Here is a 108,430-nt window from a genome sequence, read left to right on the forward strand (position 1 = left end):
AACAGATGTGGTGTTACATAATATCTGTAGGGCTTTGTATCTTTGCGAGGATCCACCAAATAAAAGAAAATTCTGAGGCTGTATGCAATGAAAAAGAAGGAGGCACTTCTGTCTGATCAGGAAGCTCCTTTCGGCAGCTTGTCAGAGCTGATTGACAGCAGCCCAACGCCTGTGCTGATCCCCATCACTCAAAAATTCAGTCACATGGGAAAACAGCAGGTTAAACTGCGCAGCACTTCCCCTGCACGGTGCCCCATACTTTCATCCTCCCTATGCCATGATAAAGGCAGCCTGGGAGGACAGAGGCAATGCGTAGGTCCGAGATTACAGCCAGCAGCAAACAGTCCAGAAACCTGAGTCTGGCATGTCTTTCTGCAGGGAACACAAATAACATGACCAGCGGCATGGAGGACAGACGGGGAGTGTTTATTAGAGTTGTATTTACATTAAGGGGGGGAAACAGAAGGCAGAGTGTTACGTGTTGCTGTGTTACGTCTGTGCATCCTGGTAGAGAACATTTGCCACCAGGTCTTTCACTGCTGCTGAATCCTCAGCATCTGTGGAGGCAAAACACAATGTGACAATTAATGTTGACAAGGGACATTTGTGCCATCAGAAAAGCCCAACGCGGGCCAAATATGAATACAAGGAGGTAATATCTACACATGCCAGCCAATTAGGTTAACCCAGGATTAAATAGAGAAACTGTCGACTACCGAGCCTTATATTGCTCATAGTGGGAGGACACTGCCTGAGGTTCATATAACAGAGCTCTCCTCCATCAAATACAAAACCACACAGAAATATAAATTATGAATAGTGTTTCAGAAAATCAAGAAAGGAAAAATAAATGCATAAGAATGTATGCCCACCATCATTTATGCTGTGAGCAAGCTTACATTTGGCTCATCTAACGGACTCGTACACACAGTAGTAATAGAATGAAAGTTTGTGATAAAAGTAACACAGACGATGCTGCTTTGGTCATATCAAGCTGCTTTTATAGCTTCCACAGACCTCACAAGTTACTGGCAAGTCATTTCCCTCCTTCAAGCAGACAAACCCTGATGGTTTCTGAGCCACTTCCTCACCAGAGCCTCAATGAAGTCCACTCTTTCCTTCAATGCAAGTCCAATTTTAATGCAGGCTCACTGCAGCTGCTTCAAAGTACAAATAATTCAAGCACATCCTTTTCCCTTCGTGCAGTTTCACTTGGCTTTGAGATATATAGTCTTTGGAGTTTTTGATCATCAATGGTGCTGTGATCTTACGAGTGGAAGATCTGAAAGACGTGAACAACAAATAAAGACACTTTCCAAATGTCTATGAGGAGGAACATAAGTTTTGTTCAAAAGACCTTTCTTCTTGCCCACGAGGCACAAGACGGAACTACACAATTAATTATTAAGACTCCAAATAAAACATTTAAAAGAACGTTACAGCAGAATACCATCAAAACTCCATCAACCCCTGTATCCACATGTGAGACAACAAAAACACAAGACACAGTATTCTGCAAAAGCTAATATCCATCTACACAGAATGAGTCATAAAGCTGCACTACACCAAGTTTACAGTCTTAAGACAATCAACTGAAAGCAATATTATACATAATTTCAGAGTGAAACTGGTAAAACATCCTCAAATGTTATATGGTGAACATAGATCTCAGTCCTTACTTTCTCGTAATGTATCACTTAACGGGATCATTAGCTTCACTGATACAAAATGCGTGATGTTTACAAGAAAACTCAACAGGACACCTTTAATGTGATGCTAACAGAGACACCATTTGGATGGGTAATCAGTAGGCCTCAAGTGTTTGGTGTGAAGCAGATTAAATGAGTTAATGAATGACTTTGTCCGTCTCTTTTTACCGCTGACTGAGATGCACATTAGACAAAAATGGGCTTTTTTTTGCAGGCACAACAGATAAACTTCAGTGAGCTCTTCCTCTCTTTGGTGTGGAAAAACCTGCTCACCTTGCACTGCTCAACAACACCTGACTGCAACCCGGTCTCTCCAGACACAAGCTGGCGATTAAACATCCATCCCTCAAAAAATGAAAAATGACCACGTAGGAGCGGCCGACCTCATCAAGAAACCTCTCCACGTTGTGATGGAGAACCAACAGGCTCTTCATAATCACCATTTGGCCAAAGGGCAGTTATGAAAGTGATGGGGAAAAAAGCAAATCAGCAGGGAAGACGATGAGAGCCGCTGCCGACATTTGAAGGAGGTCAGAGGGAGGGAGCCAACACCCAGACCAGAGTTTGCCTCTTGTTTTCCACTTCCGCAAGTTCAAAATCATTGCCTTTTGTTTAAACAAATCAAATTAAATGCATCTTGACCTGATTAGGATTCATTTGACTCCATGGACTTCTATTTAAAACATTTTCCACTGCGGGGGTTTTGGTGACAAGACGGTGAAAACCTGGAAAACTGTACTTTTGTTTGCAATCATGTTGCTCCAGTAAGTTTTACTAAGCTGAGTGTCATCAAAATCTTTCCCTGAGAGATGGTTCCCAGTTTTCTTACAGGATTTGGTTGACTGGTTGGTCATCCATGCGGACCAAAAAAAAAAAAAAAAAAAAAACATGGGCTAATTTGTAAAATAGCTCACATCCTCCTGTAAACCATTTTGTGCATGACAGCGAGCAGAGACTGAAAATGACTGAGACAGCAGCGAGATTAATGTTCCACCAGGAAAGGCAATTAACAAAGGAAATTAGCAGGATATAAACAACCATAGTGTGCCTTCACAATGATTAACTGAGCACTTACTCCAGTTAAACATTGTGTTTGTCATGAGAATGGTGTTGGAAGACTCCTGTATGCAGGGGGAGAAAGGAGGGTGAAAAGATAAAGAAAGAAGCTGCTGAGAGTACGAGCCGTGGAGCATATTTGATTGACAGGCTACAGATTTGTTTGCGCTTGGACGTTCAGAGAGCAGCCTTAATCGGAAACTCAATTTAATTCCCTCATGACCTCCTCCCTTCGGGACATTTGCCTGTGGGTAATATGAGATGATTGACTTGACTATGGTCTTATCTGCTGAATATGAAGCAATTACATGCAGAGGGTTAGCTTAGCATTAAGACTGCAAACAGGCTAACAACCCAGCCTGGCACCTTTTGAAATGAGAAAGCAAAAGCAAGAAACGTGGACAGTAAATGTTGCGACAAGCACATATGCAGAGGAGTTCAAGAGGTGGTTTGAAGGTGAAGGTAAAGGTAAAGGCAAAGGGAACCCCCCCCCCCAAAAAGCATCAGTCATTTACAAAGCTCTTTGTATATGGAGAAGGTCTGCAAGGCTACAAAGCTCAAAGTCCTAACAGAGGAGAGCTGAAACACTTTGTTTTAAACAGTAACATCACCAAAAAGATCGGCATAATGTGTGCACCGAGGCTTCTTTGGCAGGCCCCAAACAGCGTACTGGATGTGACCAGGCCTTTCAGCAGGGGTCCTCAGAGCAAGGCTGGCTGAATAATCGAATTTCAATTCAAATGACAACTTTACAACCACAGGGCAAACAGAACAGAGTTCATTTGAACCGAACAAAATTGCTTCAACGTGAAACCACGAATGCACACTAAAGGTGATAAATATTTTTGTCACTTTTCAGTTACGGACTAAGATAAATTGTGCAACTTCCTTCCATTCTCAAGGAGGGTTTGTCTTAGCTGCTGAGGATTCAGAGCACATCAGCAGGGTAAAGACAGACCGAGTAACATTTTCAGCAGCGTATCTATTAGTTCCTGTTAACTCTAAAGTAGAAGAATCACCTTGTAATTTGTATTTTTAAAACAAATACCTGCACAAGTCTAACTATGCAAATGAGTCTGTAGTTAAGAGAGCACTTCCAGAGCTTAAGGAGCTGTTGAACCTGGCTGATTGGAAGGAAACATTGTGCCAACAAGAGAGCTGTCAGCGGAAACAATTGAACGGATTCTAAAACTCCTCTGAGAGGGTAATCCAGCAGAGTGTGGCAAAAGATGTTGGCCTTTTCCAGTCAGCTGTGTTCAAAATTTGGAGCCAAAAACAAACAAACTGGGAAGGATGTAAAAGGGAAACATACAGGTCGACCCAGGAAGTTATCAAAGCAGCAGGACAGAAAACTTAAAGCAATGTGTCTAAAATAGAAGGTGCACAACAAAAGAAACGAGAAACAAATGAGCGGAAAATAGGAGTGAATGTTTGTTTTCAACTATAAGAGACTGACAGTAACACATGTTATCAGAAACTGTTCCGGAATACAAGCGATGAAATCAGTAGTGCACAATATAAATAACAAGGGTGAACTAATGAGGCGCACCCACATTCGCCCAGAACTTACTGTCTTCGTTCTAACGAACTATGTCCTTACTGAATTTGGAAAGAAAGCATTAAACTACGCTGCTTCCTCTGCTTGGAATAGAATGTCTGACCGATTGACCGTTCTGCCCCCATTTGGCCTGTGATGAGGGTGGTGATAAAAATGGTCGTATGTTTGAAACTTTTGTCGTTTTACGACATCTACATGTACATTTTATTTTTGCGCTCAGTGTCTGTGTGCTGCCGTGTCTGTTGCCCGAGCCGCTTCCACTCTTGGAAAAGAGATTTCGCATCTCAAGAGACTTTCTTTTCCAGTTAAATAAAAGGGACGCGTTGCCACGTGACCATTTTGCATCAGAATGCAGATTTGGGTTGTTCAAACACAGGTGCAGCTGCTGACACAAGGCCAGCAGCACATTCCCCCTCAGTGTGTCGAGGGTGACGCATTTAATCACAGATTTTGACTGATGTCAGTAACATTGATTTCCTCCCAGTTGACCTTGGTGTAAATCTACTACAACAGGCATGGGTGATGTTACACTATTTCCTACAGGCTGTGGTGGATCAATCCTTCTGACAAGCACAACTCTTGATTTATCAAAACGATCAGTGAAATATGAAGAGTGAAAGCCTGTTATTTAAAGCCACAAGAACACAGTTTGAACTATGCTCTGCTACAGAGACTTAAAAGCCCTTCTAAAAACCCCACTAGCGGCTTTATGCTCAGCTGCCATTCCCAGTTTTGCATTTTCCAGCTGTATCTTCATCTCAACCAACTCTGCTACAAAGCAACCGCGTATATTTCCCAGAATGTCAAACTATTCTTTTAAGGAGAGGTGGGTAGACAGGAAGCCTGCAGACAATCAGCTTGTTAGAAATCAAATTAGTCATGAGGGGATCACCACCGCCCCCAAATCATTAGCATTAAGCTCAGTGTTACAACACGATGGAAGAAATCTTGACTACAAACCGTCACAATTGAGCAGTTCAAACAGAGGAGATGTTGGTTTGAATTTAATGACAGATGCGCCAGTCTGTGCCGAATCAGTTTCTTTGAGCCGTTTGTGTACTCACCGATTCCCAGCATCTTCAGGTGGCTTCTAAACTCAGGCCTCTCCTCCAGCACTCGCAGCAGGTCGGTGGACTCCATGCGGTCCAGCTCCACCTTCCAGTAGATGTATATTTTCTGGTTGAAGCTGACGTACACCAGGCAGGGGCTGTTTCTACCCTCCTTACATGTATACTGACCTACAACCACACACAAAGAGACATAAATGTCTCAGTTTAAACTCAACATGTGGTGGGCAGTGCTATTATATCATGCAAATCCAAATAAACACATTAGCAGACCCCTGATGCCAGGATGCTGTGACAAAACTGGCTTCTATACAAACAGAGAATTTGTAGGTTTTAAAGACCACACAGAGCAGGCAGAGGGGGGAATGGAGAGGAGGGCTCGATTGTTTAACACTGTGGGAGAAAAGATACAAACCTCAATGAAGGTAGATTAAACCAAGTCTCTTCCTCTAATCCACATGTCACAATTAACTCCTAGATAAACAGTGGCTTGTTCAAACACTGCAGAGATTAGACTGGACAGTCAGATCATAACACAGAAACTGAAGCTTGATGTTGCCATCTAGTGGTACAGGTCTGAAGTAAATCCTCTGAAGGATGTTCCGGTGGCTGCTGCTCTGAACATATTGTGCATTTCATTCTGTTGGCTGTGAGTTTCTGTCCATGTTGTCTATTTGGACTAGAGACTTAACCTGTGGTACCAGGTTCTGTGTGACATCATCAGCTAAGTTGTTGCCAAGCTACAGAAACAACAGGCCAACCCATTCATGGAGAACTCCCAAGATTTCAACCACACCTCTAATTATGCAACACTTCAATTTCCTAAAAGGTTTGTCAACTGATATCCATTTCTTATTTCATTGACATTTTTCTCTTTTATCCATTAAATTATTTTTCTCTGTAATTTACACCATTTACTTTCTCCCTGGTGATCTCCATCCTTTTGTCAGGTCTACTGAGGCTTGTTTGTGTTAAAGAGTCGCATCAGTGCCAGAACTTTCAATACAGACTTGAACCTGTACTGTTAACAAAGACAAAATATGATCTAACAGCAAAAAAGGAACAAGAGGGAGACTTGACTCAATCATTAAGATATATAGCCAACGGGCATCTCACCGGCACAGAAGGCGTTGACGTTTTCATCGAAATGGAACCGCACCACAGTCCGATTGTGGTCAATGATGTAAGTTTGACCATCCCAGGCACACGCCACCACCTCCTCCCTGCCGTCGCCCTGGAAACAAACACACATGCAAGCAGATGTTCCCCTATGATTGATGCATATTCTATAATCTGACAAACAATTATCTTAGATTTTTCAGTGAGATAATCATTTCAGTCATTTAAAAGCAAAGAAAAAGAACAAAACAAAACAAAAAACTATTGTTCACTCCAACAAGCTTCTGAAGATGGGAGAGGTGCAACATTTTCCATATTTTTTATATTGATTAGATTTTGGTCATTTCTGTGATTTCCCCACATTTACAAAAATGTTCAGTTTTGCATATGGAACTATTTTTTTTTAAACATAAAAGATGTTTCACATAACACAGATATGATTAAAAAAAAAAAATCTAAATAATTCTCAACTACATTTTTCATTCAATGGGATTTCAATCAAAAGTTGAATCCAAAATGAAAAAAACCCTGCAAGTTTCAAGCCGTCGGGGATACTTAAACAGACTCACAGTGACATCGAGCTTCTGCAGGGCAAAGAGCTGATGATCCACCTGCACCGACCACAACAACTGCTCCGAGCTGTCCATCAGCTTCAGGGTTCCTGTAACCACAGAACAAAGAAAAAAGTAACACAGCTGAATTTCAACATAAATCCAGAGAAATGTTCAGTAAATAACTCTCCAAGACAAAAATTATTTATATACATCTGAGAGTCTTTAGATAGAACCAACTTCCCAACCAGTTAATAACCAGGTAACCTACACACAGTAGTTTATTTTATTTTGTGTGTTCAGGAAATAGTTCGGACTGAATAAAATGTACGTATTTAGCAGACGCTTTTATCCAAAGCGACTTGCAGGTAGGGTAAGGGGGTCTTGCCTAAGGACCCCTACTGGAAGTAGTACCTTTCATGAAGGGTATTTGAACCCAGGTCACCTTCATGGCATACCACTACACTATCCAATCCCCAAAATGTTCTTTTCTAAATTAACAAAATGATACCTTGTACTGATTTATTTAATTTGACCAAATACTAAAAGGATGAAAATTTTATAAAATGTCCCGACTTACCATCTAAAGTACAGAGTGCAAACAGTCCACATTTGGAGGATTCCTCTTTTGAACCTGGACAAAAACAAAATACACGTTAGAGCATTTTCAAGAAAATGTTTGGACAGTTTTGACAGAATTTAAGAAGAGATTCTAACACCATAGAGCATGCATTTTAATACCTTTTTCAACATCACTCTAAACAAAATCAAAAGGAATGAAAAAGCTCATATTACTCACAAGAGCACAGATTTATTCACATTTATAAAACATTTTTGTTCACACTTTCCAGCTTTCTATAACCCTTATTCTTCATAATTTAATCAATCACTTAAAACAACCCAGACCAAGACAACTGGCAGAATTTGATGAGCAAATTAATGTATATTTTTTTCATTTTATTTTCCATAACCACTTGAAAGTCTTTCCAACAGCCTAAACCATGAGACAAAACATTAGAACTAATGTTCCTGTTTGTGGTCAAGATGGAACAGAATTTGATGTTTTTCAAACATTTAGAAAGACCCTGCTGTTCCCACTTTTCTTATAGTATAACTCATGAGTTTTCCTGAAACAATGGAAAATCAGTCAATGAGTTCACTGTTTTGTACCTTTGCTTATGCTGCCAATGAGATGAGTGGAAACGTTCTTGTTGTGGATCCGCCCGGTGGTCAGATGAAGAACTACGTCTCTGGAAGACCCCTCACTGTAAGGAAACGCATTAAAGCATATAGTTAGTATGGCCGACACTTAAAAAAAAAAAAAAACTATTAAATTATCCCGGGGTTTACCTCCCCGGTGTAGCAGGGGCGTCCTCGTCAGATTCGGTGGAGTCCTGTTGTGTCCAGGTGCAGAGCAGGATGGCATATCCGCAGCCCGGCTGAGACACCATCAGCTCCGGTAAACCCTCTGGCCCCGGGTTAACGGACAGACTGTCCACCTGCAGCACAGCAAACACAAACACCACGAGGCTCTATGGTTCATTTTGTTGTACAAGTTCTTTTGTACTATGCATTGCATAAATGTGCACAATGTGGACAATGCTCCTGAGCAAATTTGGGAAAACGGGACAGGGAAGCTCTCAACCGCCATACCCCAACAACCCCTCACTGACGAAACCCAAAGGGGAGACGCCGCTAAACCTACCAGGGAAAACCCCAACAGGTAATGCACACACAGACAGATCAACACTCACTTTCCTCTGCTCCAACTCAAACTCACGGCTGTTCCGAAAAACGGCTTAACCAACAACTAATTGGACTACTCACCACAGAAAAAACATTCCTACGCGTGCCAAACTCAGCATCTCCCAGAGCGCCACAACCTCACCATATAAGGTCATACATGTCACAAGGAAAACCCCACACTTGACATCAGGTACGTAAGGCAGTTGCTTACTTTAACAAATGAATTCCCACTGTGCGGCCATTAACCCGACCGACACACATGCTGCCCTGCAAACACCGCGCTCAACAAGACTAACTTTAGTCATTAACATATAACACTAATAACTTATCAAAAGACGAGCCCCCACTTCTGTTACAACCGGCTCAAGAGCTGCAACAAAAAGGGAGATGCGCACGCACTGAATAAAAGTTAGTGTGAGTGTCAGTATCAGTGGTGTGTGTAAATGTATGGCTGCAACGGTCCATGAAGGATGCGTGTTGTCTGTGCATGGCAAAAGTAATAAACAGGAAAGAAACGGCAAATAAACCGCTACGGTGGAAGCCAAGTAGAGAGCTGGGTAGGCAGACGTAAATAGCCTCTGCACCAGCCAGGTGCGCCTTATTACTGATCAGCACCTGAAAGGCAGAAAAACACAGCCAGTATGCCGTACACCAGCAGGACAGGACCCAAAGGCTCCCCCAAGGCCGTAACACTATTCTTTATTTGGCCCATTTTACCAGTGAAATTAAGCTGCCATGCAATTCTGCACTCCTTGATTTACAGTATTAATCCCTTTAGGCCCTCAGTAAAAAAAAAAAAAATACATAACACCTGTATATGTTTAAATCCAATTAGCTTTAAAGTTTACATCATTTGGAAAAGAAAATGAGAATAGAATTAAAAACATGGATTCCTTGATGTACAATAATATGCAGTAGATTATAACTGATAAATAAGAACAGTGCTTTTCTGAACATCACACTTTATTTGTGGAACTTATGCACAAAAAAATAACCAAAAAAACCCTCTAAATTAAAAACAAAGTGTTTGTGTCGCACACCTGCCCCTCCAGAAGCCATTTCTTCAGCAGAACCATTTGACCCGGTCCCCCATCTGAACTGTCAGACGGCTCCTCCCAACGGAAAGCTCGCACCACTCTGTCTGTGTAGCCCACCACCAGCTCACAGCGTCCATCTCCATCTGCACACATTACGACCAAATTCAAAGGCAAAATATAAATTAAAAAAAAAACACACACCGTAACACTTAATGTAGATTAAAGAAAATAAAGGAGTGTACCAATATCACTGATGAGGAGAACTTTGGTGTTGGCAGGAATATGTTGGGTGAAGAAGGGCCTCTGGTCCTCAGATGACAGGAATTCATGCTGACTGGAGGAATCAGATTTACTTGCAGTGGCATTGGTCAAGTCAAAGAGGTGAAACCAGCCCTCTGCACCCACTGCTACCACAAGGTTCTGACAGACAGAAAAAAAAAAAACAGTCACATCACTTCAAAGCCTTTATGACACTCAGGTTCCCCTCACTTAACTCTCCTTACCTTTCCTTTGTTGCAGACGTCTCCAACTGCAACGCAGGTCAGCTAGAAAAAAAAGACACAACGGGTCATATAAGCAGGAGGTCAAAATCGCTCCGAAATCTCGAGTTATGTGGTTCGGCACTGACCATGCCCACGCAGGTTCTTGTGATACAGGGTTTGGGATCATCGTTCTTGTAAATAAGCAGCTTTCCACTGGTGTCTCCAACAATCAGCTCGTTAAGCTGCGGGGAGCAGAGGAAGACGGTATTATTCATCTGGCTAAAATAAGACAAACAATCGTCTGTAATGAGATTTTAATCGCAATTTAGTCCCGACATTTCTCTTCACATTGACAAAAGGAAACAGGTGAACTTGATTACCGAGTCGTTGTCTGCGTCTCCCAAACAGATCGCATGAGGAAATATGGTTCCTGTGAAATCCAAGCTAACCCGCTGAACGTAATTCAAAGACCGCATAGCTGATGGTTTAGTTTAATTCACGCTGAAGCGTCCTAAACATGCGGGAAGCTTGTTTTATTACCAAACCACCACAAAGATAGTTTAATTCGCGTTAGCCCTTTAAGACTTCGAGGCTCAAATTAACCATATTTAGGCGTAGACACAACACACTCGAATCTTTTTAGGCTAACTGCTTTCAAAACTATCTTTTTCTCACAGTTATAAACCATATATTACTATCTTTAAATGCTAAATAACGGTAGTTGCTAATGTTGATGTTTGCTAAAGCGTATCACTGGCAAGCTTCTTCCTAGTAAACAAAACCACGTGACGTAAAATCTACGGAAGCTCTACATAATCAAAATGAGCTTTCCTTTGCTATTTTTACGCTCAGACTTATATCCCCACATTTTCTCGTGAGAATAAGTAACTATATAGCACATTTAAGGTATTTTAAGGCACGAGGATGCAGGTTAATACGTCGTATTTTTTATTAGGAACCGGACAATTTTTCGTTCAATTACCTTTTTAAAACAAGTTTTCTTTCGTTTGGTGATATCTCTACATCTCTAAACACCACATTTTCCAGATATTCATAATGCAAGATACATCTTTTTCATTTAATAAAGGTCCATCGTCATATGAATTACAAAAAAACCTAACCGCGCTCACCTGTAGTGTGTCCCCTTCTCAGCTGAGACAGGTAGAAATTGTGCCACCTAGCGGACACTGAGCGCAAACGCACTCAACCTGTTGCTGGTTTATTTATTTTTATCTTCTTCTGTACTCTTTATGTTAGTTTGGCACAACTTTAGTGGGGAAAATACCTTTACCATCTGTTTCTTCAGTCTGAAAGATCAGGTCAGATAATCACTGAGAAAAAAAAAGAAGCTATTTTTTTTTAACTTTTCCATAGACGCCAATGAACCTAATACTATTTCAGCAACAAAATAAGAAATGTCATTTTACTTTGGTGTACTTAATGATGGAAGAAGCCCACTTGCCATTTTTGTATAATTCGTTACCCGTTTGTTTGTTTTATTTGTTCAGGTTCAGGTCAGGACTTTGTTCAGGACATTTCTCACCGAGAAGGGTTAGAGCCATTAGCCGAAAGCATGGTGTGCAAGGTGTCCTTAAAAAAATCGTGGAAACTGGACAAGTCTCCACTTGTCCAGTTTAAAAAAGAAATAAGAGAAGCCTCCGGACCGTCAGTTGATCCATCTTATGCTCATTGAAGCCTCATCAGAGATGGTGTCCATGGAAGGGTGGCTGTCAAGAAGGGAAACTTGACACAAGAACTAGAGAAACTGCAGAATTGACAAGAAAGCTTGTCTAAGAGGGTTCAGTCTGTGTTGAAAAATAAAGGTGCTCATACCAAATATTGACTTTCAAGCTCCTTAGGATTATACACACTCTGTTTCTATATTTAACACTGTACATCCATTTATGTTTGCACGTTTAAAAAAACATGCTGCAACTATTTACTGTTGACATGGCAACATATAGAAATAAAGGGTGGCTGAAGTCTTTAGCACAGGACTCGTATGATAATTTACTGTAATCTCTTTTTTTCTGATTTGGTTTGATTTTCTCTCTTTTCTTAAAAAAAACTTTTAACCCTTTAAATAGTTAGACTGCTGTTTTACTTCACGCTGTAGTTACCATGGCTGTCCTCTTGAGGGCGGTGTTTCATTACAACTCGAGCTGTCGGGCAGAAAACAACACAGGCAGCAGGGAGTCTGAGGGAAGACAAACATCACACAAGGGAGGTTTTTTTTTATTTATTTTTCATGACATTACTTTTCCCATTGCTTTTACTTAGATGCTTTAACAAACTAAAACGTTGTCTAAAAATCGGCAACTTTTGTACGGACTAATTACTGTGAGTTTTATAAACTGTATAATCCCTTTCCCTGGGGGAGTCTTCAAAACCGTTTTTCCTTTAAAGCAGCTTCGGTGTTGTGTTCAGTGAAAAGCACATTGCAAAACACTTTGGGAAAAAAAAAACTATTTTGTAATGAGAAACAAATGGGAAGATAATCCCTCCATCTCCACACATTAGTTTGGGCGGTTATAAGTTTTTTTGTTTTGTTTTATTATCTGCCCCACAGTGAGCTGCCCAAAGAAAGAAGAAAAATACAGAAAGTGGTTAAATAGGAACTTGGGCGCCCAGATGTCATATTAATTATTACACCCAGCTTTGACTGGAAAGCCCCCACCCGTAAAGTGAGCGCCCGCCCAGCCGCTGGAAAAACAGCAGCGGGCGCGCAGAGAGAAAGTCCTCACAAAGCGCTAATTGGACTCTGGAAGCGCACTGACAGGGCATGGATAGGTTTCAGAAAGCCTGGCTATGGCCAAGGGGTGCGGGGGGACGCTGAATAGAACCCACGCCTCTTTATTAAACTCTCTCGCTGGGGCCAAAAGGGGGGAGGGAGTGTATGGAAAGAAAAGAAAGTATAGTGTGTGCGGGCGGGGGAGGGGATGAGGGTCTTCAGCGCAAGCTTGATTTTGAATGCCACTGCCAACACAGAAAAATTGCACAATTTATTACAATTCCCTCTACAAGGCGCGCGTGCGTGGGTGCACGCGCACAGGACTAATGGGAAAAAAAAGAAGAGCAAGGGCGCACGCACAGGACAGAGAGCAACTTCATGCGTAAAGACAGCGCTGTAAAACAACCCTGATTTTGATTTCTGTGTATCAGAGAGAGAATTGCAGTTTGCTTCTCTTTATGTTCCTCGCTGAAAGACGTGATTTATCATCCTCCACCTCTCAAAGCGACAATAATCGACAGAACACACCGCGTCTGCGCTACTGTAACCACATCGGGTGTGTCAAATCATCCACAAAGCCTCTCCCAAACACATTCTGGGGGCCCCTCCAAGCAGATTTGCGCCTGAGCGTTCCGCCTGTGCGGCTGATGATGTGCTCCGTTCAAAGTGGAAAATTCGGCCTCTGATGGACAATAGTTGCTCAAATGAGCGGCACTCAGGCGCGTCTGTACTGCTAACAATAAAACTAGACTGTGTTGGAGCTGAAATGACAGCGAGCAGCTGATTTACATGCGGAGTTTCAAGGCGAAACTTCAAGGGTGTCACCTCGAGGTGAGCTGTCCTTCAGCACCACTCTGTGGTCCACAAACTCAGAAAAATCTTAAAGATATACCGATTTAGGAAGGAGGATGAGTTTGGCACATGGCTACTACTTAACCATCTATTTTAAAGTAATTTTAGAAGTTGTTTAAAAAAAAAAATATTGAAATGCGTATTTCTTCCCCTTTGGAACTCAAACAAACATACACTTTCCCCCCGTTTTTCGGACGCGCCAGATTAATGTAAATATGGCGTCATACTCACACATTGCAACGCTTAGCCTCATACACAAATATTCAAAGTTTGAGTCTAAAGTGTTATATGCTGGTGACGCTTTATCGAACTAATAATTAATTCACTGAACATCCTGAACTGCTTAACAGTTCAAAGCTGCAAAAAGCTGCAGAAGCGACTCACGAGTGAACACAAACTGTGAGAAAACACAAAGTGTTTTTGGTTTGTTGTGAACAAACTCATCACAAACTCCATGTAGAAAAGGCTCCCCTCCTCTGTCGCAAGCGAAAATAAAAAACTCACCACTGACTTGTTTGTTTATTGCTTCAAGTGGCACGCGTCTGGCGCGCGCAAAGCATCTGCACCGGCACAGGAGCCCAAGGTGTATCCACGCGACCAGAGGGCGTGGCCACTCCCTCATCCAAACGTATTGAAAAGCAGTGGCGTCTTTCTTCTTGGACTCATTTGAGCTTTGAGAAGCGCGCGAGGCAGCAGCTCAGCGGACTGCCCCTACTGAAATAAGTGCGTGACGACCTGCCACTCCACGTGAACGGCACGAGTGGGACGCACCGCCTGGAGACTCTGTGGTTCTTTAAAAGTTTGTGCCCTTTATTTCTTTTTCTACTGGGAATGGATCTCACAGCCAAAATGGAAATTAGTGTGAGCCACCAGCAGTTGATTCCACCCGCTTGTTTCTTCTCCTCGGCAGCGGCGGTGCAGAGCATCCAGCTGAGTCCCAGCGGCAGCAGCCAGTGCAGTGGGAAGTCGGTGTCCAAGCAGCCCAAGAGGCAGCGCTCCTCCTCCCCGGAGCTGCTGCGGTGCAAGCGGAGGCTGAATTTCGCGACCTTCGGCTACAGTCTACCGCAGCAACAGCCGCACGCGGTGGCCCGGAGGAACGAAAGGGAGCGGAACCGGGTGAAGCTGGTTAACAACGGCTTCGCTACCCTGCGGGAACACGTCCCCAACGGCGCCGCCAACAAGAAGATGAGCAAAGTGGAGACGCTGCGCTCTGCTGTGGAGTACATCCGCGCCCTGCAGCAGCTGCTGGACGAACATGACGCGGTGAGCGCGGCGTTTCAGTCCGGCGTCCTGTCGCCCACCATGTCGCAGGGATACTCCGCGGACATGAACTCCATGGCAGGTTCACCCGTGTCCTCCTACTCATCTGATGAGGGGTCCTATGAAGCCCTCAGTCCAGAGGAACAGGAACTTCTAGACTTCACCAACTGGTTCTGAGCAGCTGTAAAAGGTAAGAGCAGATTATATGATGACATCAAACGTGCAAGATCAACCCTGGTAACTGCTGGTGGGTGACGCTTAACTGTGACTTAACCATTCTTGTTTCTCGTTATTTTCACAGAAACAAGGATCAACTCATTTTACCGTTGTCCTGCGCTTGGGATAATCCCGGAGGAGGCTGGGTGTCCTCAAGAACAAGATGCACTGTACACGCGTCCTCATGGACCAGTCCTCCCTCCCAGACTGACTAACTGATTGAAAAGACCTTAAAGTCCTGAACACTTGGGGGAACACAGGCCAGAGATCAGCGCCAAAGGATTAAAAGGAAGACGGTGTCCTTGCAGCGTGGGAATTCCCGCTTCTGAGCATCTGTGTCCACGACAAACAAACAAACAAACCAACAAACAAACAAACAAACAAAAACCTAAAGTGAATTCATGCTCTTCTGCAGCACATTGAAAAGCATTATTTGATACGTTGCTCCTCATCTATGCTAATCAAACACCACCCCTTTGGTAAACTTCTCTGATGTTGAATTCAGAAAATGCTTCCAAGTCACGGATTTATTATTAAAATCTATATCAAACGCTTTTTTAAAAAATATATTAAGATATTTTTGTATGTAAGAGATTTATAGATGTTTTGTACACATCCTTTTGTATATATTTTGTCTATATATTGCGAAGTTGCTTCTATTACCTCTTGCCTATGTAGACGTGTAGTCTATCATTCTCTGGCTGTTCTGTTCATGAGGTTTTCAGGAGTTTGATACTCCGGTGTTTTTATTTTAGCACCAATGTGTCTTATTTAATAGCAGAACCATGTTATTGCAGCATGTCACAATGATCAAAAACGTATGCAGCTGTTGTCCAAACGGAGTGCAATAGCCATGCATTGCATCTTTATACTGCCAGCTCTATATCCTCGTCACATAAGCAGATGTTGAAAATGAGAAGTCTTATTACCATATTTTCTACACTAGTCCAAAAAATAAAATGAGATGCTACTGAATTACTTTACATGTGTTATTTTTGGGGGGACGTTTGAGGGGGGAGGACGTGGGTTGCAGTTCTCAGCATGTAGTCAGAAGGCTGGTAACTAAAAGACAGAGTAAAGGGGAGGAGGGTGAATATTTTAAATGAGATATACTGTATGATGTACTGTAGGCACAGTACAAAAGGATGATGAATGCAATCTTTATGACTAAAGAAAACTCACTATTACGCACAGTTACACGCTATACACGATATACTCTATCATATCACTCCTTGTAAGGAATTTTGTCTCATTAGTGTGTCTCATTAAAGGGTTAAATTACAGCTCCATCACCAAAACTTTTCCCGTCCAGCTCTGCTGTCTCCTTTGTGCAGGGGCAAGAATCAAGGGATACGTTTTACAAAGTGCAAACGTGCGTAAAAAGCAACAATTCTCTTGATCAGAAAGCAGATTCGAAATCTTAATCTGCAGATCAATTATTAGATATTAATCACGCGACAGAGGCGCGAGGACCTCGCTCAAAACACACAGCAAAAGCAAACTTTTTAAATGTCCACGCGCACAAATGGGTCCACAGGTGGAGAATGAGCCCAGAAATCGGAACCTTATACCACAGTGCACAAACAGCGGGAAACAAACAAACAAAAACAAAATAAGAGCCTTTTTCTTTCAGGAATACAATTTTTAATGAGTGGATGGGTGGATGTCAGTGGTCAGGGGTAGATTGGAGCAGAAGTTGTGTTTCTACACAACTGGGTCTGAAAGGTAGGGCGGGAGAGCTGCAGCCAGGACGCGTGTCTGGTTTAATGAGTGAATGGGGTTTGGATGGTGGTCGAGTGGAGGCACAGAGCTGAATTGACCGATGGCGTGTGCCTCCTGACAGCAGCATGCCGCTGAACACACAACCACCACCACCTGGGAAGGTGAGTGCGTGTGTCTAAAGTTAAAGAGACGTGTGCACTTCTTGCTTTCATTGTAAATATAATCAAACATGTTAAAGGAATAATAATAATAAAAAAAGCACATTTGATTTATTGTACTATAAAACATTACATTTGCAGAGCAATGTTTTAGGGCACATTGTTGACGTGTGCGCGCTGCATCAGTTATTTTAAAAGGGATGGAGGGGTGTCCTCAGCCAAAAAACAACAAAAGTATTTATATGATCAAAAGTTTTTTTTATTTCTTTTGTTAGATTTAGGACAAAAGTTTGGCATAATAATAATTTAAAAAAAAGTCAGTCTTCATTGTTTCCTCCTTCAAGATGTGGGTTTGTTCAAGCATTGTTTAAAGGCGCTCATTCATTAAAGGAACAATCTGCCATTTAAATCTGTGAGAAATTTGCATTTGCATTTTAAGGTTTAATAGAAGTGATCTCTTTGTTAGATTCATCTGATAAAAGCCCTTTCCCTTTACAAGCACCAAAAGTTGGAGTACTTGTCCCACACGCTTGGTCATACCAAAATATTTTAAACTTTTTGTTTCTCTTCAAGATGTTCCTCCTTGGAGGCACAACGATAATGAAGACAATACACAACAGAGGCTAGAGTTTATAGACAGACCGAATGAACAAACAGTGTCTAATGAAAGGCAAAGTGTAAAAAACTGAATTGCAGAAAACTTTATTTGGAGAACCCCACAGGGTTTGCTTTCCATTTGTTGTTATCAGCGCTGAAACTTTATGTTGCTGTGAATGAGATAAAGTTCAATACTTTAAGTCATATTGACCTTCTCTGATATCCTAGTCATTTAAAGAGAGTTATAAACGCACTAGGAAACTCATCCAAACTCGAAACCTCAGACAAGCAGACAGAAACAACCTGTAAGCAGAATATATTAGCTACCTCACGGTTGTTTAAAATCCTAAAACTCACAGTAAAATAAAGCAGACAGAGCAGAGTGAAGAAAAGAACAGAAGAACATTGAAAGTTCAAAGTCTTATCAACAATAGAGTTCAACAAGTTTGTCTCAGGGAGTTAAGAATTAAAAGCAGCTTTGACAGTTTTCTCTCGTCTGTGTCTGTCTCTATATGACTACATACACTGCGTACTGGACATCTCTGATCTAACAGTGCAGCTCTGCTGCCTGTCAGAGGCCATTATGTTCCTCTCTATGGCGGCCTGTCAAGCGTGCACACAAGGCAGGAGAGCATGGCCATATCTAATTGGTAAAGCTGCGCCAAAACAATGGCTGCAGCTACATTAGTTGAGTACCTTTCTGAATATCATTCATCAGGGTTTGTAACATTAAGACGGATTTGCATAAATATCCAAATCTCTGCTGCTTAATATTTTTTCATTTTTTTTACTGCAAACAATAGGCAGCAGAAACTTTACATGAAACCCATTTTGGAAGATGCAAGTCCAATTTTAAACCAATACAGCAAATATGATGCAAAAATATCCACATTTCTTGTTTTTCATAGTTGGATTAACCCAGCCTGCTACAACAAACTGCTTGAAGTCACAACACAGTGCCGTGATGCAACAAAGTATTTGGGCCAGAACGACCTTTCTCTCTTCAAGCCATTAGACTTCAAATAATTCACAGACTGGTTTGACAACAACATCCTCTTACACCCACTTAGCTGAATATCACCCCACTTAAACTGCTGCTAACAGTAAACAAAGTGCTGCATTGACAGCTGCGTTCTTGCAGATTACTGTACTTTTCAAAGTAAACAGTAAAGGCATCATGACTGTTGGTAAATGCGAGTTCAAAGGGAACTGTTGGATTCCTCTTTATGTTATAATGTCCTGAGAAAGCTTTTTGGTGGTAATTGGTGCTATGCAAATGAAGCAATTGAAATGAAAAAATATATTTGCTTACATTTAAAAGATTTTCCGATTAGAACATTTCATTTTTTTGTGGAACCCGATAAGTACGACAAACCAGAGCTGTGAACCCGTCGGCTCCATTTTGCACTTGAATTTCTTTACACAAAATAACAGTTTTGATCATTATGAAGGCATCACTGCTGACAGCAGCGGCTGAGCTCAGAGGTGTTTGGCGTCATCAAGCGGGTTGGAGATGACGGACTTGTGAATGAGCATGAAGAGAGGCAGGTAAGCCAGGAAGTCCAGCAGGTCAAGTGGAGGAATGCGCTGCAGCTCCAGTCTGATTGCTGCCTCCTGCTCCAGATGGATCCCCCCGGCCTTCAGCTCCAGGAGGAGCTGCTCGCCGCTGATGAAGCCCTGCTGAGCTCCCACATCTCCCTGCTGCTCCTCCAGCAGGAACAGGAACAGTTGCTGAAGGAGTAGGACAATCATTTTAGACATCAACGATAAACTATTAGTTCTTCTTTTGTTGCAGTAATACTCGTGCCCGACAGCAGCGCCTGGCGGTGCTCTTGTTTGAACTCACAACTTTTGACCAGAGCGCTTACATAAAATTGATTTAAAACAGGGAAAACAGGCTCTCAGCACTGTGAGTGTGTGGGAGTATGTTCATGTGTGACTGCGTCTTATTGTGCGGCACAGCCTCAGATTACCACAGTCTTGTTTGAGCGCACCTGTTTGCACAGTTAATGCAGTCTAGGTAATAATTGTTGGGGGGGTGGAATAATCCTTCTGGCAATTAGCCCACTCCCCCCACCCCGGGCAGTCTCTCCAGTTAACAACCCTATCCCTAACAGCTCTGTAATTACAAAGCCTCCCCTACCTGGTCAGAGGCTCAGTTTCCACACCCATTGGCTTTCATGTTCCTCCTGCCTTTCAGTCGCTCAGCACTTCCTTGCATGAATGAGGGCCGGGCTTGTATGTGAGCGGCCAGCTGGTAGGCTAGTCCATCTGAGATGAGCCGTGTATCTCGGGCTGATTACAGGGCTGGGCGGAGTGGACGGCATGTTCACTGCTGGGCACTTTAATGAGATTAAGGCCGTGCTAATCTATGAAAAGGGAAAAGCACCCCTCTCTTTTTCTCTCTGGCTTGCTTTCCTCATTTCTATGCATGAGGGCTGAGTGCTTCTCTTGAAAAAAGCTTGATGTATAAAGCATGCTTTGGAATTGCTCTTCAAAGAGTTTGCCCTGTATTTATTTCCTTATAATTATACCTGCGGAGCCATGATGGAGAGGTGGAGATGGTGTTTGTGGCATGACTGTGACAAATGCGAGAGCTAATCTGACGTTGCTCGAGGTAATCAAGTGCGCCTTGTGTAAACAAATTCGAGAGTACCAACATGTGGTGGGGAGTCTTTCACTGCGACCTTACCTTTGCTTTGAAGAGTCTCACTTCAAGGGAGCGGAAGTCCATGTTGGCGATTAGTGATCGCATGAACTCACTGAAAGGAAAGCAAAACAAAAGCGTCAACTGGTGAAAGGAGCCTCTGTTAAACATGAGGATAGCTTTTTGAATCATCAGGAAATAACAGCAATAATTTGCAGCAGTGGTTGAGCTAACAAGACTTTAAATGAAAAGTTAGAGTCAATTCAATTCTATTTATATAGTGCCTAATTACAACAAATGTCATCTCAAGGTACTTCAAAGACACAATCTAATTCAAGCCAATTAGAATCCAATTCACGCTGGATCCTAAAATATTCCTAATGTGTTTTGTTACACAACAGTTTGCTTTCTGTTGTAAACCTCAAATCTCAGAGATGGCTCAAGATACCGTTCTTTAAACTTTGAGAAGGTCCTACCAGAGTAAACGCGGACTCGTTAAGTTGTAAAGTGTATAACCAGAGCCTCTAAGAAGGCCTGGAAACGTACAAACAAGTCTACGACTCTGATGTTGTTGGTTAAAATGTGTCGTGTCGCATTATGGCGGGTAATTTTTGGCGGGTTTGTCCCGTGCGATGTTGTGTTTCCAGAGAGGTGATGGTAAAGTGTTCTGAGCCCATTGTGGTTGCTCACAGTGGCCTAGCTGACAAACAATGCGTGGGCACACGGGGACATCCCGCCACAGTAACGGATAAAACTGCTCTGGTTTGGGAATGGTGGGTGGGGGGGCGGGGCTGCAGCAGGATAAAATGAGGCAAGCGGGATTGGTGTGAAGGTTTTAAGGAGGGAAATAAGCGTCTGGGGCACACTCTGGTGCAATGTGACCACTCGCACACCATCAAAATCTAGGTCCACTAAGATAATTAGAGGGAGGCACGACGGATTGTGTTAGGACAGACCTCTCCTGTCCAGCGTGTGGCACAGCGATGGTCGTCCCTTCTCTAACGAGCGCCTGGTGTTAATGAGCCCCTCCTCGCCGAACGCTCAATGGCCTGTTGGAGTAAAGAATGGCAAAGCACCAGGCCATTGAGTGCAATGCACGCCTGAGTGCTCCCAGGGCCCTGATGATTGTGATTGGCTCTTGTCCTCCGACCACACAAGGCAGGGGTTTGATGGGGATGAGGTGAGACAGGGCAGCTAATGATCATTAATTGCACTTGGTTTGCAGTAAAAGAGTCCAAATGCTGGTGCGCAGGCCCACTGACGTGATAATGGCTGGCGTAACCAACAAGAGTCTGGGGGACCGATGATGGACTGGAGGGAGGATAATAGCAGCCTAACCCGCTTTCTTTTGTCCACTCTCTACCTGCACCCCGCTGTGGCCTAAACAGCAGACTTTTCAGTTACGTAATGCCCAAAGTTTTGGCGCTCTCCTCACTGCGGAGCCTGTATACAGTGATGCAGGGGTGAAGGGACGCAAACGTATCCTGACCCAGTTTGATTTGACAGAACTGAGTTGTTTTGGGTTATTTTAAGCGGGCTGGGGGTGGAACTGGAGGTGGAGGAAGCAGGTCTAGGTCCTGGTGCCTCCTGTTGTCTCCCACAGGAACACTCAGACTCACTTACTGAATTTCCAGACACCAGGAGACTTACGGTAACCCACACAGACAACCGACACACAGGATGAGACTGATGATAACGACGGCACCACTGATGCTATTAGGGAATCCTGTACGGCTACGTGCTTCCCGGCAGACCATGTGACGTGCCCCTGAGGGAATGTGGTGCTGTGTGAGGAGCACAATGCTACACAGAGACAGATGGGCAGAGTCAAGGGCCAAAACAGCAGAGCATAGAGGGTGAAAGGGAGGCAACAAGAGAGCCGCAGAGAGGAGAGCCACGAGAGGGTTGGACAGATAAAAGTTGAAAAGAAAAAAGGAAAGTGAAGAGGGGAAGGGCTCAATTAGTGAGTTATGAAACTGCAAGAAACATATGAAAACGAGGGATACACCTCCTCAGATATCTAAGCCTTACATGATCAGAAAGGCTGATTGTGTAACTACTGTTGCAGCTCATTTCTAAGCTCGGATTAGAGACAACAGGATTAACTGAAACAGGTAAGAGGATCAGTTTAGTTCAGTAGGGATGAGATGACAGAGGGATGCCATTGTTTTCTCCTTGTTTAGGAGGTGGCTGATCTGCTCTCTTCTTATTATTTAAATTGCAAAAAGGAGTTTTATGGAAAGAGGTTTAATATGGACATTCATTATCATTACTATAATTGCCTCTATACAGAGCAGACACCCTGGTCTTTCTGTGCCAGCGCTGCAGTCAGTCTACAGGCCTCCTCTAATGCTCAACACAAAGAGCTGGCCGTAAATCAGAGGACCCATGACCCTGGCCCCATCCTCACTGAGAGGGAGCTCTCACTCCGGGGTGAGGGCTTTGGGTGCAGGCCTTGACCCTCGGGGACCTCCAGAGTGGCCTTGGCTCCACTCACTCCTGTCTGTAGGAAGCTGCAGACCCCAGGGCAGGAGGAAAAAATAAACGCTGTGTGTGGGAATCTGCGGCATATGGGGCATAATGTTGAGACACAAGGACACTGAAGGCAAACTCTGCCCGAGCAGGGTTCAATCTTCGGTTACTTTCAGTGCTGGTTCATCAGCAAACTATTTTGAATGTTTGCATCTGTAAATTATCGGGAACTGTTTTTTCATTTGTCTAACCAGCAATCAAAAACTCAAACAGATTCAGTTTACTTTGTCTGAAAAAGGAAAAAATGCTCAATTCTCACCTTTCGGACACCTTTTCTGATTTTGAAACTATACAACACCATATATTCAAAGAGAAGATAGTTACAGGTTATTTTTCTGTTTATCGGTATTTTGTGATTAAACCCTCCAGCAGACTATTAGGAAGGTAAATCATTAAATTCATGTACATCTACTGTGTATATAGCTGTATGAGGGTGTGCATATTCTAAGATCTGCAGCTTGTCCGATCTTACTCTCAGCTCACTGTTGGATTGTTTAATCCATAAAATGTCATAAAGTCCCCCACCATAGCAAGCTCTGATGACATTGTTAATTAATTTTGACTACCTGGTAAATCAAGGTTGTGAGACTGCATGTAGTGAGCTGAAACTATAGAAAAAAGGATCTTATCCAGACTTGTAAAACTTTATTGCATGCTTTTTTTTTTTTTACTTATAGCAGATTATCTATAATTGCCCAGGTAGAAGATACTGCTGTGCTAAGCTAGGAGGAAGAAATGTCCTATCTGGTGCAAAAATCTTATTTGGTTGTCACAAGTTAAATTTCGAGGGTTTGAGGGAATCAAACTGAAGTTTGTGACATCAGGAAACGGAAAAGAGTCGTTGCAGTCTGGCTTTTTGTCCGCTTCTTATATTTCAATGCCAATTTCCTACAAAATTACAATTCATGGTAAAATAAGGTATCACTAACTCAGCTTCTGGCTATACTTCGGTGGTGACCAGAAACCAAATTCCAAAACTTGGCCCTCTGATGTCTTTGAATGGAAGAGGATGAAAGAGAATCCCACACACGATGACAAAATCAGTGGAACAGACTTGTGTACACTGTCTTTTTCTTATTTATGGCAGGTCAGTGACTCCTCCTCCGGCATAATTGAGGAGTGTCTGTACTGTTGGTCACTTACTCCATGGAGGCTATTTTCTGTGCCAGGCTTGCAATGACAGCAAACAGTCTCAGGTCCACGAGTCCATCTGTCACTCTGAAGTCCACCATCTCCAAGATCTGAAAAAGGATGATGACGTTTCAGCAGCTTATGTGGGAATGTGAGCTTGCACGTGTGAAAATGTTGTTCAGGTGTACCCTGTAGACATGGATCTCCTCTTCATCAGACAGCAGCTCAGGAGGAATGATGGTTTTAAGAGCAAGTAGAACCTGCAGGCAGGAGATGTAGCCGTCACCATCGCTGTCCTCCTGCATACAAACACCATCGTCATCACCATCACAGATCTCTGTTTGCTTTATTTGAAAGATTTTCAAGGGTTAAAGAGGCAAAAATGTCAAATTCATGACAAAAAATGAAGAAAACTTTGAGCTTGAAGTTGTATCGTCTTTGTAGTGTCCCTCCAGGTGGGGAAGAAGAAATAAATATTCAACATTTTTGATCATTTTTCTTATGCAAGAGCTAAAATATTCTGCTTCCAGATTCATAAAATTAAAATTTGCTGTTTTTTTTTTTGTCTGTGACTGCAAACTCATTAAGTTGAATTCTGTGAAGAACAAGAACTGTTTTCTGATGATCTGATGGCCAAATGTTTTAGAGCTGGGGAGAATCACCTTTTTCTGATAGGGAGTGTAACATATAACAGTGAGTGAAACTGAATCTCCTGAAAGAGAGAGGGAACACAAAGGGTTTAAATCCCTTTTCACTTACTGCTTCAAAAGCTCTTTTGTACTCGGCCAGCTTCTCCTGACTGAAAATGCAGTACTTTGCCAAAAAGTCGACTGGAAAGAGAAGACAACAAAAGAAAAAGTTCAGAGCTTTGAGGACCCATGTTAACAGTGCAGGATTTCAGTTTAATAGATGTGGAACTTGACAACTTTCTGTATCTTTTATCATCTTTACAAGTTTTTTCTATTCCAGGAGCAGTAACAGCATCATATCTATCAGCATTTGCATGTGTGTGTCTGCAGTGGATTAGAGCAATATTTCCCTCCTCTGGTCACACTGGGGTCAGGGAGGAGGGGACAATGCAGGGCGAGAGGTTCACAGGGCTTCCAGTTGGCCAGAAACTGGAGGGGAGGGGAGGTGGGGGCAGAATGGCACTTGGCTGCTGGTCTAATGAGCAGAGAAAGCGGTCAAGATGAAAGATAAATACTAAAATTTGCTGCTTGTTTGAGGTTTGTGTGATAAGAGACATGATCGAAGTGATCATATTTCTTGTTTTTCAGACTAATAAGACAATCTTTGTAAAAAGTTTACAAAGATTACAATTATGACAGGCTGTTCATCAGATGCATATGTGTTTATGTCCCTTTTAGACCAGTTGTAGCGGTATGTGCTTCTCCCTTTAGAGCCTTTGGACAGCAAGGCAAGGCAAAAAAAAAAAGACAACAACTTAGATATATAAAATAATGATAGATTAAATAAATCAAAATGGAAAAAAAAAAACAGTGTTTCTTAAATTTACTTGGACTTTTATTTCTCTGCAGACAGTATGAACTCGAAATGTTTCGTGTTTTTCTCCATAGCTTTAGGCAGTAAATTTGCATCCATTTTTGCATTTTAGGCCTGCAACATATTCCAAATAAGTGTTCTAATGTTGCTATTCCTTTATACACTTAAAAAGCATTCTGGCATTGAGGACACCAAAGTGATGAAGAGTTTCAGGTGTTATTTTGTCCCATTGCTTCTGCAAATAAGGTCTGTAACAGTGCAGGGTCACATTTCCTTTTAAAATCCTCCACACATGCGCTGTTGGGGTCAGGTCAGGATTGCAGGAAGGCCAGTTCAGTACCCACACAGTCTTCTTCCTCAGCCATGCCTTTGTAATGTGCGCAGAATGTGGTTTTACATTGTCTTTGTTGAAAAATGAATGGACTTCCCTGGAAAAGATGTGGTCTTGAAGGCAGCAGCGGTCGCTCTAAAATCTCAGCAAACTTTTCTGCGTCAGTGCTGCCATTACAAAAGTATAAATTAGCTTTTCCAACAGCACTGAAACAGTCCCATACCATCACAGAGCCGGTTTGGGGACTTCTGGATGTTCCTTTTGATCTTTGGTCTGGAGCTCACGTGTCCATTTCTTCCAACAAAGATCTTGACAAGGTTAACATGAGGCTTCTTTTTTGCACAGCAAAGTTTGAAGTGGCGTTTGTGAGTGTAACTCTGTATTGCAGAACTTGAGAAAGATTTCCCACGGTAATCCTGTCCATGATGGTTTTTGATACGGTACTGTCTGACGGATCAGAGGTCACAGGTGTCCTGCTTTGGCTTGCTCCCCCGTACTTTATACACTGAAATTCCTCGCGATTTCTTTATTCATTTAATATTCTGCAGCGTAGAGGGGGAAACATGCAAGTTCTTTCCAATATTTCTTAGAGGAACATTGTTTTTTTTAAAAAACTTTTTACATGTTCTTTCACAATCTGTAGATCTTCTGCCCATTTTTGCCCCTCAAAGACAATTTCTGGCTCTTCATAGATACTTGTTGACATCACCTCTTTGAAAAGACATATTTTTTTTTTACCTCATACCTTTAACCCCCCCGTCCCAACTTTTTTGGAATGTGTATCAGGCCTGAAATGTGCAGACGGCAGTTTACCAACAAATTCGATTGAGTTGACATGAAAATGCATATTTTGGATTTAGTTTTCAGTGGGTTGTAGTCAAACAATACACAGACTTTATTTTGATAGGATATCATATGTCTTAAGATTTAAGGGGGAAAAAAAGAGAAAAATATGGATCTTTAACTTTCTTTTAAATCTTTAAATATGTCTGCAAAAATATATATCTGAAGAAAATATTTTCTGGGATTTTTTAAAAAGACTGTTATGGTAGAAATACAATTTTCTATATATTTCCTTATAAAAACATGAACGCTTTTCCAAACCAAAGGATACAATAGATTACACGAGGAGCCCGAACTGAGACAAACCATGAATATAGCAGGAGGCAAGTTTGGAAGGGAGGACAACTCTGGAGAAAAAGGGGGCTGAAAATGGGGCCTATAAGCTGCTGCCACTTCAATTTAGGAGATGAGAATGAGTCTACTGAATAATGGATCTATTCATTGGTTTTGAGAAGAAAGAGGAGCAACAGAGTTGATATCAGTCCAGTCTTAAACCTCTGGACCTCTGGGGTTTCTCTGCAATAGCAGGGGGCCTGTTTGAATCTGCCATTTATCAGCTTAGGCCTAATCAAAAACAGGCCTCGTCCTTTCACATGCAAAATGTTACATTCGCAACTAGTCAACTTGACTTGTTAAAGCTTGATTGATCAAAAAAAAAAAACCCTAGAGGCTGCCTTCTTTGCATCTGTTTGCAAATATCCGCGATGAGAAGCGGCCGCAGGACGAGGTACACATGCAGCCGCGGATCGGCCTGCAAAGGTCCAGACGGCAGGGATTTAAAGTCTTCCTCGTCCCTGGTGGCTGGCTCTGCTCAATCTGCTAAAGTGAACCGGCACCTTGTGTGATGCAGTGAATGGATCCTTCACTGACCATCTGGAGGAGAGTTAGCAGCTGACCTGTGCTGACTTCTACAACACAAATGTGAATATATATTTTTATAAAGACCTGTGTTATGGACTTAGTGGTAATCCAAAATCACATGGATTTGTGTTGTGAGGTTTAAATAAGCTGTCATCATGAGTCCATCATTTTTCAAATCGGTAACTCAAGCAGAATACTTTGAACATCTTTGAAAGCTGTGATTACCGCTTATTTTGCAGACTTAGATCTTACTCAATAAATAGAGAAAATGTTTTACATGATATAGGACAGGCTAAAGTTAAAGCTGCAAGAGGAGTTTCAATAGTGGAGCAGTGTACATAAATGTGAAAGACTGACAATACAAACATTCTTTCAAGTTAGAAAAATAACCAGGTAAAGATATGAGTAATGGACAAATAATCTGAGCCCAAAAAGGTGAAAAATGTATGGAGAAGGATGTGGAGTAAAAATGCATAACAGAGAAAGAAGCAGAAATATTCTCCTAATGCTGAATAATAGCCAGTTACTTAAAAAGCAGCAGATAAATCACTTCAGTCTCATTAAAGATGAGATTTTAACATCCCCACTCTACACAAAATACCAAAAATGAAGGTGAAAGAAACACTAAGATGTTGTGTAACTGGAAAAACGTACCAGTGCAGTGGTTTACACCCGTCAACTACAGCCCCAATTCCCAAAAAATTAGGAGGTTGTGTAAAGTGTAAACTGAAACGGAAGGCAATGATTTGGCATGTTCTCTCCGTGTATGCGTTCTCTCCGAGTAGTCCGGCTTCCTCCCACTGTCCAAAAACATGCATGTTAGGTTAATTGGTGTCTCTAAAATCTCACTGATATTCAATTCACAACAGAACAAAGAAAACAAATGTTGAAAGGGAGACATTTTACATTTTAATTAAACATATTTCATTGAATTTGATGGCAGGAACATCTCAAAAACATTGGAACAGGGCAAACGCAAGGCTGGAAAAGAAACCGGTACAAAAGAGAAACAGCTGGCGGAACATGTTGCAACTGTTAACAGGTCAGTAACATGGCTGAGTATAAAAAGAGCATCTTACAGAGGCAGAGTCTCTCAGAAGTATAGATGGTAAGAAGTTTAGCAATCTATAATAGAACTTTCCCATTACATGGTACCTTATGGTGTGATATGGCCAGACTTTTTTTGGTTTTCCATTGCAGGCATGGCTACAGACAATTAATTCTGTCTTGGAAGCCTCTGCATGCCCTCAGGATCACCTCCAGAAGTCTGTGAATGCAGTTCACTGTGCCATCCACAAAATGCTGGTTAGAGCTCTATCATGCAAGGTAGAAGCCATATGTGAACACAATCTGGAAACAATGCCGTCTCCTCTGAGCCAAAGCTCATTTTAAAATGTGCTATTCTACCTCATCTGTGTTTTACATGCAAAACTCTGCTCTGTGAGTGTTGGAGTGGACCCACCCTCAACATCAGCCCTGACCAAAGCCTTGCCTCTTTTTTTGCTGCCACGCACAACCCACACAGACAGCGTGCAGAGCTGCTGGAGGAGGTCGGGGGTCCCTGGCTGAGGGAAGCGCTCCGTCGGGGAATCAGCTGGACAAAAGGTGCAGTGGAGTGAGAGATTGAGGGAGGAAGCGAGGGTGGGTGGAGGAGCGGGACAAAGCCGAGGCAGTAAAGCCTCCTGCCTGATAGCCTTATCTGATTCCACTCCAGCGCTTGATGGCTTTTTTTTCCACTCTGCCTTTAAAGCACACAGGTTTGGCTTTTGGTGTGAAGCCTAGCAGAAAATGTTAATCAAGAGAGGGACTGTGTGGAGAAAGGCGAGAGAAAGGGGAGAGTCACTCTGCTGAGGCCATAATCTGTAATGAGACCGAGGCGATTCAGTTGCAATTGAGAGAAGAAGAATGGGGCCATGATGATGATGAGCAGGGAGGTTCACTCTTTCACTGGCATTTGTTTTTCTGTTTTGTTCCTTTTCTCTTGCAGAGTCACTGCTCCTGCATCGGTCTAGAGCCTGCAAACAGCCACGGGTCACATCTCATTTAACACACACTTGGACATCGTTTTCAATGTCTGCAGCTGACAGCTGAAAAACACTGCTGACTGCTCGTCTGACCACTATGCTACTCATCTGTGTATGATTTATATTTCCCCCTCTGGTGGGTGGGACTGCAGATCAGACTTCAATGCTTTTTTGCTACCAAATGGAATAGAAAGACTTTACAGCCTACCGTTCAAGACCAGATCAAATGCGTGGAATTGTTTAGTTAATTTATTATCCTAATTGATGATTTAATACTGGTAAAAATGTGTCATTTTTTGTGACTAAAAAGCTCAGGAAAATCAGCAGTCGTATTTACGATACTCTGAGATTTAAACAATATCAAGTTGTTGTGGTAAAGTTTTGTAGAAGTCTGGGATCTTTTGAGATGAATAAAAAATCTTAAATTACTGAATTTGCAGTTTGTGCACATGACTGTCCTGACTCTTCATATTCAGTACAACGCAAAGGTCATGAGACGCCCTTATTTTCTTTATATTTTGCTTCCAAGCAGACAGATTTTCCTGTTAGCTTTTAAAGTGGTCTTGAACAACAGTTCGCCAGGATTTCTTTCAAAGTTTTTCTTTGGACTTTGGCTGCTTTTTCACTCATTTTCAATCAAGTCCTTTTACATGACCATTTTCAGAGTAATGTTCTTTTGTTAAGCCACTCAGGCTCATTAAGCTATGAATCCCTCAAACATAAAAAGGCACCTAACTCAAGGGATGAGCCTTTGTTGTGATGACACACAACAGACAACTCAGCAAAGAATCAATTTGAAATTGTATCCTAAGGCACTTTGTTGCCAGCAGCCTGAACCAAAAACACAACACTTGTTTCCATTTCTCCAGCTGCATCTACAAAAAAAGCCAAAGATAACAGTAGTTTTTACACTAACAAGGTGATTCCCAAAGAGGTATTATCTGAAAACTTGTTAAATCTCAGCATGGTGTGCAGTGTGTCCTTCAAAATTTAAGTAAACTCTCCAGATTATAAATAGTATCTGAAAGTGATGTCCTAAAAAAAAAATGGGAAAAAATCTTGCAAAGATAGATCTTAACCCTCAGTTAATATAGCCACTGTTTATTGAAGCCTCATCAGAAATGGTCTCCATGGAAGGGTGGCTGTCAGTAACCATGTCTGCTATGTTTAGAAAAAACTGCACATTCATTTTTGGGTTTTAAAGAAGAATCTAATTGAATTTTGTATAGTTACAGCAAAGTAATGTTTTGGTACTGAAACTCACTCAGTGAAAAACTGAAAATTACACCCATGTCAGCTGACTGACTTCCTAATTCTAAATAAAACAGTTTATTTGTGTGCACCTACAAAAAACACACCTCTGTAAAACAATGTGACACGTACACACACAAAGGGGCCCATTGTGTTTTTATCATGTTCACTTGTTTGTTGCTCTCTTTCCCGCTTAATCCCAGACATTTGTTTCTGCTCATCAACACACACTGTAGTGTCCCATAATTCCTTTAACAAAGATCACATTCAGCAGCAAAGAGGAGGTGACCCCTTTTTAATTGCAGGATAATGTTGGTGTATGCCCCACTTTTAGGGCATAAAACGTGATTAAGAGCGCAAATTTAGAACAAATAGCATTCTCACACACACACACACACACACACACACACACACACACACACACACAGATTTTAAATCAGTTCCTAACTGCACATTGATGAGAAATGGGTTTCTGGGATATTTTGGGTTCCAGTTATTAAATATGAGGCGATCCTGTAAATCTATTGCCTCGGTGTGAAGAGACAAAACCATAAAATTTGAAGTGTGATGTTGCGAGATAAAAAGGTGAGAGACGTGAGCACCGACGCAGACCTTTAAACCAGGCAAAGCATGCCATTTCTCAACACTTCAGAATGAGGCATTGTTGAGTGCTACGAATTGCTCCACGTAAGAGGTAAAGATATCTTATCTGGTTAAAGTTTTACGGAAGAAGCAGTGGACTGGGCCAACAGGAGGCTCAGCAGAAGGACCTCTGCAGGTTTGTAGATTGACGAAGCAGCAACAGTCATGAGGAGCAGGCTTAACGTAGTTTGAACTACTGTAAGATTAGCTTGTGCTTGTTAAGCATGAAAAAGAACGCGATGCACCACAAGACGCTGTTTCAAAGAAGCGAGGTACATTTCCAGTGGAACTCAGAAGTGCTATGATTTACTACAAATGTACATTGCACAGATTTAAGTCAGCCTGTAAAGATTAAAGGATAAGTAAACTGTTATCAGTTAACGAAAAAACAGCAGATTAACTTGACTTTCTTAGGAATGATGCTCACAAATTTATTGAACCCATGAAAATCTGCTTGATTAGGCTGTAAATGATTGCCCAGATACAATTTGCGTAGAGAAAAGCCTGAAACTTGTTGTTCATGTGAAGTCTTTGTTGGCTAGTTTGGAGGTGATGATGTCTACTACAATACACAGGATGAGTTGAAAAGGCAAAACTTTTGAAGAAAATATTTGATTCAAGCTATTTTCAAAATACTGTAACCCTAACTTCAGGTTAATCAATTTGCAGAAAACAGCATGTTTCTGATCTGAAACTATATAATAAAGCAAAAGAAAGAAAATTGGAGATATCAGAAAGTGATAAGAGAGGAAAGGTACTGTTTTCTCTATCTTAATTGTTATTATCTAACTCATCTGATATTCTATATTATTTTTTTTTAACAAGAATTTTAACATCAATTATCACAGTTATGCAGACGATTCACAACTTTATGTGTCTCTGTCACCGGACGACTGCAGCCCAGCAGACGTTCTGTGTCAGTGTCTGGAGGAAGTAAACACCTGGATGAGAGAGAATTTTCTACAATTAAATGAAGACAAAACTGAGATCATTCTGTTTGGTAGCAAAGAGAAGAGGGTCAGCGTTGGTACATATCTTGAGACTCGGGACCTTATAATCACTGACCAAGTTGGTAACCTCGGAGTGTTGATAGACTCAGATCTGACTTTCAGCAGCCACATCAAAGCTGTCACCAAGGCAGCTTTTTACCACCTCAGAAATATCAACAGAATTAAAGGTTTCCTCTCCCAAAAAGACCAGGAGAAACTCATCCATGCATTCATCTCCAGTAGACTCGATTACTGTAATGCTCTTTTAACTGGACTTCCCAAAAAGAGCATTAAACATCTGCAGCTCATCCAGAACGCTGCTGCTGGAGTTTTAACCCGGACTAAGAGATCTGAACACATCACACCAGTTTTAAAATCTTTACTCTGGGTTCCAGTCAGTCACAGAATAGATTTTAAAAGCCTGCTGATGGTTTACAAATCCCAGAATGGTTTAGGCCCAAAATGCATCTGTGATATGTTCAGAGAATATAAACCCAGCAGAGCTCTTAGATCCAAGGACTCAGGTCAGCTGGTCCAGTCCAGAGTCCAGACTAAACATGGAGAAGCAGCATTTAGCTGTTACGCTGCAAATAAGTGGAACAAACTGCCAGTGGAGATTAAACTTTCACCAAATGTAGACATTTTTAAATCCAGGTTAAAAACATTTCTTTTCTCATGTGTCTATGCATGAAATATCTTTTAACTTATCTAGACTGTTGCCTGATTTTAAATTCATTTAAATGATTTTATTTGTTTTCTCTTTATATTATTTTATGTATTTTTAATGCTTCTTGCACTCCCTGCTGCAATGCTTTTATTTTATGTAAAGCACTTTGAACTGTTTGTACATGAAATGTAAATAAATTTGATTTGATTTGATTTGATATTCAAAACCAATCGTGATTAACTCAGTCAAAGCTGGAAAATCTGACTTTGTGTCTCAAACGGCATCTTTTAGGCGTTTACACTGATATCTGGAAGTGATCAGATCAGATTTGTGTGTCCTGACACAACAAACCTATCTGCACGAGTTTCTATGGTCACAATAGAAATTGAATGATAACGGCTCGAATTAAATTACTTCAATACAACTATTTGTCAGGAGATATTTTTAATGTCAAGATATTTTGAATGTCCTTCTTAAAGGACATTCCAAAGAACTTCTTTGGATGTTGTCTGCCTTTTGTTCCATTCTCTGTGAAGATGATCCCACACTGCTTCAATAATGATGAGGTCCGGGCTCTGGGGAGTAGTCATTACTCCATAAGACCTGTTGCCACTGATTTTCAGTCCACTTCATTTGGCATAGCTCAGCCTTTTCTCCCCGTTTCCCTTTTTTTTTTAAGAATGGCTTTATGACAGCCACCCTTGCATGGATCCTGTTTCTGATGAGGCTTCAGTGAACAGTAGATGGATCAACTGAAAGTTGAGATGCCTCTCTCAGGTCCCGTGTCAAGTCTTTGCAGGATTTTTTCCCCCATTTCTTAAGGACATCACTTTCAGATACTATTCTTAACACTATTCATAATCTGTAGATAGTTTTTTAGGCCAGCCACTTCTACTGTTGTCCTCCACTTGTCCATTTTCCTCAATCTTTTTAAGGACACACTGCACACCATGCTGAAGTTTTGAGCTAATAGTTCTTTGGATATGAACTTGTTGTAAAAATACTATATTATGTATGTCAAAGTGTGTTATCTTTGGCATTAATCATAAATGCAACAAAAAAAATTGGAACAAAAGCTGCGTTGTTGAAACGAGCTGCTCGTGACAAAGTATCTAAAGATGCAATTTAAAATTGATTTAAATTGATTCTTTCATCCTTTGAGTTTAGTGCTTTATGTTTGAATGAGTCATAGGTCAGGTTTCCAAAAAACCGAGTCTAAAGTCGGAAAATTCGAACTGATACAACTTTCAGGTCCTCCCCCTCTGTGGACGAGGTTGTGCACGTGAGTTCACACCAGTGTGCGCGCACACAAGCTGGGGGCAGACTCACGCTCAGCATGGCAGACGTGGTTGGCGACTGTTCTGGTCAGATAATAGATTACCGTAATAATAAACCTAACGTGATTGGTTAAAAACAGCCGGGAGCGCTCGATTTTTGCGAGCACGATTACAGGCTTCAGAGGGAGCAACAGAATTCGGGATTTTTCCTAAACAGTCTCGCTTGTGTCTTAGAAAAAATTAATCATGAAGGTAAATTATGCTTCCTCATAGGTGATTTCAACATTAATCTTTTTAAAAATGAGTCTCATTCCCTCACTCAACATATTCATCAACTCTCTCAGTAACATATGGAGGTCTGGTGTCTTTTACTGTGATATATCTGACCATTTTCCAGTATTTCATCTTACTGCAACCACTATAGCAAAACAGCAGGAAATAGCAAAATCCCCAAGGATGAGAGCGTTCAACAAAAGAAATACTGACAAATTTGGGAAGCTAATTGGTGATGTCACATGGGATAATGTATATACGCATGACGATGCTGAACTTGCTTATCAGTCATTTATAGCGTTATTTAACTCTGTATTCAACAAATATTTTCCACTGGTTAAAATGCTCACTAAAAAAGAAAAAATCATTTAGCAAACCCTGGTTTACTCCAGGTCTCCACAAGTCTGCACTAAAAAAAGAATAGAATGTACAGGAAATTTATGACAAATCCATCTCCCTTGAATGCTGCAAATCATAAGATATATAGAAATAAATATAACCATCTAATTAGAATTGCCAAAAAAAAATATTACACCACCAAATTTAATGAGGCCTCAGATAATATTAAAGAAACATGGAGAGTCATCAATCAGCTTCTGCATAGAAAAAAGACATCAGCCACTTTCCCCTTTCAGTTTGTTGATGAAAATAGAGTTTATACAGATTCATCCGATATTGCACATGCGTTTAACCACTATTTTGTCAACATGAGTTCAGTTCTGTCAGAGAGGATGTATTCAACCGGGTCTCCATCTGAGTACCTGAAGGGTTGCTACCCTTCCCTCCTGAGTTTTGACCCTCCTACTGAGAAGGAGATCATGGATATTGTTGTCAATATGAAGGATTCCGCTGCTGGTCATGATGAGATTAGGGCATGTGTGATCAAAAAATGTATTCCCTCATTTATCAAGCCTTTGACCTATATATCTGCTAAATCTTTAGAGTCTGGAACATTACCAAGAGACCTAAAAATAGCCAAAGTAACCCCTGTATTTAAATCCGGTGACAAAGGCTCTTTTAACAACTATCGCCCAATTTCTGTCCTTCCATGTTTTTCAAAGATTCTGGAGAAATTGGTTTACAATAGAATGATGATCCATCTGCAGAGGTTTAACATCCACTATGAACATCAGAATGGATTCAGGAAAAATTATTCAACAGAAATGGCTGTGCTCCAACTAGTTGACAAAATCCATACTGCGTTAAATAACAACGAATATGCTTTGGGAGTTTTTCTTGATTTATCCAAGGCCTTTGACACTGTTAATCATAATATTTTATTATCAAAATTGTTACACTATGGCTTCACTGGAAGCACCTACAAATGGTTTTACAATTATATTCATAATTGACAACAATTTGTTAATATTAATGGATCGACATCTGACAGGGCGACTATAACATGTGGGGTCCCTCAGGGATCTATTTTAGGACCACTCTTATTCCTTATTTACATCAACGACCTGACCGCAGCGTTATCCTCCATATTCCCTATACTTTTTGCTGATGATACCAGTTTAGTTGTTTCACATTATGATTTTTCTGTACTGATGGCCAAAGCAAAGTCTGACTTAGAAAAAATCTTCAAATGGTTTCAATCAAACAAATTATCTTTAAACTTCAAAAAATCTAATTTCATTGTATTTTCTTCAAAGAACAAAAAATACTGCAAATCCAACTCCTGTCTCTCCATTGGAAATAATCCCATCTCTCAGGTCTCATCTACACATTCCTTGGAGTTCTAATTGATGAAACCTTAAGTTGGAAGACTCACATCCAGTCTTAAATAAAATAAAATAAATAATAATAAAATATCCAGATCTATTGGTATCATTGGCAAAATTAAAAGTTTGGTTCATCAGAAGTGCCTACGAACCCTTTATTATAGCCTAATTTATCCTTACCTCATATTGTAATGTCATCTGGGGAGCTACCTATCCCACTCACCTACATAAGCTCTATATCTTGCAAAAAAAAATTCTGTAGAATTGCTACCAATAGCAACCAAACAGAACCTCTGCCCCTCTCTTTAATCAGCTCAATGTTTTATCAATCTTTAAAATAAATATATATCAAACTTGTATTTTTATCTATAAAATTATTTATATGCCTGTATCATTTTCCATGCCTTGTAAAGATTTTTTTTTGATTAATAGTGATGTTCATAAATATAATACTAGACGGGCCAAAGATTTACACCTTCCAATGTTTCATACCAGGCTTTGTCAGTTGTCTATTCGATATAAAGGAGCCCAGCTTTGGAACAGTCATATTCAAATTGCATTCCAGTCCAGCTCTTTACAGAATTTCAAACAAAGGCTTCGGTCCTATCTGATGAACCAAACTCTTACCTGAATAAAACCGTCTATTCTCCCTTCACTATAAGGACTTGACTGAACTGAAGTATGCCTTGGAGTGCGTCTAGCCTACAGTTGCATATTTTCATGTTCGCTGACACCTTCATACACACGCACATATGCACGCACACACATGCACACACACACACACACATGTACACATAAGCATGCATCAAACTAACATATACTCACTTTTAAATTTAGCTCTGTTCTATATTGTATTTTTTTTTCTTTTCTTTCTTGATTTTATACCTTTTAAGATAGCTTGTTTTGTCTTGTTTATTGTTGTGGCTTGTAATTTTTTGTTTCTATGAGGTGAGATATACTTATAAAACTCTCTGGGTTTTTTTAATCTCACCTGCACATCTGGTTTGCTGTATTTTAGCGGTTTGTTTGTTATATTTGTGCAAATAAAATTTTTTAAAAAAACACATGTTTGATGAATTAATCACAGGGATTGCTCTGAGTTCACTGTGATTAATTCAGTCAGATTAATTAATCATTTAACTCGCTTAAAGTGAATGCATTTCAAGCACCAAAACACATGTATTTTCTAAGCACTTAGTAATTAACTGAGTTAAAGCCCCTCAAGACCATATGTCAAATTTACTTTAATCAAATGCTCAAAAAAGTAAAACAATAAACATAAAACTTCCAAGAGTAGTGAGCACTTAGCAGAGGCCCATAGTGTCTTAAACAGAGGTACCTAAAAGAGCAGAACAATCTTTGTAAGACAAACTAACAGCTAATTAACTCCTCTTGTCTCAGTGATAACAACAACCCTTTTTCAATTTTCCAGACAAAGTTCTGGTGCTGGGAACAAATACTGTCTTCTCTCATCGTCAAAACATGAAGCATTGTATCATTTTTCTGCTTTCAGCCACACCTATGATCCCTTTTAAACTGTAAAAGAGTAGTTCTAAGAGCCCAAAATTAATTTCAGTCGAAGAAAACAACAAAAACTACCAATAAATTAAGCTGCTAAAAATATCCCAAAACCTATTGACACAACATCTGGGGCCTCATGTACAAAGCGTGTGTACTCACAAAATAGTGGCGTACGCACCTTTTCACGTCAACGATCAGATGTATCAAGAACGAAAAGACCGTGGAAATGTGCGGTGCCTCACGACAGCTTCAGGGCTGGCGTACACACGTTTCTGCAGCTGTTGATTCTTTGGCGACACCTAAGGTGATGTTGGGAAACTGTTATAATAAATAAATGTGAAAACAATTAGTCCTCAGACTGTGATGTGCACATTTGAGATAGATTAATACTGATAAACAATTAATACACCCATGTGTCTCCATTGACACGAGTGGATATAAAAGCAGCAAAGTGGTGCAATGCACACCATTAAAAACAATGGCTGCTTTAAAAGTATTAGAAGACTTTGCAAATGGTGCAATTCGAAGAGAGCGTGTGTTCACTACAACAGAGAGGATTAGCTGGCACATGATGGCGACTCATTAGCCGTTTTGAGGGAAATCCTCCTAGAACTGTGAGCAGAGCTGCGCCCGGCGTTGGAGCGCAACACAGCAAGGAGCCATGCGCTGCCTGTGCTCACAGGTGATGTGCACACTGGGGTTCCAACCGGGGCATTCCAGGGGGAGCTGGCCAACCGATTGGGACTGTGCCAGTCTACCCTGAGCCGAGCCATGCCAGCCGCCTGGGGCAGAATTATCCGCATCTCAGCCACGTATATCATATTCCCAACAGGCCAACATTAAAGCTCAATTTGAAGCGAGAGCCGATTTTGTAATCGGAGCTATCAACTGCACACACATTGCTATAAAAACGCCATCACATGATGAATTTGTATGTTAACAGGGAACATTTTCATTCGATCGATGTACAGATCATATGTGATGAGTAAATGCAATTAATCAACATTGTGGCGAGGTGCCCTGGTTCAACGCACGATTCATACATTCTGAGTAACAGCATCGTTGGGAACAGACTACGGGTGGCACTGTGCGTGATGGCTGGCTTCTTAGTGAGTAACTTCATTCTTGTAATTGTCCTAATATTATTCCCCGTGACGCGTGACGCGAGGGGGCGCACATACTCAATGTGCGCCCCAATTTCTATCCCATCTTCACAGCATCATTATTATATTATATTTATTAGTCGGTGGTTAAAGTTAGTTTCTTGCTGTTTTTTGCTGATTAAACTTCAGTTTAAGATCTTTCTAACAAGCCCCTGATCGTCTCTGTGGGCATATATTAATAACCCCGTGCGTAAAGTGTGAAATGTGTTAATCAGCCTCGACTTTTCCCCGGCGCACTTCTGCACGTTACTGTATGAACACGTTGTTGTGAGTTACACAAAAACATCGGTATTTAGCTTGGGGGTAATCAGTCACCCACATGAGCTCCCACCACCCCATGAGAGAGCAGTGTCACCCATTGTTGCCCCGACTCTCTGTTCAAACAGTCGGTCACCCCCCCACCCGCCTGTTTTGGCCACACTGCAGCGGTGGACAGCCAGTCTCCGCTTCACATCCACCTTAATGTTGGACCACTTCTTCTTCACCTCTGCTTGTGAGGCTTCTCAGACCCCACAGCATTGACAGCCTCAGGCTCTCCCACCCACTCTTTTTGTGTTTGCCGGAGGACAGCGTGCCAAAGAACACATTTTTGCGGGCCTTCACTTCAGAAAGTAGCACCGACACCTCGCTTTCCGTGATGTTCTTCTTTTTTACCGTCTTATTCATTCTTTTTTCTTTATTTTCTGACCGTACAGAGAGGGGAATCGCAGGTGCAGGGCTCATTTAAATAGGATTTGCGTATTTAAGTAGGGGCGTGGACAGGGAGGAGTCGGGTGCTCCAACATGTGCGCTCAATTCCACGTTGATTGGGATGTACAAACGAAATGTGCTTGGATTAATGCGTGCGCACAGATTCGTACATCCGACGTTGGAGGGCATTTGGGTTTGAGCGTACGCCCAGTTTCGGTAGGAAATCCACGCAAGTCTTTGTACATGCGGCCCCTGTTCATTACTCTTGGCTTGGGGCTGATGTAAAAACTGATGTTTTTCAGTCTACTTACAGTCACTGTTATAAAGGTAACTTTTAGCATCAATTAAATAAAGAAAACAGCTGGTGAAACCAGAAGTAAACGTCAAGTGAATGAAAATAAAGGAAGTGGGAAAAAAAACTCCCAAATTTTTTTTGTGGTATTCTCTTGGTGTCTACTTTAGAGAGTTTTTTTTTTTTTTTCTATTTGCCCCTTAATGAGCCGGAAAGGTCACATTTAGACACGAGATCTTTTCTTTTAGGCAGTAACTAACATTTCCATGATTGGTACATCTGGCAATATCTCCCAAAGACACCGTATACACATGTCAGAGACATCAGGGACTTTGACAAAATGCACTACGCGATGCCCTGGGAGCGGGAATGGGTTGTCCTCAAGGCAAAGGTGCAAGTTGTACGACGACAAGTTGGATTTTCATTATTTATGCGAGCAACCCTGAAGTGATACTTTGAAAAATCAGCAAAAACAGAAATGTGAATTAAATATGTTTCCATGAATTGGTTAATGTGTTGCCAGAGGGAGGGATTATAGGCTACGTTGCTAGTAGTTGCAATTCAGTAGAAGAAACAAACCTCAAGAAGGAAAACAACAACTGTGGTGGACACCCAAATAAGAATCAATAACAGGGAAAGGGGTTTTTGTTGCCCGATGTCAACCGGACTTTTCTACAGTGGTTGGCAAGAACAAAAGAGTTAAGATAAATCAGTTAGTTTTGGTCCTATGGTCCTCTTTTGGAAAGACATGAAAAACTCTTCAGTATTTTAAGCCTCAAGTTTCGCATTTGGTACAACAGTAATCAGTGCTGCTCGGTGTAGTGGCATAATTTGGCAGCATGTGCTGGTCTGCCCTGAGAAGGCACTATAATGTGAAAGCAGATGACTGTATTTGGCAGCATTCTCCCGCAGACACCATTGTCGCTGCACAAACACAAAACTCCTCCCCTTCACTTTCTCCAAAAAGACCGAGAAGTGTTTGTTTGTGTGTGCCGAGGGGGGCTAAAGCTCTGCTAGGAAAACCAACAAAGACACACGTAGTGGCCACACTCTCGTCTCTGGCTGCACGCCATCAACCTCACCACAGACCACAACCTATGCTTTCTGCACACACCCACATGCATACACCTATGACTAATCAGCTCCTGCCACAGATCCTCACTGATATGACCCCCCAGAGTCCAAATCATCTGGTTTACTGCAAGAGCAGATCTCCAGAGATAACCTCACAAAGCAAAATCATCTGCTATTATTGCCCTGCCGCTCCTTGACATAGTGCCATTAATAAGGCCATTGTGGAGGGTGCTCTCTGTTTGGACACAACATAATAGACTCTTTGACAGATTTACTTTGTGCTCTTTCCCTCTACCCGCTCCCTTTCTCTCTCCTGTGAATACAGCGGGCATATTCCATGCTGCTGCTCATCAATAGCTGAGCTGTTTGTTTGCCCAGTCATCCTGGACTGCTGGTAAATACATAATTCCAGACCCAAGGCTGAGCAAACAGGGGTTACATAAAGGTGCTGTACCTGAACGCACACTGGGGACATCCTCCCGAACACACACAAAACACCTCGCATCTCTCTTTAAGCGACTGGCCTTTCTTATTCATTCTTTATTTTGGTCCTTTTGCTGAATCACTGTGTGGAAACAACAGCTAGCCCTGATCAACAGTAAAAGTCGATCTACATGCTGCTGCTGGTGTTACGGGGTGGGGCCAAAGAAAGACTGGCTCAAGGCTGACAGGTGTTCCACATCAGAAATGACATTCATCGGACACCTTGGCCCACAGAGTCCTCACACCGCAGCCAGTTGCTGGTTAACAGGCACTCTGCGACAAAACAAAGGAAACCACACCTACTCGATTTCAGTGTTCGTATACGCTCACAGCCTGGTTCAATGCAGTTAGAAATAAAAGGAATCGTGGACCAGAACAGGCCTCAGAAACCAGAAAAAATATGAAGGCAGCAGCAGCATTTACAAACACGATGTGGTTTATTCAGTGTAGTTCTGTTTTATATGATTAAAATTGTGATGCAATCAAAAACCTCACTAAGTATGACCACAAAAAGTTGAAATAGGTACAGTTGAATACATCTCCAAAACACTGTGGTATGAAGGCAATGCATCCCAATCGTGTTGTTTTTCATCTGGCAGTATCAATGTGACATGACAAAGGTTCCTATACATTTTCCATTTCAGTATTCAACAGTGGTGCCCATGGTTCATTTAGCCTATAAGTGTACATAATTTGGATTAATCTTCTTACTGCTAGCTGACTGTCACCTAATGTTCCAATCTGTGGGGTGAATGCAACCAGAGAAGAAGCTCGTTAAGGTATGTTGTCCCTCTAAGTGCTTTTAAGCAACTCAAAAAGTATAGATTAAAACAACCACAGTGACAATTAATCAATCTGTAGACATTTGGATTTTTATCTCCTAGAATAGATCAAACAAATTAGCCCGGAAACATGGTTTCCTTTTCATTCATCTTTAACTTTTTCCCAAACATATCAAGACCTGGAAAATGTTCAAAAGAAATTCCAACCTTTTAAGACTGTTGGAACTTTGGTGGACCATGAAAAGTGAAATATGTCCACCCCAATTATGTGTGACATCAGGTTTAATATGGAAAATATCATATATAAAGTCTGTTATTGGATTTGCAAATTACTGAATTTTGTTTTAATTTACAGCCCTATTTGTATTATATTTAATTTAATTTATCCAATCAGGAGAAGTACATTTTAATTGGGTTTAATAATATAAAGTAAGAATTAGTGATTAGTGATTGATTGTGTTTCTGTTTTGGGGGTTTAAATATGGAATGTTCTCAATGATGAGTTGAACTTAAGCAGCTCACCGTTTAGTTTCAAAAGCTTAACTTACTTAAATGATCAAAGATTATAATGTAAACAGGTGAACACGTATAAAACTAGTAGATTTTGAAACAGAATATTATGAAACAACATAGTATAATTGGTCATTATTAACTGTCTACATGTGAAGTAATTATTATTTGCAAAAAAGTCATTAATTCTCTCATTCAAATTTATTATAGTTGAATTAATTTTTTTTCTTTGTCAATATGCGTAAAAACTAAACCATCTAACTGAGAAACATCAAAAGCTATGTCCTTTTTTTCCTTCCATTCTTCTCTGCTGTGCGCCAGCTAATTGACGGGTGAAACATGTACAATGGGAGCAGCTCTGACACGAGTCATCTCATACTATACATACAATCCTATCTGCTCTTTGCTTGTGTACAGACTCTCTTTGCTCTTTCTCTGCAGAATGACTGTTGACTTCAAACACGAGCCACATGGCAGCGTTCGCTGACTAATGACGACCTGGAGGGTCACAGGGGTGAGTGGAAGATGGGTGGTCGAGTACAGGAAGTTACTGCCGTGTGGGTGCATGGTGGTGGTGGTGGTGGTGGTGGGGGTAGGGGGGTTGGATTTTGGGAATCCTTTTGGCAAGCAGTCAGTATTGGATCAAACAAGACCAATTATGACCAGTTAGTCCTTTTCAGAGACTAATGAGGAGCCACACTCACAATAGTCTGGAAGGGAGGCAGTCATCAGATAGAAGGACACAAACACACCAACCGCAAACGAGGACAAACACGGGAAAACAAAAGAAGAGCGACAAACACTCAGGAGAAAAAATAAATTACAGACTGAACCAGGACAGACGCTGTAAATATAATACACCCACAAAGACACACTTCTCAACACACCAACATATTGTTAAAATTTTCATTAAAGAATTTGAGTCTGAATTCTTTTCGCCCATCTGATAATATGTAAGTATAAAATCTACATCATTGAGAAAATAGTTGTTGATAAAAAAAAAAACTAATATCATATGATATCAACACGTGGAATCGAATTTTACACAGAAGAAGTCCAAATCCAGTGAATTGCAAGGAACGGCTCTCTACTTGTGCCATAAGTTTGACGTTGTATAAACCATAATATGTGGTAAAACATTCCCTCATGCAGTCCTCACCTAAACCTAGTTCAACTGATTATTTCCAGTTCCTATCACAACGTTGGATGAGTTGTGTGAAGCAGATCAAAGATCAATACAGCTAAAATGAATGCTTGGCAAGCCACAGTTGGAATTAGTTCTTACTGGTCAAAAAGGATGAGTTCTGGTGTTTAAATGAGATGTGCAAGTTAAAGGACATGGTCTTACTTTTGTCCTAAACTCAAGGCACTTTTGTGGCAGCAGAAACAAGACGTGAACCCTTTTCTTCATCTTTTAAATTAATATTACAAACCTGTTAGCAACCAGTTGCATGTAAAGACATTTAAAAATCAATGTGTTCATTGTTTGTGTTCACTCCTTTATGTTATGCCTTTCAACCAAAGGCACCTGGTACTTTTAGTCCCTGGGAATTCTTTTTTTTTAGGAAACAAAAAGTTCTTACGCATAAATCTTGCAAAGGTTAGGGCTGGGATTGGTTTGGAGATACAAGGCTCAGAAAAATGCTTGTAAGACACAGAAATAATCTTGCAATGTCAACCGTCACGTCGCTACAGATGCAGGAAAAGGTGTGCGGGTGGCAGATGGGCTGAGCAACAGAAGCTGGACGGCAGGACCAAGAGGCCATCAACTGTCCACCTCTGCTGCACACCACCAGCCACAATCCAGGTGAGAGAGGTCCTCGGTGTGCTGTGTCCTGTGTCCAGCCAGCAAGCTCTACTGCATGTCCAATGTCAAGGCCTAACACAGTTGTTTGTTTTAAGCAAAAAAGAAAAAAGTGTACATTATAGTATGTTGGCCTATCGATACAGCAGTTACAAATTTGTGGTTATTGCGACAGCCTGAGCTGCTGACACTTAAACCACGGTCCATCCTCCTGTGACAGCACAAAAGCTTTCTATCAGTAATAACCCTGCTGCAGAGTAGCAAGGCCAGCTGCTGAGTTCTCCATCCTGCTTGATTACCGTCTGAAAAAACCTGTCCAATCAGTCCCATTCATGGGAGCCAGCACTCACAGAACAACTCTGACCTGACTGACCTACTCAGAGGGCCGGCCCCCTCAGCCTTGACCTTAGGTGTGGATGCTTTTTGTCGGACTCGCCGGCCCCAGCACTCTCACAGATGCAGGGATGCCAGAAATTAGGTACTTGAGGGAAACTGGAGAAGTCCTGGCCAAAACTCCTGTTTGCAGAAAAAAGCTAATTCTAAAAATCAAGTGCTGCAATTGAAGGCACATTTTTAGAGTCGAGTGTTAGTAAATGCACTGAGGTGTTTGTGTTTTTCATGCATTGTCTATTGTGTGAATAGGAGGCAAAGAAGAGAGCTGGTAGGCAGACCGCATTCAAACATTGCTAATTACTAAAAGTGAAGCAAATCACTCAACATTTTCAACCACCCTCCAGTTTTTCTGAAATCACTTTTCAGCTCTGCCTAAAACACATGGTGCACAGTCTTAATGTTGCCTTAAAAAGCAGAAGACGACTTGTTATGTTGACAAGAAACAGGAAAAATTAGCAACAAAAGTAATCAATGACTACTTGGAATAACAGATCCAAAAGAACTGGTAAAACATATGAACACTGCGCTGCAGGATTAGAATATTATAAATTGAAATGTGTGCTTTGATGTATTTGTTTGGCTACCATGGGGTTTTGTCCTGTGATATACCGTGGACAATGTGAGGAACAGGTTCAAGGCATTTCAAGTGTAGTTGAAATCGCTGAACAGATGTTGTCTTTATGTTATTGAGGGGTGCTTTTGTCAGATGACGCAGTCGTTATAAAATCAGGATTTTATTAGAGCAGAGCGACAGTTTGGAAATTATTTAAGCATCTGCAAGTTGACATGGTCTTAATGAACTAATTTTCTGTCACAATTTCTGACACATTTGGCCGTCTGACAAAAGAAACAGCAAAATCATGTGAATGACAGCAGCTTTATTGGGAATCGGCTGTATTAATGTACACGTATGTTTATGTTCTGGGGCGGCTGTAGTTCAGGAGGCAGAGCAGTTGTCTGCCAATCGAAAGGTCGGTGATTTGACTCCCGGCTTCCCCTGACCATGTGTCGTGTCCTTGGGCAAGACACTGAATCCCACGTTGTGTACATATGCGTTCATCAGTGTATGAATGTGTTTGATAGATAAAAATAAATAATATTAAAAAAAAAAAAAACACTGTGTAGCCTTTAACACTGTATAAACTTTAAGTTGTATGAGTGTGTGTGTGTGAATGTGGCTTGTAGTGTATAGCGCTTTGAGTGGTGAACTAGACTAGAAAAGTGCTATATGGAACTTTGGAGCATGTGTGGAATGCCTAGGCCTATTTGAGTTCAGTTGAGCATATATATGTAGGCGTGATTTGATCTCAAACTGCATTATGTGGGTGTAATTTGTACAATTTTGGTCAAACAAACATGTTTACATGCATTCTTAAAGTCCAGTTTTGGTCAAACTAACACAGTCCTTTGTTTTTCTAGTGTTGTGCAAATGACCTTAATGTTGGTGGTTGGTTCTGTGTTGGATTATGTAGCAGAGACCCATTCTTATGTCTCCGTTCCCTAGTATAGTCTGAGAGTAACTATACATCTTATGTACAGAATATATCATTCATGTCCAATCCTGTAAAAACTTCTGTTAGCAAGAATAGCAGTAGCAATATATTCTGAAATCAAGCCAAGGATATACCAGTACACAATCTGTTGTGTCAAAAGTCCCGGCTACCCTCTCCATATGAATACAATGTAAACTGAAGTCTGTAATGATGGTCATACTGGCAGTAGTTTTTAGGAGAACTCAGGACAAAACCTGCGATAAATCTGTCTTTGTCAAAATACCTGCGTTCATGTGTTTAGAGATTAAGTATGGTGGAAAGTCTTCTCCTCCTAAAAATTAGGACTTCAAAACTCTGATCAAAAGGCAAACATCATGAAGTATACAAGAAACAACAACGCAACGTCTGAACTTGGCTTTTAGAAGCTGTTCAGACCGTGTTTGCTGTAGATCTAGCTCATATTGGTCAGGTTTGAATCATAAATGTTTTACTCATCGTAATAAACTCACAGTCTTCAAAGTTGGAGTGACTTTTGTTGGTTTTGCTTTGACGAGGCGTGTTGTCCTGCAGTTTGGAAAGTATGTTCAACACCTTTGTTTTTCTCTCCTCCATCCGTCGGTCCTTTTCTACAGCCCTGTGGTCGGGGCTCTCGGGCCTCCTCTGAACTTGGTCACTCCTTCCTGGATAATTGGGTTCCTCCTCAGTGGGGCTCCCATCATGTATGCGAGTACCTGGAGCGAAAAAGCATACAACATAAAATAAATTAAAAAAAACGCGAAGAAGGTCTTGCAACTGGAATGCTCTCTCTGAAGACATTTATGGCTACTTTTTAAAACTTAACCCAGGAATCACCACGACTCATTTGTATTCATGATGATCTACATGGAAGTAGCCACTACAAGCCATTATGAGTCCTTTAATAAGTGCTGATTCTCATCTCATTGTTCTCTTAGATGCCACAGTCACACTTCTCTGAAGTTCCTTTCAAAGCCTCAATAAGCTGCGGACTCTGTCCCAGAAACTTAAACAGCCATCCATTTTGTCACTGACCAGCCAATTAAAAGTCCCATTATCTCCAAATACAAAGTCCACAGAATACACTCCTTGGTGTAGAAGCGTGGAGACAAAGAGCACCATCAATGTGGACTTGAGCTTAAAGAAATGTCGGATAGTCTTCTGCAACAGTTTCCATTGGAGTTTTAGACTCTTTTCTTCGTGTTACTTTCACATACACGAGTGTTTCTTGTGTTAGCGCATGAGCGATGATTCAAAATGTGATACATCTGGAGACGGTTCTATTCATTAGGAGCAGAGAGCCCGAGAAGTTGAGCTGCCGACGTGCATCAGATTCATTAAGCTTCCCGAAAACAGTGGCGAGAATTCATTTATGCCGCCGGTGAGCGTGCAGAGGTCAGCAGCACAGATTGATGGAGCCACGTCTCATTTGACAGGACGTCTTCCACCACACTGCACACAATCACACGCCTCCACGTCCTGCCTGGGCCCCAATGTCACCAAAACAGACGACAGGAGGAGTAATTTATTCGTCTTCGCCACACAAATTCATCATTCCTTCTCATATGAAACAACAACCATCTGCATGACATCATGACAAATGACGAGTGATAATAGAAATGTTCAAAATTCAAAACTTTTGTGTCAACTTTTTAGATTTAGAAGACCAAAAATGGTTGCATTTGCCTTCTATGGATTATTTATGTTCTATTTGTAAGTTCAGTTAATTAGGTCTATAAAATGCCCCAAAATACATTTCAACTAACAAAACTTTATTCATTCTGAATCTATACCTTCAAGATGGGGTTAGCTTTCTTTAACCTAGGTCGATCACCGTCATAACTGAGGCCGAACTCAGATTATATCCCGACAGTAAAAGTAGACAGAAACATTTATTCATATTTCATATATTTTGATGCTTGAAACCAATATCAAAGTGTCTGTCATAAGCAATGATGAATGAACGTTTTTCGGTTTTCTAGGGTTTTATCCACCGATAATGGACATTTTACTGAAGCTGAATCCCATGAACAGATCCTCTCCATGTTGTTGAAATCTGTAACAGTGTTAATGTTGAGCAGACAGAGCCAAATTGATTTGTTTTCAGTGATTGTTTGGTTAAAGACAGAAAGACAGATGAATTTAGTTTCATGGCTGACATACAGCAGTTGCAATACATACTAGCATTTGTTTTGGCGATTGTATCACATGGCACGGCTTTAGTTACAGCACTGACAGTGGACATCATCGTGGCAATCGTGACTTTTAGACATAAATGCAATTACATACTGCAGATAAATAGTAAGACTATCCCCCATCATAGATCCAGTTTCAGTTAGAGAGATCATAGATGTACAGATTTTAAAATAGAAGCTGATAATATTCCCCTTTGATGAACACTATGTATGGGGTATGGTGCAGGTAGTATGGCTGCAGGTATCCCCCATCCCCCATCTCAAGTGGGTTACATAGTTTAATGTGAATGGTGCAAAATTCACATTAGTTGTAGAAGGACCCCTCATTCTTGCAATCGAATCAACAATTTACAAGGAAATGATAGAGATTTGGTTAATAACACACCTATAGTTACCAAAACTCCAGTTTGGAATTATCTTATGGTGACAGTGTTATAAGTCCCAGAAGTCATAGTAAGTGGTCACACATTGTATATTTTTACTACCTTTATTGTACATCTGCAATGTTTTGTCCTGTGAACCAACAAGGCTAAAACACATCTGGATGAGAGACATTATAATTCTGCACCCCACGCAGATATGTATTCTAACAACAACAAGAAAAACCATGTTCCCACCACCTTCCTTCCCAATTTTAATCCTGATCATAATAAAAATGTCAATAATTCATAGTAGGATGGAAATTCTTGTCTCTGAGAGGGTGGAACTGGCAGTTTAACAAATCAGATAGCTGATGATTGATATTCTGCTCATATACTTAAAATCTAATAACTGGAATCTACTCTGCTTCTATAATGTATCTTTAAATCTGGAAGCAGCTCCGACTTATTATTCGAATTATTCAGGATTTGTTTTCTTCCTTTTAAAATCCTCCTATCCTAACCTCCAATGCAGCCTAATCCATGAATGCACAGCAGTGACTGCAGGTCAGTTCAAGCTGGAAACAAGAGCTCATCTAAAACACACAGAGCAGGTTACCATACCAACCGCAGCATCTGAGCACAGCAGATAGCTGGATTTGGCTGCAAGCGACCAAGTCAAATCCCCTCGCTGATCTCGGAAAGGCCACCAGAGACTAAAAACACACACACTGCCTGCCCCTTAACATCCAGCGCACCAGGCAGAGGCAAGAAGGTTGGACTTGTATCTTTTTCTTTGCATGTTTGAGAAAGGGATGAGCACCAGCCGGACAATCAGAGTGCAGAGGCTATTCAGTGATGCCACCCAGAGCCTTCACTGCTCTATCTCCTGAAAGAATGGCAGAAGGGGAGCAGGGAGGAGTAAAAAGGAAAATCCTTGCCAAATTATTATTCATAGGGAGGGGATTTTCCTTTCAGGCGTCCTTTATCGAAGCTTTTCCCAACACGTCACCCTCTCTATCAGCCCTGACAAGTGCCAATCAAAGGGCTTGAGTCCAGGTTTTTGGGGAAACGCTGGAGGATTTCAGAGACAATAGCCAGTGAGTCCACAGTGGCAGTGGCTTAGAGACAATAGTGACATGGCTACACTGTCAGTGTGTGGTCCTATGGGGGGGAAATGATCCTTGCTCAGTACACGACTAATCTCTGCTTGCATCATCTCTGTCTTTCTGCAGCTTAATCTGTCCCGTAGCTTCCTCAGCTTTCATGGAACAATTCACCGGGGTCAGTTCAGATTAGAGCTCTTTGTGGGCCCGCACATCGCTACATTCATTTGGGCACTAACATCTTTAGTAAGCAGCTGAATGCTAAACTGCCGGGTGAATGCAGAGTGCCCAGGCAGAGGAGGAACAGCCATGAAACAAATATGAGGGGGAGGGATTATTCTACCTATGAATCCCTGATGAGCAAACATGGACAAAGGTCTTATCCAGAGCCTCGCTGCGGAGCAGGAGCATCTTATCGCAGCTGATTTCTGCCGCTGGTTTAATCTCCCAATCACTCAACCATTTTCTATCAATCATAAAAAAATGGATGACTCTCCAAAAAAAAGGGTTTCCTTGAACAAAAATGTAAAGCTTCATATTATTTGATCAAATGTTCCCTCCACTTATCAGGGAGGCACTCTGTAAAATGTCAAAACAGCTGTATAATCTCTTCTACTTTCCAATTCCTAGAAAAAAGTTAAAATCTTAATGATACTGGAAAGATATAAAACACACTAAATCTACTTAATCTAAGAATATGTGGGTCATCAGAGTTGGCAAAATATTTCCAAACTACAAAAACCAGCACTTTGCATAAGAAGTTATCATAGATTTCTGCAAACCTTGAGCAAATTCTGAGTAAGACTTATATACAATGTGTGCTCACAAAAACCATGCATATGCCTTTCCCAGAACAAACATACAGGCATTTACAATGGAGGAATGAGTGTGCACCGCATGCATACTTCAGACAGCACACTTTCCGGAGCTTGTCAACCCTGATGAGATTAAATGGAAATGACTAACATTATCACACTAAACAGATCTTTTTTTTCTCTCAACTTCTCTGAGGACTGTCCTATGTAAATATGTTGTGTTGCTCATCCCTGATCCTGGTTCTGAAAGTCCAACCTAGACATTACACCTGTAACCTGAAACATCTTCCTCTGCTGTCCCATGTAAGATGGCAAAAAGTTACCCTAACTGAGCATAAGGGGTAGCATCAGACTCAGAGCCGACTGAAAATGAAAAGATCAAAATGTACATATTTTGGAAAATAGGGTTAGCCCCCCATTTTTGTGCTATAATAAAATGTCCAGCGCGATATGCTGTGTCAATTCAAAAGAATGCCGCCAAAGTGTGCTCAAAAACATTGCTCAAAGTAGAGTCAAAGAAGAGATTCCTTTTTACTAAGTCAGAAATCATCCTCTTGCAAAACACAGATTAATTGAAAGCCCACCGCAATGACATTAACCTGCACCTTTATTCCCTTGTACAATCATTCACACAATGACCGACGAGTACGCCGTGCAAGATTGGTGCAACGAATGCTGAAAGTTAGTCAGGATGCTGCTTGGAATATTCCTATCAGTCAGGAGTGGGACAAGGCTCTTTTGGAAGAATATGTTGGGATTATACATATTTGTGGTCTATTATTAAGCTCACTTTGATCATCTGACTGCTGCTGACGGAAACATGATTGATTTAATTGAACCGTTTTGGGTGAGGAAAACCAATACAAATACCTTTAATGAGTTGATACAAAAATCCAAATGGTCAATTTATGCATTACTAATTTAAAATGAGCCATTAAAGCTGTTCTAAAAATAGGAAACAAGTTTACAAATCCTTTAAATGGTGATTGAGTCATCTCCTGAATCCAAATCTAAATCAGCGTTCCAGATCATTTTGACTGATCTTGTATCCATGGAGTCAGAATGGGGTCAATCCCTCCATTAGTAAGGAGCCTTATTGAGACGTTGAACTGCTCGCACCTCCAGAGCAATCCAATCTCACCTATCCACACAAAGACATGCCACACAGTGGGCATCTTTTAAACACTGCGTGACCTCAGGAGTGACCTCTCCCCGGCCTGCTGATGACCCCCTCCCTGAAAGGATGACCGTGCCTTTGGCCCTTAAAAGGTCAACGCACACAAGCCGTCAACCAGGATCCTACGGGTGACGTCTCTTTTTCCAGGTTCGTATAATTCTTACAGGGCAGTCAAACGTGGGACGTCTTGTTTTGAAATGTGTCAGCTGCCAAAACGCTGCGCTTTAAAGCGGAGGGGAATTTCAGTCATTGTATGGGTGGACAACAGGGTACATTGTCTGTGTTTAAAAAGGTAATAAATCAATCAGTATCTATAAAAAAAATGCCCCTAAATTCCTTTAAACGTGTGTGTTCAGTCCTTCCTTATTCTCGCACAAATGCGGCATTATGGCCGCCATCATTAGCATTTTTAATAGAGAATGCATCTCGTCACATTCTGCTCAGAAAACTGAAGACATTTTCCTTTTTAAGACTTAAAAAAATAAAATCATTGAGAACCAAAGAAAAACTGCACCTGCTGTCAAGGGCTGAAGAATATTTGAATTTATTTAAACTGTATTTAAAAACAATGACATCCCAAGATGCACAATTGGTTTTCTTAGTTCAGAAATGTGTCAACGGTATAGCGAAACAACAAAAAATGCAATCTTATGTGTACACACCTTTGGATGCACTGTATAACTTCACAAAAGTCTTGCTTGGTCGAGAGTATTCAGTTTAATCTGATCTAAAAATACAGACATAACAGCCAAAATGAAAATGATCTCTGCCTGGATGAGAGTGATTTTTTTGTTTAATCTGAAATGGGAAACATTTCTCTAATTGTTCAGACATTCAGATGCATTACTGGAAGTAAGAGAAGGCTGTAATCAGAAGCTGTAGACAGGAGAGAAAGTGAGCATGAGGTGTTAAACTGTGATATTATTATGATGGCAAAATGAATCGATTTCTTCCCACTTATTCAGAGAGCAACAGGCGTCATACGCAAGTCCATTCAGAAACCAAAGAGACACAACACAGCCCGTGTGGCTGAAGAAGACAGGACATACAAATATAATTTAAAGTTCTTTGATCCATCTGCGTACCTGCAGTGTGAAACCAGACCGAACCAGAACCCCTTAATGTTCTGACATCCCGGGACGTTGCATATTTCACAACAAATCTGGGGTTCTCCGCAGCCCCCCTCTCTACGTACCTACACGTGTTACACGCTGTTGGAAAGCCAAAGTTCTTGAGATTTGAAGGATGTACCATTTCAGGATACAATGATAACATAACTGTAGACACAGTAAACACTTATGTCAAACCAGTTGCAAATCCCAAAATGTTATCATACTTACCTATGAAGTCTCACAGTAGTCCAAGAACAGATACAACTCCAACAAAAATTGTCCTGTTACGTGGGCAAGGCTCCAGTTAGTGCACTCCAGTAAAATAGTTAGTCCACAACAAGTCTTACATCCATAAAGGCACATAGTCCACTGCTGCAAACTTGCAAACTTTCTGTCAGTTCCGTCCATGCCCTGCACCAAATGATTCAGAATAGCTTAAAATCTACTTTGGGTATGGCTTGTTCAGCCGTTTTAGGCGAAAATTGCAAGAAATTTTAAGCGTCTGGGTCTCTTTGCTCAAGCTGCTGCCCCCGCGACCCGATCCCCGGACCAGCGGAAGATAATGGATGGATGGATGGATGGATTTTAAGGGCTTAACTGTTTACATTGCAACCAACAACAAAACCCTGCTTTGGTTTTCTTCTCATCTGAAAATGAAAATGACAGCATGGCTGTCCAACCCACAGAAAAACACAGCCGTCGGTCTCCTTGAGGCTGGCATAAGCTGTCAAAAGAATGTCAATGCCCGACCGTGGGTCTGCAACAACAGTTTAACACCACTGAGATGACCGATTCCCGCCAGGTCAGCCACATGTGATCGACAAGTTCCATGCTGAACTGCAGGTTCATTCTCAAATCACATTTCCCACTTGATCTGATGTGATCCAGTACCAGCAGAAACCATTACAGCAACAACATTATCCAATCCAGCCTAGAAAGACTTTTTTTTAAATAATCTGCATATTCAGTGAAAAAAGCTCAGAGGATAACATTTGTGTTCCTGTTTTACCAGGTTTTTCAGGACAAACACCGACATAAATACACCTCGACAGAGGCCTTCATCTGTTCATCTGTCAGCACTGGGATAAGATCTTGAATCACTGTGATAAGAAAGTGTTATTTACAAAAAGGTGATAAATGTAGAGTCAAAAGAAAGATTTAATCATGTCTTTTATTCCTCCTTTAGCAACTTTTCACGTTAAAAGAAGAACATGTCTGTACAGTCATCCTTCAATGTGACCACACAAGTTTGACTGATGAATGCACTGCCAGGACAATCATCCCTGCAAGGTTTCATAAAAGGAAAAAAAGTGTTTTGAAACCTCAAACATGAGTGATTAGATTATCTATGCCAGGCAGTCATGGCTGACGCATGTCACACATGTCGTGTGTGGAAAATAAAGGAATCCAAAGACGTATCACTGCCCCCCTGGTCTAATCGTTTAGCTGCAGTTTGGCCATCAGACGCATCAGTCTCCGGTGTGATGGATGCATCTGTAACAGCGAAAAGGGACACGGCACGCCACGGACCATTAGAGTTTCAGCACAACGACCGATACTGGTCAAGCAGCAAAGAAAAGAATCAGACCGTGATTCCAGTCTGACTGATGTGGTCAAATGAAGGCGGGTGGAAAAAGAGCTCAAGGATGGCTCTCCACTTCAAATGTGGTGACGGCACTCCTGTTTTCCGTACAGTAAGCGCTGCCTCTGAACCATCGCTCATGAATGTACACAAGCTGGCCCTACAGGTGAAGGCGATACTAGAAGCCAGCTGGCCCTTGCAAGGATTAGCGGGCTTAAGTGTACCGGAGGCAAGGGAACACCAAACACAGCGCTGACAGTGAGGAGACAATGGCTCCTAATAAAGCAGAGCTGACAGGGACTGAGTGGGCTTTTACCGGATCACACGCTAATGGTGAAGATGGGCTCTTGTATTGATTAAGTATTGTTGTTATAGGCTCTTAAACAGAGAGCAGTAGGTTCAGCACAAAGGTGGTATGTCCAAAGAAAGAAAAGAAAAATTCCGGTTAAATTGAAGGGATAACGTACTGTGTTTGGACTGGAAGGAAGAATAAGAAGATCTGAGCATGTCGAACGATGGACTCGGGTCCATGATCCAAGAAGATGGTGACCCAGAACCTCCGTCAGACCAATCCTGCGAGGAAACGGATGACAAAAACAAAACTAAATGGCAAAATAAAGAACTTTTTTCAGGTTTATTTTCACCACAGAACATTTAAGGCATCATCGCTTAGATCCATGCGAAACTGTGTAAGACGATGTCGTCTGTGATAGGTCAGTCAGAATTCAAACAAGTTTGGACAACTGCAAGAAAGTTGATCTGGAACCAAACCTCTCACTCTCTGTGGGAAAAGCTAAAGATGAAAAGAGGAGGTTTTCTACAACAGAAGAGGATTCTAAACACTCAGAATCTACAACAAATACCTGAGGAGATACAAGCTGAAAGTTTGGCCCTTACAGACATCAGCATGAACACCATCAAAAATCCGTGGAGACCTAAAACAGGTGCGGCAATTTATTGAAACATGCAAACAAAAATGTAAACGTGTAGACGCGACACTGGTTCATCCCTTTGGTAGGGGGCCGTTTGAACTCTTAAACTCTGCAACTTAACGTTAGACTGATAATAAACGACATTCAGTATGAGAAATTTAAATAGTTTGATTTTCTGGTGTGTTCAAACGAAGCTTCAACAGCTTCGTCTAAAGCTGGCACTAACACCTCCCAACATGTTTGAACTTCTGCACCAAGCAGGCTGATTGATGCTTTACACTTGGAGAAGCATCTTCCAGACTTGCTTTCATCAGTCTTTCCCAACAAGATCTTGAGTCAAAGTAGAGATAAACCTATAGTAATGCTAAATCACCCAGAATACCTTGTGTCTCTATTGAGATGGATGCTGAGGATCTTCCCTCAAAGCATACCACTAGTTTATCAGTTTCTCTTCATTATGAATGATCCAGTGAGGTGAATTATGCAAATGATCGTATGAATCCTGCCCTGAGCACTCCAGCTCCTCATTGTGCTGTGGCATAATTGCGGGGGGCTTCAGATTCGTTCTCATTCATGCTTTCAGGGGCTCTCGCTCTCTCTCTTACCCTTCATAAAGAGGAGATTAATCGCAGATCACGTGGAGCACCTGCATCCATTCCACTGCAGCCCAGCAAGCCCTGCTTACCCCCCTGACCCCTCAGGGCCAGTCTGATCCAACTGGTGGTGCATCCTCCAAAAGAATCCCACCGTGTTGAGCGTTTAGCCCTGAGTCCCCCCCCCTGTTGACAGAGCAGACTAAAAGCCTGCCATACAGTCAGGCCTCCCCCCTTCTTCTGCAGCCCGTGACTGATTAACCACACACCTGCTGCACGCCGCGTGCCCTCTGTTATATTGTGTCTCAATTATCAACAACAATTTGGCTCGACTTACTGGAATGACAGTTATAAATGCATGCCAGTTCAAGTTTGTAAAAGGGGGTCTTTGTGTTGGAGGGAGACTATGTGTGCATGCTTTTGCAGTTATTGTGATTCCTGAGGGTCTAGTGTTTGCTCACAACAAAAGCGCAGTCTTGCTTTTGGAGGAAGTCTGATAGATGAACACGGGGAGGAGGGTGCAGAGAGTGTAAAGCGGTTTCATAAGGGGCAGCGCCACTCACCGATCTGTTTCCGTAGACTTTCTCTGCAGAGTCGTACCTTACGGAGATGCTGCCAGCTGTGAGAGGCCTCAAATCACCTGACAAAACCACAGAGAACACAGCGTCAAGCTCAAGGGGAGAGGAAGCAATTGTGTGTTTGCAGTTGTTCTGCAGGCAGGGAGGCCTCTGGGTCCATGCAAGTGTTGGCCTCTGGCACACACTTGCCTGCATTTAACTTTTGTACTTGAGTGTGTGCGATCAGATATGAGTAATGTTGTGTAGTAGTTCCAATTATGGCTCTTAATCTCTGAGCAAATAATGGCGAAAAATGGAGCAACAAAACCCCAGAGGAGCACCTGTCTGCAGGAGCGTGCCAGGTGCAAACATTGTTCTAGAGCCAGAGGAAAAAGACAAGCGTCAAGCAAACTCACACAGCGTTGGTCTTATTGCAAATATTGATGGTATAGATGCTTCAACACCAAGAACATAATCACCATGTGTGCACTTCTCTTTTGTTGGTCAGGAGTCAAGTCTTTCGAACTAAGAAACAACACATTTTCTTGATAACTTCTGCTGATGTTAGTTGGGTGGTTATATTTCTGCAGGTTTTGAATTATTATTTTTTTTTTTATTGCAAATCAACGCAACACATTTGTACAAAGCATCAACCATCTGTCTGTGAGAAACAGAGCGTTTGAAGGCTGAGCAAAAAGATGCGATGAACTGTACAAACAGGCACACATTCTGATCATTCTAGCCAAAAGGCAACAATACTGCACTGATTTGTAGTACAGTTTTTCAAATAGAGTAATAATACTAAGCAAAATATAAATAAAAGCAATGAAAAAAATTCCAAAGGTGGGATGCCGTCGAAAATGGAAAGAAAAACAGAATAACTGTAATAATTTGCAGATCTCATAAACTAATATTTCATTCATAATAGAACATAGAATGTCTCACTTTCAGGGTTAAAAGCAAGATTTTACTCGGGAAAGTGAGCCTTTTTATTATTTTCTGAAGAATATTAGCTCATGTTGATATTGACGGCAGCAACATGTCTCATAAAAGCTGGGACAGGCCCATGTTTACCACCCTGCAGCATTCCCTTGTCTTTTAACAACATCTGACAGAGGCCAGTTGTTGGACCTTTGTGAGAGGAATGTTGTGTGTGTGGTTGTTTGTCTCGTTTGTCTCTTTGTGGCCCTGTGATGGACTGGCGACCTGTCCAGGGTGTACCCCGCCTCTCGCCCGATGACTGCTGGGATAGGCTCCAGCCCCCCCGCGACCCGACTGACGGATTAAGCGGGTATAGAAAATGGATGGATGGATATACTGGTTAAAGGTCCGGACTGCAGGCAGTCTGGACAGTCTGGGCTCTTCTGCTATGAAGCAATGCTGTTGTAATAGATGCAGTATGTGGTTTAACATGGTCTTCAAGGCTGTCCCTGAAAAAGGGTCATCTGGATGGGAGCATATGATGCTCTAAAACCTGTTATAAATACATATTATTAATGGCTTGAGTGGCTTTTTGTGTTTTGTGGGAAAAAACGGTCCTTCTAATATTTTTGTCATTTGTGTCTCCCAGTGTGGCTGTCTTGTAAAGACTGCAACAAGAATGTTAATAGTTTCAGTATGTTATGATGACAAAATAACATGAATATGTGAGAGCATTGTGACACTTTGAAAGGGGTCTACAGGGACCCTCACAGTAGCTCTATGGTGAGTTTTAGCTCAGCGTTTATCACCCCAGAGGTTCGGATCCAGTCTCATTGTTTCCCAAAGTTGATTTTGGCTGAATGTACTACTCTCTGTGGAACACTGTTAAAAAAAACACAGAACAAGGCAACAAAAGACAAAAGAAAAAGTTGGGGAATGGTTCAGCCTCCTCCCACAGACAAAAGAGTTTAACCTGTGATTCTTAGCTGACTAGTTAAAAGAGTTTGAACGTGGACAGTTGCGATAACTACAAACATATTCAGGTGTTTAATCATTTACCATCTGTGATAAGATCAATACATTCAGAGAATACAGAAAAATATATGCACAAAAAGGGACAAGGCTGTAAGAGCAACACTGACTGGTCTTTATCAGGAAAAGCTGTTTTAGAAACAGACTTGATTTTGAAATGGAATGAGCACAAATTGTTTCAAACAAATGTATAAAAAAACAAAATGTTATAACCTTTCACAAAAAATAAGATGCTTTGTGTATAAAAAGAAAACGTTTGCAACTGCCATCGCATGTTATTATCCTGTTTGCTGACTGGCTGATTGCAGTCATCAAGACCGATATATCTGTGCATCTGCACCAACATCCAGAAGATGGATTTTTTTTCATTTTTTAGGGAAGGTCTTGTTCTCTTCAAAGTGTGGCTGAAAAGTACAAACTGAAAACTATCTGTGGCTGAATGCCACTGGTGTTAAGTGAGAGATGCTTCTTTCTGATTTTTTTGAAGTGAACCGCTATCAGACTATAAACAGCAGGCGCTATACTAATTGAGTTTTCTGCACACACCCCTCTCAGTGTCTTATCCATTGTTATGAGCGCATTGCTTGGTTTTAAGCGTCTGCAGCTATCTTGGTCGGACTTTCCCAGTTAATGATCCACCCTAGCGGTTTGATCTTTATTAATATAGCACATCCTGATGTCCCCATAAACCTTTCTTCTGAGAGGCCACACCTACGGGGGAAAAAGCGGTTAAGAGCCTGCAGCGGCATGCCAGGGAGCAGATGAGAGTCTGTATCGCAGCTTGTTAAAAGAAAAAGGCGCTCACCGCCATAAAGGCATCGTTTGCTCTCAAGGCCGACCGTGGAGAAGGCACAGTCATGTTTTTCCCCCTGCATTTGTTTTCTCCACACACACAAACTTGGACACACCTGTCTGACTGCTTTCAAACTGTCAGAAAGTTTTGTCAGAGTGGGAGGTTTACACTCTTACACTCTGACCTGAATAAACAAGTTTCAATAGTGAGAGGGGCTGACTCTGAAAATCCTTTATTGGCTCAGTTTCAACTTGGCACTAACCAGCTACTTGTATCAATAGTTTCTGGATGTTTTTGTAGGATTATATTCAATCCTGGGATTACACTGTCTATTTACTCGAAAATCCTTTAAATATCACTTTGGTTAATAATATTCAAGACCATCAAAATCCAGACACCTCTTGGGAAACAATGTTAATAGTTTTATTTGTCTTATTTGATAATGAGTGAAATTGATTTTTTTTTTCTATTTCCTTTCTCCAAAATATTTCATCCACCCTCAAGACTGCACAGAAATTCCTCTGAATCCGTTTTCCGCGCTCTACCTGGATCATCGTACTGCATCATCTCATCCAACCACTCCTGCACCGGGGAGAAGGCCTCCTCCAAAGCAGAGGGACTCAGGAGGGTCTCGGGCACCTGTCGATCCAGGAGGAGCAGCTGCACCCGCGACAGGGAGCCCAGATTCCCAGAGTCACAACCCAACGTCAGCGCAGCGAGGCCGGGAGATAAGTCTGCATGGGGAGACAACAATCATGTCAGGAGAAGATACCCTGCGGCGCTGGAGCAGATAAGTCCCAGTCAATTTGGACAACTGAACAGAGCCCTGATGGGTCTCTAAAGCAAATAAGCAAACAAAAGCTGTCATTATATATTCAAACATTTTCCTTTAATCTCTGTCCCGGCTTTTTAAAGAGGGTCTAAACGTATCATAAATGTAAATTAGTGACAAAAACGTGCCGGAGATCAGAATAACAAATGTTTGAAGCACTCAAAGATGAAAATTAGCCAAAAGAAAATTGTCCAAAGCAAAAAATTTTCACAACTGACCAATCCAACACGGCCTCACGACAATTAAAATTCACGAGGCTTAATCGACTGATTCATTTCTTAAATGTGACTGCTCCATTTTCACGAACAATCAGAGCCTTTTTTTTTTCCTTTTTAATACATCGGCAAAGCCAACACAGAGCGTATTCTGGGTTTCTAAGATGATAAGTCCTGTGTTCTACAAACTACAAACGAAACCAGAAAACTGAACCAGCTGCATGCACAAATAAAGACCTTCCAACATATTGTTAGTTTGATTGTCCAAGTGTAAAGAAAAAATACTCTGTGTGTTCAAGTCTGACGCTGCAGGCTCCTTTGGAGCTGGGAGTGAGAATAAGTTGGGATGAATGGGTCTTAAAGGACTTTCAGTAAGGAGACTGAAGTTTGAGTCCCATGTGAAATCAGAAGACAGAGTTGACTTGTTATTTCTTTTTTATAAGTGGTGACCTATTTGTCTCGATTTGAATTATTCTTAGTTTTGGGTTAAAGTTGAATCAAGTTCAGCACGCAGAGTCATTGGCTGGATAACAGAAAAGATCATTTAGGTTGAGAACAAGACGGGTTTGTCTGCTTTCTGTCCAAAGACCCAGCAGCAGAGTCTGTGCAGAGCAGAATGGCAGCAGGTAAAAAGTAGACACACCTTTGGGACAAGGTGAGACCCATTCAGTGCTCAATGTTTTGAAAGATATGGATATAATGAAGATTTTATGGATAGATAGGGAAGTAACTTTAGCGTGACTTATTGATGCTTTGTAATGTGTAAAAAGGAATGTGAACTGACTATCTGATGTCCAACTGTAAACAACTGAATTTGAAAAATGGTCTTTTTTTTTTCTTTCTTTTTTTTTAATAAGGTGAAACTGCTGTGCACATGCAAATAGACAGTGATGACAACAGTTATTTTCTGAGAAGTTCAAACTTGATGTTTGTATTTGCATTACTGGTTTTGCCGTGGATTGGCTGGAGGGAGTTTGTGTTTGATTATGAGAACAAACTGATCCGAATTCACCTGAACAGGGTTAAACCTGACGTGTAAGTTTGTGTTTGGGTGTTTTGAAATGGACTGACTTGTGAGATTGTGGGTTTTGGTGTTTTTGTTGAAAAAAATATATATGTAAATATATATGGTGATGACTTTTTTTTTGCTGCTGCATCCTTTGTTAAGTTAATACATTGATCAAGTTAAACAGCAGTCTATTTAATAGTTATTGAGGCATTTTACTGAAAATCATTAAAGTTTCCCCGATGCTGCTAGCCAGGTATCACATAAGTCATGAGAATTCATCCATCTTGTGACCATGAATGTATTCATCAAATTTCCAGACAATCCATCCAAAAGCTCTCCAGATATTTCAGTCTGGATTAAATAAGTGGATTGGCTCAGTTAAAAAGGTATGCACTCGAGAAATATGTTCCTTAGCTTTAATAGCTTTAATACAATGTGAGAGTTAAAAGAGAGACCATCCATCCATTTTCTATACCCGCTTAATCCATCGGTCGGGCCGCGGGGGGGCTGGAGCCTATCTCAGCGGTTAAAAGACAGACCTTTCAGATTAACTCAAAATAAAACTGAAATACTTGTGGAACTGGATTTTTAAGTTACTGTAAATTTCACCACAGAACCTAAAACCCTCAATTTCAGAACCCAACCCCCGACCATCACAGCTCACACACACTGACCTCCCTTCCTCAGGCTCCAAAGTTCTCATCGTCACACCCAATTAAAAGCGGATCAGTGACACTGTGGCTCTGTGCCCATGCAAATCCCCAGCCCACGCTGGCTGGGTGTGGAGCTGCCTTTCCAATCTGAGGGGATTTCACAGAACACGCTCTGCTGCAAGCACCCCTGCTACACAAACACTCACACACACTTTCCGGTAACATCCAAGAAAAGCCTCCACATGAAAGAAAGGGTTCAGTTTGTCTTGACTGCATTACGCAACACGTATGGTTTGCTGCCACATGCACGCTCCTCTGATCAGTGTGTTCAGTTGGGAAGTCAAACTGGTAAAATAATCCCTCAGGTGAGAAAAAAGGAACTGTTGCTTCTGCTGATGACGGAATGAAGGAATCGTTGAGAGGAAATCCCTGGGATAACTGTGGGTGTAACATAATGTGGCAGGACTCACTTTCAGTTAGGTTGAGCATTAGTCCATCGTTAGCCAGAAGAAGCCACAAGATTGAAAAACACTTAGCAAACACAGTGGCAGATAACAAATGACTAATCCTGTGTGTAGTCCTGCATATCCTTCGAGTGTAGGACTCACTAGTTGCCACCCACTTAGGGTCATACAGACACTTCAGATTCTAATGTCTCATAATTTCCTCTCCAGAATTTAATGCAACATCAGTTAGATGTTTATAGGCCGGAACTCATAATCAAGTTTCGTGGCTTTGGAGAAATCATGTTTGCACACATGTATGCCATTTTCTAGTGTTTCTACTGTTTCTAATAATCATTAAATATTCAATTGTTTGGTTTTGGCTAGTTTTGTCATTTATTAATTTTAAATCTGAATATGTTGGTGCTTCTTGAATAGATCTAGAATCTAATAGGTCCGTTTCAGTCTTTCAATCCATATCTGAAGATCCCTATATGACTGAATTAAAGTGTGACGTGAGTTTTTAGTTTTACAGCTCTGATTTTCATGTGCAATAATAATGAAGGTTTAGCAAGGGTTAGGGTTACCCTAACCACACAAACACATAAAAAGAGTTTAAATTTTCTAAATATCTTCCTCATTTTCAGCAGGGTCTGACCTCCCGTCTGGAGAAATATTTTCATCTGTTTGATGCTTAAAGCTGAACTCGTTAATGTCCAGCTCTACCATTTGTTGGAGTACATTTATCAGTAACTGTATTGCAGCTCATTAAAAATGTGTGGGAATAAACCAGCCTAAGCCGTCTCTACAACTCTGTTTAGGTATGTAATGCCAGAAGTGAATGTATGCCATTATCTTGTCAGACTTTGAAACTTTTAGAATGAAACATCACAAGCATTTTCCCAAAAAACATTGATTATGTTACTGTTGGCCCATGGAAATCAAAAAGTGAAAAAACATTATTCCACTGCTTTTATCTTCTCAGCGAGGACATTAAAGGGTCAATAAGAAGGCAGCAATGTGTGAATGACAATGGCTGCATGTACTCTAGATGTGGGGAGTTTTAGAATCGGTTTGGTATTTCGGGAGTATCTTTCATGTATTTTGTGATGTTTTTAAATTTAAAGCTGAACTTGTATCTTCTCGTATGGCTCTCAGAATGGCATTAACAGCATGTATTTGAGAATGAAATAACCCTCTCAAACTTTTGGCCCTTTGAGATTTGGCCTGATAAGACGATAATATTTTTGCAACAAATTGTGCTCAGTGAAGCGTCAAATCTGCTACATCCTATACAAATGTAAATTGTGCCTTGTGTCAGCCTGATGAAAATCAGTCTGGGGCATTAGCTCACATTTGGCAGAGCTTCTGGTTTAAACCCAGAGTAGATTTTATCACTCTGGTTGCTGTGGCAGCGGCTGGCCTGATCCTTCCACATCCTCAGGGCAAAGGTCTTCAGGGTCAGACAGAGGTTCAGGTCAAGCAAGCAGGTTAAACACCTTGTCAGGGATTAGCAGGCTATGAGGGAGGTGGAGGAAGTCTTCATTGGCTAATATCTCTCTTTGCAGCTCTCTGAAGCCCCTTCAGGACACACACATACAATCTAATACAGGCATGAATACATACACATCCCATTAATGGAGCTTTTGTTGGGCTGATACAATGACCTGACAGAGTGAGTGCACTGATAAGTCCATCTCAGTCTACAACATGCAGACGTCTCTCAGGAAGGACACTGACTAACTCCAACATTACTTAGAGCCACTCAAAGATTAAGGCACAAATCTGCAAAAAATGACAATTAATGGACTTTTGTATTTCTGTCTTGATATAATAAAAAAAAAAGGAAGCAGAATAAAGTCCAACTGAATTTACATCACAATCACTGATAATGACAGCAAACAAAACTCACCCTAATTCAAAGATAAATTAGGTTTGAACTGTGGTAAAATGACAGAAGTATTTACCAAGCAGTCATTTACTTGAAGGAGTGTAAATAAACAACACCATATAGTTATAATGTCACACCCACTGAGGGAGTCTGCTGCTTTTCTCCGTTTTATAATTTTTTTAATGAAATAATTATGGGTGTTGGTCTGGCATGAAATGCCACTGTGCTGGGAAATGTGAGGAAAAGATGGTTTACAATTCATCAAATAGTCAATAGATAAATGACAAAATAAGATTCTGCAGCCATTGCAATGCTTCAAGCTCCATACAAATATACTGAGGTTATACTGAGGTCCAGCAAGTGTGTAACTGACCATGTTCACCATATTAGTTTAGCATGCCAATATGCTCAAAGATGCTAATTATGAAATTTTCATTTGTTCATTGTGCATTCAGTTGCAAACCAAAAGAATTCAGAAATAGAAATTTTGACAAGATGATAGAGCGGAATGTCACAAAAGTTAGTGAATTCAATATGAACAAATATCTGACCAAAATTTAAGGCAACCCCTGAAATGACAGTCGTCCAAACTTAATCAAAACTTCAAATTTAGGCCTCATCATGGCACTGAGTCATTGAGTTACATCATTCGTTAGGGACAACAAATGCTGGTAACAAAATCAATGAGAATCAAATATATGTTGAGATTTCTGATGAAAAAAAATTCAGATTTTAACCTCACAGTGGTGCTGGATGTAACGTCGGGGAATTATTAAAGTCAGTGGGTTACATCTTCTTGGGGTAATGAATCTTTGTGAAAAATAATGCTCCACAAACAATTGTTGGAAATGTTTGACTGAAATCTTTAAATTTCAACCTCACATCAGAAGAAAAGCCTGGTTGGTTACAACATTCAGTGAGATACACTGACTGTGGACCACAAATGTCTGAACCAAAAGTTTAGGCTCGAATATATGCTGGTGCTAGAAGAAATTCAGGGTATTACCAAAGTTAGTGCAATGTATCATCATGTGACAAAGTCTGTGGAAAATTTGATGGCATTGCCTCAAATTGTAACAGTACTATTTTTTACTAAAAATTACAACTTCATTGTGGGGCTAGATGGAAAGTCTGAGAGTTATTAATATCAGTAACCTGTGTTGTTTATAGCCCAAAATGTCTATGCCAAAATTCATGGCCATGGTCATACCGTTGTTGAGACACTTGACGGCATAAATCAAATGTTGGTTTCATGGTTCTTTTAACCCATCCAGGTAGACACCTGTTGACACACATGTGCACATGCACAGGGTCACACACTCATAGATACAGATGCCATGCACTGGAGCCATTCACAGCCCGGGGAGCATGGGGGTTGGCATTGGACGACCCACTCTAACCACTGAGCCACGGCCGCCCATAGGTGTGGCTTGGAACAAAGACCGGCCAATAAATCGAAATCACTCACGAACAAGATCCTGAGATACTTACACTCCTACTTACACTGCTTGAGGCAGACACTCATCCATGACCCGGCAGAAGCACTCCACCTTTTTTCCCGTTGAGAATCATGGCCACTGATTTGGAAGGTCTAACTTTCATCCTGGCCGCTTCACACTCAGTTGCGAACAGCTCCAGTGCCCACTATCAAACTGTCACTATGAAATAAAGGCTTGAAACCTAAATTAAACCTTAGTACCTAAAGGCTTAATACCTCTATTTTCATTCACTATGAATGAAAGAGAAGTCTAGAAAAAACTAGACCATTGCCAAAGGCAGCATGATCTGTCATCTGGGCCTGTACCAAAACTTTTGATTACATGTAAAATAGCTGAGACATTCAATCAATTCAAATATTTCTCTTATGGCAGGAATACAAGAAAAGCCAAGAAAATACCACAGTCAGCAGGATACAACATCTGGGGACCATGAATATCTGCACCAAAATTCATGGCAGTATGCCAAATAGATGACGTGAGATTTGACAAAAATCTGACATTTCCATCTCAATTTACAGTAACATGAAAAGTCACACATTAAAATGAGTAGCATACTTTATCTGGAAACGATTAAATATCCCAACATTCCAATTGCGTCAAAAGTTGTTGAGACATTTGTCTAAAAACCCCGAATTTCAATTACATGGTAGTGTCCGAAGAGAATAAGCCCAGTCATTAGGATATATTGTCTGAGGATCATGAATGTTGGTTCCATTTGTCATTGCAATCCATCAAATAAGTCAGACTGGATAAGAGTGACTTCCCAAAAATAGTTACAATGCCCAACTAACTTGGCTAAATTTCGATTGTACTTGATTAGAAATAACTGTTAGTTGCAGCTTTCAGTCTTTGTGAGTGTTACCTGTATCGTGTGAAGGTGTGGCTGACGAGTCTGATGGCTGATCCAGAGACAAACAGGAGGTTGAAAGAGGGGCGATGGCCTCTAGTTCATCAAACATATGAGACTGACTGCAGCTGAGCTCAGAGCAGTGCGATGCTGCTGTGCCTCCTGCAACAGCACAGAGAGGGTATTTAGTGTGAGAATACTGATGATGATGAAGATAAAAACGCATTTTTAATGGTAAATGTGGGCACATTGGGTTGTTGCATTAAGAAAATAACAAAGAACTGTAGGAATGAATAAAAAAAATGTCAAATCTAAAAAATGGGACAGCATCGGGTAAGTCATATCAGATTTAAAGATGACTAAATCTGGAATTTTTCTTAGTGGTCAAACTTGTTTCCATGTAAGAATTTTTTCAGGAAAAGACTAGAAAGAAAAGAAAAAAACCATCAGGCTTTACTGTAACTCTTATCTAAGCTGGATCAGTCTTTGGCTTATTCAAACCCTGTCCCTTCTGGGCATCGCACCCTGAAAAGAAGACAACCCCAGGACATCCATCAGTGATTCCCCTCAGGTTAGGTGTGATGGTATGAAGACAAGGGTGCGGTCAGACCTTGGGGGAAAAGTAATTTCCTTTCACCTTCCACACACCAGGTACAAAAATCTGCCCTTAAGATCTACTTACTTCAGACCTCACTCAGAGGAAACGGTAAAAACTGTCAAGCTAATTACTCATCTCTCAGAGCAACAAAACAAAACTGTTTCACTCTGCCGGGTTGAAGAATCTGAGGATTAGTGAGTGAAACAGTTTAACTGGGTGGCGTGTTTTGTAGTCATCCTGAAAGGGGCTTGTTGGAGCTTTTCTCACATTAGAAATGCAGAACAGCTTGGAACGGACAAAAGGATAATATATACAGAGGCTCCAAAAGGAAAAGGCAAACTCAGCTCCTTCGTGTCTGCCCACATGGACGAGTATGAATGTACACATGAAGCCACCCTCACTCAGTCAAGTATGTGAACAACAACGCACACGCACCACTGCACTATTGTGCACTTGAGCGGCTTGGTGCTCTACTCAGAGAGACAATGGCAGGACTTGACTTGACACTTCAAAGCATATTGCTGCTGTCAACTGGGCTGTCATTCTCAGTCGATGAGGGCTGTACTGAGTCAGGGCGAGTTTTTTGGGGAGGTTAAGGGTGTTGGTGGGGGGTCGTTGGTTTTGATATGACAGAGCTAATGGAAGACAACACCTCCTCTGTGTGCCTGTGGCCCTCTTTTCCTGGTAACTGTGCCAGGCTAAAAGGCCCATAGCAGAGAGGCCAGCCCGGGCCAGGATAGTGCCCTGCTTCATTGTCAGGGACAGTTAAACTCTGGTGATGTTGCTCAAAACAGGTCAGTTTGGGGTTATTTTGTGACAGTAACGGATCTGAGAAAACTATGCTAGAGGGCACCGGGGGCTAAGTGAGATGAAGAGTCTTTAGCCATGAATACTAGGGTTAAAATGCCTGATTTGCTGCTGCAGATACAAACTACCCTATCTGTAAAACTGCTGACAAAGCAGTTCTTTCAACACCAATGTCTCTCCATAAAACCTTTTCAAGATAATTCTAGCTCATGACCACAAAGTTGCACAGGTTTTGTGGGCAGACACTTTATTTGCATAGTTTGGGTTCTACCTGTTCACTTAAAGCAACTCTTGAGAATTTTTTGAACCTTAAAACTATTTGCTTCTGGCTTGTTTTGAAGTGGACCAAAGCACATCCCCGTGACTGAAACTGAGCGCCTAGAAGCTAAGATACTACACTTTAGAACTTTGGTTTCCTGACCTGCATGACATCGTTTTGCTTTTCTAGATAACACCCTTGCACCATAATAAACATAGTAAAAAAAAAAAAAGAGATAAAAGACACTGTCACCATTACAAATGAAGTTGGAGAGGAACAAAAAGATGGTGTTGTCATTTCAAATAAAGCTGTTTTAAAAAGAAAAAGAAATCTGATGCAACAACTGCATCCAAGACGACGCTATTAGAGGAAGTGCAGAGGAAGAGATAAGGTGTACGAGCAAGACACAGGACAAAAATAAACATCCAATTGGATTTTACTGCAGGGGAGGGCTCAAAGTAAAAAATAGGATGACAGACAGATGAAGAGTTAGCTTAATTTTTGCTACTAATACATAATAACTGAGTAGCTCTGTTGTTCTTACATGTTTGATTTGCTTGGCTCTGTTACCAACGTGCAGGCAAATAATGATGAAAATAAATAAATTTCTCTGTCTGCTTTGTATAAATCAAGGATTGACGCCGTGGTAAATTCCTATGGTAAAACTTATCAAACATGTTTATATACTCAACGCATTTATTCAAGTGTTCTGCATCATGACTAAAGGGAAGTACGAAACAGTACAACAACATGTTCTTCCATGTTATATTCTTCTTCAGAATATGAAATGTAAGTTATAACCGTATCATTATCATCTCTGCCTCATCTATTCTACCACAAATTCACAAATTCACTTGTATAGTTGTGTAATGTAACACCACTATTATCTAAATAGATATCTGTATGCAAATGTACAGCCACACACATACATTTTTTGTCATGTTGAAGAGGCAACAAAGATGCTATCAAAAGCCTACAAAAATGTCAAGTGACCGTAAAGCACAACTGTGTGGTGCGGGACTGGAAACCAAAGTCGTGAACTGCGGAATCTCAGCATCTGACTTGTAGATGCTGCTCTGCTGGCACAGGGTGGCCGAGCACCTTATGTAGTCTTGATGATGGCTTTGTCACTTGTCTGTATATATTAATAAAGTTTTTAAAAAGCTGATACTTAAAAGCAGACATTTAGGAGACATGTTGCTGAATTATGAACTATGATCCAAGAAACGTTGGTTAGGGTAACAGACTCACTATTTTAAGAAACTTATCAGCACTCATCCCGAGGTGGAAAAACAATGAGATTTCACAAAATACAACAACCAAATGCTGAAAAAAACAACACAACCTCAAGAAAACTGAACGTATCACAAGACAAAATGTTTCACAAAACATAAAATAGTTTTTCTAGGTTCAGTTTTACCTGATGTGTCAAAGATGGACCCCCAAACAAAAGTACAATTCCTAATGATTGGTCTACTAAGAGTCATGGGGGCAAATGTAAATAACTACAACGGTTTTTGAGAGAATGTGGTTTAGCTTCTGTAATCGTAGTTGTGGACACATGCATGTCTGTAAATAATGGAGACACTTTGTGGGCCCACGTGTTCTGTGCCAAAGCATGTAGATGGTTTGTGATTGGTGCTATTAGTTTCTGCATTCACTTTGGAAGTGTACTTCGCAGCTGATGGAACTGATGTCTAAACCTGTGAAAAAGAAATGAGACCAAAGTTGTAATAAACTGGAATTATCTTCCAAGCTTTACATGCTGCCACACTGAGACCACATTGAACTTGAATTGACTGCATCTGCGGTGAAATAAATGAACTGGTGACACTCGCTCTGTGTCTGCTGTGAAGAGAACAGCGTGCTCCGATACAGCATGGGCCCCCCTGCAGCACAGCACCACACAGAGAACAGTAGTTGTCTCTGACAGAAAGGAGAAAATCCCTACACAATTTCCACATTGTTTGCTTTCTTTCATAAAGTTCCTGGAGAAGTCAGATGTCAGTGGCCCCGTTCTTTATCCCCATTGGGAATGGTAAATTAGCGGCTGCAGGAAAGCCATGGAGGTATTCTATTGTGGCAGTTCAGCTCAGTGTTGAGCCGTCACTGAGTGATGGTCAGTATGGATTTATGAACATCGGCTGCACGTCTCCCTCTTGGAGCCCAAAGAATAGTGAAAGCTTTGGGGAGCCCAGCCTGAGAGGCACGGCACACGAGGTAGGGACCCTGACTTCTATTGTTGGGGCCTCATGTCTTTGAACAGAGAATCAAACGGTACCAGCTTTTCATCAAAAAGCCCTCCTTTCTATTCCTGATTTAGAAGAAAAAGAAAAGCTTTCTGCATTATTTCTAATGTGATAGGGGGAGGTGCTAAAAGCAGGCTGACAGCAATGCTTTCAAAGTGTGTTGATGGGGGCAGGAGCATCTGAACGCCTCACTGTGGATGCAGGCTTTGATTTCTATGTCTGGTCTAATCTTTTTGTTTCTGGGTGGATGTCCAGCCACGTTCAAGACAATCACACCCCCAAAGAAAGTGGGCTGGAGTGCAGCGCTGTCAGGGAGGAGTGTGTGAACCGTCCACATGTGGTCAGCACAGCTCATTTCTCACCTCTGACAGGAGAGATGGGAGGCATGACAGGCCAGCGGTGGGACTCCAGCCGAGACGCTGGAAGAGAAGGGGTCAGCTTTGCTCCCGACCATGAGTGTGGAGTGGTCCTCTGTGGGCTTGGGCAGGAAGACCAAGTGGTGGAGGGAAACACAAATGTAGCATCGCCTTGATCACAAGACAGGGAAAGGTTGAGACTAGGATCTGCAGGTGTGTCTAGATGGGGGGTTTTGGTTGTTTTTCTGCTTCTGCTGCTCTCAGGTTTTTCTGATTTAGGATGGATGCCTGGCGTTGTGGGTTTTGGTTGACCACAGAGGGGCTCATCTTGTGCAGGGGTGGTGGTGATGGTGTTCTCCGAGGATCTACGAAGGTTTGATCCAGCTGAAGAGTAAGAGACTAGCGGTACCTGCATAACTGAGGAAAGCTGAGGTGGGGTGAAACAAACGCTTCCCTCTCGATCTGAAGCTATGATATTTGCTGCAAAAACACAGAAGAAGAGGGGAAAAAATGTGAGATTTGAGCAAACACACCACCCGTACCTGAAATCAGATGCTCAAAAGGATTTATGATTTCCAGAATGAGATATACAGACACTTTAAATCAACAAAAACAAATGCCATATTTGTGACCAACGAATGAGTTTTGGGTTTCTTCATCAAGTCACAAAAACTCTGCAAGTGAAGTTAAATTGAGCGAAAGTGTCACAACCAGCAACTCCTGAACAGCTGCAATGGAATATAACAGAAATGTATAAATGTTCATACAATCCCAATACCAAATAAGTTGGAATGCTGACAAATGATGTGTAATGATTTGCAAATTTCATAAATCATTTGTTCACAACAGAATATAAAAAATATATCAATGTTAAAAATGAGACATTTTACTATTTCATGAAAAATACTGACAAATCTTAAGTTTTACAGTAGCAACAAGTCTAAAAAAGGTTGTGATGGGGCTACAAAGGGCTGGAAAAGTAAGGAGTACTACAAGGAAAACAACTGGAGGAACATTTTGCAATTAATCAGGGTTAAAAGTGGGAAACATTATTTGATATAAAAACAAGGGCACCATAGAAAGGCAGAGTCTCTCAGAAGTAAAGATGGGCAGAGGATCAGCAATCTGAAAAAACTGCATCTACAAATTAAAATATGGGCGTATTCGTGCTTATGGAACTGGTCGCTTGCACATCTAGAAAGGCACCATCAACGCTGAAAGGTATACACAGGTTTTAGAGCAGCATATGCTCCCCTCCAGATGACGTCTTTTTCAGGGGGAGGTTTTGCATGTATTCAGCTGGACAATGCTTAACCGCAGCCGGTCTCCTCAGCTCCCAGAGGTTTACAGACTGTTGTTAAAGGGGTTGTTGCACAGTGGAAAACATGACCCCGTTTCAAACTTTTCAAGACATCTTGCTGCCATTAAATTCAAGATGAGCTAATATTTTTTCATGAAACAGTAAAGTGCCTCACTTTCAACATTTTATATATTTTCTGTGTTTTATTGTGAATAAAATATTGGTTTATGAGATTTGCAAATCATTGCATTCTGTTTTTAATTTGGTTTCAACACAGCATCCCTTTTGGAATTGTAGGTTGTACTTTTAGCCTATTACTCAGTCTATCAGTTTTAAGCTCTTCTTAATTTTTAGAGATAAAGTACTGCGCAAAGGTCTTGATCCACCCCTCTAGTTCCTTATTGAATTTTAAAAAATTACATGGTGTTCTTGGAAAGAATGTCGAGATTTTCCCATCATCCATATTTTTTGAAAAGTAATTAAATTATCCATCACAAAACAATTAAGATACAAATTAATCTTGACCAAAGATAATCTTTAACCCAAGGCTCTGCAGTACGTGGAAGTTTACCAGGGGTATTATCACTCAGGGCGCTGCTCCTGCCACTGGCGAGGTCGGTGCTCCGACTGAACAAACTGGAAGGTGGGCGACTTAAATCTGAAAAGGACCCATGTGAGAGGGAGGTTGGTGACGCTGAGCGAGTTGATCCACCAGGCCAGAGGTTCAGCTCTGAGTCCGGCTCCACCAGAGCAGGTTGTTGCACCTTTTCACTTCCACTATCTTCATCTTTTTCCTGTGGAGGCGAAGGATGAGGAGGAGGGCAGGAGACAGGTGATGGAATAGTTATCAGCTTGCTTAGTTGACTTCCAGAGTCAGAGTGAGGAGTGTTTTGCTGAGGAGGAGTTGGACTGAGACTGGATGGTGGTGGGGTAGCAGGGAGCTGCAGGCAGGGAACAACAACAGCAGAGCGCCTTCCTTGAACCAAACCAACATTCTGTGCTCCACTCTGTTTTCTCCCAGGGTTAGAATTGAGGTGACCTTCAATAAAGACAAAAAAACCATAAAACATTTAAATTCATTATAAAGATCTAACTTAATCAAAATCTGAACTGGCTTCAAATAAATATTGACCAAAACACCCCAAGAATAGATCAAGAGCCGCTTTTTCCTTTTTCTGAAAGCCCGCCATGTTCTTTTCAAACTTACAAAGTCTGCATCTGACATTTTCGTTCCCACTTTCCTCAGCCGTGCAGCAAACACTTGTTTCCCTGCTGAGTGAGTCAGCCTGCTAACAAAGGGAGCCATAAATTGCCCCACTGCAGCAGCTGCCTGTTTTCCAACTCAATATTCACAATAGTAATCAGACCTGAGGGCAGCAGAGCGTGCAGTTACTCAATCTTTACGCACTGGAAATGTCAGTTACAGGTGTCCCTAACGCTGTGTGCGGCAACAAGTGTTCGGGGAATGACTTTAGGGGTGGATGAACATATGAGATGAATATTATTCCTTGGAGAGTTGTGACTATTTGGGATTATTTAAGTAAGAATGTCAAGACTTCTCAAGAGATGGGACTTATTCTCTGAAGTTCTGGCCAATGTCTTTAAAAAAGTCACAAGTTTCCCAACATTCTGACGAGGGAAACAAGAAGAGGGATAAACACTCATTTAATTGCTCCTCTTTTAACATTTCCTTTAGATTCTCTTCCACAAACTTCAAATCCTTCCAGCGCCGCCCATTTCCTCTCTCTCTCCTCAATCTTTTTTGACCACTCTGAGGGTGCGTGTGCGTGTGTTGTGGCAGCGGTGGTGGAGGGGCTGTAGGGGTGAAGGGTGTCACACAATCTGCTCTTGTTTCCTGGGGGTCTGCCACCCAGAGGAGTCAGCACACTGGAGAACACATTTCTGCACTGCCTCCTTTTACAATACCCTGCCGTTCCCATCTGTTATAGACAAACACACACACACACACACAAAATTGTACATGAACTAGTGTGTGTGCTGATGTGCATATGAATGACATGTGTCAGAGTGCAAAGCCATGGCGTTGGCGCAGCACGTTTCCTCAGGGAGGAGGGTTAAGGTTGATTGTCCAGGAGCCGACCACCATATGGTAGAATAATTAGTATTAGACCTCTGAGCTGAGAAATACCCCCCCCCCCCCCCCCTCCTCTGCTGTACACACACACTCGCACACAGCCCAGCCTGCTGAAAGCAGTGCCCTGCTGTGGAGCTGAGGTGTGTGCCGAGAAAAATGCCTACACATCAGAGGCCGAAGTCTGAAAGAAGCGGCAGGTCTCCCTGCACCAGGCCTTTCACTCCCACCAGAAGACCACCAGGAGTGCGGCGCTGTGGGCACTTCCTCATCAGAAAGGATAGGCCAGATTTGCACTTAACCGAACACAATCACAGACAGAGATTAAAAGCTAACGGCAAGCTTGGTGGCCTCTACGTCCACGACTCAAGAGGAGAAAAAGCAAGAAAAACTATAAATAAGAGGAATCGTGGAGTTAAAGGAGTCATCGTCTGTTTAAGTTGTATTGATGTGAAAAGAACCAGAACTTTTATTGATAAGACTCACCCTCAAGCATTCGGGCACTGGGCACAGGGACAGAGCGGGTTCTCCGCATCCTCCCCTGAGATGGAACCGACTGTCTGGACTTTGAGGTCAGAAAACAATGAGGGTGGAAGTTCTCGGGAGAAGCTTTCATGTGAGAAAGAAAACGTGGACACGGAGAGGGGCGATGAACTGGACGATCATGAACCTGACAGAGAAAACAAAACAGAAATGTTTTCCATGTGACGTGAGACCAAACTGAACAGATACAAAGATTTAACCAATTTTAACAGTAAAAGATGACTTAATAGAATTGTCATACTTATACTTTCATTAAAAATAAGCCTTGGATTAGTAAAAATAACATGTAACATAAAAATCCTGAAAAAAAACAAAAAAAAAACACATTTCATTGTATTTTCCATAAAAATGTAATTTAAACAGAACCCACGAGCAACTTTGAACTTCAGTTAATTGACAGATAATTGCTCCCAAGAAACAATTCATTCATTTATACTTGAGCGAGGGGACATGTTGATAAAGTGATTGTATTACATACAAAAACGGGAAAATTGCATAAAATAAAGTCTGACAAAAACTGACAAAATTTATGAATGAAATCCTTTTTTTTTTTTTAATGGATTTGTGGAATCACGTGTTTTACAAAAGAACATAGAAAGACATGAAATAAAACAATATTGGAATCAAATTGTTGTACAATGATTGTAAAATAAAAAACATGTTAATCACTATGACTAAATGAAAGCGTGAAAGTGAGACCCTGCAGTGGTGCTTGTGGTGGATTCAAATAATGGCCGCTACCACCAGTGACCCCTTGTGTTAACAAAAAAGAACAGCACGCACAGCTTCTCCAGCTTTCTCCTCTCACAACCTGCCTCCTCTAAGAAAGAAAGGAGACAGAAATCTATCTTAAACTTTCAGAGGACACTTTCAGGGACACGAGCCAGACGATAGGTCGATATTGAAATTGTGGACCCAGTGAAAACCGGTCCGGCCCGACAGCCTCTGTGCAAGTGACTCATCGGTCCCTCTCTGGCTTCCAGAGAGCAAACAGTTGTAATAAATGGCCCACAGGCAGAGGGCTTTTATTTGAATTGGATTTAAGCTTCATCTAAAACAAAGTTCAGCTCCTCTCGCTTTTACCACACAATAAAAACGAGCAGAAAGAAGCCCAGATAAAATGTGTCTGAATACTTCAGACATAAAGGAGGGAGGAAGGTGGGGTGGCTGTCTCTGACTCACACAGGGAGGATCAGTTTTTAAATCCCCGTACCATCCACGCTGAGTCTCTTTTCTCAGATGTGGAGGCTTTAAAGATTTGCATTCTTGTGATGTAAAGAGGGAGAATAAGATGCGGTGATGGGTGCACGCTCCTCTTCCTCCCCTGTGGCCTCTTCGTTACCCGCCACTCAAAGAGCATAGGTGGGCTTTGTGAAGCTGAACCTGGCCTGCTGTCATCAAGCTTGTGACCTCCTGAGAACAGGTCCGGGCATGAATGTTGACACAGTTCTGCACCCATGGAAAACTTGTTTAAATGTACCCAAACACAGTCACACAAAACTTCTACTCCTGATTCCTATCATGTATGGTTTAAAAAGAAAGAGTCACATTGCTGAAAAGATTCCTTCTTTGGCCACCCTTAATTAAAATACAGAATGGCAAATGTAGTTATTATCTTAGGGACTCAAAAGATCAGAATCACAATGGTTGGATGGTTATGGAGGTTTTGTTTTACATGTATCAAAGTCTGGGTGAATACTCCATTCTGATTGGCTGTAGGATGTCTATAAACCCACTCATCAAGCATTATTTCATACCAAAGCACACATTTGATCATATTGTTATACTAAAGGTTTAAGTCCAGAAAAGAGGACCCTTTATAACAGAACTTTGAACATTTCCAGCTCTATGGCATCCATGGACGACTGCAGAACTTTTTCTTGGGCATTTAGTGACACCGCTGTGTCGAATTTCCTCGTTTTGCCCACAACTACTACAGAAAGCGGAGCTGGAAGGTACTTGATTTCACATCATTTCTTTAAGTAGTCTTCAGGAATAGTTCTCCAGGCGACATCCCAAAGCTTTTCTTTGGATGTTGGCTGCCTTTTGTTCCGTTCTTTGTCAAGATGATCCCGCACTGCTTCAGTAATGTCGAGGTCCAGATTCTGGGAAGGATTCATCCCTCCCTAAGACCTGGATGCTGCTGTGCAGGCTACTTTTTAGCATTACACAGCAACAGAGTTTCACTGCGGAGCATGTTGTGGATTCAACCAGACAAAAGAAGGATGTTAAAAAAAAAAGTTTAAAAAAAACAAAAAAACAAGACAGCCATCTTGCTCTGCCACTCTGGGTTTAATCTTTATATTTGCGGTTTGTCTTTGGATGACTGGGTAATCTTTAAACTCCTGTTGTCGAGTTTTTCCGGTCAAAGCTTACACTTCACTAACTCAAGGGAAAAAGTTTATGCTTCAGTCATTTAAATATGAAAGGACGAAAGCTGACCACTCTTCCCTGAAGCCTACCTGTGTGGCTGGCAGACTTTGTACCTCTGTTACCTCTGATCTTCTTTTCTGGCTCATGAGTTGCGGTGGACTGCCTTTTGGTGTTAACAGTGCGGCCGGCTTTGCTGTCTTACAAACTCTGGGGCCATTCACAACAGCTGCACACAGGATAACTTAGTTAAATCAATGATGTGACTTCTTAAGGTAACGGGGCTGCTGTAGGTCTTATTCAAAACTTTTTTTTATTCACCCATTTGGATTATTTTGTGGTTCGTTACATAAAATCGCAAAACATTTGAATATTACAGGTTGTAGTGCAGCGGGGAAAAAAAAAAGGCAAGCTGGATTGAATGTATTTGAAAGGTACTGTATATGAACCAGAAGATGAATGCTGCAAGATTCAAATCAAAATAAGTGTGTCGTTCCACTACATGTCACTGGAAAATGGATTACAGTTTACTGTAAGATGTCACAGGGAAAGGCAGTTCCAGCAGTGACAGCTAATGGGGCTGTGCTCTCTGCAGACACCCATAACACTCGTGTGGGCTCCTTTGGGTCCCTGCAGGCCCCCAGGAAACAGGCTGACCTCCTGGCGTCAGGCAACCCACACGCTGTCCTCACACAGCCAGAACTGGCTAATGTCATTACAGGCCTGTTTGTGGTCAACAGCTCCCTGATTGAGATGTACAAGTAGTGCAGCTCGATGAATGTAGGAAGTCTATTAGTTAGAGTCCCAGATGGCCTGCAGAGGACAGCCCTGTACCCCCCCACTCCCCACTAAACACGCACACATAAACACACAAGCATACATAAGCAGTGATACAGACACACATGCACACACACACAGTTAATTACACTGCCTCCAAGTGAACCCTCTGACAAGCGGACGATGCGAGCAAAGACAGAAGTGTGTCTATGTCCCGGAGTTTGCAGGAACAGAGAATTCTTCACAGAGCTGATGCACAAGAAAGCCAGGCTTACGGTCTAACAAGGTTAAACCCCTGAAAAAGAGCGACTTTTTAAATTGTGGAGATTTGTGTTTCTGCGGGGTGTAATTAGCTTTGCTGCGGGGGAGGAGAGGGGGTCGGGACGCTGGTGAGAGGCAAAGTGGGGGACGACGACAGTGGGGCGAATTGTGGAGTCCGGCGGATTCAGGGGAGTAAATCTGATTATCAGCTCGTGTCAGAAGCCAGGCTCAGATGCAGCTTAGCATTCAGGGCAACTTTCTACTTTCGATAGTTAGACAATGACCCCGCTTTACTGGCACTCGCAGGCCCAGAAGGCCCAGCAAACCCTGAAACTGCTGAACACAGCACAAAGTCACCACAACTTTACAGATTTACATACAGTCATCTATGAAAACACCAACTTTTTTGGTAGTTTTACATGAGAATATTCTGCACTGGTCAGTCTTAGTTCGTGATTGTCTTGCCCATCTTTAAGGGCTCAGCAAAATTCAGAGTCTTCTGCTTGTGTTATTTGCCCTGTCAGTCAAAAGATATGAAACAACACCAATCAAGTCGATATCTTGAGAGTTATGAAGTTGTTCTTCTTTTGTCTAACTTTAACACCTTATCGGTCACAGAAGCAATCAAAGTGCTTTCAGCACATTTTTCGATTTGCTCCCCCATTTCATATTTTACCGTAATGACAGCACAAGAACAACTTTCATGAATATTGTACACTATAAAAAGCTCTGTGAAACTGTCAAACATCAATTTTTCTTTTTCTCATCCTTGTTTGCGAGAAAAAAAAAGGTCAGTCTCTGCCTATTTCATGAAAATTAAGTAACATGCCTCACATGTAATTGCTCTCAGAGGTTGGAGGTAAATCAAACCGCCTCCAGAGGCATTTTGGTGTGCTGGTCTGTTGATAAGATTAGTCTGGCAATGGCTTTAACTGCAATAGAATCAGTGTTTTGCTATTTATGCACAAACCCCTCATAAATTATGGTTTAAATGAGTGCTCTGCTGCATTGTTTGGGCACCTGTGCATCCTGACCTGCATCGTCACATTGCAGCTCGTGTCCCAGGTGACAGCGCAGGAGCTTCAATGCCTGTATAAAGCAGGCTGCTGGGTCAACAGCCTCTTGTCGACTGCCTGTCTGTTTAGACAGCGACACCCTTGTTGTAAAAGTTGTGCGACTGTATGACGGGAACAATTTTACCATCACAATGCTGCTCGTGATTTATTAGATATAGCAGGAGCCGAGCAGAAGTGGAGAATAGCGGTGGGTGATGGCAGGCCTGATGAACTTGCTGAATGCCCAAGTGGTGAGGGCAGTTGAGGATGTAAATGAGGCTGTAAGGACCAGCGGGCCTCTTTGTCTACCGACTTTACTTGTTTGTTTAACCAGAGGCCAAGACAGGAAGCCAACCCACACAATTCTGACGTCCCCATAGCAACCCCACTGTTAATTATGGCACATCCACTCCCAGGCTCCTTTCAGCAAAGGGGAGAGGTGGGGACTTGTGAGTGTTGAAGGAGAGACAGAAGAAGAGGGGTACATGTGTGTGCGTTGGGGTCTTTTGTGTTGCTTGCTGGAGGGAAGAAGAATATGGAGATGTGGTTTAACTTTTGAAAAGCTTAACTGAATCAAAATTTTAAAAGTCAACGTCCTATCCGTCAAAATGATTCTAAAACAGTGTTATTAGTTTGTCACTTATCAGGGAGAAATCATTTTAATTTGCTGGTTTTACCCACGTTTGTCAGCTTGAGCCCTCAAACTGAGACAAGTAGATTTGTCTCCCGACTAAAATCTCTGATCAAAATAAAATAACAGTTTGAAATATTGGCACATTGATCCACTAACTCATTCAGACCTAAGGCTTCATTTAAAGCATCCTTCTAAAAGCAGTGTTTTCTGGAAATATTAAAGCTGTCCACCAAAACCTTTAATTTTTAAGCCTCTTAAGAAACTATTAACATGAAATAAAAACATGCGAAAGGTTAAACCTTCAGTTTTCACATTAAATTACTGACTTTACCTCCATGTTCATTCAAATCTTTTCAAAATGAAATGAGTGAGACTTCCAAATGTGTTGCTGCAGGTCATAATGGGCTAAACTGACAGGTAACACACACTCTTGTACCAAGAGATTTGTTCTCAAAGGCTCTTATATACCAAACCACCATCAAGAACCTGAGCAACAAAAAGGAACCGAAGTTTCTCCTCACACTGCTGGTGTCTGGGAAAAAATAAAAAAGCACTTGAACACACCACAAAGACCACATCCATCTCTGAGAAAGAGCGTATGATCTATGGACGTACTGCTGCTGTACAGAAGTAAGCAGTAGTCTATACAATATCACATGAGGAAAACCAGAAGATCACGTAAATGAAAATATTATGGTGGCAAGAAAGTCGTATCATTTTTAGTTCGGCTTTTAGTATGGAGCACAGCCCAAGTTTTAATGGGTTTAGACTACATCATATGGATTGTTTTTAAATGTGCTTTTATTAAGCATTTCGGCTAAATGCATTTAATAGAAACACAGTTAATATAATCTACTGTTTCATTTACTATGCTAAACGGCCAAGCAGAGGGATTTGACTCAAACCCAATGCCGAATCAACATACTGAATTGACTCAATGTTGCACAGTGGGAGAAAGAAAAAATCTGAAATGTTACCGACACAGACCACTCCTTTGAGCATGCTCTAACACTCCAATAGAACTCATCGAAAGTCATCAAATTAGTGTAGTCTTCATGCAGACAAACAATCAAATGGAGAGAAACTTTGCTCTCTGGTTGGGAGGCCATCACTTCACTACATCTTTACATAGTAAATAGTCGATCACTGGTATTCTAAATCTTAATGTATCGTACAGCAAGTGAAGACTGGTGTTCTGGAGTACTGGAAGATTTCCAGAACGAGATGGAGCACGAAAGCTAAAACGAATATTGTTGTGAAAAGCATGTTGTGAAATGCAAAGTTTGTGAGTTGAGAGAGAACCACAAGCAAGAAATTGTTTCTGGGTTTCATGAAACATAAAATGCCCTATTTTCATCCTGCTGCTGCCCCTGAGTGGTATTAAGAAGCCTGTATAGCTTTATCAACTTCCTGATATTACATAAGCTGCTAATATTACTGCAAATGCTATCATTTATCATCCAGCTGGCATTGTTATGTTGTAGTGGTATACTAATGTAATAATCCTCATACTAATTACTCAGAGGGCGAGAATAATCCTGCAGTTTACAGGTCAGAAGTCAGTGAAGCTTCAAATGTTTGGGTTTTTTGCTGTTCACGTCCTTTCTGATATAATTTGCAGTGAAATGGCCTGTAAAGTGTCCTTATTGCCCTCTATATAGCGATATCAGTGTGTCAATTTGTGGGCTCAAATTTTACTGGATCAACGATCCATTGAAAATAAGATGACAGATGCATTGTCAGTACAGCTGCTCGGCTTTGGCTTCGTAATTTATCAATTCTACTCTCTATCATTTTACTTGAGAAGAGCTGATTAGGGTTTTCTAATTTTGCAAATGTATGCATTTAAAGGGGAACTCCGGGGCATTTGAAGCGCGTTTCCATTGCTAGAGGTTGTCAAATACTGATAGTAGGACACAGAGAGGTGCAAATCTGCGCTCCCTGTGTGGAGATCGCGCTGTTCGCACAGCGTGTCATGCGAGGCTAATACGTGGTGGCTAAGGGGCAACTGCTAACCCTTCCACGTAAAACAACAACTTTCACACAGCAGAAACGTCACACCACTTTATAAACCATCCGACAATAAAGTCACAAGCCTTACCATCAAAACCAAATGCATGGTTCTCACATTACTGGCATGGGGACGTTACAAAACAACTTTATAAACAGCATGTAACTCACCGGCTGGTTGTAGGCTCGCGCATGTGAAAGCCCAAAAGAGTCGATGGACGATAATCCCATATACAAAACAATTATTTTCTCTAGAAAAACTGCGTTCAAGTATTTAAAACATTACAACAATACATGCCCAGTAATATTGTTGTAATGTTTTAAATACTTGAACGCAGTTTTTCTAGAGAATATAATTGTTGTTATAAATGCTGTTTATAAAGTTGTTTTGTAACGTCCCCATGCCAGTAATGTGAGAACCATGCATATGGTTTTGATGGTAAGGCTTGTGACTTTATTGTCAGATGGTTTATAAAGTGGTGTGACGTTTCTGCTGTGTGCAAGTTGTTGTTTTACGTGGAAGGGTTAGCAGTTGCCCCTTAGCCACCACGTATTAGCCTCGCATGACACGCTGTACGAACAGCGCGATCTCCACACAGGGAGCGCAGATTTGCACCTCTCTGTGTCCTACTATCAGTATTTGACAACCTCTAGCAATGGAAACGCACTTCAAATGCCCCGGAGTTCCCCTTTAAGGGTGTTGTTTCGTGATGTCATTAAGAAACAAATTCCCCTGTTGTGTAGTATTTTAAAACTTTGAAAGCGAAATGTGAGAGTAAAAAGTTAGAATAGCAGCCTTGGTAAGAAACCTGTTGTAATGTGCCAATTTAAAGACAAATATGTTGAAAAATTTTAAATTTAAACTCACAGTGTAGTTGCAGACTCCTCTATCCCACAGGATGGCCTTGCTGACAAAAGACACATAGATGGGTCTCTGCAAGAAAAAGGAAACCAAGTATAAATGTACTGCTTGCTTACAAAAAGATGCAACATGTTATCATTTAAAATCAGGTCCGTGGGATCATCAATAAGGCGAGTTCAATTAGTTTTAGTGGCTCTGTGTCCTGCTAAAACAAACATAAAACCACACAATCAGAGCACTCCCTGGAGACAATTACACCCCCGTCAGCACTTAAACAACCCCTCTGTCTTGATTATTTAGCCGCTTAGAAACACCTCCAGCTCCTGCAGCAGAAGGTGAGGACTCAATGATGAAGTCTGCTCTCCTACACAGCCACTTTTCAACATCTGCTAAACGTCTACTCCTCATCTTTTCTAACGTGCTGCTTCCTCGCAGGATGGTGTGGTGGTTGTATGGTCAGGGTGCATCAGTATGACCTGTGGAGCTTTGACGCTATGTGTTAACTCATCAATCAAGCGGGACACATCACAAGCCCGTGCCCAGCAGCTCATCCATCTCTCTTTGCAGCTCCTGGCAGCTCCCAGAAGCACCGAGTCAGCTCGAGCCGATCCACTGCAGGGAGCGAGAGAGCAGATCCTCCCAGGATTCACCCTTCATTCATGGGGTGTAACCCCAAAAACAGAGTCGGTGATGTGGGGGGGGGGGGGGGGGGGGGGGTGGCAAGAGGAACTTGTGAGATGGAAGACAATGGACCTTGTACATGTGTGTTTCCATCCTCAGGAGTGAGCTAGTGTGGAGCTCTCTGCCAGTTTGTGCCAGACTCAAACCCCTTCAGTCCCACAATGAGAGGCTAGAGGGCAGCGTCGGGTTTGGCTATCTCATTGCCTTTGTCGAGCATCTTCAATTAGGCCATACCTTTTGTATTTAACAAAGCACATCATGTATGATTATATAAATTATGCCAAAAATACACCACAAGCTCTTCATCCTTAATAGAAGCCTTAATTACAGCTGAATAATGAACCGACAGGGAACAACAACTAGTTTCCCAGTTAATCACGGGTACTTGTGGCCCAGTGACCTTGATGTCACTAATTATACTGAATTCAAAATCAAGTGCATTTTTAGAAAGGATAGGAAGAAGTGGTTGGGGGAGCGGGGTCAACATCTGACTGAAATGGGGAGAGGTATGCAGGGGAAAAAGGGAAATATTCAAATGATACCGGCAAATGTGTCTTAGTAAGAAACTAATGTAAAAAAACTGACAGTTATGAGGTTGTCAACAATGTCTGTTTAAGGTGAAAGTTTAAAAAAGTTAGAATGACATCTATATTTTCCAGGGGTGTGCATTTTGAGTCCAACACCCAATTGTCTGGGAAAAGAGAAGCATGACCACGCTGTTGTTAAATATGCAGTATCTGGTTAAGCATCGTCTTGCTGAAGTATGCAATGCCTTCCCTGAAAAAGACGTGTGGTTGGGAGCGTATGTTGCTCTAAAACCTGTATATACCTTTTAGCATTGATGGTGCCTTTCCAGTTGTGCAAGTGACCAGTTCCATAGGTAATAATGCACCTCCATACCATCAGAGATGTTTTTTTAAAATGAGCGCTGATAACAAGCCAGATGGTCCCTCTCCTCTTGTCCACGATTTCCAAAAAGAATTTAAAATTTTGATTTATCCGACCACGTCACAGTTTCACACTTTGACTCAGTCCATTGCAAGTGAGCTTTGGCTCCGAGAAGCCAGCAGGGTTTCGGGATTATATTATGGTTTCTTTCTGGCATGATAGAGCTTTAGTCTGGATGTGAACCGTCTTCACAGACAGCAGTTTCTGCAAGTGTTCCAGAGCTCATGCAGTGATTTCCATGACGGAATCATGTCCGTTTATAATGCAGTGCTGCCTGAGGGCCTGAAGAGCACAGCCATTCATTCCAGATTTTTAGCTGTGTCCCCTGCACACAACTCTCTGAATCTTTTGATGATATGTACTGTAGATGATTGAATATTCAAAGTCTTCACAAATTCCCATTGAGGGACATTATTCTGAAACATTTTATATAATGTTTTCTATCGTCTATTCCAAATAAACTATTGGTTTATGAGATGTTAAAATTGTAATTTGTTTTTATTAACATTTGAACTTTTTTTTAGAATTAGGTTTGTAGGACATATTTTTGGACATATTTTTCACACAAAGTCCCTTCTTTGCCTGTTGCCTGTGATATCAAAAATATACAAATACAAACTTGTATGTAGAACACAGCCAAAAACAGCTAATGCTCTATTAGCTCAAACAAAACTACATTATTCAGTGACTTTGCTCTGCCTTTGATGCCATAATTTGACCCTTCATCACAAATACAGCACTTAATCCCATAGAGGGTTTGTCTAAAGTGATTGCTGCTCCTCTTTTCCTTGTTCAATTCACATGATGAGATTAGGGAGATTCTTGGCAGATGGGATTTCCACTGTGCATGTGTCGACAGCACGTATCCCCCCTTTCCACTCAAACTCCACCTCAAGGTGCTTCCTGTCAGATCCATTGAGTTGAGTGCAGCGTGGGCTGGCAGGACCCAAGTGGACAGGAAGTGCTGTTTTGTCAGTCTGAGCCAGCAGGGGGAAATATGGTCAAATATGGTCAGTCTTATCAATAATGAGTAGGTGGAAAGGAGAAGATCAAATTACCAATTTAGAACAAATCACCAAAGTGGTGGCTGGTCTTTGCTTTATCCACTCTGCTTTGTCCTCTGTGGTGATTCCTGCCGCCATCTGTCTTTCTTTCTCAGGGGAGCCCTTCCTTCTCTCCCGAGCACCACACTGGATGTTTTATTAAGTCTGTTTCACCTGATTACACCCCGTCTGTGAGTCAGCACACATTAATAGACATTTAATCAACATTTAATTAAGAGAGTAGGCACGGAACAGGGAGCTGGAATACAGAAATGCATCCTGGTGAGGTTAGCAGCAAGGACACACACACACGTATATATATATATATATATATATCTATATAGATATACATCTATATCTATATAGATGTATATCTCTATAGATTGCCATTTGATCCAGCAGAAGGAAATCTATTGTAAGCTTGACCTGATGCATATCCTGCTGGGGGAAGAAATTACTTTGAATTATGTTTAAAGAACTGAAGGTTTACTTAAATACTTTTAGATTTTTAGAAAAGGTGACAGCTCTAGAGAGCTTCTTATTGTTATTGGGCTGCACGCTCTTGGTTTGTAGAATCAGTGTGTGTGTGGGGGGGGTTATGCACGAGCCAAGCTAACAGCTACTCAGAAAAAGACAGGACAGAACAGAAGAGCAAATTTTCCCCATCTCAACAATTCAAATCACAAAAATGTCTAAGAGATTTTAGCAAACACTATTCACAGTCATGTTTACACCATGTAACTTAAGACAGTTATTTACTTTGTTGCTACATTTTCTCAACCGATAATCATCTATGTTGTCACGCTGTTGTGCAACGTTAATTGCACGCTGGCTGTGGAATGTATCCTTCTGTTGATCAGATGTTGCAAGAGACTCTGAAAGTGATGACTCACAGCCTTTTTCTGAGGAGACAGGAGGATATCTATTTATCCTCCTGACTATTGCAAACTATTTGCACAGCCACTGTGCAACAGGGACATTGTAACAATTAGCTTTTTTCCATTGTATGGTACAGCATGACTCAGTTTTTCTTTGTTTACCATTGGAAGAGGTACCATGTTAATAATAGCAACTGATTCTCATTTGGCTCCAAGCAAGCCAAGCCAAAACTATATGATGATGTGGAAACACTGCAGACTGCTGAAGTTGCCTGAAGGTTAAGCCGTTGAAGGTTATCAAGAGTCATGCCAAGTTTAATTGGAATGATAATTGTCAAAAGCAAACCGTCTGATACAAAAGTGAGACGATTGTAGTTCTACGGAACTTTTGAGGTTTGAAAATTGCCTCTGCTGGTGTACCTGTTCTGAGTAGCGTGACTCACCCATTAGTCCTCCTTCTCAATTCTCTAAACTGAGAGCATGTTGGTGCTTGTCTACTGCAGGTAAGATACTCACCACTCACAAGTACTTCACACAACCTGAAAAACCTGAAATATCCCATCAAGATTGTTTGAAAGATGATAAATAACCAATTTGTTTGGAACTAACCAAAATAGTTCCAGCTTTTATCAAATTATATACTTCCTATGATTTCAATCCAAGAAATCATTGCCATTGATCATTCAAATGATAACAGAATAGGCAATTTCTCTTTTTTCCTCCAATTAAAGCTGGAGAGCTCAGACAAAAACAGTATTTTTGTGTCTTTTCCACAGAGCAAATGTAACACCAATTTGGAATCAGTGTTTTGAAAGCAAAATATTTCCATGTTGAGACAGAATTCAGAATCATTTCAGAATGATCGACCGATGACTGCTAAGGTGGCGTCACTGGAGGTCGTAATACAAAAATCAGGCATCGGATTTGTCTCTAAACCAGCTAACACTGAGACAAAGGGGCAAAACGGTCTCTATGGCGCGGACAAAACTTTAAAAGCACGCCACAGGAACAATGCAGCACAGCACAGCACACCGGATGAGGAGTTTAGAACACAATCAAGTTAACAGCTGAATTATCAATACAAACAAAAGGGAAGGGGGACCACCTCAGCATGGCTTTGGCCAGGTTACAGCCAGAAACAGACTAGAAGAGGACAAGATAGAGAAAGAGAAAGCCTGGGGTCAGCTATAATGAGCCATGAATGTGAGCATCCGACCAATCCCGTTTAATGGGGTTCATCCCTGGAAAGGTTTCTGTTTTGCACCGGTGTTTCTGTGTGTTCATGTAGGGGTTCAGGTCAGGAGGCTGCAAGGACTCCGTGACCCTGAAATGAGCTCTGGGAGTCAGGAGGGACTCCTGCTGGTAGGACAGAGCTCCTTTTATGCTTTAATCTGCGAGCAAGGAGGATCAATATGGCGACTATTGGTGCTGGGATTGTGTGCCGGAGCAAGCGGTCCAGCCATTTTAGACATCTCACAGGGGGCTGGCGCACCCTGACAAAAGCACAGCTCTGTTGCCACCAACGGCCACAATGACCTGCAGGACACTGGCACTCCAGCGGCTAACCTACTTAACATTCATTAGTGACAGAGATGTGGACAGATGCTCCGGGTCTTACACATCTTCTGTCTCATGTTCTCTACATGTGGCTCATTCAGCAGCGTTTTACGTGTCTTTCATTTGAGATATTGGAGTTGTGGGCGGTGGCGACATCAGGCCACTCAGCTGTGGACTTAGGAACAGTTGGGTGGGCATGGATGGACTCACCCTGTGGGGCCTGTGGTGTGCAGAGTTGGGGCCATCAGGCGGCCAGGTGGTCGTGCTGGTGGGATGCCGAGCCAGAAGCCCCCGATGACGCTTGAAATCCTGATTTCTGGAAGGTCTGTTCTCCCAACAAGGCTCCAGAGCTCCTCCTCTCTCGACAAAAGACATGTCTAAGAAGCTTTAGTCTTACAGTTTACACATTTTCTTTCCCAAAATATGAACATTTCACCACTAAAACTGCCAATTAAAACTTTTCAGGAAAAGTTTCAAATAATATAGCTTCACGCTATGTAGTTGGAGCCATGGAAGTTGCCGAACTATCCCTCTCTGTGGGAGGCTGAAAAAATACAGCCTATTTAAATAGCTTATGGTTGTTAATAATTACCATCCAGCTAAACTGGTGCAACTCCCTCAAGCATACTTCCTTGGCAAAAACAAGAGCACAGGGATTGGGCACAAGACATTATCCCCTTCTGAGTTTGAAACAAATGTTCAGGCACATAAAGAACACAAACCCTCGTTTCCCACATGTACAGAAATACAAGGGCTTCAATAAAGCAAAGACTCCAATTAAGAAGTGAACAGCACTGTAGGCCCACACAGTGACAAAGGCCAGAGCAGAAACCAGGACCAGCTGGACAGAAAGACAGCTTTTCAACCTGACTCCAGACACAACATGGATCAGGTTCTGGGCTGCTACACAGCAGCATAAATCTCCTGGCCTTAATTACATTAGAGGGCATATAGTGGCAAGCTCTGAGGAAACAATGGACCCTGTCAATTTCACAAATCAGAGCTGACCAGTGTGTGTGTGCTCTGAACAGACCTCTATCTGCATCTGCAATCAAAGCTCATTATCTAGAGTGTGTCTTGGGCCTGAGGCTCTCCTTCAGATTTGTAGTGCAAGCAAATCCTAGTAAATATGTTCTTGGTATAATATTAACAAGGAGATGTGGACAAGTAATGAGTAAGGAGTAGCGAGTGTTTTCCATGGTGACAGGCCAAACACTTGCAGTGACGACACAGTCACCCCCACACAAACCAGTTCCCATTTCTGCTGAAAAGAAAATCATATACACTCATAGTTTTTAATCTTGTGGCATGTGTCCTCTGTAAAATGTGAGACAAAGAAGGGTAAGTCGTGACAGGACATGAGTTAGAGGTAACCCTCCGAGCACAACTTGTGACATGCACTAAAGCTTCTTTTGCAATCTGAGATCAAGACCTCTCTTTTATATCTCTCTTTATAAAGCAGACTCTGCCTGAGATCTCTCTCTATTCAGCTCTGCGGGGGCTCTGCAAAGCTGTTTGGGTAATCCAGATGCCACAATACCAGTTGCTAAGACACTGACAGATAATGCATTGTGTAACGAGATGTTTGCAGAGTTTGAGTATTTATGTGGCGCAGATTCGCCAGAAGTGCACTAAATTATCAGTCATTTGTATATAGTTACTATGCTTTCTTCATTTAAAAAAAAAAAAAAACACCCTTTATCTTGTTTTAGTTTTACACAAAATAACTTTTTATTTATAATGTAAAAGGCAAGTATGAAATCTAGTGGTAACAGCCCCTATTCACAATTTATATATGCATATCATTGTAGCACTCTTTTTTTCCCCCTTGCCCTGTCCAGCATTACGGCAACAGACTTGTAATCGGAATTTATGAATGCCCAAGAACTGCTTATTTATTTATTTTTGTTACAATACTTAACATGTAGAGCCTAACAGGACTGGGGTACAGGGAAAGAGGAATGGCAAAGAAAAAGAAACGGAACAGAAATAGAAAGAAACAATCAGAGAAAATAATTAAAAACCAGACAACCAGCTTCTACACCTGTAAAAAACAAACGGAAGACAATTCACAGCCTCTGTGGGGAATCCAGCCTTAGAGCCACCTGGAGCACCTGTAAGCAGACAAGCAGAGAAAAAACAGAACCCGGGAAGTCCACCACATTGTAGCACTCTCTAACACAGTGCCAGTTTTAGCCCGGAGTCACTGACAGTATATGACATGGTGCATGCTGAATCTTTGTTATTATGCTTTGCCATTAAAGTCTTATGCACCGAGTAGTCTATAGAGACTGTTTTCAATCGAGAAGGTCATCAGGATTAATTTAGCCAAACCAAAATACTTTCCAAACACTAACATATTTTTGATGCCAAAACAATCATTAATTAACTTTAGAAAATATATAATTATACAACTTTAATTAACTTTAGAGTGATATCAGTAAAAGCACTGAATTGAAAAACATGTGATTACAAAATAAACAGGTGTTGTAATAAGGGTGATTGGCTGTCACTCATGCGTACCCCACTTGGGGTGGGGGGGTGGGGGGTAATTCCCTGTGATTTCGAATAGTATTTTCACTTGAAATACACATACCTAGTTCCTACAGTTCCCAAAGGAAACAAACCAAATACTGTTTCTAGAATGGAGCCTTCTGTATTTATTTTTTGTATTCACTGTGGTTTCTGCTTCTCATTCAGAAAAGGAGAGGGTGAGATATATATACACATGGGTATTGTCCAGTTCCACTGTACTTTTTTTTTGTACCGTACTTTGGTATAGTGGAACTGGACAAGACAAAGACAAAAAAGACTAAACTGTACAAGGCTTTAGATTTATTTCTAAAGGGTCACTTTAACAAAGAATACAACTTTCTAGGACTGCAGTTTGTGGCATGTACCCGTTGTCTTCATTTTGTGCCGTGGATGCTACTGCTTGGTCTAAGCCTTACAAAACAGCAAGCGAACACAAAATACAATGGTCTCAAACAAGCCTTATGATGCAGCAAGTTGGTAAAAGACGATAATAGAATTCTTTATGGCTGTATTTCTCGCCACTTCTCAAATTTTTCATATTTTTGCTACTATGGTTCTGTTATTATATTGTCTTCTAAATATAAAAAAGGAATACATGACACTTGAAATGCCAACTCCTCGCTAGCTAGCTTGCTAACATCCTGTACTTGGAATGTACTGTACAGTTGTTTCTTTAAAGTTTTATTTCTTTAATAAAAGCAGCTGCATAGCTCAGCTAAATAGGAGCATTTTCAGTGAGGCTCTTCAAAGTTGTGTCCTTATTTGTGAAGTGAGCAAAGGTCATGGCAACTGCCTCACCTTTAATTAGGCCCTGGTAATTAACAGCTAAAAAACCAACATGGTTGTTATCTACCAGGTAGCTGTTACCTGCAACCCAATAGCCCCTTATACAGGCAATGTATACTTTATTTTCCTTGGATGGAACACATGATGACACCTGTGCGTATTTAAGTGCACGTGCACGAGGATAGTAGATTTGCATACTCCAAGCCCAAAATAATACCATATTAGATTGTACTTCTTCTCTCTTGTGCCAGGAAGTGTTGAGTGTTGGGTGATGAGAATGGCATCAAGGCGCAAAAAGAACAACTTTACGGGCTCTGAGATTGAAGTTCTGCTTTCAGAGATCCAAAAAGGAAAATCTGTCATTTTTAATAGTGTCAGCAGTGGAATTACGGGACCTACTAAAGCGAAGAAATGGGACGCAATTACGAGTGCTGTTAATTCCTGTAGTTCGTAATGTCACCGAAATAAAATAAGAAATGGTTTGATATGAAAATGGCTTAAAAAAAAAAAAAAAAAGTCTTGCCATGGCCAGGCGCTCGATGACTGCAACTAAAGTGCAATCAGTTGTTGTCTCATCTTGAAGGAACTTTGATGGGGCGGTTAATGAGGGGGGGGGGTCTTCTGGCACCGCACCTTCTGGTCTGCCTGGGCTGGTTCAGGTAGTAGGAGACCCTCGTTCATGGCAATATTGTACAAATCTGGCATGCCTTCTCTGGGCTATAGAGCAGTTTGCCCACCGCTTTATCGAGACACCCACCTGGCCTTCAGCTCAGTGCGCTGCACAACGGCACGGGTGCTTTGATGCGTATGTAGTCTAGTGTTGCACTTATGTTTGGCAGTCCAGCCAAGGCATGAAAGTCCCTCTTAATTTGTACTTGTTGGACAGCGTTGTATGGGAATTTGATGTACCATGGGTGATAAACTGATGAGAGTTTGGATGACCAAGGGGAGCGCACATGTCCCACACAGAGGACTGGGACACCCCCTATCTGTCTCAAATCTCCCTCTGAAAGGTTCCAGTGGCCAAAAATTCAAGGGTGGTGAGGACCTGGATGTGTGGTGGAATTGGGTTTGATCAGCGTATTTCTCTCTGGAGTTGTGGCTCTAGCAAGCTACATATTTGCAGCAGCACAGTCCTTGGCAATCTAAATCACGATGTCAGCCATTTGTCTGTCTACACGGTCTTGGAGCACACATGCGCTAAGGCATCCAAAAGTAGCAAGTCAGCCACTGGTTACGCTTCCCTTTGACCTTGTTATATACAGAGTCAAATTAACCTTCAATTAGTGCATAATTTAAGTCAAACAGAATAATGTCACCATCATCATGGGGTATAATGTATTTATTTATTTATGTTTACTTCAAAGTAATTAAATATACATCCATTAGTCAAGCAAACTTGATTGGAATAACAGCAGACTATTTTACGAAACTCCTATGACAGCTCTGGATCACTCGTAAATTCTGTTCGTACCTGAAAGAAAACGTAAAATACGAAGAGATCAGTTAATGTGCAAATTCTCTTAAATCACTCGTATGCACGACTTAAGAACAAAGTCGTGCGTACGAACGGTTGTTGCATGAGGCCCATTGTTTGTGATTTGAAAACAACCAAGGATACAAAGAAGCATCATTGAAATTTCACAGAATGAATGTAGTCCTTCAAAGGATCCTTGACTTTGGAACAATCCTTGAGCAAAACGATGATGACGTGCTATCCTAGAAATACAGCCATTAAGGATGCATCCCTGATTCTCAGAGGCACCTTACTGGTACAATGAGAGTGAAATAAAGGTAAATAAATTAATGAGCTGGACGATGATGAAACCACAGTGTCAGGTGCTGTGATTAGTTTCTTAGGATTTGCCCCATATTGGATTAAAAAAAAAAAAAAAGTATTCAAATGTTTGGTCACTCCATAGATAAAGCAGCAAACTTCTAGGATTAGGCGCACACTCGCAGGAATAAACACATCAGTCCACAAAAGCTGACAAAGCCTTTCACAAAACACATAAAAATGCCATTACAAGGGCCTTCATGCTGTTCTAAGGAAAGCAGCCCAGCCCACTGCACGCTGCCTTTTGTCACATGTTGGACCCTGAATCAAAGAGTGGTGACCTGCACCGGCTGTGGGCAGCAGGCCTGCGGGGAGTCCTGCACTGACTCCAAATCCCAGTTACCATGCCATGCTGGGAGCCTCCACCACCCTCCCTTCTCCTGCCCCCTGGCTGGCTCCGTTATTTCCTCATCTCATCAATCTGTCAGCTAAGCCCTTTGACACGCTGCACAATATGGTTCCAGTATTTTTTCAGTCCATGCCCTCTCTTTCAATATGGTTTCAGCATTTCAAGATTAGTCGGCTCACCCACGAGGGCAGCTCCCCTGGTGCATTGGGACCCATACTGATGGGTGGAGATGGTTGTGGTGGGAGGAGTCAGCAGCAAAATAACTCCCATCAGCAATGGCCGATCTGAGGCCTGAACAGCCTTCATATTTTCCTGCATTACCAACAGGCTGGCAAGATCTAAAAAAAGACCTGCACATAAAAGTGTTTAGGATTTTTCCTGACATGCCTTGCTCATGCATTTTCTTTTAAATTTTTATTTTTTGTAAAAAGGGCTGACTTTTTGGCATGCATGCACTGGTTTATGAAGACTTGACAGCACATTAACAATAAGGCCCTAACATTTTGTTCACCCATTTTGACACAATTTTGCCCAAAAATAGTTCCTTGACATGACATAGTTACTTCACCCCATATGTACGTATACAAGAGGCACCTTTATCTTTTTCCCAAGGGGAGGAACTTTTTTTTTAAATTAATAATATAATAAACCACCCAGCTCTATAGATTTGTAACCGGCCAATCAAAACCAGATCAGAAACAAAAAAAAGTACAATAAAAGAACAAAATTGGGATATTGTTTTTATTAAAGCCTTTTAAGACATATTAAGCACAATTAACTTCCATGAAAGATTTAAAAGTTTTAAGGAGCAATCAGTAATCATTTAAGATGTTCTGTGATATTGTGAGGACAAAAATAAGTGAATAGTTTATCCAATCTTATTAAAAATCAGAAGGTTAAGATTTCTTGTTTGAGGTTATAGGAACTCCAGAAACTGTTTAAGATAAATCATGTAACATTACTTATAACAAGAATACATTCTTTGGTCAGATGAGATGAAGAAACCATTGTACAGGCCATAAGCTCTGATGGGTTCGTTATGTTTCACTTGAACCAGGCAAGAACTACCAACGTAGTGTCACCTGATTTGAATCCAACAAAACACCCTTGGGGTATTTTAAAGAGACATTTAGAGCATTGAAAGCTCTCCGGTAAAGATCAGCTGTAAATAAAGACTTACTAGAAACAGCATTTCTGGCCGTGATAAAGAGGATCAAATCTGATATTAAAAAATTCTTGGAGGTGTTTGGCTTGACAGTGTGATGTCACTCTGTAGTGTGCCACAAAGACTGATGGGAGTGAAGTGCTATGCTGTGGAGCCACTTATCTTTAATTGTGGTAACTTCATCTTTGTTATTGTCATAGGTAAACCAACTTAAACTAGAGTTTATAGATTTCAATCTGCAGTACATTTAAGTTATGTTAGGAAAGACTTTTAACGTTCATTTTAACAAACATTTAAAAAAAAACAAAAAAAAAACATACTTTTTGTATATTGTTCTCCCTGGAGGCTGAATCAAGGGTGTGTTCGACGTGATAAAATAAATTACAGTGAATAAAAACACATACGCTATTGATGTTTTTTTAGTTTTAAGATAAACACAAGAAACTTGTGCTAAAGAAAAAATGGACCAGACTCAGTGAATAATTCCCTATAATCCCCACATAGATCAGTGAGCAGTGCTGACCAACATGTCATTGGGGTCATCAGGTGGGAACCTCCTTTCATCAGTTTTTCGTCTAGTTGGGCCCACAACACCTCCAGGAGGCTAGACAATGATCACTGGTGCCCCAGAGTCACCCCCCTAATGCCAGCCATCACTGCTCCTCACACCACAAAAACCATATTTTTTTCTTTTTTTTTCCCACAACCACAAGCTACCCCAGCCTCTCACCAACTGCACACCAGTTACAGCAGGGTGGGGATACAAACCCTGGTTCGGGTAGGGGGTAATGAAAGTATAGAGGGTGCCAGAGGTGGAGGTATGACAAGACACACTAGCAGATTCAGCAGACAAACTCACCTAAACAGTCCTACAATCACTACAAATGCCAGCAAAAACAAGGCTATACAAGCCAACTCACCTAAAATGGCCTCCTGGTTTCAAAAGGCACACATGGGCCACACCCTCCACTTAAATATCCTGAATTTCTTCTTTGCTTCTTCCAAGAGTCTGTTTACCCTAACTGCTCCCCCTGCTGGGCCCCCAGCTACTATTGCTTCTTCTAATCCAAATCCACTGACTGAACTTTACTGCCTCATCTGACACTTCCTTCACTATTTTCCTCACATTCTGTCCACTTACACCCAGCTCCCTCAACAATGAGACAACAGACTTTGCAACAAATCCTCTACATCCTACTTCCACTGGACATATCCTAACGTTAGAGTGAACGGAAAATAATCTGTTGAAAAACTGTGTGGCAGTAGAGGCACATATACCATATACAGATAGGTAAAAACTATAATTAAATGTGAGTGGAGGTCAAGCAATAAGTTGTGTTGTCAGTCACACACTTCTATTAAAAAGGTAAAAAACAATTGGAATCTCAATAGTAAAAGATGCACTCACTTTAGATGCCAGAGTTCACTCTTGTGCATCTTTTCTGGACTCACTGGGGCATCTGTACTTTACCCCCTGTAAATCTAAACTACTCAACTTAGAAATCATGCAGATATCGAGTGGTGAAAACATTCTGAATTTTCTTACATTTAAATGATATTTGACAGGATGCGTTCACTTCTTTTTGCGCGACCAGGTTCGTTTCTTGAACGCAATACATGCATAGATGGTTCAGCTCATCTTTGTCTTTGTTTAGACTGACGTAAAGCATCTAGTCATAATATAAAAAGTGCTTTTTTGTGTCTTTTTCCAAGACCTAATGTCTGTATGGTCAACTTGACTAAATTTCATGCACAACATACAAATTTTGCAATGTCTGTTATCTTAAACAGTCACTGAATCAGGAGCAAGAGATGTGAATTTAGCTTTTTACATTCGCATCATCAAATTGTTTATCCTCGACTTCTAACCGTCTTCCCTCCCATCTGCTTCCTCTACATACAGTGGAAAATATACTCTGAGTAAAAAATTGCTGCTTTCTACACAGATGACCAGGCCTATGAGAACGAGCTGGACCGGACTCACTCGAGAGCGCACCATTCAGTTTATTTTCAAGTGAGGATGAAAGGAGGACTCCAAACTATGCATGTCGCCTATTCACTGGTGACGCTCTTTAAAAGAAAAGACAGCAAAAAGAGTTGAAAAAGGGTAGAGGGGTGGAGCGCTGCATAAATTTTACATGCACAAGGCAGCAGACAAAGTGATTGTTGCTTCCCCGAAACTTTTTTTTTTCTCCTCCTCCAGAAAACACTTTCCTTGCTGAATAGGCACCTATTAGTGACTCCATTATGGGCGCAGGGCTCTTGAATGGCTCCTCACTGTGCGTCTTTATCATAGTCAGGCCGTGAATGCAGCCAGCCCCCTCCTCCTGCAGCCCAACCAAGCTCCTTACAGCCTGTATTGATAGGTGCTGGTGGTGATGGTTGAAGCTGGGGGTGGAGAGGTAGGCTTCCACTTTCACCCCCTGTTGTGTGCTCCAGGTGTGGTGGGTTAAGCGTAGCGCTCCGCAGCTTCTATTGTGCCGCACACTTTTTTCACTGCCACTTGTTCCAATCATGAAAAAAAAAATGGTGGCAGTGTTTTACATGCATTAACTGATCTCCATAATGCCATTCCCCCGCCCTCCCCGAAAAAACAAGTCAGGCCTCCGGTGAATCGCTGCACACTGCCTCAGAGCCCTGTATTGTTGCTGGATTATTCAGGAGTTAGCTGAAAGAAAGAGGCGGGGAGAGTGGGGTGTCTGTACTTTATCTCCAGGGCAGACAGGGGCTAAAGAAGGAGCTTCTTTAGAGGAGTGAGTTACTGCGGCGAAAAGCTTGAAAACACCTGCAGAAGACAAGCGCACGGAGGCCTAAACAAGGAACTCTGATTGTTTATCTCCAGTTCAAGATACTGTAAACTAGCCTCCACTGAATGGAGGAACTTCTATATATCAACTTCTGTCTAAATAGCCTGTCTCAGCATTCCCACCTCACTCAGGCTGTATTGACAGACCCATCGGTGAAAAAGCAGAGCAAACAAATATTTGTGTGTTTTTGTGTGGTTCAGCTTTGAAGTTATGTGTGTACACACAGTTGAAAGAGAGAGACACTGAGAGTTAGCGAGACTTTATGATGAATATAGGAGCATTGTTCAGCTATGCTTACCTCCACAGCGAACCATCTGCTCCCTGTCAATGCATCACCTGCTCATCTGAGCTGTCTCCAGGGCAACAAGGGGTGTGGGGGGGTGTGGGGGGGGGGGGGTAGAAGAGGTTATGGCTTTGATGGAAGGGGCAGTCGCTAGGGACAGAGAGGAGGAGAAAGAGAAGGAGGGTTGATGGGGCGGTATCCGGGGGAATGTCGTCCTCTGCTGGAGAAGATGCAGGTTTCCCTGTCCGTGCAGGCGCTGCAGATGTGTTACACAACAAACCACTGACAAGAAGCCACTTGTTGAACACAATGTGAACGCTAAAGAAGTCGGACCTTTGTTGAAATGTTGAAAAGTGAGAGCTTAGTTCACAAGTTAAGTTTTTGAAAATAACTAAAAACAAATTTTCTTTCTATCCGTTTTTTTTTTTTTTGTCGTTCCAGGTTAAAGATTTTTGGCATGTCGAGTACAGCAGAGGATACAAAAAAGCAGCATCTCATTCAAGAAAGCATTTATCAATTATGTTTCTGTATCATCTACAGACCAAAGTTCTATATTGTTTGAAAGTAATTTAGGGGAAGTCTCTTTGGTTTTGATCGGGATAACTCTTGCAAGTTCTTCTACAAGACTTTCTGCATTTACATCTGAGTCAGAACCAAAACTTGGATCACTTTGTCTGGTTAAAGTAGAATCCTTTTAGCCTAAAACAAACTGTGGTTATGTTCTTAAAGGATTTGTTTGTCTGTCAGCAAGACACAAAATCACCTGGGTGCCTGTCATAAAAGCTGGTGAAAAGGAGGGTGTCAGTAAAGAAGGCTAGTATGTCTTGCTGTTGGACCGTCAGCTATGTTGTTACATCATATGTGGATGGACAACGAACTCCGTCCATTTCGTAGCTGATTAGCTTGAAGAAGCCTTCTGTGGCGAAGCTTTTATTTATGCCTACTTTGTGTGGCGTAAAACAAAGTCAACCATCTTTGTTTTTCTCATTTTGATACTAAAGACCAACTTGTAACAGCCTGTGCAGCAACAATGTCATATGAAAATAATCCCAATATTACACATACAGTGTCAAACTGCTGTCACATAAACAAATCATGCAATTATGAACAAGTACAGCTCATCTTTCATTCTGCAGCCCTTTTTTATGTTGTTGTCAGTGTTTTAGGCATTTGTAGAACACCAAGGAATATAATTATTTTTACTCAGGACCAAAAGATCTATAAAAACACTGATAACAAGAAAAAAATCTAGTTACAAAAGAACTCATTCATAGAACATGCTGCTTTGGCTTCACACTTCTTACTCTCAGATAGGTGAGCGGCTCTTACGTACCAAAATGGCCGACTTGGATGCAGAGTTTGAAGATCATTTCAAATACTATCAGCATTTGAGTATTTGTCTGACATAGCTAACTGCAATTAGGGTAAAAACTTTTTTTAGGTACATCTTAAAAGTCGGGGTCGGGCAGCACTGCAACAGGGGCAGGAGGCTCTGTTTGGGGAAGCGTGGTGTAAATGTCATCATCACAAGTTGTGGGAACAACAGGCTGTTTCCATTCAGGCTTGCTCAAGGTGCACATTTACAGCATACGTATTTCTGTACACGCAGAACGAGGGCTTTCATTATTATTTCAGAAACAATAATATGAATGTACATTTCGGCTAGAAGCTGAAGTTGTCTGTGTGCACATCTGTAATGGTTATGATCAGCCTGTAACTCATGAATACACTCAGAATAAGATTCAGGACAGGTGGCAAACTGTAGATACTTTAAGTATTTTCTGTCGTGTAAAGACTACTGTTGTTCCCCCACCTTTGAGAAACCCACGTCACAGCCCATAAAAAAAAAAAAAACCTTCACATGTAGTGAGGAAATAATTTGTCATTTGAGTGTGATTGGCAGCTGCAGAGTCATTTTCTCTTTGTGTGTTTTCATGCAGGTTATTGTGTGACGAGCAGCATGAATGAGGATCAGTCAGAGGTTTCATTAAGTCTCACTGTTCCTACACCTACAGAACGTCGTACCTACTGTCAGTGACGGCTGTGTAAACACTGACCTGAGGACAGCTCGGAGGGTAAACACGTGGGAGTTGAAAAGCAGCCGATGAACACGACACCCGGGGGCATCGATGAGTCACAGGAGCCTGAACTTTGAACTTGTTTTACAGCATTAAAGGAGGTGAATTATCCAACATTTATTGTCACAAGCCACTGTACAAATGAAGGTTTCCCATTGAGATTGAATGAGCTAATTTATGTAGAAGCAAGTTTGTTGATTCAACTCTGATATTTTCAACTTTTTCCCATTTCCCGTTGACTCCCTAAGTCACTTAAACTGATGGGTTAAAAAGAAAAAAGAAAATCAAGGCTTGAGCCCGTATTACCTTGGTGTTTGGGACTCCCAGGTGACATGAGGACTGCAGATGAGCCGTTAGACACACTTGAATGCTCACCTGGAGCCGCCCTCCCCAGAGCCTGGGTGACACAGAAAGTCTGACTGACAGGTGAAAGTGACCACAGCTGAAAGAAGGAAACACCCTTTGTGTTTGGTCACAGAGCCGGGTGAAGGCGGTGACCCAGGTCCCCCTCTCGATGAGCTCATCGGCCTGAGGCTAAGAAGGAAGAGTCTGGATGACTCTCGTCACATCGGCAGTACGTCTCCAAACAACCACAAACCTGCAGCAAAATATCAATAATCAGAGGCAGCTGGGAAGCCTTTATCTCGATTGTGCAACGCTGTGCGTGCTGTTTTGGTAACAAACAACCATTCAGGTGTGAGGATATTCTTATGGGCTTTGTGTCAAAGGTCTCGTATTGTAATCCTTTTTAACCAAGTTACTGTAAAAAGGAGAAAGGAAAGATGGTTATTACTCATATTCCGTGGGTCTAAAACAGGTCTTTTAGTTAAAATAATAAATACGAAAAATCTACTCTGAGCGTAAAGAATGTGTGAACTAAATATCTGAAAGTCATTGAGATAATTATCTTGAAGCTGCCAATCACCTATGGAGAATTAAAAAACAATTGGCACCCGAGCACAGATAAGACTCACCATCTTATATGTTTGCGTGCTCATTGTTTGTTTCATGCCTCATTCTGGGCATTTTGTGGTTTCCCCAACTATTTGCATCTATTTGTAGTTGTTTTTGTCTCATGTTGGTCATTTTACTTCTCATAATGTTCATTTTTAGGCACTGTGGTGATTTTCACTCCTTTTCACAACTGTTTTTATACCATTTTGGATCTCATTTCTTCAATTTTATCTCTCTTTGGAGTTGATTTTTGGTCATGGCTTGTTTTGCATCTCTTTTTAAAAAAAGATTTTTTTTCTCTCCACTGTTACTTGACATTTGAGACATCTTTTTGTGTTTATTCTGAATGGTAAATGGTATTTATGTAGAGGTTTTCTGGTCATGCTGACTCTTCAAAACATTATACAGTTCTTTCAGATGGTGGCTTTTAACAATACAGTCCAATTGATTAATTATAATCAAATGAATTACAATTAAAGGCAACCCAGTTAACTGAAATTTTAGTCAAGTCCAGTCCAATTCATCACAATCCAGTGCAATCCATTTCAATTAATTTCACTGTAATCTAATTAAATCAAATCTTCAAATCCCGCAGTCACACGCACCATTGAATGCATCGAGTGCAATGTGGGGTTCAGGATTTTGCAAAGGGCACCTAAAAAAACTAGGGATCAAACCATCAAACTTCCACCAAGCAGAAAGCCACTCTTCCACCTCAGCCATCGCCCCCCCTATAGGATGATATCAGAGGGCCCCTGAGTTTGGTCAATCTATTCCATAATCAGTCCATGTTTTCATCATTAAACATTTATTTGAAGTTCATCTAGTAGCTGTTGGAGTAGTCTACAAACATGCTGACCGACACTGCTATCCCTACTGCCAGCAAAGCTAGTAGTAACAGGTGTCTTCATGACATTAAGCTGACTTCCTCTCAGTACCCCCCCCCCCCCCCACACTCAAACTCAAACTCTTTTCCTGGCTAAGATGTTGATCCTGGGAGAGTTCCTGTCAGGGCCACGTGTGGCAGGGGACACGACCAAAGTAAAGGGTGACTTTCCTGGGTGTAAAATTCCATTATCCAGCGGGTGAGTGTGTCTGTTGTGAGCGGCAGGCGCACGGCTGCCCGTTCCCAGCGTGCGACAAGGGGGTTAAGAGCCACAAAAAGGCCTCCATTATCCTGAGTGAGAACGGCCCATGTGTCTGGCTGCACGGCCCCTGCTCTCATTCACTCTCCTTTACAACAGCACTGCCCAAAGCCCCGATACTCCATTCTGTGTCTCTGCTCACGCTTGTCTTCCTACCCCCTCCTCCTCTCAGGGAAAAAAAGAGCCTCCACAATACTGCTGGAGGCCTGAAGTGGATTCTTCAGCACCCCTGTGGACAGTGCACATGTGGACAACATTCACAGGGAGTCTGTCAACTAGTCCATTAATCAACCACGTCTCATGAAAGCACAATTAAGGAGCCTCACAACTCTTATAACCGATTATCATCTCTAAGCACCCCTGCTACTCGTCCTGCACTGCATTGCTCTGCTCTGAGTCCTGAGTGCTCTACACTCAAGCGACTGTACGTTCTCTCCAGAACACGAATGAAAATAGCTGGAGTTGCATAATCATGACAAAAGCAAAAAAAAATATCTAAGAGAGAACAGCTGCGACATGTTAGAGCCCATGCCTTCCAGTCTCATCCCATCAGCCTGTAAAATCCAACTAGCATCTGGCCAATCATTATTGTGAGAATGGATCTTCAGTGTGTGAATAAGACTGAGACCCTATGGAGAAGGCCATTGTAGACGCACACTGCACCACTTCTTGTAATAAATGAGCAATTGTGTCCGTCACTATTAATGACGGTAAATGACGCAGTGGGGAGCTCTCCATCCACTGTACAATGTGAGGACAACACTGAGGAACCTTGGAAGTTTTATGTGACATCACGTCCCGGATGGGATCATCTGCAAATTAACGTAGAGCGGAGACAGGCAGGCAACACATACAGAGGCCCATTGTGAGTCCTTATTGGAGGAAAATGTAATGTTTATGTGCATTTCAATCATGCTCGTGGGATAATGAAGCGGTGCAGAGTATGAAACACGATATGGAACTTATAGGAAATTTTTTTTTTATAAAATAACGAGTGAGGTAAACATTTATTTAAAGACTCAGCTGTTGAATACTGTTGGCTACAGTTTGCGAAACACAATATGACTTGAAAATACAACTGTTTACACTTTGTATACTGGAATAAACTGGATAAGAACATTATTAAATTGAAAATAGTACAGAGGAAACATCCATCCATTTTCTATACCTGCTGAATCCGTCGGTCGGGTTGCGGGGGGGCTGTAGCCTATCCCAGCGGTCATTGGGCGAGAGGCGGGGTACAGCCTGGACAGGCCACCACAGAGACAAACAAACACACACACACTCACACCTAAAGACAATTTTAGAGACAACAATTAACCTAACATGCATGTTTTTGGACAGTGGGAGGAAGCCAGAGTTCCCTGGAGAGAACCCACGCATACACAGGGAGAACATGCAAACTCCACACAGAAAGGCCCCAGCCGGGAGTTGAACCTTCTTGCTGTGAGGCGACGGTGCTAACCACCACACCACTGTGCAGCCCCAGAGGAAACATATCAAATGTAATTGTTTTTTTGAGAAATATGTACTTGCATTGAAACGTCTTTCCAAAAAGTTGGGAAACGGGTGACCAAAATTTTGATTCAATTGACCATAGGAAAATTTTCCACATAATTTCACTGTGTTTAAAGAAGTAATATTATTCAATATTAGACATATTACCAGTTTACACAATTTCCTGAAGCCCTAAATAAATGTCTGCGACACGATTTGGTCAAAATATCCCAGGGAAACAGTTCAATGGCTGCTTTTTACACCTCTGTTCACTTCAACCTGTTTTCGGGCATGAAGTGACCCACTCACTCTAATCCACCCCTCTCTTCGGCAGGGTTCTGCCTTTCTTTTTTTTTCAGATTAAAGTACTCAATAACCTTTAAATTATATTGTTATGTTTTGAGATACACACAGTAAAAAGAGAGCTCACACGAGCGCACACAGGAAACGGAGCTCAGCCTACCACACACCAGTCTAGGCTGTTGCATACAGACTAATACGGAGCATTACATTAATCTAAACCTCAAAAATCCATGTCTAGATAAGCAGGTTGGGAGCTCACTCGTCTAATAATTTGGAGGAAAACATTTGGCTCTGTGCTGCTGTTGTTCTTCTGCATATTTTCAAACCAACACTGCCCTCATGTGGGCATCTGCAACTCCTCAGAATCAGGAGTTACAACACAAACCCAGATGAGTGGGTTTTATTTAGCTTTCAAATCAATTAAAATATATATATTTATACTATTTAAGCTTTTACCACACTTTGATGTAGCCAATCCTTCTCACATTTGTTTTTACTTTTAAACCTTGAAATTTGATGTCCTTTGTGTCACGTTTCACTGAGCAGAACTGCAGTCACATGTTATCAATGCAGCAACAAAAGTTAGAATGAAGACTGGAATGATGATGTAAACTTTTTGGCAACACAGCCCAGCAGCAGTGCTGCTGGGCTGTGTTGCTACATTTTTATCAGAGACAAAATTTTATTTTGTTCATTCTATGATCATGACCAGTAATGTTGAGATCCATATGATGTATGGATCTCAACTGTCCATCCTACACCACCCACCCACTCTACTCCAACCACCCACTCTTCTCCTCCCACCCAATAGCACCATCTTGCACTCCACTGCCATTTGCACAACTTTTGGTTTGCACTAGTTCTGGTTTGCGATGTTCTTTTTCATTTCACTCTGTTTTGCATTGTGTATGCACTATTAATATTTAATTATATAATTTATTAATCTTCAGTTACTTATTTACATAGTATATATATAGTGTATATATTTAGTCTGTATATATTCTGTGTATATTATGTACATATTATTTATTCTGTATATATAAAATGCACACCTTTGCACTTCTGGTTGGATGCTAACTGCATTTCATTGGCATGTACCTGTACTTGCTCTTTGACAATAAAGTTGAATCTAATCTAATCTAATCTAGTCCAATCTAATGTATCATAATCTAACAAACTAATAAGTTTATTGTTAGACGAAAGCTTTGGGAATGGTTCTGCATCCTCTCTTCACTGGTCTACATGTTACAGCTCTTTGCTACCACTTGGGCGCAGTCTCATAAATATATTTCTAATATTTCTGTTATTGGGCCAGATTTGACCCATACATCACTATCTGGCTTATATATGTCCTCTCGTTTATCAAACATAATCATGGAAATAGAAGCAAAAGATATTATGGCTTCAGATTCACTCCTCTTTCCTGGCTGAATGAGTGTTGTTACCTGTCAGAAAACTGGCAGAAGTCTTTGCAGTAGACAGAAATCTCCCATTTCCACTTCATCCCAGGGGGTATTGTTCTTCAGGGCACTTAGGGGATAAAATATTAATCTTCTCTTGTGTCCTCATTCAAGTTTCCTCGTGCTGACAGATACAAAATATGCTTACTTTCAATCTGTTTTCAAGGACACATTATTCCCTTTTTTTGTCATAATTTCCTGAGAAAAGCACAGGATTACCGTACAATCCTTCCCTTTTACATCACGTCTTTACACCTCTGTTCATGGCTGACAGTTTAAGGAGGTAGAGTGAATCATCAGGCTCCACTCCGCTCCCTCTGCAACAGGATATGGCTCTTTTGATTAATCTCCTCCATGTTGGAGTTAGCATGCAAACATATATTAGGGCAAAAAATTACACTCAGTGATATAAGTGTACATGAGCTCCCACTGATAGAAAACGCTTGATGGGCAGTTTTTTTTTTTTTTTTTTTTTTTAAATCTCTGATAGATTTGTCTGAAGTTTGGCCACAGACAGCTGGTACTGATCCTTCTTTTGGGCCCAATCTACTGAACTGAATTGAAAAAGAATGTTTTTTGCAGAATAAAGAATCAAAAACAATTATTTGTCGTTGTAAACAAGTCAAGTTACTGCTGACCTCATGGAAGAGTTTGTGTTGGGGTGGAGCTGAATCAGCCTCTCACAGAACAAATTTCATTGTTTAATCACCGTGTTATGTAGAGGGAGTGCAGCGTTGTCCATTATATCCAGGGGCTCCGGAGCAGTCCACAGAGCAGAGCACAGCCTTCTTCATCAGTTTGTTCAGCTTTTTTGAGTCACTGGCTCTGATGCTGCTGTCCCAACAGATGATTGCAAAGCAGATTGGACTCTCCACCACAGACTTGTAGAAGAAACACAACATCTTGGTGCAGATGTTGAAGGACATATGCTCTATGAAGAAGTAAAATCATATATATCTCAAATAAATACTCACAATCAGAGAGAATGATTTTTTTCATACAAGTTCCCTTTGACATAATAGCTCTCTGCCAAAATACTACACTGCCACCAGTATTTTTTTTAGATAATGAGACATTACAGGTACTTTAAGGTATGGGTACTCCGGCTAAACTCAGACAAAACTGAAATCATTGTCTGTGGCCCACAGAAACAAAGAGAAAGTGTTGACACCTGAAAGTATTTTATCTACACTCCTCAATTTTAATTGAATTAATTAATGATTATTTTTATGTTTTAATGATTTTATTTGCCTTCTTGTGATTTTATGTGGCTGTAAAGCACTTTGAATTGCCTTGTGTACAAATTCTGCTCTACAAATAAACTTGCCTTGCCTTTCAGATTCCTTTAATGGTCAAGTTACTGTGAAAACAACAACATGAGAATTTGTCTCTTTTTACGTAAGGGTGTTTGATACAGTTTTGCCAATCAACTTTGTGTATCTCATTCTCAGCTGTGTCAGACCTTTCAAGAAAAGTAATTCAGTAACGCTTTATGTGTGATGAGTGTGCAGGTGTAAATTGTAGGTCACTCCTGAAAACAATGAAATTGGTGGAAACAACGACCCTGCTGAGCGTCAACACGCTACTGTGACTATCTTCCTGAAATTCTGTGCAAGGATTTTAAACTTGGACTGTACCATGTTTGACGATAACTGAAAGGGGTTTGGTTTCATTTGACAGTTTTGCAATGACACGTGTCGGGGCTTTTGTTTGTCAGTTTGTGGGGTCGTCTTTTCGTTGTCTATTAAGTGCAACAGTCATGACTGCAGTCTCTGTGTCCAACATCCTAACACTCATCTTTTCAGTGTCATTTACTTGTCAAAAATAAGGGAAAAAAAGTCACAATTTTCTACATTGCCACAATATTGGTTTAAATTGTGTAGTGACAGTCTGATATTGTGACAGCCCGAGTCCTGATCAGGATTATTCAAAGCATTTCAAAGCCTGCAAATGAATCAATGTTTTGAAATGATGAATGGAAATATAACAATATTAGTCACAGTCAAAATTAGGCCACCACCCACCAACTAGTCAAAATTGTCTGCATGAATTGACACATTTTTGAAGCAAGTTGGTCTCCTCAACTTTAGCTTTTATAGTACAAGTATATGTGTATAGGCAAAATGGTAAATGTTCAACTTTTATACAATACTGTGCAAAAATCTCCTGCTAATTTCTATATATTTAGCTTCCAATGATCCAGAATTTTTTGCAGTGTGAGCAATAGCTCTCCTGGTTTTCGAAAGGGCTTTCAGAGTTAGTCTTTGAACAGCTGCTCTTTCATTTTCTTGTCTTGTCCTTGTTCCTGAACATTTTCAGAAGGAAGTGTGTGTTTTTTTTCTTTAGTTTGTGAAACCACTTAACACTGACCTATGAATTATTCAGACATATAAAAGCACCTAACTCAAAGAATTAACCAATATTTTGTCTACACATAACTGACTACTTGGGAAAGAACCATTTGTAAGTTGTATCTTTAGGCACTTTGTTACTGGCAGCTTGGCAGAGAACGGAACAAAAGGCGGCCAACATCCAAAGAAGATCTTTGGACTGTCCTTCAAGAAGTCTGGAGAACTGTCCCTCAAGACGACTCAAAGAAATTACAAGCTTGT

General features: G+C 41.4%; 3 protein-coding genes across 5 annotated transcripts; 1 reads left to right on the forward strand and 2 right to left on the reverse strand.

Annotated features, from left to right (window-relative positions):
* Positions 1–433: 433 nt before the first annotated feature.
* Positions 434–15,353, reverse strand: itfg2 (integrin alpha FG-GAP repeat containing 2). 3 transcript variants are annotated; one of them, XM_075471512.1, is made up of 13 exons: positions 14,413–15,353; positions 12,446–12,522; positions 10,472–10,567; positions 10,347–10,388; positions 10,086–10,263; positions 9,847–9,986; positions 8,411–8,559; positions 8,231–8,325; positions 7,641–7,694; positions 7,079–7,170; positions 6,507–6,624; positions 5,388–5,561; positions 434–557 (listed from the first exon to the last, which is right to left on the reverse strand). In XM_075471512.1, exons 2-13 carry the CDS (start codon positions 12,446–12,448, stop codon positions 490–492), a joined length of 1,209 nt encoding a protein of 402 aa, XP_075327627.1. In that variant the 5' UTR covers positions 12,449–12,522; positions 14,413–15,353; the 3' UTR covers positions 434–489. The 3 variants fall into 3 exon arrangements, with proteins under 3 accessions (XP_075327627.1, XP_075327628.1, XP_075327626.1); XM_075471513.1 differs by lacking the exon at positions 12,446–12,522 and having other exon boundaries at positions 14,413–15,352; XM_075471511.1 differs by lacking the exons at positions 12,446–12,522; positions 14,413–15,353 and adding an exon at positions 10,706–11,111.
* Positions 14,559–15,358, forward strand: ascl1a (achaete-scute family bHLH transcription factor 1a). Its single transcript, XM_075471515.1, has one exon. It carries the CDS (start codon positions 14,740–14,742, stop codon positions 15,343–15,345), a length of 606 nt encoding a protein of 201 aa, XP_075327630.1. The 5' UTR covers positions 14,559–14,739; the 3' UTR covers positions 15,346–15,358.
* Positions 15,359–17,950: 2,592 nt separating this feature from the next.
* LOC142385210 (uncharacterized) lies at positions 17,951–89,417 on the reverse strand. The gene is made up of 15 exons (XM_075471507.1): positions 88,830–89,417; positions 83,519–83,584; positions 75,487–75,670; positions 73,480–73,947; positions 71,615–72,088; positions 67,355–67,501; positions 60,496–60,684; positions 57,211–57,287; positions 55,590–55,695; positions 47,271–47,492; positions 24,931–25,001; positions 24,360–24,470; positions 24,184–24,281; positions 20,554–20,623; positions 17,951–19,592 (listed from the first exon to the last, which is right to left on the reverse strand). Exons 1-15 carry the CDS (start codon positions 88,992–88,994, stop codon positions 19,341–19,343), a joined length of 2,700 nt encoding a protein of 899 aa, XP_075327622.1. The 5' UTR covers positions 88,995–89,417; the 3' UTR covers positions 17,951–19,340.
* Between the last annotated feature and the right edge of the window lie 19,013 nt (positions 89,418–108,430).

Source organism: Odontesthes bonariensis, chromosome 8 (assembly GCF_027942865.1).
Source record: "Odontesthes bonariensis isolate fOdoBon6 chromosome 8, fOdoBon6.hap1, whole genome shotgun sequence".
Lineage (NCBI taxonomy): Eukaryota > Metazoa > Chordata > Actinopteri > Atheriniformes > Atherinopsidae > Odontesthes > Odontesthes bonariensis.

Excerpts from the sequence above, each read along its gene's own strand:
- itfg2 (XM_075471511.1), bottom strand. The coding sequence starts at position 10,801 with ATGCGGTCTTTGAATTACGTTCAGCGGGTTAGCTTGGATTTCACAGGA. Across the intron at positions 10,389-10,471 it reads CAAGAACCTGCGTGGGCATG|CTGACCTGCGTTGCAGTTGG; the intron begins GTCAGTGCCGAA and ends TTTTTTTTCTAG. Across the intron at positions 8,560-9,846 it reads AATGGCTTCTGGAGGGGCAG|GTGGACAGTCTGTCCGTTAA; the intron begins GTGTGCGACACA and ends GCTGTGCTGCAG.
- ascl1a (XM_075471515.1), top strand. The coding sequence starts at position 14,740 with ATGGATCTCACAGCCAAAATGGAAATTAGTGTGAGCCACCAGCAGTTG.
- LOC142385210 (XM_075471507.1), bottom strand. The coding sequence starts at position 88,994 with ATGTCTTTTGTCGAGAGAGGAGGAGCTCTGGAGCCTTGTTGGGAGAAC. Across the intron at positions 47,493-55,589 it reads TTCCTTCCAGTCCAAACACA|GTACTCGCATACATGATGGG; the intron begins GTACGTTATCCC and ends TTTTCGCTCCAG. Across the intron at positions 20,624-24,183 it reads CAGAAAATAGCCTCCATGGA|TGAGTTCATGCGATCACTAA; the intron begins GTAAGTGACCAA and ends CTTTCCTTTCAG.